The sequence below is a fragment of the Thunnus thynnus genome, chromosome 12 (assembly GCF_963924715.1).
Source record: "Thunnus thynnus chromosome 12, fThuThy2.1, whole genome shotgun sequence".
NCBI classification, from domain to species: domain Eukaryota; kingdom Metazoa; phylum Chordata; class Actinopteri; order Scombriformes; family Scombridae; genus Thunnus; species Thunnus thynnus.
In genome coordinates this window covers 17,873,606-18,013,263 of record NC_089528.1, presented here as the reverse complement: position 1 = coordinate 18,013,263, position 139,658 = coordinate 17,873,606, and the positions used below count along the sequence as shown (strand labels likewise).

At 39.5% G+C, this 139,658-nt stretch overlaps 7 protein-coding genes and 2 pseudogenes across 11 annotated transcripts; 6 read left to right on the top strand and 3 right to left on the bottom strand.

Moving 5' to 3' along the window:
* The first annotated feature begins 19,227 nt into the window (after positions 1 to 19,227).
* On the top strand, positions 19,228 to 31,407 carry prkacbb (protein kinase, cAMP-dependent, catalytic, beta b). The gene is made up of 10 exons (XM_067606017.1): positions 19,228 to 19,563; positions 23,585 to 23,646; positions 25,775 to 25,903; positions 26,163 to 26,261; positions 26,355 to 26,437; positions 26,584 to 26,710; positions 26,804 to 26,899; positions 27,762 to 27,884; positions 28,053 to 28,217; positions 29,871 to 31,407. The coding sequence occupies exons 1-10, from the start codon at positions 19,518 to 19,520 to the stop codon at positions 29,994 to 29,996; spliced, it is 1,056 nt and encodes a 351-aa protein (XP_067462118.1). The 5' UTR covers positions 19,228 to 19,517; the 3' UTR covers positions 29,997 to 31,407.
* Positions 31,408 to 32,799: 1,392 nt separating this feature from the next.
* Positions 32,800 to 35,389, top strand: exosc4 (exosome component 4). Its single transcript, XM_067606016.1, has 3 exons — positions 32,800 to 33,036; positions 34,590 to 34,796; positions 34,892 to 35,389. Exons 1-3 carry the CDS (start codon positions 32,866 to 32,868, stop codon positions 35,249 to 35,251), a joined length of 738 nt encoding a protein of 245 aa, XP_067462117.1. The 5' UTR covers positions 32,800 to 32,865; the 3' UTR covers positions 35,252 to 35,389.
* A 724-nt stretch (positions 35,390 to 36,113) lies between these two features.
* Positions 36,114 to 42,984, top strand: gpaa1 (glycosylphosphatidylinositol anchor attachment 1). 2 transcript variants are annotated; one of them, XM_067606013.1, is made up of 13 exons: positions 36,114 to 36,228; positions 36,529 to 36,623; positions 37,257 to 37,436; positions 38,055 to 38,166; positions 38,270 to 38,417; positions 38,933 to 39,034; positions 39,161 to 39,357; positions 39,464 to 39,660; positions 39,775 to 39,928; positions 40,135 to 40,206; positions 40,307 to 40,500; positions 41,386 to 41,556; positions 41,746 to 42,984. In XM_067606013.1, the coding sequence occupies exons 2-13, from the start codon at positions 36,550 to 36,552 to the stop codon at positions 41,987 to 41,989; spliced, it is 1,845 nt and encodes a 614-aa protein (XP_067462114.1). In that variant the 5' UTR covers positions 36,114 to 36,228; positions 36,529 to 36,549; the 3' UTR covers positions 41,990 to 42,984. The 2 variants fall into 2 exon arrangements, with proteins under 2 accessions (XP_067462114.1, XP_067462112.1); XM_067606011.1 differs by having other exon boundaries at positions 40,304 to 40,500.
* Positions 42,985 to 43,661: 677 nt separating this feature from the next.
* On the bottom strand, positions 43,662 to 53,809 carry LOC137194272 (ranBP-type and C3HC4-type zinc finger-containing protein 1-like). Its single transcript, XM_067606015.1, has 9 exons — positions 53,329 to 53,809; positions 50,302 to 50,476; positions 49,572 to 49,664; positions 49,339 to 49,480; positions 49,138 to 49,228; positions 48,771 to 49,056; positions 45,468 to 45,571; positions 44,380 to 44,481; positions 43,662 to 44,277 (listed from the first exon to the last, which is right to left on the bottom strand). The coding sequence occupies exons 1-9, from the start codon at positions 53,590 to 53,592 to the stop codon at positions 44,227 to 44,229; spliced, it is 1,308 nt and encodes a 435-aa protein (XP_067462116.1). The 5' UTR covers positions 53,593 to 53,809; the 3' UTR covers positions 43,662 to 44,226.
* A 440-nt stretch (positions 53,810 to 54,249) lies between these two features.
* Positions 54,250 to 58,035, top strand: LOC137193508 (alanine aminotransferase 2-like; annotated as a pseudogene).
* dhx30 (DEAH (Asp-Glu-Ala-His) box helicase 30) lies at positions 57,017 to 65,091 on the bottom strand. The gene is made up of 19 exons (XM_067606010.1): positions 64,890 to 65,091; positions 64,580 to 64,716; positions 64,362 to 64,472; positions 64,070 to 64,279; positions 63,820 to 63,969; positions 63,581 to 63,733; positions 62,494 to 62,967; positions 61,832 to 62,215; positions 61,640 to 61,718; positions 61,416 to 61,520; positions 61,146 to 61,321; positions 60,842 to 61,048; positions 60,663 to 60,744; positions 60,360 to 60,553; positions 60,086 to 60,245; positions 59,814 to 59,971; positions 59,532 to 59,632; positions 59,305 to 59,444; positions 57,017 to 58,729 (listed from the first exon to the last, which is right to left on the bottom strand). Exons 1-19 carry the CDS (start codon positions 65,059 to 65,061, stop codon positions 58,470 to 58,472), a joined length of 3,453 nt encoding a protein of 1,150 aa, XP_067462111.1. The 5' UTR covers positions 65,062 to 65,091; the 3' UTR covers positions 57,017 to 58,469.
* Positions 65,092 to 66,522: 1,431 nt separating this feature from the next.
* On the top strand, positions 66,523 to 67,602 carry LOC137193507 (proproteinase E-like; annotated as a pseudogene).
* A 5-nt stretch (positions 67,603 to 67,607) lies between these two features.
* Positions 67,608 to 76,093, bottom strand: wrnip1 (WRN helicase interacting protein 1). The gene is made up of 7 exons (XM_067606014.1): positions 75,297 to 76,093; positions 73,414 to 73,608; positions 72,368 to 72,606; positions 70,247 to 70,464; positions 68,675 to 68,830; positions 68,479 to 68,558; positions 67,608 to 68,351 (listed from the first exon to the last, which is right to left on the bottom strand). Exons 1-7 carry the CDS (start codon positions 75,918 to 75,920, stop codon positions 68,070 to 68,072), a joined length of 1,794 nt encoding a protein of 597 aa, XP_067462115.1. The 5' UTR covers positions 75,921 to 76,093; the 3' UTR covers positions 67,608 to 68,069.
* Positions 76,094 to 78,621: 2,528 nt separating this feature from the next.
* mylk4a (myosin light chain kinase family, member 4a) lies at positions 78,622 to 99,550 on the top strand. Of its 4 annotated transcripts, none has more exons than XM_067606009.1 (15): positions 78,622 to 78,857; positions 91,579 to 91,716; positions 92,164 to 92,260; positions 92,605 to 93,061; positions 93,362 to 93,705; positions 94,238 to 94,343; positions 94,840 to 94,933; positions 95,291 to 95,400; positions 95,681 to 95,822; positions 96,558 to 96,628; positions 96,748 to 96,876; positions 96,950 to 97,102; positions 97,185 to 97,263; positions 97,628 to 97,682; positions 97,865 to 99,550. In XM_067606009.1, the coding sequence occupies exons 1-14, from the start codon at positions 78,699 to 78,701 to the stop codon at positions 97,679 to 97,681; spliced, it is 2,133 nt and encodes a 710-aa protein (XP_067462110.1). In that variant the 5' UTR covers positions 78,622 to 78,698; the 3' UTR covers position 97,682; positions 97,865 to 99,550. The 4 variants fall into 4 exon arrangements, with proteins under 4 accessions (XP_067462110.1, XP_067462108.1, XP_067462107.1 ...); XM_067606007.1 differs by lacking the exon at positions 78,622 to 78,857 and adding an exon at positions 88,078 to 88,901 and having other exon boundaries at positions 93,365 to 93,705; XM_067606006.1 differs by lacking the exon at positions 78,622 to 78,857 and adding an exon at positions 88,078 to 88,901.
* The last annotated feature ends 40,108 nt before the right edge of the window (positions 99,551 to 139,658 follow it).

The following is a 139,658-nucleotide window of genomic DNA, read 5'->3' as shown; positions in this document are numbered from 1 at the left end:
GTATTTTATCTACTGAAATTATGCAAGTTACTTCTGCCCTAAATGTTGGCTGTGCTCCTGGACCTGATGGCTTAGAGGCTAAGTTTATAAAATTTGCCTCTCAAGTGCTTATTTTCTACTTGCCAAGCTATTTAATCTGTCCCTATCTAATTGTAAACTTCCATCTATTAGGAGATGTGCTAAAGTGACTCCACTTCATAAAAGGAGGAGATCCACTAGATCTCAATAATTATAAACAAATTTCTATTATTTGTGCTACAGCTAAAATATTTGAGAAGTTAATTTTTAATTAGTTATCATAGTACATTAATGATCTCAATATTTTATCCCCATTTAAGTCTGGTTTTTGTACTAATTGTTCTATTACTACTGCCCTTGTAAAAATTTTCCAATGATGTATGCTCATCCCTAGACAAAGGACAATTTATAGGTGCAAGGTTTATATTGATTTAACCAAGGCTTCCAATTTGGTTGACCATTGTCTTCCTCTAGATAAACTTTCTATTGGTGTCTCTCAACAGGCGTTATTTTAGTTTATTCTTACCTCCATAACCAACGTCAGTCTGTTTCTTCACAATCAGTCAGATTATTTAACTGTTTAAAAGGGTGTACCTCAAGGATCTATTTTAGGACCTTTACTTTTCTCTATTTTTATTAATGATCTTCCAAAAATTTGCTCTAATTGTTCTGTCCAGTTATACACAGATGACACAGTTATATACACATCTGAATAACAATCTCATAATAAACAAGCAGAAGCCTCGTAGCATGTTATTTGGTACTAGTTATAATCTTAATCATTCACCTGTTGAGTTGGCTGTTAATTTTACTGATGGGTCTCCACTTCCCAAAGTTGATACATTTAAATACGTGGGACTTTGGATTGATTCTGAATTTTCTTTTAGGCCTCATATCGATTTAATTAGACATAAAAATAAATGCTAGTCCCAGAATACTATATTGGTCAATTAATTGTTTTACTCTCCAAGTAAGAAAACAAATTGTCCAACAGCTTTTATTTCCCATTATTGATTACAGTGATATCATATACAAGAACACCACTGAAACACAACTTCAGCCTTTGAATGCAGTCTACAATAATATTTGTAGATTTGTCCTGAGGTGTTCTTTCTGCACACATCATAGTTTCATGTCCGACACACTGAACTGGCTACCACTTCACTCGAGGAGACATTTTCATTGGTTTCTCTTTGTTTTCAAATGCATTTACTTTAACTATCCTTTATACTTAAAACAGCTTTTAGTTCCCATCGGATCATCATACTAACTCAGATACACTCAACAACCTTTTGTTATTGTGTCTAGAATCTTTAAAGAAATTGGGAGACGGGCTTTTAAGTTTAAAGCACCATCAGACTGGAATAATTTGCCTAACTCATTCAGATCAATTACTTCTTTCCATGACTTCAAGACTTCTTTACTTGTTTACCTTAAATCTAGGCAGTTCTTGTTTTTGATTGTATACCTTCTTTTTTAGTTTATAAGTAGACTTTATACTTTGACATAATGTTATTTGGTCTGATCATTTGTTTTATTTCTTGTTCACTTTTGTACAGATGACATTTGTAACAGATGTAGTGTGTGTGGATTGGGATGGTGGGAGAGCCTTTATGTGTATGTCAGGGTTGATTGTTTTGTGTCATTGGATTGTTTAATCTATTATCATTATTATCATGTATTTGTTTTTTGTTTAAATATTTGTTACCTTTCATGTTTTGTGTCTGGATAGCCCCTTGAAAATGAGATGGTGCATCTCAAGGGTTTTATCCTCTTATTAAATTTTGAAAAATAAAATAAACAATTATTGTGGCCTCTATTGTCTCAAAACAAAAGATAAGATATATTAAACTGCTCTTTGGTGTCTACATTCATGCCTTGGCCTTATTTGTTTGGTGCATTAGCATAATCAAATATTGCATGAAACACAGTTGTCATATTGTTGCATGGCTTGTACCTGTGATGTGTTGACATTATCTCTTCTGTTGAGACAGTTATTGCAGCACAATTCATTGGGGGACATCAAAGCCTGTGTTCTCTATGTAAAACAGCACAAGGCTCTCGGCAGCTTCATATCTGTAGCTCAGTCAATTGCCACTTCAGAATGGATCTGGGACTTCTGCCACAACATAACGTATGAACATGTCATATTGTCAAATTTATCTGCAGATAAAGTGATGCTCTGCAAATATGAATCATAACTACATTAAATGAGAAATGCATTAAAAAAATCTCTTTGTGAGAAAAGGCTCCTGATATGTAACCTGTCATCTTATCTCAGTGTGTATGTTTCTGCTCAGTGAAAAGGCAATTTGATATTGCATATAAAATGTGAATGCAAGATTTCATCCCAGCAAACATTGAGACGTTGAATTACTGTTGTTTGAATGTCCCATCAAGACGTCCCATTATGGATCAAAAATAGTTCCAAAATGAATGTTGTGCTGACATCAGCTGGACGTCCAAATACAACGGGCCTATTTAGCTATTCTGCTAAAGTTTATGCGTACAGTGTGCATTCTGCAGCTTTATACATGCCATATGTCCAGATTAACAATTTAATATGCTCTACTTTCTAAAATGGTCCAAAATGGTCACTTTCAAATAATCCTGATAATAAATGATTTATAACCAAACACACAGCAAACACATTAAGTATCTCAGTTAATACAAGACATGAATCATTTTTACAGAAACATATTGAGTCAATATTGACGTGCAACAATGTTTTATTAGGATAAACTAAACAGAAAAAGATAACCATCAAAAGTACAGAATCTTGCAGATAATCTAACAGTTTGAATTGTTCAATCTTTTAATTCCATCTGATGCACTTTGCTCCAGTTTCCATGGAAACACTGCAGCAGGATAATGCTAATGCTAACTCCAGGATGTAACCAGCTGCCACACGTCCTTGTCCGAACTTTGTGAGGAAAACAGAGGCTCTAAATCACTGAACTCCTTATTAACATGAGCGTTACATAACATAAAATCAAACTTTAAAAGCAAACTTACCGAACAGCGTTATTTGTGCTCTGTTTCTGTCCTCTTGGTCCTGTTGCTTTTCAAACTCAGTGAGTGCGACACATGCTCAGCTCTCAACTCTCGTGCTGAACTACCCACGTATTCTCATGAGACGGGCTGACGCCCTGCTCATATCAAACATGAATGACCAAAAGTATGAAGATATGTGAGTCAATAATAAACCCTTTGTAACTGTTATTAACCCAGATAAAGCTCACATCATTGCTAAACAGTTAAAAACGTACAATGCCTGGTGACATTATTCTACAGGCAGAGGACGTCCCTGTAGGACAATCTGCTCCCAACCAATTAAAGAATTTATATGAAAACTACAAAACAAAAAACTCATAGATGTGTTGCACAGTCAAATTTTGATAAGTATTTGAAGTGTTTTTGGAGTCAGGTCCAGGTAGATCTTTATTGAACATGGAAAGGACACCCTGTGACCGTCTGCTCCAACAGTATTTTAAACCAAAATTGAACCAGACCTGATATTCATTATAAGGAGAAATTGACACTTACACATGCATATCTGTTTTCTAAATATGTGCACATGTCCACTACAAAGCAATTTGACTTGAGTTTCATGATTTGCATTTCATGCACATGTTGCTGTTTTTGGCGTCCAATCGGAACCATTTTTGGCTGGGGACACGACATCACTGTCCAGAAAGTTGTTTGCTGGGATTTTTCACCTTGGTATGAAATAATTAATTAACCGCATTCACTAATTACACTGTTCATCTCCAACGTTACATGAAACATTCAAATGCACAATGTGGTGTGTCACCTGTGTATTCACCATTAGGCTATGCCAAAGTGATATATGACCTTAAAATGAAGGAATCATTAAAGGATCAGCCAAACCTGCTCTGCAGCATGCAGTCCCTTCACTCAGTGTTTTTGACATTCACACTCATATCCAAAATAACCAAGTCATAGTTTGATTAAAATCAAGGAAACAGCACTATTTTGTCTTGCTCTCTGTGAAATACTTTAATGTTTAACATTCAGGCATGAGCGTGTGAGCAAAGTTAGGGGGCAGATAAATTCTGGTACATGGGTGGAACTGGATCATTGCCAACAAGTTCAAATTGAAGACTATTTTTGCATTATTCACAGTGAATGATTGCTGAGTGTGAGGCATTAGTTATGCTGACTGCAGAGCCATAAATAATATTTTACTGTGGCGAGGATGTGTGTGTCTGTTAGCATGACATCTGGGTTTTAATTCTCAGAGAAGAAGCACATATCTGCATGATCCTACTAACGCAAGCCATCTGAAGAGAATACAGATGAGAGATGGTCCCTCTATTCTCCCAGACCCTCCTTCAACAACAGTGCGTGGCAACACACAGTGACCTTGGCTGATTAAACATTCCTCTCCGGTCTGTATTCTGAATACCCAGGCTTCACTATGTGTCTATAGTGTGTATGTACTGAGCACCTACAAAGGTGCTGGACTGTGAAAAGAGATTTGAAATGAAATATTTTAATAGTGGAGTGATTCACGCTGGTTCTGTAGGGGCTTGTTTGTGGATTGATAAGTATGCATATGATGCAAGGGATGTGCGTGTGTGTGTTTGCAGATCAATATGATTTCATTGCACGTGTCATGGGATTTATTATCATCACTCATTTTAATGAGGTAGCAAGTGATAGGGCAACAAGATCACTAAGAGTAATGTTCTACTGGGAGAAGTGCAAAGACCGCCACCAGATGGTGTGGTTAGGAATGACCGGAATACCAAAACAGGCTTTACAAACAGAATCATTTTACTTGCAAGGTTAGGTAGTATAATTCCTGCCATGTTTACAGAAACAGAGTTGAAACAGCCTATTAGAGGGTTTGAGCCAAAAAAGAAAGCAAAACGGATGATGTAGCATGCTCCAGTTCACTTTATATTCACAGGAAACATATCATGATTTATATACAGTGTGAGTGAACATAAATCTTTCATATGATTGCCACGGTAGACTAATATCTTCAGGAAAATAATGTTGTTTAGGGGTCTCTGTTGGGGACATGCTAAACGTCTGCATCAAAACATTTCACATTGCAGTGCTGAAGATATACAGTATCATGTGGGCCAGACTGATCCCTGGTTTAATTTCATAGCAAATTGTTGGCTCTTTGAAGCCTTCAGTTACCACATGGTGACACTGGAAATGGTCTATTTAATACCTGTTATATTGTCACTAGACCCAGCAGTCCTTCAGCTGCCTCGAGCCCTCTGTGAGATTGGAGAGGAACAAAGGGAATATGAATTAAGTCTGTAACTGAGCTGGCCCCTGGCATACGTCTGAATTCAGCAGTGCTTTATGAGCCTTTCATCTGATTCCGGGCTGATAATTCTTGGTCTTAATTACAACGGTAGCAGGCAGACCTAAGCAACAAAAAGATGTTGAACATAGGAAGCAGAGCTATCAGGAGAGTTTAAAAAAATGAGATGAGCTGGTAACACCACTTCCCCCATTCGAGATTTATAAAGGAAAAGTTGGAGTCAAGCTGAATGCTGAAAGATCAGAAAGAACTCCTGGAATCTGTAATGTCTTGAGCAGTATGTGCAAGAAGCCAGTGCAGACTTCTCAGCTCTGATTTTTAAGCTATTTAACAACCCTCTGCCTGCTGTACAACGGTAACCATGGCCAAAACCTGTCTCTCATATCCAAGGGAAAATTTAAAGCTATTTGGAAATTGTAATAATGCGAATGAAGTTTATGTCCAGACACAGTCACATCTTATTAACGCAGACACAGTGCATGAGCTGCAGGTTTGCAATGACTAAATATTTAGAGCAGGGGCAGCAGTCATTTTATTTGCTCAAAACACACAACCACAGTCTGCTGTGCTGATGCCAAAAAGTCATTTATTCAACACTCAGAAAATTAAGGACTGGAAAAGTAGCCTACAACGATAGAAAAGTTATAAACTAAACTGTCATAAGTGTGGAGTCTATTTTAATTAAAAAGCTGCTGCAGTGAAGATAAAAACAAACAGCAGCTGGCTGACAAGGTAACACATGCACTACTGAATATAACCTTCCAAGATTAACCTGATAAGACAACTACCATCTATATTCATTTTCAGTTTGACTTATATCTCTGGAAACCTCTCCACACAACAGCCAACAAACCACTTAAAGTGTAGCTCAGTCTGGTTGAAATATACATTTAGATACCATAGAATTCCTGGTATCACCATGAGGAGCTGTCACCTAACGTTTATCCACGTTGGTAAGAAATGTTCAAGGACACTTAGGACAGCGAAATATTGCTATGTCTCACCGAGACTGAAAGCTTTTGCAAACCAAGCAAGAGTAGAGCCAAAAAGAAAAAAAAGGGACAGAAAAAAAAACTTCAAACAGATTGATGAAACATCATCAAAATGAGAGTTCCCCCTCAGCATGCTCATCCCTGCTCTCACAGACATTATAGGCACTCCAAAAGCTGCTCTCTGTGGAATTGACAAGCGGTGGCAGGTCGGGTGTTTGATCTCAGTCGTAATCATTACGATGCTCCTAATTGATACAGGTTTGTCCCCTACTGCCGCAGGTCCAGGTGAAACATTTGATCCATGCTCCCAAAAGTAAACCTGTGCTTCTGGCAAAATCAAACATCTAAGACAGCAAAGTCTGTAGATATTTCCACAAGACCATACCTATTTTTGCACATTGCCCATTTACTATGAGTTGTTTATATTTTATGCTACTGCCAACCATTTCCCAAAGCATACTGCAGCTTTTTAGATTAATCAATGTGTTTTTCATGCCTTCTAGGGAGCCACTGTTTACTGCTTAATGTCAGTTCAATTTGAAAATAAACTTGCAGAGATTTAAACCTGCTTCACATAGTTAATCCATTATAGTATTTTTTTTTACATTATTTATGAATTATTGAGTTATAGTATCATGTTGTGGTAGTACAATGGCAAGTGGGGATTGCTTTAAAGTGTATTCTAGGTGATGGATTCAAGTGCTGATAGGAAGTTTTGATTCAAACCTGGAAGACATACATTTTGAAAACCTTTTTCTGCCATTTGCCTGTTTCTGTGGCTGCCCACCATCCCTAAATAGTCAGAAGTGCAACTTAATATTAGCTTTTATGTTGTACACTATCAGTACATTTTTTGACATTACTTAAGCTCCGAGTGTCCTGTCAACATGGTTTTTATATCGCTCGAACACTGACACTTTTCATTCATATATAGATATTTGCCATGTGTCAAAAACCTGTGAACATACAGGCAAATAATGCAAATTCCATTAAACTTTTGTTTTATAAGAATTGTAATAGAACATACTGTATGTAGTACAAGTCAAATGCATATTAATGCCATTTCGCAGCCTATCTTATCCTGAAAATAATAATACATAGCATGCCTAGCTAAAACATGTAGTGACTCTGCTACAAGCCTGTAAATAAAGGGAACAAACAGAGGACGAACAAAGGATTTAAAGGATTAAAGCTGCATTAAGTGATTTCTGACCACTAGAGGGCATAATAACTCCAAACCATACAACCCTGGGATACTATCATCATGTTGTTATGGCTAACAACCGTTTACAAATAAAGTAGCTACAAAGCAACAGGGGCATACTACTGGAGTTACATTTATGGCCACTTAACTCGCCTTCCAGCTCCAGTTTTGTCCATTAACTGTTTTTTTTTAGCTTTCTAGATGCTCGACCTTCTAGTGCTACAGTAGCTTACAACAGCTTTCTACCAATAAGTTCAGACAATTGGTCTACATTCATCTTGTCAGTGCTTTTGTGCTGGAAAAAGCTGTTAAAGGATAGGTGCACATTTTTCAAGTCTATTCATGTACAATACTCACATGCCCATGAATACATTGACAGTTAATGGTTACTGTAATATTGTTCCTCATATAAGATCCCTGCCTAAAGTGTAATTTACAGGATGGCGGATAAAATCCACAGTTTCTGTTCTGTGCAAAAATACATTCAAAGTTGAGCTGAAGTTAATATGAGGCTTCTGCAGTCTGAGTTACACAAATCAAGTTGGTGTCTTTCAAAGTTATAGTCTTTTTCGTACAAAATTCCTTCTCTGTAATCCTATGGGCAATGCTTGTTGAGGCAAGGCAAAAGGATAGTAACACAAGGCAGGACTTTCATATTAAAAAGACTTTGTGTTAGATAAATCAAGTGGGTGTCTTCCAAAGACTACTAAAGCCTTAGATGAACTTTGGAGAACATTTTCACACAGAACAAAGGCTGTGGATTTTGTCCCAACTCTCCCACATTGAAATTGAGGGGATCTCTTTGTGGCCAGTACGGACACGAGGAGCAATTATACCAACCAATAATGCTTTTAATGTGCATATGGGCACGTCAGTATTGTTTTAATACAGTCTTGGTGTGCACGTAGGCCGGGAAACCAAAACAAGCTGTGTAGAGGAGTTGGGTTTTATTCTTCAAAATTCATTATCAAATATGTCCTCACTTTATTAAAAGAATCAAGTGATTTGGTAGCTTCTTGCATTAAACAGTGGTTCAGCAGCTAAGATCCAGGCAGGCACTGATTGATGGAGCCAGCTTGAAAGCATTTTCAGAACAATCAATGCATTACCATGCAACCATTAACATAACGTTGGCAAAAACTAAAGATGCCTAAAAGTCAATGATGGATTACCTTTCTTGAGCAATTGTTTGATGTTGATTTTCATGCCATGTTCACATGAACTGAAACCAGTAGCTGTCTGGGAGGTAGAAAAAATGCATTCATCAATCTAAAAACATATGGTCAAAAGTCAAGTGGGTCAAAGGTTCAAAAGTCAAGGAGGCTTAACTTTTGAGATGTATGGTGAAGTGTCATTGGATTTCTACAGCCTGCAGCATATACATAGTGCAGTCTAACCTCTGTGAGAAACTGGGTCAAAACTTCTACTTCAGCTGTGACCATGCAGTGTGCGAGCCCTGTGGTTACACCCTTTCATGTAAAACCATACATGAGTCATGACAAGTCGTTTGTCATGACGATCTTATATAGCCTAAACCCTGCGCCATAAATGATTATGACCAGTGTCATGTCTTATCAGTACTGGCATTATGCAGGCTTTACAGCATGACGGCTCAGGTTTAATATTATCATAGGTCATTTACTGTGCTGTTTGCATTGCTTTGAAGGATTTATGTCCGGTCTACTCACTGTCCAGCATTCATGCAAAAAGGGGCTTATGTCAGTCCCAGAAGTGGAAAGATTGGGGATGGAAACAGTTGAGGAGGGTAACACTCTTGCTCAGTTGGGGCGGGGGAGGCAGAAATTTAAAAGAGCTTACTGCTGTAGCTTTCACTCTGGCTTTGATTGTCTTTGCTTTGATCTGGTTTGGGCGGCCATGTTGTGCAGTGTTATCCTCCCATAATCTCTGCCATCTCTGAAACGCTGCAGTGGAAAAGACACTAACTGTGTGTCTGTGTCTCTGCAGTGTGCACTACCTTAGCCAATATTTTCACCCTTCACAGTGAGTATGAAGTATGAATCATCTTATCTATGAATAAAAAACTAGAAGAATATCTTCTGAGGGACCCCTGCACTGAATATGTCCCCTCCACCCCCCCAAAAAACAAACAAAAAAAAAAACATGGTTCAGTGTGTCAAAAAGAAAATAACACAGTTCTTTGAAACAGAATATACAGGAATGATTGGCAAGGTGACCCAGACCACTTTCTTGCCATACTTTGCACTTGGACAGCATACATGCCCTATTTTGTAAACGAATCAACCTTCCACTAAATCAAATGCAACATTACCTTCCCTTCAGCAACTAAAACACTGTACTACAGAGAGGCTGTTATGTTCTGTTTTCTAGGGGCGTATTTCCGTGCACTAGCACTAAAGCAGTACTTCAAAGGGATATTGTGCATCTATCCCCAATTAGCTGCTTGTACAACTGTCTGAGCACTTTGAGACCATCCTCTGTTGGTAAGAATACATTATCGTGTGGTTGTGAAATGACAGGCCTTTATGTTGTAGTGCACCTCTGAGCCTGCCAAAACACAAAAAACTTGGGATATTCCTTGCATGAAGCCACAGAGGAGACCTGGTAGAGTGAGTAGAGACTGAATAGAGACAAGCCCTTATGGTTTTCAGATCAACATTCCCAGACAGATGTGTATACATATGATACCTCTTGATGCCCAGAGCTCACCCTGCTTTGAGCCAACACAGAGGAAGAGGGCACCAAGCTGCAAATTCAGGCATCAGATCCTTGATGGCTGCAAAACCAAAATGGGACTAAGACATGTTCTGCATACTTAAGCTCATGTTTCCTCTTTTTTTCTCTGGATTTTCTGTCTCAAGTTGTTTTAAACATCTTAATAAAGAAATAAACGTCTTGTTAATTTCAAAATCAGATTATGGGTCTTTGCAACAGGTCATTTGAGCCTGTTGTCCGGGGTCCAAAGAACATATTCAACAAAAATACACCCATCAGCCACAACATTAAAACCACTGAGAGGTGAAGTGAATAACATTGATTATCTCATTACAATGGCACCTGTGAAGGGGTGGGATATATTAGGCAGCAAGTGAACAGTCAGTTCTTGAAGTTGATGTGTTGGAAGCAGGAAAAAGGACAAGCGTAAGGATCTCAGCATCTTTGACAATGGCCAAATTGTGATGGCTAGATGACTGGGTCAGAGCATCTCCAAAACGATATGTCTTGTGGGGTGTTCCCAGTATGCAATAGTAAGTACCTACCAAAAGTGGTCCAAGGAAGAACAACCGGTGAACCGGTGATAGGGTCATGGATGCCCAAGGCTCAATGATATGTGTGGGGAGCGAATGCTAGCCCGTCTGGTCCGAACCCACAGAAGAGCTACTGAAGCACAAATTGCTGAAAAAGTTAATGCTGGCTATGATAAACAGGTCTCAAAACATACAGTGCATTACAGCTTGCTGCATAGCCGCAGAATGGTCAGAGTGCCCGTGCTGATCCCTGTCCACCACCCAAAGCACCTACAATGGGCATGTGAGCATCAGAACTGGACCATAGAGCAAGATGGAAGAAGGTGGCCTAGTTTTATTAATCACGTTTTCTTTTATATGATGTGGATGGCCGGGTGAGTGTGCATCGTCTACCTGGGGAAGATATGGTGCCAGGATGCACTATGGGAAGAAGGCAAATGTTCTGCTGGGAAACTTTGGGTCCCGGCATTCAAGTGGATGTTACTTTGACACGTACCTCGACATTGTGAACAAAGTATACCCCTTCATGCCAACAGTATTCCCTGGTGGCAGTTGCTTCTTTCAGCAGAATAATGCGCCCTGCCACATTGCAAAAATTGTTCAGAAATGGTTCGATGAACATGACAAAGAGTTCAAGGTGTTGCCTTGGCCTCAAAGTTCCCAAGATCTCAATCTGATCAGGCATCTGTGGGATGTGTTGGAAAAACAAGTCTGATCCATGGAGGCCCACCTTGCAACTTACAGGACTTAAAGGATCTGCTGCTAACGTCTTGGTGCCAGATACCAGAGGACACCATCAGAGGTCTTGTGGAGTCCATGCCTCGATAGGCCAGAACTGTTTTGGCGGCACGAGGGGAACCTACACAATATTAGGCAGGTGGTTTTAATGTTGTGGCTGATCAGTGTAAATTCACTGGGAGAGCTGTCATGCGTGTTGACACACACTTGGAAAACCTTCTGCAGTTTGCACATGATTTGTATCACCTGCATGTCATTAAACCATGAGCATTTGCGAGCGGTGTGAGCTACAACAAAGACAAGACCTACATCACACTGAAATATCTGATCGGTCTGCAGCTGAGGACAATAGAACACAGTCTTCAGCGCTGTTTTTTTAATCTTAATTACATAAACAAATGCATGATTAAAAGTTGTTCTGAAGCTCTACGCCAGCTGTTTGAGGCAGGCTGACACAAATGTCCCATTGTGCTCATCTGGAGTGAATTAGGCTGAGGGAGGGAGGGGGACCTAGAGGCTTTGATATACAGAGGAGGAAATGGGTAATGTCCTGGAACCACATGCAACATCCTAATAGTAGCTGGTGACTGATAAGGAGAGATAACCAGATCATCTATGTCTGTCTGCAACCTGTAACCTCTTCTTTCGCTCTTTAACTATATCACAGCCTTGAAATGGTGTACATATTAACACATTAAGGCATTCACATTGATCACTTTGCTGTTTTTCTTTTTCAGTCTGCAACACTTTTGCCAATAATCACTCAAAGACTACTTTATTCACATAGTGCCAACTCCAACATACATGCTCCACTAACCAAAAACATAAAAAAAGACACATTTTTAAGCAGAATGAGTCAAATAATTGTACTCTCCAGGTCTCAGTAATGTTAAAATGATAGAGGTACTCTTGCATTTGCAATGTTGTTGGTTTGAATCCCAGAAAGAGGAAGGAAATTTAGGGATCCAGTGACAACCAGGAGCTGGAGAGCTGCAAATATCACACACCCCACTCCCTATAAATTCAGTTGACGTGCTGTGGAGGAAGGCACTCAAGCTTCAACCACTGGAGTGGAGTTGGTCAGCAGCCAAGAGAGGAAATCTGTGGTTGTACTAAGGCAGCTCCTGTGTGAATGTGTAGCAGGGTGTGTCTGAAATACAGCCCAATATTTCAATTGCCTGGACAAATAAAGGCTTAAAATAGTGGTTAAGATATAACATGTTTTACACTAACCATCTTTGTAAACAAGTGAGCCTAGATGTTTATTTGGAGCAAAAAATATTTTCATCATAATTATCATTTGTGTCTTTAAACGTGGATGAATGTGTCAGGCTGAAATAATACAGCACACTCTATAGTTAGAGCTCTAAATAGACCAAATCTGAAAACAGGGAAGATATGGCTTTTCATTCATTCATTTAAGGGCATAAATCATTCCCTTTGAAGTGCAGCCAAGCCTGTTTGCAAAGGAACATAAGAAAGCCAATATGGAGAGCAGCTGGTCAGTTGGGATGAACATGACATGCTGTTTGTTTGAGAGAAAGAAAGGAGAAATGAGGAGATAAAAGAGTGAAAACAGATGAGCATCACATTCAATATCCAAAATATCTCCTCACAGGCTTGCACGCATTTTCTATGAGAAACAAAATGAAACGCTGTACTTCATTTGTTGAGTAAAAAATTCTTCGAGGACTATAGACACACAATGTGGTTCTTGACATACCACAGCTCTAACAGGACACACTGGGAAATCACATTTTGGTCACAAAAAGTGCAAAAGTTTGCAGCCCTGTTTGCAGAATTACATCAGCCAAATGCAATTTAATTAAAACTGCTGAACAGAATGACACTGACCACAATGAACTTAAATCAACAAATTAAATTAAGTCCCTGTGACTGAGGTCAAGGCCAAAACATCACTGCTCACAGAACTGGCACAGGTTTTCACGACAGGTTGTGCAATGGAGATCTGCTGCTCTCTTGTGTAGTAAAGTATAATTGCAGCACAACTGAACTGACTCTACAGTGACATTAGACTTCCACTACAACATTTTATATCACACTGTACATTATGTATCTGACAGGAAAGGTGCCATTCAACAGTTGCACTAACTGGTAGTTAAAACGATGATTTGCCTAAATGTTCTATTGTGAATATAAACAGGTAAATTACAAACCATGTAAATTAATTCAAATATAGCCTATATTTTCTGAAGCTGTTAATAGTTTAATTGTCAGTAACAGACAGAGTAGTAGCAGAGGTGTTAGGAATAAAAATATACATTTATATTTTTGGTGAAAATATTTTACAGACTAGCTATCAACTTGTTTTGTAGGGTGAAATGTTAACACCAAAGATTAAATGTCTAAAACAACTACAAATTGTCCCAATACAAAGGCGGAGAATTCACACATTATCTTATTGCAGTTATCACCACACAACTGGTCACCACAGAGGAGATCAGGCTATGCACTGTGCCTGCAATCAAACAGGAAACACCACTCATCACACAGCTTATCAAAATATGGCAGCTGGCTGAGTGTGTCAGTGAGAGAGGGAACCTCCCATCCCACATGTTGATGATAATTAGACGCATGATATCTGCACAGGGCTGAGCAGTGAGTTCTGACCTCCCAACCACCCCAGCTATAGTGTACATTACCCTGCGCCTACTGAACGCTTAGGCTTATCCCTGGTTATCCAGTCATTTCTAAACTCGCTAACACCACCGGGCTAATAGGACATCTGACTACCCTCGTTTGAAACAGAGTCAGTAAGCTAAACAGCAGAGGTGAAGTGAAGTATTCAGATTTCCCTCTTAAATGTACTGGAGTAGAAGTATAAATTGCTATTCTGCCACCAACACAGTTTCGGTTGCATATTCTGTTGCTATAGCAACCGTTACTGGTACAGTTCAATGGCAGGTGCAGTTTAGCTAAATAAGAGATAATGCCCAACGAGGTGTCCATTGTCAGGAAATAATGCATGATGGAGAGGCCAGAATGGTTGTCTCTACAGAGTTCTGGAGGAAATTCCAATATTGATACATTGGCCGATATTCTTTGTATGAACATATATGTATATGTATATATAGTTACTTTCATTCTGCTTTCTGTTGATATCCCCATCTTTTTCTTCTCTCCTTCTGCAGTTCATGCAGTCCTGTCACTTCCTATCCATCGGTATCCCACTGCTCACCTGGCCTCCAAACTTTCTGTGTCATGCACAATGAACTCACAGGAAGTGAGTGCGTGCAGATAGACAGGTAGGTAGGTTGACAGACAGGTAGTCCGTCCAATCATTTCATTCGGGCTGAATGAAATGATTGGATGGACTTATTACAGGCCCGCGCCAGCCACAGATACTGAATTTTTTTATTTTTTTATTGTCACAGCATTTGATTTATTGATTGCTGTTGGGATGTACAGAGAATTTCAACAAATATGACAAAAAATGCCTCTAAAATACATTACCTACCCTAGCTTTAAACACAAAAAACACTGAAAAAGACTGTACAGCTGTGCCTAGTGGGCTTATTGTGGTTGCTACAATAATTAGTCAGAATATTACAATTTAGAGTGCTGCAGGGCCCAATTAATACATCATGTTGACCGTGTGCTGTTATGTTTTGACTACAATCAGTTAAATGTGGTCTAATTTTGTGAAATGGAGTGGTGGCCGGTGGAAGAGATTGAGACCGTGTTGTCAAATGAACTGGTGTCCTCCAAACATTGAGGCACATTTTACTGTTCCTTTAATCCAATTAAAATGTTGGTCATGTGCTCAAAGAAATCATTTTAATTATAAATAACCTTATGAGGTTTTCCCTTACATTCCAAATGCAATCGGTCAGCACATCAAAACCTCAGCTAGTCTGTTTTGAAAAGGTGTATGTGAGAGCTCATTCTTGACCACGACGAGGCTACTTGGGCTGTTTCTGAATTACAACTTGTTACATCTTGTAATAATTTATCTACTTGTAACCTGTATGTGTTCTTTTTTTTAAAAATGCATTGAACATACCAGCAAAAATGTTTTCAAAATAGTCTCTGCTCACCGCTGCATTTCCACCAGAACATGACAAGAATGAAACAAGACATGCTGTTTACTGTGATGTTGCACTCATCTCAAGCAAGTTTACTTTGAAAATTGACCTTGAGAGCTGCTTGAGAGGTGTGAAAAACAGCATGAATAAATCAAAAAAAGCCTGTTTTTGAAATGTTTGTAAAAATTTTTTAACCTTAAATCCAAATGCACACGTTATTTTTAGTCTCTTAAACTCTCTGTACATTCTGTCAGTATCCAAACTGCTGAAACCAGCAATGGAAAGTTAAGCAGTGATCATTTTGATCATTGATTAATTATTTAAGTCATTTATAGAAATATTCTCTGCTTGTAAAATGTGATACATTGTATTTTTTTTGCATATCACTTTGATTTTTTAACTGTTGGTCAGACAAAGCATTTATAAACACCCCTTTGGGCTTCGAGAATTGGTGATGGGCTTTGAAAAAATATTATTGAGTTATTTTATACACTCAATAATCAGTTAAATAAAAAAGTAATCAATAGACTAATAAGTAGCCTAATAAAAAATAAACCATAAGTTGCAGCCTTAATGCCAAGCAAAAGCTAAACAATTAAAAAGAGGTATAAGACACTCAAATTGGCCTGCTGTTGGCTTCAGGAAATGATAATAGTAGGAATGACATATTGGCTCAGGAAACAACAGTTGGATCAGTTGGCAAACTGAAACTGTAATAAATAAAGCAGAAGACAAATTAAAGATGGAAAATTAAATGAAGACACATCAAAATCCATGTAAATTCTGTTCACTTTTTAAGTCATTTCAATAATCAATTAAAAAACATAGTTATTCATCATATGAAGAGTAACAAACATATTACTTTTAGTGATCATTGTTATTTAAATTCAAATTTATCAGTCATTTGCAAACTTGTTTTTTATGTTTTGGATTCATTAATTGTAATTATTGACTAAATACATCTATAATCTAATTTTATATTATTTAATTATGCTGTCTGCCTCATGCTCTGGAGGCCTCCAGCTGTTCAAATTGCTGTGCTGCTGCCTGACTGAACTGTTCATCCTGTGGTGTTGCTACTATATCAAAGAAAAACAATGGTGACATATCAGCAACATATTTGGGGGGTAAATTATGTGCATTTTTCTCCAACGTCCTGCCATCTTGTCCCAAATCGACCTCTGAACATCAACACATCAGCGTGATACATTAGTGCGTTGAATGTCATATTGCTTCTAGAGTAATAACTCAACATGTTCAATAAATATTTAATTCCATTACTTATTTATATTCTTCTTTTTTCTTTTCTTGTTTCCTTTTGTGCTTTCTTCCCCTTTATTCCACATTAAAATAGACACTTTTCTTACACTAAATATTCCAGCTGTTGTTGCATTATTAACATAGTATTGTCACAACACATCCTCATAGCAGAACAACAGAGTAGGTCTATTTCCAATGATTCCCAAAACAACCTATAAGAGTGTTTTCACCGCCCCCTAAAGGAAAGATGGGGACCAGAAGAACGACCCACAGGACCGTTTTATGTTTTAACGATGTTTTATGGTGTGTCAACGCTCTCAATTAATCTCTCTTAGCCTATTTATGTGTTGAGTTTGTGAGTTGTGATTAAAGAATTACAAATACTACATGACATAATGTGTGTTTTTTGTTGTTGCCAGTATTAGAAAGTAACCAAGTACATTTAACAACTACTACTGTACTTTACTTACTTTACTTGAGTATTTCAGTTCTCTACAACTGTGTACTCCTACTTCACTACATTTCAGAGTGAAAAATTCTACTTTTTACTCCACTACATTTGTCTGACTCAACTGAAGTTATTAGTTACTTTGTAGATTTAATTAGTTTTACACATACAACATATTATAAACATATAAATAGAATATATTGCTATAGATAAGACTGCCCCTCGGTTTTTTATTAGGTGATAAAAATCAGTTTATTGCATCTATAATAATAATCCAACGTGATCTATAATAATAAAACACTTTGCAATGAGCGATTTTGCATAATTCATGTTTTTACTTTTGATACTTTAAATACATTTTGATGATGATACTTTTACTTGAGTAACATTTTAAAACCAGCACTTGTACTAGTGGTGGAGTATTTACATTGTGTTATTACCACTTTTACTTTAATTAGGTACTTTTTTTCAGGACTGTTGGGATGTAGTAACACATTTTTGATGCAGCTCTATCTAAATATTTGTATTTCAAGTCCTTCAAACATGCCTGATGCAAAGTCTTCATATATATAAATACATAAACTTAAAATACTGTCATGCACAAGAAGTCAAAGCAATCAGCAGCCAATAAAAAGCTTAAACTGGATCAATTTTCCAGTAAGGCTTAAAAATGTAAAGTTTACTAATGGCTACTATTTATTAGTCTCATTAACTACATTTACTCAAGTACTGCAGCCTACTCAAGTACAATTTTGACTTACTACTTGAGTGTTTCCGTTTTATTCTACTTTATAATTCTACTTTACTACATTTCAGACTTTTTACTCCACTACATTTTACAGATATAGTTACTAAAGTTAGTTTGCAAATGAAGATTTCACCTACAAAACATGTCAGTAGTAGATCAAAACAGCTCAATACATTTTGCTGATAATAAACAGACTTGTTTAGACCTCTGATTCTGGCCTAATATTTCATTTTGTCTTGGGATTTATTTTTTTATTTTATGATGAAGTTCTACCTAAATATTGTCTGTTTTTCAAATTCAAGTCAAATCCCTTCATGTTTGTCACTTAAATACATAAACCTGAAATGCACAAAAAGTCAAAGTACAGCCAATAAAAAGTGATAGGATCTAAGTTTCTGCGCTATGAACACTATTTAAGTTGCTGCTGTGTCCATTCACAGCTAGATTTCGTATACATTAGAAATCAAACAAAGACATTTCTCAAGTTATATTTAGCCTGTATAAAGCCAGGCAAGCGAATGCTGCTCAAATGTCATCCCATATCTGTGAATGCAATCATGATGCTCCAAAAACGCGGAAACAAGTCGTGCTCTGTATCTTGACATCTCTGGCCAATCCAAATACTAAACTAAATGAATGCAGCTGAGTGAGGGTGTGAGTCACCTGTCACTTCCTGCCACAACAAAAGAGACAACCAGTAGGACAAAGACATATAGACAGATAGACATTTATAAATATACCTGTACTTATCATCTTCTACTTACAGCTACCATCTCCTTTTGTTTTTTTTTTAATGTTGTTATTTATAGACTAATGGCTGTCTCGTATCACTACTATTAACATCCCTTTATTTTATTATCCCCACTAACGTATTTATTTTATTATTAGTTTTATTACCAGTGGATTAACACTTGCATTATTTGTCTTTGTCTTGCATAGTTAAAGTCACATTGAAATTGTACCAATTCTAACTTGATTACTTAAATTACTTACATATATGTTATTCTATTATTATTATTATCTATCTATGTTATTCTATTAACTTATATTGTTATTCACATTGTTGTTTTTCATAATTGTGCTTGGGCAACACATGTCAAATGTCATGTCAGTGAAGTCTGTTGAAGTGAATGAGTGAGAGAGTGAGGGAGGGAGGAAGGGAGGAAGGGAGGGAGGGGGGAGAGGAGAGGAGAGGGGAGGGAAGGGGAGGAGAGGGGAGGAGAAGGGGGGAGAGGCAGCTCAGTCAGAACAGAAGTGACCGCTAGCTTCATGTCAACCATACAGACATTACTGAACTAGCAGGAGCGGAAACCTTTCAGAGGGGAAGAAGGAGAGGGAGAGATAGAGGGAGAGCGAGGGGGGCTGTCGGAAGGGATCCTGGACTGTTATTTTTGTCACGTTTGAACCGACTAAACATTTAAATCGATTTTTTACCTATTTTGAGGAGCTCGGGAATATCAGCTGTAGGAAGGTTAGCTAGCCACCGCCATCTCTTCTCCGTCGGAGCGACCGCCGTGTCTTCCACACCATGGGGAACGCTGCCACCGCCAAGAAGGGCAACGAGCTGGAGAGCGGTGAGTCCGGGCTGTTGTTTGGACCTCGACGCTTGTTTTATGATGTATTTAGTCGTTTTGACACTCACCAAGCCTCCACGGAGTCGCTAGCTAGCCTGTTATAACACTGAAACTGTCCTAACTGGCAGCTACAGTTAACGTAAAGCAAGGGAAGGGCCGTCGTCATCCCCCTCGCACGTTTATCCCACCAAAAACACTTGTAGTTTGTCGATATATTATCACGCAGGGGTGTGTTCGTGTGATTTTTTTTTCTTTTTGCACACGAAATTATGTCAATGTATAGCTGAGTTAGCTAGCAGCAAGAAGACCCCGTGGATGTTGTGGTTATCTTGGCTGCAAGGGGGGTGGGGAAGGGGACCATAACAGCCTATTAAAACCTATTACAGAGCCGTGAAAGCGATGCCTATCGATAAATTGCCCGTATTGATAAGTTGACACGTTAAAAGGCTGGTTGCATGCCATCTGGATCACAAGAAGGGTCGAGCTTGATGACCAGCTAGCCTGCTAACTTTAGCTATGAGGAGGGAGGGGGGGTGGGTGGGGGGGATTAGCCCTCAGAAGGCCCCTGTCATTTCATTGCCTCTTGATGGTGGTAGCTGTTCAAGGCCTACAGACACACACACAGTGTTAGTGTATAGTGTTAGTGTGCAGAAATGCGAGGTTAATGGCTAAAAAATCTTCCAGGCAAGCATCACCCCTTCATCTTTCCTGTGAGTAACAGTCAGGATGTAGTGCTTATGTTTGGCTGCAACTAGCTGTTCCAGAGAGAAACTTTGCAGTGATGATCTTAAATCTGCAGCAATAAACCACAAACCCATGAGTAATTGTTATAAATAGCCAATAAATTTTACTTGAAGGCAGTGTGGGACTGTTTCTGCCCCAGGCTTTGCTGCCACATTTTATTCTCGGCTACATAAACAAAGCTTTCCCTTCTGTACAGCACCGTGACCAAATATGGTGAAGAAATGACGAATGCCCTCTTTCCATTCATAAAACTGCAACCTACTACTGTCTTCCAGGCATATGCACACACGCACGCACACACACACACAAACACACTTGAATTGTGTCACCTGTATTTATTTAGAGGCCTTTTCTAATCTTGCTGTGGTAAAGGTCCATCAAGCCTCACTTGTCATTGACTGGAGCAGCTTGTCATCAGACCTTCGTCAGAGGATAAGGGGTATTACAAGCTTTGAAAGGTTTGACGTAACTCGGCCTAGACCAGTGTTACTGTGCTCGTATACTTTGATGTGTCCAGCCGGTCATCACTGAACATCCCATGCGATAAATCATAAATATTTCCCTATGCCTGGTTGTAAACATGAAGGCTGTAGGTGTTTGTTTTTCGCAGAATTGATTGCATTTGATGGCCTAAAATCAGTCACTTGCTGTATGCACTGAAATGCAAAACTACTTTCATGCATTTTTATTCTCTTAAAATCATGCTGAGAACCCTCCATGTTCAGTTGCGCACTTTAGTTTGTTTAAAGTAGTGTCATTTTATGATGCAGTGAATACGTTCCTCTGAGATTTATTGACCTGTTGAGAGAGACCAGGCAGGCACAGTGAACAGTGCCAACCAGAGACACTCACAGAGACAGATGATCAGATCAGCAATAGTTCCCATACTGCCAAGTGTTTCTTTTGAGTGTAACTATGATCCCTAGATCCTGGGCCGTGGCTAACTGTTAAACCTGTTTAAGCTGACACTGTACCCTGAGCTGCAGATTTGTCTAGAGTGTAGCTGCTCTGACAAGATAACCTGGTTACCTACAGTGCTGTATATACACTAGAGTAGCTGTGTTTACTGTATATAGCTGCCATTACTGTAGCTGGAACACTTGGAACAACACCAGCACAAGTCACACTTGCACAGGGAGATTAAACAGTTGCTATCAGGACGCCTATTTTATTTCACTGTGCCCATGTATTATGTTTCACACTCTAGTGTAACAGGACATAACTCAACCATGTTATGCTTGTCTGGATTTTGACATTGCTCTCAGGAAGTGTTGGCCGACTGAGCTGGCTTTGGACCATTTAACTTTTCTTAAAGGCACAAAATGTTGGAAAGACATTTGTGCCAACAAGTAGACTAGATATTTTTCCGCTGTTAAAGATTCTATGATTGGATGGAGAATATTTAGTCAGCATTAAAGTAATGTTCTTGAGCTGCAACTGGTGATTTTTTTTCATTATTAAAGAATTAGCACTTTATTTACTCAATTAATCATTTAGACTATGAAATGTCAGAAAACAGAAAGAAATGCCTATCACATTTTACTCAAGGCCAAGGTGACGTCTACATGTTTATTATTTTGTTCAACCAAAAGTTCAAAACCAACAGATGTTCAGTTTATGATCACAAAAGACAAAGAAAAGCAGCAGATCCTAACAATTTACAAGCTGGAACAAGGAAATTCTTGGTATTTTTTTTTATTGAAATATGACTTGAACAATTAATTGATTCCCAAAAGGTAGCAGATTGTTTTACTGTCAATTTACCTATCAGTTAATTTACTAATTGTTTCAGTCCTGTTTTGTTCAATGCATTTATCGTGAGGGCAGCAAAGATTGTTTTCATTATGTATTTATCTGCTAATTGCTATTGATTAATAGATTATCCATAAAATGTCAGAATATAATGAGAAATGCCCGAAACAATTTCAAAAATTACAAGGTGAGGTTTTGTTTCGTCCATGCCCAAAGATACTTAATTTACTATCATGTAAGACAAAGATAAGCAGCTAATTCTCACAAATGAGAAATTTGTGAGGACTTGCTTGGAAATCTTTGGTATTTTTGCTTGAAAAATTACTCCCCACCCCACCAATTAATCGATTAACAACATATTTGACAATTAACTTTCTGCCAGTTGGATAAGTAATTAAACAAATTGCTTCAGCTCTGTTTATCATGATTTCAAACCTATTTTGGGGAGAAAAGTTTTCAGTCTAAGGTGCAGGAAATAAAACTTACTCTTACACATATTGAGAAAGTTTTATGTGTTTGTAGAGAACAGCAGGTTTTGAATGTTTTTTTTGTCCTCTAGTATTATCGTTTCAATCTGACCTCACATGCTCCACTGAATCTCTGCTACATGGTATTTTGGTACACCTGTTCTTCCAATAACTCAGTAGACAGTCAGTCTCCGTTTAAATTCCTCAGGTGAATGTCAACTCTGTTTTCATTCCTGTTGCTTTATTCACGACATATGCTTCATGTTTGTTGATGTGTTATACTTGTTGTTATGTACATGAACTCTATATTTCTCTCTGTCTTCTCTTCCGTATCATCCCATCCGTGTGGGTGATTGTTCCTGCAAAACCTTGGTGATCAATAGAGACTTTTGGTATGCTCATTCCTCCAAAAGATGACTAGAATGGCAATTGGCATTGGTCTCACTGTGGAAACTTGCTAGATGTGCTTGCTTTTTATTGTGTGCTTTGATAATAAATCAGTGTTTTTATTATCCACATTCTCTCAATCTGGATATCTGCTGTCTGCTGTGTTTCCCATACATTGGTTTGTCTTTGCTTACCATTTTTATGCTGTGTTTATTAGCCTTCCCTCAAACTCTATCAAGTGATGCACAAGATACTCAGAGAAACCTGCCCTGTAATTTCTGAGTGTTGTGTCCCACCTCCCCTTTGAATAAGGCTAAATAACAGAAAAGAAAACCAGACTGAGTCTCTTGGCATGCATCACTAGTCTGCCTGTCTTGGATGTTGTTGTCTTGTGTTTGCGTTTTGTCTTATCTTTAGAACAATGTGTGCTATATTTTTGATATCCCATCTAATTTATATCCAGATGAGAGTTGACTTTGCCCGTGTTCTTCTCCATTAATTTACAATTTAATTTCCATTTTCCCTCCTTTTCCCCTCTGGTAATAAAGCATTTGGTCTTTTTGACTAAAAACCCAAATGTGATTTTTTTTTTGTGCAAATAATACAAGTTGTGTTGCCAAATAAGTGTATGCTAACTATCTGTGTGCACTCTTTTTTTTTTTTTTTTTTAGTGAAAGAGTTTCTAGCCAAAGCCAAAGAAGATTTCTTACGGAAATGGGAATGCCCACCACAGGTCAGAGTAACGAAAAGATCTGTAACGCTTTATTTTACAAGTCTCTTAATTTTGAGTGACACTTTTTAGGACATTTTTAAAGGAAAGGTGGTCAAGTCAAATTTATTATATAGCACAAAATCACAACAAAAGTTATCTCATGCGACTTTTCAGTGTTTCCCCCACGTTGACTGCCTTTGAGTGGCGGTGGCGGGGGGTAGGGAGAGACACACATTTCTCCGTTCTCCGTTTAGGAGCAGCTGTGATTGACACAAAAATGATAATAGCTGGTCCACCTTAAAGGTCAGTCCACCTTATGTGAGCCTTGTGAGGTTAGGCTAACCCATTGTTGCTAATTTTGGGGCTCACCCCCTTCCAGCAGTTGAGGAAACAACAGACGAGACGTTTCTTTGTGTTTGGAAGCTGCAGCGTTTATTAACTGACACACTGTAGCTTGTACTGTACATTTACTGCCAGACGGACAACTTACTTAACTGCTAACCTTTTCCTCTGCTCCGTTCACATTCACCGTCACTTTTCTGCCACTCACACTTGCTCAACCACACACTCTCTACACTCACACATTACGCACTGCCCTATTCCTTAAAGGAGCTATGCAACCAAAAGTTTCCCAGGCAACGACGCAGGCTGTTTCACATTTCAGAATAGCATTGCACAGAGGCTCCCAAACCAAATGATTATTGATTTCCGAATGAATGGATATTTGACGTTCTTGTTGGCCTGGCGACCTGCCAGGCCTGTACAATTATAGGGCAAACACTGCTTTTCATATAGAGCAGGTCAAGACCGTACGCTTTAATTTACAGAGACCCAACATTCCCCCATGAGCAAGCACTTGGTGAAGGCGGCAAGGAAAAACTCCCTTTTAATGAAAAGAAACCTCAAGCAGAACTGGGCTCTAGGTGGACAGCCATCTGCTTTGGCCATCCACGGAAGCCCGTGATGCGCAACCAGGTGGTCTGCAACCACAATCCATAGAAACCTGCAAGATGAGAAAGCACAAAAACTCCGGGGAAGAAGCCAAATTAGTAACATGCATTAATGGGACATTAATGACATGACATGGAGAAGAGGAGAGAGGAGCTCAGTGCATCATGGGAAGTCCCCCGGCAGTCTAGGCCTATAGCAGCATAACTAGGGGCTGGTCCAAGGCAAGCCTGGCTGGCCCTAACTATAAGATTCATCAAAAAGGAAAGTTTTAAACCTTCTCTTAAACGTAGAGAGGGTGTTTGCCTCCCAGACTGAAACTGGAAGATGGTTCCACAGGAGAGGAGCCTGAGAGTTGAGTGGTATTAGGTGGTATTTACGTGGTGTAATTTGGTACAAATTATATAAAAAAAACTGGAAAAAAAATGTTAAGTGGGTTTATTTGGTAAATGCCCACTCCATTATATTTGGGTTGTTAATTTGCAAAAATTTCTTTATAAATTAGATTATTGATTATTCTTAAACTGACAGAAAATATTTAGTTTTTAGTGTGTGTCAAACTACATATTAGCCTATTAGATTGTTTCTTAAAAACATAATAATAATAATAACAATAATAATAAGCACATTTCTTCTTTACTACCAGATTAAATAACCTTTTCAAAGAAATGTCCTTAGAATTAACAGAACTTTACACAGAAGCTATTTTAGGAAGTTGTTGAAAGAATGTCGTGGAAATTAATAGGAAAGTAAGGATCTGTAGAATGAAGTGCTACAAAATTGTTGATATTCGCTGCCTTGTTACAGAGTCTTAAGAAACAAACTAATATATTGTTTGAAACACAAAACTACACACTATGTAGTAAGTATATTTATTTCAGTCTGTTAAAGAATTGTTAAGAATCTAAGTAAGAGTTTTTGCTAAATTATAAACTACATATGAATAAAAAAAGAAAAACTACACCAACATTTTTTTCCATTTCCTTATAATTTGTACCAAATTGCACCAAAATGTTTTGCAATGTCGTGGAAATTAACTGTCACATACCTGCAAATTGCATAGAAAATTTCCAGGAAATTAGTATGAAATTAAGGGACCTGTAAAATAAAGCGTTACCAAAAGCTCAAAGTTGAAAAGTTCAAGTTAACATTTAAGGTAGCTGCATATTCAGAGTAGGCTAACATGCTGTTATTTCCACAGAGCACAACGTGCCTAGATGACTTTGACAGATTAAAGACCCTGGGTACCGGCTCATTTGGAAGAGTCATGCTGGTGAAACACAAAGGAACAGAGCAATACTATGCCATGAAAATACTGGATAAGCAGAAGGTCAGTAGACTTGTTTTTTAAATTCAGCAGCATGTATTGTATCAGGCCTAAATAATAGAGTTAATATGTGCAGTGACAATAAAAGTTTGCTGCAACTTTATACATCTAACAAATACTTATCTCCCTAAAAACTTGTTCCGTTGCAGGGTTAAATATCTAAGTAACCAGCTTCCTTTCAGCGCCTGCTATCTCTGTAGCTAGAGCTAGTGAGATTTGCACGACAAGGTCATCTTATCTTTCTTTTTTTTTTATCTGTCAGGTGGTGAAACTCAAGCAAATAGAACACACATTAAATGAGAAGAGGATATTACAGGCTGTGAGCTTCCCATTTCTCGTCAAACTTGAGTATGCGTTTAAGGTATGATATTCTTTTTTTTAATTTAGTAATTGAAATTCCTTTATTAGGTTATTAGCATGGTATGAGTGTCTTTTTACTGTTTGTTTTTTTTAGGACAACTCCAATTTGTACATGGTGATGGAGTATGTTCCCGGAGGAGAGATGTTCTCACACCTAAGACGAATTGGAAGGTTCAGGTATTATACTATACCTCTCATCAGCTTATCAAAGATCAAATACAGTGATGTGTTTTACAAGTGAATCCATCCTTAGTTTACTCTTTTCTGTATTGATATATCTTGTTTTACAACTGTGAACACACTTCCCTCCTCCTCTTCTCCAGTGAACCACATGCACGGTTTTACGCCGCCCAGATAGTGCTGACATTTGAGTACCTCCATTCACTAGATCTCATATACAGAGATCTGAAACCTGAGAACCTTCTCATTGACCACCACGGCTACATTCAGGTGAACGAGATGCAGCTAATAAATACATAATGCCGCTGTGTTTTGTCTGTCCACACTTTGCCGATGTTTAATATTTATACGCTTGATTCTTAGGTGACAGACTTTGGATTTGCAAAGCGGGTAAAAGGCAGGACCTGGACGTTGTGTGGGACACCGGAGTACCTGGCGCCAGAAATCATTCTCAGCAAAGTACGGAGCTCTGAATAAGCGGATTGGTTGCTATTACTACTATACAAATGTCATAATGTCCATGATGTGCTGAAATGAAACTTCCAAACTAAAAGAGTTTTCTTTTTGTATTGTTCTTTGCATAACTGGAAGCACATTGTTGTTTGGTTGTGTAATTTTCTTACTCCAGTAGATAACTGGTTAAACATTGACAATTTTAACCATTTCCAGTGCAGCTACAAGGGAGATTTAGTGACAATAAAAAGTAAAAGTCAGGTTATTTTACAGACTTAACTACATTCACAGCTGAACACTCATACAGGTAGAAATCCATTCTAATAATCCTCCAACAGTTCTCAGCCGCAGTGGACCATAAAGATAATGCAGCAAAAAGACATGATGTGTTTTTTGTGTAGGGGCTACAAATTAAACTTTTTATCAACTGGAAAAACTCATGTTATGCTATGGTAACAGCTGTCTCTACTGGCATGTAAAACCTGCAGCTGTACCGCAGAAAATATACACAAAGTAAAGGTAGAAAAGTAGGCATAGCATGAAAAAAATCACAACTTCATAAGTATACACTTATTTCACAATAATTCCCTTTTAGGAAATGGGTTGTAGGCAGGTTTTTTCTGGATTTTCATACTGAACATCGAATATTACTGTTGGTGAACAAACTCTCCCACTTAATGTTGGAGGTATTTGGAAGTTCCCTCTCAAATAAAAGAAAACTTAACAAGGGAGTTTTACATCAGAAGCAAAGAGAAGTCCTGAGTATAAATATCTATCAAAATCAAGCATGACTTTTGAGTTTTAGGAGTAGTAGAAGCATTTTTTTTTGTCTTCTTAGTCATTACTGTCCTTAACTTGACTCTTTTAGGGCTATAACAAAGCTGTGGATTGGTGGGCCCTCGGAGTCCTTATCTACGAAATGGCAGCTGGCTACCCTCCATTCTTTGCAGATCAACCCATTCAGATCTATGAGAAGATCGTGTCTGGGAAGGTAAGACAGTGTTTGTTTTGGATCTTACCACATGAAAGAAGAGATGTCACTTTATCTGAAATTTGCTTCCTACTTGTAGTTTTAGAATAAGTTAGGTAGTTTTCTTGGTGTGCAAGTAAAAAAAACCCAACTATTTGAAAGAAATTCTTACAACTTTGATCTTTCTAGGTACGATTCCCCTCCCACTTCAGCTCTGACTTGAAAGACCTGTTGAGAAACCTGCTGCAGGTGGATCTGACCAAACGTTACGGCAACCTGAAGAACGGAGTCAATGACATCAAGGGTCACAAATGGTTTGCCACAACAGACTGGATCGCAATCTACGAGAGAAAGGCAAGACACCGTACACGTTTAGTAGTGACACCAAACACTGTAACCCCCTGGAAAAAAAAAACAAGTTAATTACATATTGATTTGTTGATATTGATTCTCTGCTAGTAAAATGTCCTGATATGATGCTGCAACTATGTTGTTTGATACTATTTTGTAGAAATTTATCTGAGGAGTGTCCATCAATTCTGTTTCATGCTGTGTGATGATCATTATTTGCAGCATTTTTTTACTTGTGTGTTAACAATGATTTCACAACAAGAGCACTTAATTGCACTTGGAAACCACCCAGCTCCACTGCCGGCAGTGAGGTATCAGTGCCACATGGTATTTTGCAAGGATGACAATGATAATGGAGTTCTTCGATTAATCAAAGTAGATATTTAGCCCTTATCGATCTGTTGACAGTGTTCTACCAAGGTTACTGTACTATCATACCTCACTTTAATGAATTGTAGCCGGACACTTTCTTTTCTAAATCTGAGCCAGCTTGCTTTATATGCATATTTCAGCACCATATTCATGCTCTTATATTTAATGTTCCCTCAATGCTTTCTAATAACTGCTGGTTACAGGGGAAATGGTCGTGGGATTCTGTGATTTAGAAGCAATATAAAAAGCAGAAGTGAAAGTTAGATTTCATGCAAAAATTAGGAAGTCTGTTGTGTTTTTGTCCATTTACAGATTTTATTCTGTGGACAAAAAAATCATTTGTTTGCTTGTGTAGTGCTGCTGTATGAAAATGCCAGAATGTAGTATTATGGTTATGGGTTGTTGCAATGTGTTTTCACCCTTTATTTGCATCTCTTGTTAATATATTTTTCTCAATAAATGAGGGCTTAAAAAAGGATACAAATTCAGCATATGCGTGGATAAAGTGCTAATATTAATATTATGTTATAATATAAATTATGTTTAATAGAATAGAATAGCTTTAAAAATACACACTTGTCCTGAATTTTGCAAAGTTAAGGACTTTTCAAGTCTGTAAAATATGGCATTAGTCTACACACAACACTCGTGCAGACTAATGCCATGTCTTTCTGTATCTCTCTTCCTTCATTGTCTTTTTTTTGACAGCCAAACACTCTAAATGTTTAGTAAATACGTAGTTGAGGGAAGTGGACAGACAACTTTGAAGAAATAGTACACCAAAGGCTTACATGTGTGTCATGTCAAGCCTCGGTAGAAAAGACTGTTTCATTGAAAACATGGAAAATGTGAGGCAGCATGCACACAGAAATGACCTTTATTGACAGGAGACAGAGTTTAAGCCTAGAAAAGTCTCAAGAACTTGAAGGCTCAGTAAATGGTGTATTGTAGCGTTTGACATATGCTGTTTCTTACTTTCACACTCTGCCAGTCAGAGGTTTTAAACCACATAAAAATCATCAATCACAAAATATAATCAAGGAATGCTGTAGGTTGAAGTGAATGTGGGAATATTTTATTAGAAATTATACACAAAGAGTGGGACTTTACCAACAGTGTGGCTAAAAAGCAGGTAAAAACAATGTTCTCTTTGTAAGACAGTCTGCTCAGAGAAATAACAGCTTTCCTTTCCTCAGTCATGGATGTTCCTCTGACTGGCAGCGTCAGACATAAATATAATGTAAATCCAGCCTATTTAAACATGCATTGCTCTTGTTCTTGCAGGTGGAAGCCCCATTCATACCAAAGTGCAGAGGCCCGGGGGACACTAGCAACTTCGACGACTACGAGGAGGAGGAGATCCGCGTTTCTTTAACGGAAAAATGCGCAAAGGAGTTTGCAGAGTTTTAGGACGCCAGAACATGGATATATCAGGGAAATAAGGGGATCTTTGCACTCTTCTAAAGACTTTGGATGGAGCAGAGACCATCGTTTTTCAGATCTACTACATAGTCCCTTCATTCCACAAGGCTGAATGAGGTTGCCATGATCCTTGGGTGCCGATAACCTCTCACTGTCACGTACACCTGCGTATTAAAGCAGACACACCACTTTTTTCTTTTTCTTTTACTTTGTTTTTTTTTTTTTTTTTACCTACCCACCATTTTTTTTTTACTTTGAAGCAGTTAGTCTTGGATGTTGTAATCCCCTTTTAAAATGTGACATTTTACAATTTATGAGGAAAAACTGAGACAATGGCCAATAATAGTCCACACATTGTAACTGACATGTCTGTGGCAGTTTGACACACAGTTGTGTGGGTTGTAGGGTATTCCCTCTAGTTGTCAGTGGTGTATATTTAACAGTCTGTTACAGGTCCACGTTACATTGGCTATTGTAAAGTTTTGGCCAGCTTTCAGAGGTAGTATTTGTCCTATGTGCATATCTGTCAATTTTGTAAGACATTTGAACACTTTTGAGTGTTTAAAGCATGACCAAATAGAAAACATTGGGTGACACAAGAAGAAAGGTTCTTTCCTTTCTTTGCTTTTGCCTTAGAGAGCCAAGTCCTTCAAAGCCCCCCCCCACAAAAGCATCCATTCACTGTCTTCTTGGTATTCTGACCCAGGCACAGCAAGCCATCGCTGAAAATGACAAACCTTGTTACATTAGTAAAATGCAAATCAAGTTGTTTGTTTGATCCTTTTGGATCTGTTAGTTACATGTAAAATTTGTCATTTGGTATCTTACTATTTTTTGTCGCCGTGTCTAACATTATAGTCATATTGTCCCTAGATTTCAGGTCTTCCCATAAAGACCATTTGTTACAAGTCTGTGGAACAATGTGACTTCAGTAAATGGAAGAGAGTGACATTAAATCCTTTTTAGGATTTTTATTGAATATAATGTAAAGGTGAGAGGGTCAGTGTGAATAGTGTTGCGGCTCTGTGCCTCAACATTGTTAGTGAAACCTTAAATAAAGTACAGAGTTTATCATGTATTAAATCAAAGATGTTTTAAATCTTAAGAAACACAAAACTGCAATCTACCATATTTTCCCCGTTGCCAGCCCCGACCAGAATTACTTTGTTTCATTCTTGTCAAAGAATGTAGATTGCGACTTATAGGTATGCATATTTGAAAGCTTGATTTCAAGGTACAGTTTTCCTCACAATACACTGGCTAAAATAAAGACTGCTCCTTTGTATCACATGTAACCCTGTTATTGTTAAGCTCATTACATTATACGTATATGCATTGTTTCATATATGTTTTTATTTATACACATTAGAGATGCTAATAAATTTTATTTTTAAAAGTGTTGAAGTTGTGTAACTCGCCTTGCATTGTGAGATTGATTACTGTGCCGTTCAGTGCACTCCCAATTAGTTCAAGTAGTTCATGTCTTGTTTTGACACATATATAATATGTCACCAAGTCTGAACCACTTACTTTTCCAGCAATGTTGATGAATGTGAGAAGGATGCATCTTTAACTTCACTGTAGGGGTAATAAAGATTGTTGACAGATTTCCAAAAATAAGGATTTTATTACACTCCCTGAAAGTCAGCAAAATGATAGTGTATGCCTACTTTTTCACTTCCATCACCATGAGTATCATAGTCATGTGACAGTGCATAGTTCTGTAATTTTGTACCGAAACGGAAGGAAGACTAATCTTACACAGTCAAAACATGAACAGTTATTACATGGGGGGTTTGGGTCCCATTTGGAGGTACTCAGTAGTTCGTGAGACAGTGTTTTGCAAGTTTTATTTATGCAGTGACTTTCTTTTTTACATCTTTATGAACAAAACCAATGTATGTAATATATACATAACAGTTAACAAAAATTAAGTTTGTACAATAACAAACATTTTTAACCAGTTTTACAATGATGTTTCCAATTTATTTATTGGAGAACAGAAACATAAATTAATATCCCTGTCTTTAAATCTCTGAAAAAAGTGAGTTGAATCTGTGAAAGCACTGTGTTGAATATCTGCAAAGCAAGTCTCAAACCTTTGAAGACACTGATTTGTAACATAGGGAACATTGCACTGCAAACATTGTAAGAATGAAGCAATTATTTCAGACATTCAAATCTTAAATGTTTGAATCCTGTTTTTCGGGTTTTACAACCACAGTTTATACTTTCAAAACCAACTTTCAACCTTTCAAATCTTAGTTTTAGTGTTTCAAATCCTGACAGTTATCTCACATCATAAGAAACCAAATGAACAAATGCATTCAAATTATATTATTAGTCAACAACTAAATTATATGAGTCCAACAAGAGTTCAATAAATAATCTGTTTCAGCTAAAAAACAATGGAGACTTATCAGATAAGTTGTTACACTGAATGATTACCATATTTTATGTACTTTGGCTGCACAGTATTTGAATGCTCGTGAAATATGGAACACAAACAACGACATAAGTATTAATAAATAAATAAATGTAGAAATACAGAAATAGCCTAAATATAATATTATTTATGGAAATGTAGAAAATAAATCCAAGACAATTTAATTATGTCATTTTTTGTTACCAAATGTATGTATTTATTTATTTATTCATTCAATCATGTCATTTTTTGTGCTCCATAGAGAGGGTAGAACAACTGCAAACTTGATTTGCAGCTACGAAAAGCTAAACTTCTTATTTTTGGCCCTTTTGTTTGCCGTAGCCCTTCCGGCGAAAGGGTGTATGGGTAATGTAGTACAGCGGCAGACACGTGGGGTCGTTGCGTTGCTGTTCATTCGAAGTTTGCGGAAACATGGCGGGCCTGGAGCTGCTGTCTGACCAGGGATACCGTGTAGATGGAAGAAAAGCCACCGAGCTGCGGAAGGTTCAGGCCCGCATGGGAGTGTTTGCTCAGGCCGATGGATCTGCGTATTTAGAGCAGGGAAACACCAAAGCGCTGGCTGTCGTGTACGGTCCGCATGAAGTAAGTAAAGTAGCACTGAGCTATAACAGCTATAACGTTAACCCAAGACTGGTAATAAACATTATTAATTATCTGGTGCAGCAAGCATTTATAATTGCTGTAAAACAGTACTGTTTTCATCTGCACTTGGACGATATATTACGTGTGTTATAAAAGATATTGATTATTCGCATCATTGCTCATTCTAACAAACTAGGAATGAAATGCAAATTAGGATGAAACCATAATCCTATGTGAGTGTTTTACTCAAGAATACTTGAATACTGGATTAAAGTACTAGTTCATAATTTTTCAAGTCTGTCTTAAAACAATTGTCAGGTGTTTTGAAATTACCGTAATCATTCCTCCTGTTTATACTGGTCATTAGAAGATCCACAGACCTCCTTCTCCACAAACTCAACAGTCCCCCTTCTGTGCAAATATGTATTTAAAAGTTCATCTGAAGCTAATATGAAGTAGACATCTAGTCAACGTTAGTCTTTTTAGTGCCAAAGTCCCTCCTTTTGTTACTTTACTTCCACCGCAGCTCAACAGGGAAACACTGTCCGAGGAAACAGAGAGGGGATCTGATGCTAAAAAGACTGTAAATGTGGCAGACATCTACTTGATATGACTTACTCAGACCCCGCCTAGTCTCCTTGAGATCAGAATCTCTTTTTCAAGAGAGACCTGTCTACAAGAATGAAGATATACAGTTTAAGCATAGGCAGACAGACGCACAGATAATTCACAGACATACAGGCATGTGACACATTAAAGGAAAAAACCTGAATGCTTGACCCCTACAGTGAATGGATCAGGTGGCTCTGTTATGCTGTGGGAGGCATTTTGCTGGCATGGTTTGGGTCCACTTGTCCCCTTAGAGGGAAGGGTCCCTGCAAATAAATACAAAGTTGTTCTGAGTGATCACATTTATCCTATGATGAAACATTTCTATCCTGATGGGACTGGTCTCTTCCAGGATGACAATGTCCCCATAGGGCACGAAAGGTCACTGAATGGTTTGATGAGTATGAAAATGATGTGAATCGTATGCTGTGGCCTTCACGGTCACCAGATCTCAACCAAATTGAACATCTATGGGAGCTTTTGGACCATTGTGTTAGACAGCGCTCTCCACCACCATCATCATCAAAACACCAAATGAGGGAATATCTTTTTGAAGAATGGTGTTCATCCCTCCAGAAGAGTTCAAAGACTTGTAGAATCAATGCCAAGACGCATTGAAGCTGTTCTGGCTGCACGTGGTGGCCCAACACCTTACTAAGACACTTTATGTTGGTTTTTCTTTAATTTGTCACCTGTATGTACATTAAACATTATTTTCACATTAAGAAAAAGAACAGTGCATATATTCTTAAAATATGTGTCATCAAGAAATGTTTTGGAACTATCTATAATGATTTTCTATTTTGGCATTATGCAATTTTACGTTTTCCTGATCCAAATTGAGGGCCTAGGGATAGAGGGGGTATAGATTGTAAATCCCCATCAAGGCAAATCTGTGATATTGGGCTACATAAATTAAATTGACTCGTCTTTGTCACCCCTAGATGCGAGGCTCACGTAGTCGGACTCTTCACGATCGGGCCGTTATCAACTGCCAGTACAGCATGGCCACATTTAGCACGGCGGAGAGGAAGAGGAGACCACACGGGGACCGCAAGTCCACTGAGATGAGCCTCCATCTCAAGCAGACGTTCGAAGCTGCTGTGATGACCCAGCTCTACCCACGCTCTCAAATAGACATCTATGTCAAGGTTAATGTTGACATTTTGGGAAAAATATGAATAACAGGAATTGATTTTGTTTTTGTCTTTTATTAAAGTGAAGGGAAACTTTCTCTCCTAAACAGATTCTTCAGTCAGATGGAGGGAACTACAGCGTGTGTGTGAATGCTGCCACTCTGGCGGTGATTGATGCCGGCATCCCCATGCGGGACTACGTGTGCGCCTGTACAGTTGGGTTTGTGGACGAGACGCCCCTCGCAGATCTTTGCTATGCTGAGGAGGGGGGAGGAGTGAGCTCTCTGGCTTTAGCGCTGCTGCCCCGCGGCGGGCAGATCGCTCTGCTGCAGATGGACGCCAGACTGCATCAGGATCACCTGGAGACTCTGATTGAGGCCGCCATGACGGCTTGTAAAGGTGTGAGCAAGGTGCTGGATGAGGTGGTGCGGCAACACCTCCAGGAAGTCTCAGTGCTCACTGGAGAGTGATGTTGGACAGAGGGATGAACATCTGGACTGTGTTTTTGGGTGCAGCCTGAATGTTTTTTATGTATGCATGGTATTTACTGTATACTTTTGTACATTATGGTATATATGTGAGAAGCAACAATAAATATGTGAACTCTGCCTCATTTGTATTTTACTTGTTTATCTATGAATGGCTGCATTTATTTAAGTAGTTAAATGCACACTACGTAAAATAAATGCAAACAAAAGGGTAGATGTGAAAAAAACAAAACAAAACATAAGACTGAAACTTACTTTCACTTACATTTTTTATTTTATTTTGATTGACAGCTCTTTAAATGTGCTAAACAACACTAGACTACAACTGAAGATATTCATGTTTTAGGTGTTAAATGTTTGTGTACATCAGCCTAGTTTGAAAACAGCAATAAAACAGGGATGCATATACATTTTATAAATATACATTTTAGAAACGAAATGCTGACTTGAAATCTATAACTCAAAAGCCTAAGTTGTATATATGAAATGTATTTCTTATTACTTTATGAAGCGCTTTGTAGCATTTGTGCTATAAAGTGCTATATTAATAATGATATACTGAATTAATAGCTGAAATGCATTGCTATTGCCATGCTATGCATTGTTAGTGCAATCACATGGAAACTGGATCACGTCTTTTTTTCATCGCGTCAAATATATAAGACAAAGCTGTTAAAGAATGAACTGGATCATAAAGGGATTGAATGCATTGACTTGAAATTACTTTTTTTTTTTTTTTTTTTTTTTTACAAATGACTGTCTTCATTTATCTACAGAGCATGGGTTTAATAACAAGGATTTAAGAACTATGTAATTCAACATTTGGTGGCGGTAGTGCTCTGAATGGTGGCAATTCGCTATTAAACAGGAAGAAGAAGAAGAAGAAGGTAGCCGGATATACTTGTTTGTATGAACCCCACCTCTGCAGGTGGCTCTGACCCACTGTACACTGGAAACCGGTATGTATCCACTTATATTCTGTAAAATAATACAAAACAACCACTTAACTGTTAATAATTCAGCTCGTGTTTGCAGACGACAGCGCTTTAAAACGTTTTATGCTAGTTAGCGGCGGGCTAGCTGTCAGTAGAAATGTTAACTGCCCGTGCACAGAGGCATAGATGATGATATACATATAAATTACTGTAGATTAAACTCATAATATCCAGCACCGCGGGATTCAACCACAGTAACTTCTTGTTTATAACGACGTATTTTAAATGTATACTTTATAATCGCTGTGTTTGTTTGCTCTCCAGAGTCCATCACAGAACAACAAGATGGGGCTGCTGTCTGATCCAAACAGAAGACGGGCTTTGATCAGCCTGCTCACCCGCCTCAATGCCCCAATTTGGTGCCTTTTTAAAATCTGTACCCTTCAATACACTACATATTACGCGAGCTGCAACGATTATTAGTCGATTAGTCGATGGACAGAAAATGAATGAATGTTTATGAGCCAAGTATGCAAGCATATAAAGAATCTGTTTTGGCATTTGCTCCCACGAATGCAACATAGAACAATACAAATATAACAAGAGTAAGGTAACAATAATAATGAAATAAACAAAGTAGTACTAACTTAAATTAAACATTTTAAATCTGTTTACAGAATGGAATAATAGTTGATGAAATGGGATATAAAACTTGAAATGTGAACTGCGCTACGGACCAAGAAATGGTGACAAGTGCAAAAATTAAATGTGACACATGCAATAAATAATTAAATTGTGTAACAGTGGGGGTTGAATGTAATGTACAAGTCAAGTCTGATGAAATATATGAAAGTAACCAGTGCAGGGCTTTGGGTAACAGTCTAATCTGCATTTTTCAGAAAATAGTCGACAGATTAATCGATAATGAAAATAATAATAAGTTAGTTGCAGCCCTTTATTTTACACTTCATTCTAATGTGCACCTGTGCTTTTGCTTACAATTAATTTTGTCATTCCTCCTTCTCTCAACCATCCCTTCATGCACTTCACAGTGTGGTCTGCTACATGGCGGGTGTGGCCTGGTTCATGGGGTTGGCATTCGAGCCGTTCACTCTGCGGACGTACATGTCAGAGAACGCTATGGGTTCTACCATGGTGGAGGAGCGTTTTCCAGCCGGGGAGAGGGCACTGGCCACGGGCAGGGAGTTTGCAGCACATAAGAAGAAAGTAGGGTAAGCAACACAAGAGCTACAAAGAAAAATAATTGAGATCCCAGTTTGTGGAGAGTCCGTCCTGATTTGTGCAATATAAGGAGAGGTATTATGAACAATTAGCACAGTTTATTGTGCTAATTTTTCTAGAATTTTGGACAAATCTTTACACGATTACATGTTTTTTGAGCTTGTAAACAATATAAGTCTGGACACAGTTTGCTTATTCAGTACTATAAAATGAATGAATGAGTTTTTATTTTTGTCATACCATTAAAAAATAATCTGTCCCACATGCGATTACATGACATGCAATAATGCAAAATATAAATAACAACTTAAGGTGATTGACATTCATGTTCCAAACAGAAACAAATTATTGCTGCAAACCACATACTGTATGTAATATGGGAAAAACATGCTTTACACAGAAAAACAAACAAACAAAAAGAGTATAAAACATTTTTTCTTAATGACTAGGCATTGTCCAAATACCCACATAGAGCAAAAGTGTTCACAGAGAGTTTTCATAATTTCAAGATATCCCATAAGGAAGTAATCATTTTTAGCCCAAGCCCAGTTGCATTTGCTCTTATGCCTCAAATCTGTGCAGTAATATAATCAGTTGTTTCTCTGCAGTGGGATGCCAGTGGATTGGCTGGTGAGGACTATGCAGGCTCGAGGTCTGGAGGTGTTCACTCAGAGCTTCTCCCGCACTCTGCCCTTCCCTGATGAAAACAAAGAGAGATATGTGAGTTTGTGATGAAAGATGCATCAGATGACAGCCAACAAGCTGACTGAATTTAGTTTTTGTATATTCCCAGAGTTCATCTCACTCTCCCCTCTTCTCTCAGATGGTGAGAGGTACAAACGTATATGGGATCCTTCGTGCTCCTAGAGCTCCACGGACTGAAGCTCTGGTGCTGAGTGCTCCCTGCAGCCCCGGCGATAACAACAACCAGGCTGTGGGACTGCTGCTTGGTTTGGCACATTACTTCAGGAGTGAGTATAGAACATATAGCATATTATACCTGCGTGCAACACTGTAAATGTTAAAAGAATTTATTCGCAATTCTTTTAAATGATGGAGACTGGATCCAAAGTATCAAAGTTTAAGTTGAATTAATTTTCTTGTACAAGAAGGAGCGTTTCACAGTGCAACACACAAGTAGGGTTACAGAGAAAAAGGCTCGTCATGGAGCATTCACAGTCAGTTTATATACCTTACAAATGGGCGTTTCAGCTTTCTCCTGATGTTTACTGACACACTCCACAGATAACACTTTCTCAGTTCTCTAATTGATGGCCAGCTGCGTTTGCTGTTTCTGCAACTTTGCAGAGCAGAACAAGAACATTCATCATGACTTGTAAAAACAGGAACACACATATATTATGAGCTTAAGACATCTAATCACAGTTTAATCCTAATGTTTATAACAGTAAATATCACTGTGTTGGTGCATTTTATACCTGGCAGTTGCATTTCTTGGTTTACTGAGTGCTGTGTTCCTCGATAGATCAGATTTACTGGGCCAAGGATATCATATTCCTCGTGAACGAGCATGATCTGATTGGTATGCAGGCGTGGCTGGAGGGCTACCACCACACCAACACTACAGGTGATCCCCTGTTTTTTTTACAAAACACATCAACAAGTATCCCTTTCTTCATATACATCAGTGGTCAACACCATGCAGCCACTGTCTTGCAGAACATATTAAAAACAACTGGATTGGTTCCTCCAGGTATGGACTGGTCTCCTCTTCAAGGCCGTGGTGGTTCAATCCAGGCAGCCCTGTCTCTGGAGCTCAGCAGTGATGTCATCACCAGTTTGGACGTGGTACTAGAGGGTCTCAACGGTCAGCTCCCCAACCTGGATTTAGCCAACCTCTTTTATGCTTTCTGTCAGAAGATAGGGGTCCTTTGCACTATCCAGGGCAAGGTAAACGCAACAGCTACAACTTAGCACGTTTTCTTTTCTGTCATATTTGTGGTAAGCAGAATGCCCAGTTAGTTGAGTAACATTTAACTTTTCTCTGTTTCTGTAGCTGCAGAGGAATGACTGGGACAGTGTGTCAGGCTACAGCCACGCAGTCCAGACCATGATGATGATGGTAATGAAGCAGGCCAGTGGGCGGCCCTGGGGAGACCACGGCCTCTTTCTGCGCTACCACATTGAGGCTGCCACCCTCAAAGGCATCAACAGCTTCCGCCAGTACAAGACTGACGCCACCACTATTGGAAGGTCAGAACAAGTTTATGCTTTTTATATATATATATGTTTTTTTTTGTTTGTTCACCCCATATGTCGTCACGTAATTACTGGTTTTCTTTTTTTGTCCTAATGAATATCCTCCAGGCTCCTGGAAGGAATGTATCGTAAGCTGAATAACCTGCTGGAGCGCCTGCACCAGTCCTATTTCTTCTACCTGATGCCATCGCTCTCTCACTTTGTCTCCATTGGTTACTACATGCCAGCGTTTGGCCTGCTCGCTGTTATCCTGCTGCTTCGTGTATCCTTCCACTATTATTTCATGGTCATCAGTTAGATTTGATAAAAAATGAAATAGGGAAAAGCTAATTAATAGAAATTGACGTGTTTAGACAGACATGATAGCAGACCAGGGTATAGTATAATTGATTACATCTTAACTGCATAATTTTTACAGTCCTATTGATATATACTTAATTGTCAGTTTTGCCCTTGACTATGATACAGGCCTTAGATCTTTGGGTTCAACTGGCAACTCCACCACCAAGAACAGAAGATGGAGTCGCTGACATCGAGCAGGTTAAACACACACGCTACAACAAACGCACCAGACATTAAACTTTTCATCTGACTTGCGACTTAAGTCAGCGATTTAATCAAAACTCTTTCCTCAAAGCAGTCCAGTCCAGGAGTGCTGTCTGTGTTGACTCCTCTGGTGATCAGCCATCTGACCGGAGTAGCTCTGTACACGCTGCCGATCCGGTTTCAGGAGATGGCGGTGGAACACTTCCCGGTGTCTGAGACTGAGGCTGTGGTCCTCACGGCTATTGCTGTTTACACCGCAGGACTGGCTTTACCTCATAACACACACAGGTAACTGCCCACACCTGCAACACTGACTCACATGTTAGATATCTTTTTCTTCTTCTATTGTATAGTATAAATGTTGTCTTTTCATGGTTTTAAAGGCAGCTTCACATGTTGATACGAAATTCTGAATAGAGTGCAGTAAAAAACTCTTTCTTTACCCACTTATCCACATGATAATGACTTTTTCACAGATATATTATCACCTAAACCTTTCAAGGATTAAATATTGGGTTAAACTCATTCTTGCATCCAAAATGGTCCAATCACCAATGTTCCAAAATGTTGATTTGATTTTATAAACATCACCTCGCTCAGCTTTTACAAAATCCAGAGTATGACTGGGGGAAAAAAAACCTGCTAAAAATAACCAAATCATAAAACATTTGATATTCAGTTAAAGAAATGAGGAAATATTCACATTTGAAAGGCTGCAATCAGAGAATTTGGACATTTTTTTTCTTAAAAAATTACTAAAAACAATTAATCAATCATCAAAACACTTGACGATTAATTTTCTGTCGACTAATCAGTTAATTGACTAGTCGGAGCTCTACAAGCCACTACTTTTTGTGATTTTTTTTTTTTGTTTTGTTTTCCATGGCTCCCCCTCAATGTCTTGACAAGCAGCTACATTGAACTATTGATATCTAGCTTAGCTGCAGCATAATAGCATATTTAACAAGGTTTTTAATGTTGATTTTAAAGCTTATTTCTTCCATTTTGATATGTATATGAAAACATAAATAATGTAAATGTCTCTTCCTTTTTTATGTGATGACATGCTATTAAAAATGTGCAGGGGGAAAAAAAAGGAATCATGTGACACTGTCTTTGAGGCCTCCGCTGTAGGAACCACTATTGTTAAGTGTCATGTTGTGTTTGTTGCAGACTCCTGTCAGGTGAGGGGACGGAGCAGGGCTGGAGAGTCCTGAAGCTGGTCGCCGTGCTGTACCTGGCTGTGTTGCTTGGCTGCACCGCCCTCATCAACTTCTCCCTGGGCTTTATCCTGGCTCTCACCCTGGTGCCTGTGGCTGCCTTCGTCACACCCCACGTCCCAAAGTAATACACCCACACACAGACATATACAACAACTTAATGAAATCAGTGAATTACTTGAAGTCAGTGAGTTACTTGTTTATGGTATTAATTGAAATTATTAACTTCTTTGGCTTTTTCACTAAGTAAGAACATCCTAGAACGCACCATATGCCAGTAAACTAAAACCTCACTCTCTTCTTCTCCACTCAGGGTTCTGTCAGCCTTCATCATGGTCGTCCTCAGCCCAGCCTGCACTCTGCTCTTTTCAGTCTTCCTCTACCAAGAGCTGCTGGAAGTGCCCGTCAGCTTCCAAGATGGTTGGTTGCTCTACCTGTCAGTCATCTCGCAGGGCATCCTGGACCACTTCCTCTACGGTTCTCTGGTTTACCCGCTAGTAGCCCTTCTGGTCTATCCTTGTTGGCTGCTTTTCTGGAACATCCTCTTCTGGAAGTAGGTGCCAGTCCTGCAGGACCACTGAAGGCGTTGTTTCTCAGGTTTGTCTTCACCGGGGGAATGTGAAGATGACAGTTAAATCCACTGGAGTGATTGGAAAAGAAGAAGAGGAATGTCTGTAGTTGATTTGGGAAGGATGCTGTGACTCCCTTTTTTTTGGACATTTTGTTGATATTACAATATTAACTCCCAAGTATTTTATTCCAAAGCTTTGGAGGATTTCTGAATGAACAAAACCATTTTTTAAACAAAGCAAAATGGACTGATTTGTTCTTTAATATCAGTCTTACAGATGTATAAATGCATAAAGGAAGAAGAGACTATCTTTTCCCAAGTAACTATAAATGTCATGTTGGTTTGTTTTCTGTAATAACTGCATTTGGTTTAAGGTTTAAAGATTTTTGTTTGTGGTACATAAAGAAAAAATACTGCACTTTTTATTTTACGTCTTTTATCAGGCAGGATGGTAATGATGGAAGTAGAGCTGCAACGATTAGTTGATTAATCGATTAGTCAATCCACAGAAAATTAATCATCATCTATTTTGATAACTGATTAATAGTTTTTGGCTAGCGTTTCAGCTCCTCAAATGTGAAGATTTACTGCATTTCTTTGTCAGACACGATAGTAAACTTAATAAATTTGGGTTTTGGACTGTTAGCCACAAACAAAACAAGATACAGGATGTCACCTTTGACTGTCATGTTTCACTATTTTGACCAAACAGTTAATCAGTTAATTGAGAAAATAATCAGGAAATTAATCAATAATAGAAGTGGAAGAAGTTTAGACAGTACAAACATGGTAACTGGAACTGGAAACTGGTAAAAAGCTGGTTGGTAGGATGTCTCTTTCAAGACGTCTGTACATCTGCATCTGTCGAACAAGCCGTCGCTGCATCGCCATATTTTTATACTTGTTTTGATAACTTTGTTTGAAACATGTTTATTTCTTATTTATAAATGCCAAAATAATAAAAGACTGAAAAAGTTTGGATCCCCGTGTTTTCAAGCATAACGCTTACATCACATTACCGCAGTTGATCTGATAACGAACACAGAACATTCATCCTAAAACCAAAGACACTAATATCCACTCAATTCAAGAACCTTATATTAGTCATTGAATAAATAATTTACACATAGATTTCATGTAAATTAAAATTTGCATTGAGTCATGGGTCATTAAAGAAGTTCAGTGATCAACCACTTAAAAATAGCAATAGATGTGAATGGAAAGTAGTTTTACTGGAAGTTAGTCTTTGCATTTATGACCCTAAAATACACTATACAATAAAATCCATATATCTACTCTATAATTAAAGTACTGTGCAGAATAAATTCATCTGTGCTTCAAACCTGCTGTACAACTACAAGTTGATAAATAGACATGACATGATTTGTTTCATTATGTTTATTCAGCTAATGCAATTTTTTTTTTTTTTTTTTTTTTTTTACAGTATTATGTACTGAAAACAGATCATTCCATTGCTGTCACAGCTGAGAGGGAATCGAGTAAGATTAGATCAACTGCTAAAATGTACATCAATTACTCAATGCATCTTGTTAAAAATAATACACTTAATACAATGTTATAAAAAAATAAAAGCACTTGACAACCCTGTAAACTTGACATACCTTCTCATCTCCAACACGGCTTTTTCAAAAAAAAAAAACAAACAAAAGTCCCAATATTTTGGCACCAACAGATGACGCACTAGCAAACAGATCAGGGTATTGCACAAGGCTTCACCTTTTCTCTAACTTCACAGTTGGCAGAAACTGAAAGCCTGACATTCCCTCATCTTCGGCTGAAATCAAATATAAAGAATTAACATGTCCATCTCCCCTAAAATAAATATTAGGCCGTCCGTGTTGTTTGCTCCGCGCGCACACACACACACACACATACACACACGCACACACCATTTAAAATAAATAAGAAAGAGATCTGGCCAAATTCAAATGTATGTCATGGTCATGTCATGTCCGTATAAATGGTTAAAGCTGACTCTGTCTGCAGTTCATTGCCCGAGCCGTGCAGCTCTGTGTCATGCTACAGTGCTTTAAACGCTCCAGTCGTCAGCAGCCAGCCAGCCGTCGGGACTCTCAGTGCACTGGACAGTCTTTATATGAGTATGTTGTCGACATGTACGACAGAATTAGCATCTTCACCCTGTGTGTGTGTGTGCGAGTGTGTGTGTGTGTGTGTAAGTGTGTGAAGGATGATGATGGGCAGTCAGCTGCTGCTTAAACCGGGCTCTCCTCGGTCCTCTCTCCTTCCTTTTTCCTTTGTGAGAGAAGAGGGGATGAAAAAGAGGTGATTGTCACTGAAGGGAAATGTTAAGAAGAGTATGACAAAAGGTGCTGACTGTGAGATACAACGCAGTACCTGCTGGATGCAGGACGTATCTGGTCTGGCTGTAGCACAGATTTCGCAGCCTGGACGGGAGGGCTTGTTGATGAAAGTGCATGAGGGACAAGCCCACTCTGTCTGCAGGGAAGATGTGAAATGATAACAAATGAACAATTTACCCAAACTCAGACAAGCTCATATAGTTTTTCAGTCTCTTTGTATGTGCAGTTTGACAGTTTAAAAAGGTATGTTGAACACTGGCGTTCACTTAGCTTGACACTATTATTGGATGTCTACAGGATCAAGTAGCTGCTCCATTCAAGAGTAGGGAAACACACGGTGTTCAGTGTTGAGGTTGTATATTGTTACCAAATTTTCATAAAAATGATGTGTAAGTATGTACGATTACATTATTGTTGGGAACTACATTCTACAAAGATATGCATATTTGTGTTTATCCAACATGTCCGTGCGTGTGTGTAAATAGGAAGTTGACTCAAAAATGAGGCAGTAATCATTATCATTCTATCTGACGATCAGTTGCTCAGCCTATAAAACATCAGAAAACTGTAAAATCACAATCTCCTACAGCCCAAGGTCATGTGATCAGATGTCTTGTTTTGTCTAACAAACATATTTATTAAGACGAGGAAAATCAGCAAATTCTCTCATTTAAGAAGCTGAAACTATCAAACATTTGGCGTTTTTGCTTGATGGTTAATAGATTATGGAAATAGTTGCTCATTAATGTTCTAAATTAAATGAATTGATTGACTAATTGTTGCAGCTCTAGAATTCATATCCAATTTCTGTGTTAGCTAATGGTCAAATAGCAAATATGTAATATGTAAATTATAACATATGGTTATTTCGTTAGGTCAGAAATGAATCTTTGGAAAAGTTCAGGGATCTCACTGCTTTGGAGCTAAAGTACTACTTAAATCTACAAACACTCCCACCACTAGTTCAAGATAAACTAGGACAAGCGCTAAGGTTGAGCATACTATTAAACTGCACACGGAGACAAAGACTATTAAAGGATGCATCCATTCATTTGTCTGACTCTGGATAAGTTTACTCTCACTGTGTGTCAACTGTCGTAACAATGCAGACTGGTAACATACCTGAGTTTTACTGGCTTTGTTGGGTTTGTCATTCAGTTGCAGATTCTCAATGTCAAGGACATCTTTAATATCACCTGGTCTATCGCTTCCTCCACCTGTGCTCCCTACAGTTGACAAAAACAACAAAAAAGGTTTTTACAGTTTCAACATAGAACATGAATGAAGTTTTACAGATTTTCAAACAATGCTACAAAAGCAAAAAAGATTTTAAAAAAACACTTGAATCATTTTAAGATTTTCAGACTTTTAGGTCTTCAATAAACATCATAAATCACTGAGAAAACATGGATAGATAAACAAATAAATAATTGCGAACATTAACAGGAAGAATAAAAGGAGGCAAACAAGAAAAGATAGAGAGATAGTGCATTACATTAAAACAGAGGAGACAGCTAAAAATCTAAAGTAAAAGACATAATCATTCATGAATAAGAATATAAATGCCTTAGAGTAGATTAAAATGTTTTAGTATATGATATGGTGTAAAAGTCATATTATAGAAAGGCTCGGTTAAAAAGATATGTTTTTAAGCGTCGTTTAAAGCTTTTTAAAGCTAAAGAGAGACTGCTTCTCTAACATCTTTCGGTAAGGTGTTCCAGAGTTTGGGAGCATTATTGAAAAAAGCTGCATCTCCAATTTTCTTTTGGGAAAGTATATGGATCTCAAGCAGTCCTGCAGAGGATGATCTAAGGGATCGTGAGGGAGCATCAGGAATCAGGGAGTCTTTGATGTAGCTCGGCCCTGACCCACTGAGAGCTTTAAAACCGAGTAACAGGACTTTGAAGTTGATTCTGGAGGACACAGGGAGCCGGTGTAGGCTAGCCAAGACTGGAGTGATGTGTTCTCTCTGTTTTGTTTTTGTTAATAGTCTGACCGCAGAGTTTTGAATGAGTTGTAATCTTTCAATTGGCCCTTTAGGAAGTCCTGTAAAAAGTGCATTGCAATAGTCTAATCTACTTGAAATAAAAGCATTAATTAGTTTTTCAGCATCTTGTTGAGTCAGGAATGGTCGAACCTTGGCAATATTTCTGAGATAAAAGAATGCTGTTTTAGTCACTTTATATGGGATTTGAAGCTTAATTCAGAATCTAAAATGACTCCTAGGCTTGTTACCTCTGATTTGATTAAGGGAGTCAGGTTGCCAAGTCTTTTAAAGATCTCATCCCTTTTTGCTTTGGGGCCAATTAATAAGATTTCTGTTTTTTCCTCATTTAATTTCAAAAAGTTATCACTCATCCATTTATTGATTGCGGACAGACAGGCAGTCAGAGAGTTTAGAGCAAGTGGATTGCTTGGTTTACAGATATATATATATATATAATTGTGTATTGTCCACATAGCTCTGGAAGTTAACATCATGTTCTTTGATGACATCACCTTGCGGAAGCATATATAGTGAAAATAGCAGAGACCCGAGGCAGCTCCCTTGTGCAACACCAGAAGTTATGTCATATTTTTCTGACACATGTTCCCTAAAACTAATGAAAGATTTCCTTCCTGTGATGTATGCCTGGAACCAGTTTAAAACGCAGTCTGAGTCACAGTTGCAGTTTGTGATGTTGGAGAATTTTCTCATTTTTGCCAGCTGTCCACAAGGTTGCCTGCAGAGGTCACCAGGTGTTCTAACAATTTTACCTCTAATGGCTGTGATTTTATTGTGAAAAAATTTGGCGAATTCCTCACATTTGAGGGAAGAGGCTTGGGTAAGAAGGTCTGAAGTAGGAGCAGGGTTTAACATACTGTTAATGGTAGAGAACAGTATTCTGGGATTGCTGTTGTTTTCTGAGATGATTTTGGAAAAATAGGATCTTCTTGTAGTGCGTACAGTGTTGTTATAGGTAACCAAGTTTTCTTTGTAGATTGCACGGTGGACCTCCAGTTGAGTTTTCCATTCGGACTGCCGGCGAGCTGTATCGTTTGATCCCACATGGACTATCATTCGCCTAATAGAGGACGGGAGTGAGTGCAGTAGACCTGGTAGCTTATCCAGGATGACCGGGAACGTGGCCCCAGGAAAGCAGTGTGTGGTTGAGTTGAAGGAACGGAGATGGGTGCAGGAGCCCACCGTGGGGCTGGGGTAAAGTGCGGTATGGAGCAGCGAGCCCTGGTGTGAGTGGAGAGCTCATGTATGGCTGAATGAGGGATCAGAGGCGACGAGCTGTGGGGCCCACGGAGCGGCAAAGGGGATGGGGGAGAAGACTCTGCAGGCAGAGGAGGAAAGTCATTCTGGTCGAGGAGATCGTACGTGTTCTTCAGCTGGATGCTATAGTTAGGGGGTGCACGGGAGGAGCGCCTCCCTCTCCTGCTGTGCGCTCCGACCACGGACCAGGGCTCGTGATGTGGTGGAGTGGAGCCGATCAGGTTTTTAGGCTTAGCCCCGAGCTGCATCCAAGACTCTCCGGGGACGGTGACTGGGGCGTCAGCAGCAGTACAGTGGACAGTGACAGCAGAGTCTGGAAGAGAGGTGGCCTCAGCAGCGGGACAGGTAGCTGTGGGATCAGGCACTCAGGTACATATCATGTCACTCTGAAGTCATAATATTTAGAATTTGGTTAGAAAGTTTTGCAGTCACTGACTGACTGAAGTCTCTACTTCATAGACATCACCTGACACTTTACTCTCGTCATGTTCTGCCGAGCTTCACGTGTTGCTTGTTTCATGGACTTTTTGCCTTCTGGTTCTTCAGCAAGTGAATCACATGATCAGGTTGACTGAGGTCAGGAACATTTTACTTTTATGTTTAGGATCACTGACCTGTTGCGTTGTCCTAAACTGCAGAGCTAATAGGGATGTAAACACCTTAAAACACTGACAGCTCTAAGCACTGCGTTATGCTAGAAAACGTCTGAGGGCAAAAGTGTTTATAGTTGTTCCAAACAGCCACACTCAAAGGCGGGGTGAAAAGCTGACTGCCACGGAGAAGAGGGAGACGCAATAATGGTTTGAATATGGGGGTAACGGCACAGATTTCTCTCCTGGAAGACATTCATAGTGTTACATTTGTTTGTATACACGAAAACTGCCATAGTTGTGTAATGAATGAAAAAAAGAGAGCTTGAAGAGAAAAGTTCAAACCCTGCTTTACTGTGTCACCTTCGCACGATTGTTGGGTTTTGAAAGTTACAGAAATTGTCAGATGTAGGGGTTCCCCAAGCTGTTCACACATCCTACAAGCAGTTCTGATGGAGTATACTGTCACCTTAAGTCAGTGCTTTAACCACGATTCATGTAAAATCCAATGCGCTGCTGTAGAACAAAACTACAACTCACTCTGTGACTGTGAGGAGGATGTGCGGAACTCACCCTGGTTGTTGTGGGGTAGTCTTGAAGGCAGGGTGCTGTACCCTCTCCAGTCTTGGGAGGTGGGACCGTTGCCCGGGGGAAGAGGCGGGGCGAGGAGGGCGCTCTCCAGGTCCTGCTGGAACAGCTGGCGGGTAATGCGGGCTTGGCGGGCAGAGATCAGATAGAGGTACGCTGTGTCTCCGTCCTTCTGCACGCCGTAGGACGCCAGTGACCTTGGCTCTGTGCACAAGCACTGACCAATCACCCAGCGCTGCACGCGAGGGTGGAAACCATACTCTAGAAACACCTGACAAAGAAGTGTGGAGGTTATCAGTGGAGCTGCAAACGTGCTATGTTTGTTTTACTGCTGGTTAATCGCTTTTCTAACCTGTTGCTTCAGTGCAGCCACAGTCATGTAGGGAAAAACTTTCACTGTGACGCAACAAGATGACGAAACATCCTCCACAACTACAGATAAACTGTAAGACAGATATGGTGTTATAAGTTGCACGTGAACTGTAACGTCATAGACTAATCAGTCACTGTGACCTTTACTGAATCCTCCGCCCCAACACTTTTCAATCCTCACCTGATCTCTCCGTCTGCGTAGTTCTTTTCAGACAGCTGAATTGTCAGCCCCGCTTTTTGCCGAGCCAGAGCAGATGCGTGCTGCGAAGCGGCTTGAGCGTCACCCGCTTCAATCGCCCTGGCGAGCTCCAAGCAGAGCTCCTCTGAAACAAAGAGGTGACGATCGTAAGTGACAGTTTGAGAGCGTGTAAGAGAACGGGGAGAACATATGGCGATAAGCAGAGATATACCCACCGGTGAGAGGCAGCGAGGCTGAGCTCCACTGCTCCATAGCTGCGGTCGTGTTCGGCTGACCGCCGTCTGATTCGTATGTGTTAATATTTGCAACTGTCGGAGGAGAGATGACAAACAAAAGTGGAGCAAAAGTGCTTTAAAACATGTGGGTGTCAACACACACCGATATCAACTGATATCAGTGTTTAACCTTGCTGCCCAATGTACGTATCAGCAAAACACTTTAATTCTTTAATACATCCAAATGTCCATGTTCACAGTCACAACAAGAAACTACACTGACGGTTTCTTGTACCAACCGAGCAAAGGACACTTAACATCCCCCAAACCTCAGCCATAAAAAATCTAATAGACAATGATGAAGAGCCTGAAGAGTTAAAGGTACAATTTATATCTGAGGACACCAACGTCCTTCCAATTTTTAATGCACTTGCAGACAAAAAGTGGTGTGTCTTTAAACTTTTCACATAGATATATATTTTGTTAGTGTATCCATTTCCATCTGAGGCCAGATTACTGCTTAAAAAAAAATGACCTGAAAGCAGTGAAATCTAGAGTTGAAGAAAATCAGTGTCATGTTGTGAATTTAAATATCTCATTTATATAATCTATGTTGGAAAGTGATAAGAGCTACTTTTTTCACTTCACTGATCAAGCACATGTCACAAAAAAAACAAATGGTTCATAGACAAAGCAGGTCAAAGAATAAAGAAAACGATGTCGAACTGACCTCGATGTGCCTCTCTTAGTGATGACATCACCACCGTGGCCCATTCTTCGGCTTCCCGGTCGCAGCGGAAGTTAAAGCGGATGCAGTCGTGTGGCGGAGCGGCGAGACGCATCTCGTGGCAGCGAGGGGATTTGACCTCGTACTGCACCGAGCGCAGGTCGAACTCTGCGATGAACTGAGGGTGAAAAAAAACAACAACAACAAAACAAATCAAATCATCATTTTGTTTTGTTTACATTCAAGGGCCTGGTAAATTAGGGCAGCCTTGAAAATTTTGTAAATACACTTATTTGCTATGTAAATACTCATGATCTTTTCTTAATTAAGCATTAAATTTGCAATATGCAGATTCAGAATGCAGGAGTAATCTAGATGAGAAAAAGGAAATAATCCCCTGATATATGGCAAAAAAAAAAAGCGAAGTGAAATCCTGGTTCTGACAGAAAAAGACTTCATAAATGAGTGAGTTTGGCAGCACAAGGATTTCACAGCTTAATCTCTCACATTCACTGTGACAATGGAGGGAATCATCAGGGCACCAAAGTCTGTTGTGGGTAGACAAAGGCAGAGGGATGAGAAGAGGGATTTGCCTCCTGCCAAAGAGTGTATACACACACTCCTCCAATATGACTGTGTACAAAAAGTGTGCCAGCTCAGACACACGGGCTGAAAGAAGCTAGGATCAAAGGAGAACCATGCAAATCAAGAAGCGTCTCAATTGTCGAGGGGAAACCTGTCTGGTTTGAGATTCTACCAGGATGACAAGCCTGTCTGACTTTAGGAAAACGTCACATAGTGAACTTGTCAGACGAAGGACAGATTCACGCGTTAAATGAGGATGCGGTGGGACAGACAGAGTGCAAAGTAAGGTCAACTTCAATACCCCATAATACTGAAAGAGGGCAAACACCTCATTCTTGTACTGAAATGTCAGTTGAGTTCCCCTGTGTCTGAGCAGAGCAGCACTGTATGAGAACAGTATAACCTTAATGTATTTAACCAGAGCAATCTAATTTGCAAGGGGAAAACTAGACATTAACAGTGTACAGACAAAACATTTGGAATGTAAAGCACTTACTTTAAGCAACTGAGTGTCTAATCTACTACAATAAAGCCAGCTTGGAACAAAGTGACACTAAGAAAAAACAGATTTGATACAAAAGCAAAAACAAAAAACAGGGGAAAGCAAGAAATGCAGACCACAACGGCTCTACAGTAGAAGTTGAACATGTGGTTGTGACTCAAACCAGAACTGAAACAATTAATCAATCAGTTGATTGAAGTCAATTATCAAGCAAAACTCTGGTTCTGGTTCCAGCTGCTCAAATGCGAGGATTATCTTTTCTGTTTTGCATGATTGTTGATAAAAATATATTTGTGTTTTGGGTGATTAGTCGGAAAAAATGAGTATGTGTGTGAAGACGCATGCTGGGTGCGAGACATTTTCCGTATTTTCTGACATTTTATAGACTAAACAATCAATCAACAGATTAATCAACGATGAAAACGATCATTAGTTGCAGTCCTGACTCAAATGATGATGACAGTTCCGGTTATTACATCATCTTGTCCTAACTGGAGCTCCTGCCTAACATTTTTAAACCAGTTTAACACAACAGCTGATTGTTTAAGAGCTAACATGCTGTAATTCTCATTATATAGATGATGGATGACTGAAAAGTGGAAAGAAAACTCATCACTATTGGAGAAAGTCTGCTTTTATTTATGTAGTAGAAACACACTAGAGAGGCCGGCAGGAAACGCGGAGGTGTCGAGCAAAGTTGGAGCTGCGGACATGAGACCCTCAGGCCACTGTGACACCTTAAAGAATGAATGTTTGATATGATATGTATGTTGTTACCTAAATCAAGAGTTTATCCTCTCAAACGAAGCTTCTCAGGCTCTACTTTCCTCAGTCTCAGCTGTGCTTTAAGCTGGAAATCATTAAGCACGTTAATGAAGCTTTGTGCTGTTGATGAAGATGAACTTCTTCACTAATGCGCAGGTTACCCAGTTCTTGCTTTGTGATTTGAACAACTGGCTTTGTAAAACAGTTAAAACCAAGCAAAAGCTGAGGTGGTGGAAAAGCATAACGAAAGTGGGTGTGCGGTGTGCCATGACTTGTTTTTGAGCTCCACACCGTTATTTATATCTCTGTGTAATTGTTTCATTATCGCATAGAAAAGTTTCTATTCACCCCCCTCCATCCCCTCCCTCCTCCCTTCCATCTGAATGCTGCGATACTGTCACCGCTATCACACTGCACACATCTACAATTTTTCGTGCTTGAATGTCTAATCTCAGTTTTTCCAGGTTTCATAGTCTCATGTTTATCCGGTACGAAGGAATGATTAATGACTGTGGTGTCAAAAAGTCCCTCTTGTTGTTACCCTGCCCATGCTTGAATCATCTAACATAGAATCTGAAGGGATGAAGAAAGACTCCTAACCAGATAGTGACAGATGAAATACTGTGAAATACTTTGCATTAAGACCAGCATCTGTTAACCACTATGAGAAGCTGAAGGATTTCCCCCATGATGCTGTTAATAATTTCAATAAAACTGAATGTGTAAAGACAGAAAATGAAAGTGAAACTAAAAAACCCCTCTTGGCTACAGTAGTTGTAACCCCCTAAACAGCAATGTGAGGCTTTTAACACAACATATAGCCTAGTGTATATAAATTAAAACTATCTAGGACTATGATGGAGTTATTGTGAGATGAGTACAGTAAAGAGATATAATAAGACTTTCAGATATGAGTGGCGGATATGTCTTATGAGTGATCTTTAATGTAAGTTTTGGGTGATACTGTAGGTGCTTGCAGAGTGAAGTCTGGTGCAGTTTCAACCACAAATCTGAATCTGTGGAGCTGCATGTATCGGGGTGAGTGGTGAATAAAATGGCGTGTATAGGCCCCAAAAATAAATATTGTCCAGTAAGGTGGTTCATGATAAACATATCTAAGCAGATTAATGCAGCACACACCCTGTAAAACACTCAGGTGTGTGTGTGTGAACTCTCACCACGCTGCGGTTTCCGCTCGTATCTCGCAGCGCCAGTCGGAACTCTCCGGCCCGGCTCGGGTCCATGCTGAGCTGTAGGCGCAGAGCCTCGCTGCCCGCTCCGGGGAGACACAGGGGCCGGATCCCGGAATGACATACCGACACCCGGACTGACATTAAAACTGTACTGCAGCAAGCCGTCGGCGCAGGGCCGCCGCATGCAGCCTGTTGGGACGAGGCAGGGACCGAGGCTGGAGGAGCCCAGCCGCCCGAGCTGAGTGCCATGTCGCTGGGGGGGAGTGAGGGCGTCTGAAGCCCCGCGGCAGGTGTTACTGCCGCCCGCCGCTTCTGGTCGGTTTATACGGTCCACCGTTGTTTGAAGAGAGCGCGTTTCTTCGCGGGCAGGTCGTGGTTGTCTCCCCGCCTCGCAAATTCTTCCATATCTACCGGACCCGAGCAGCAGCAGACATTGAGCGAAAGAAAAACAAAACAGGAAGCTGAGCTGTACGTCTCTTATTTATCTCCGTCCAGAAACCTGGCCGTGGAACATCCGATCTCACGACATGCACCAAAAAATGACATTTATGATAATGAAAATAATGTAGTTTTTCAAAGATAAGGAAATAAAAAGACACAAACGTAAAAAGATTTTTTTAATATTTTATTTTATTAGCAAGAAAAACTGCCTCAGTTTTCTGCGGTCCCACACAATGAGGACAAAAGCAATAAAACAGCACAAAAGCAAACATTCAGCAATAAAAGAAATAAATTAAACACCTTCCACAGATATAGGTGCAAAACAGCATCATTTATATTGTAAAACAGGGATTACACAAAATTTCAAGAACTTAGATGAGAGGCTGGTGGGTGACTTCTGTTTCACTTTTATATCTCAAATAATATAACACTAGTGTAGTGTAGTGGGATTGCTGCATATGACAACCTCCATGGCACACGCAAAACACATTTTTTACAGTAAATCTCACAAAGAAAGCCTGAGATTAAATATAAATCTATGTTAAGGGATAAAAGATAATCCCCTTGTACTTACAAAAAACTACAGATCGCTGCTGTACTGCACTGTAGGTCTTTTAGTTTGTGGCACATTGACATAAAGATATTTCTGCAACATATCAACTATGTTGTCATCTAAGTCCACAAATATATTCACAGACAAGCAATAGGATCTTTAAATATATCCTAAATGTATAGGATCCAGTGTAGAACAAGTAGATCAGGAATAATGTGAGCTGTTCTCTTTGCCAGTTAACATTTTGGCAGCAGCAGTCTGTATGAACTGTAATTGTTAACCCTTTTTGCTGCAATATGAGAGCAATGCATTGATGAGGGAATCTTAAAATGACAGGATCTGTTTTAAGCCAACTCAACAATAACACCAAATTAATTCGATTTGTGTCCCCTATGTGTACTTAATATCTGTGTATCTTTTCAAATATATACATTAATATAGTATACAGATCAAATCTGTGACATAATTTTGATGGTTATAACCTCTAATGTAAACCAGGCAGACTGATACATTAGTGGTTAAGGTCTGAGAGAAGGATGCATGTAATTTCAGCCAGGTATCAAGCACAGTCAGGACTACAAGTTAATTTCAAATGAAGTAGTTCATTTTTATACAGAAAGTAAAACAAAAGTGTTAGAAAATGAGTAAAGGGATAAAATAAAATAGCACACTGCCATCAGCAGGTTGCTCCTATATTGTCTGTTAATAAGGCACATATTATCACATTTCTTCCATGTGTATATTTAACTAGAAATCCTATCTATATGCTAATAATTGAACTTGCAAAAAGCTGGGCAGTGAGACTCAGCTCAGCTCATCACAGTAGCTGCTCTGATCAGACAGTGAGGAGGAATTACAGAGATGTCTATCCCGCAGGAGATCAGTCCAGATGTGAAGAACATGAAACAGCTGGAGTTGGCAGTCCTGATGAGACAAGCAAACCAGATCAAGGGAGAGCTCAGAAAGGTAATAGGCTGATATAATTCTGCTAAATTAATATTAGAGTCCAGCTTTTGTGTGATATTTGGAACCTCTGCTTTGAATTCACCTGTCCACAGGGGTTGAGAAAGTCATATAAAGATGTGATAGATGTGTCTTGGGGTGACCCGCACAGGGCAGGTGTGAAGCCTCTGTCTTTCGTCAGACAGGTAATCTGTGACCTTCAAAGACAATATACTGCAAAGGAAAGATCGTGTATTTTCTTTTGACCACATATCTTAATCTTAATCTCCTCTCTGTCTACATAACTGGCAGGTTCTTGCAGCATGTTTTTACCCTCAGCTTATGACCAGCAACAAACTGCCAGTGGATGTCAGACAGAGGGCTCAGAAGCTGCTTGGGGTATGTGCTGGAGGGAGTGTAGGTAAGGGCTGTGTGTGGTGTCTCAATATAAAAAAATTAAAAAAAAAAAAAGAAAAAAAGAGCCAGTTCACCCAAGTAACAAAAACACATTTTCTGACTTACCTTTAATGGTGTTCAGATGTTTTGATTTCATTGGCCCAAGTTTTGAGATATATGAGATCTTTTGCTCTAAGACTTCTGCCGCCACCCCAATACAATGTTTGTTTCAGGTGCTCACGGGATAAAAAAATAACACTTATAACAACCAACAAGAACTTCTCAGAAACAATGTCAGGTCCTCTGGATAATCCACAAATCTCACTTCATATTAGAACTTCTTTCTACACAAAAATAGCCCCAAAAAATCTGTTGACAACTGTGCTCCTTTGGATTATCCAGAGTAATTGGGACACTGTTTCTGGAAAGAGAGGTTGCTGTAGACTTTTTTTATTATAAATTTCCAGTGTTTTGAACCATCAGAAATGAAATTCCATTCACATACACAGTAAAAGGGACAAATGAAAGCAGAACTGCATGAATCTGCATGACTACCTAGGAGTACATAAGTGATCTTTTTTTTTTCTTACTAGAACATTCTCAAGGTCTTGGTGAACAGTGAGGATTCACCCAGAACCGGGGTGTTAACTCCAGTGCCATGCCACTGTGCTACAACTTTGTCCATAATGAGGCAGGCAGCAGTTATCGTTCCTCACTACCTCAACGAGGACTGGGAGCTGCAGATAGACGAACTACATTGAGCACTGGGTACTGCAAAGGGAGTCTGTAATCCTGTTGCTTTGTATGTCATCAACTCAGGAAACGCCACAGGTAGTAAAAGTAAAAGTTAAGTATTTTCCTGTTTTAAAACATCTGCGTGTTGTGGTTATTTTCATGCTATGTGGTTTATAGGTCATGTTCAGAGCAGAAAATTGATGCAAGAGGTGATCCAGTTTGCTTCAGAGAAGAAACTCTTCCTTCTGGCTAATGAGGTGAATGTTCTTTAAAGTGTTATCTATACAAGAAATTCACCAGAGAAATTCATGAACATTAAAAGATGTGTAAATCAACACACGGATTTTTTGTTCCCTTCCACATGTCTATCAGGACTGTGTTTATGGGGCGAAGAGTGTGTTTGTCTCTTACAAGAGGGTCCTGGCTGAGATGGGGCCTCCTCTTTTGGATACACTGGAGCTGACATCCTTTCACTCAGCATCCAAAGGCTTCATGGGAGAGTAAGTTTTCACTGCTAGAGTGCCTCAACTACTTTGTGTGTGCTAGCTCATCGTTACAAAAGTGTCATAAGGTCTGAAAATGCAACAAAGAAAAATCAAAACAGACTTGAGATTGAAAGTTTATTCTTGACCTTGAAAACAGTAGAAAACAGCAAAAAAAAAAAAAGAAGGTCAAAACAATGTCGACAAGAAGTTCTTAAAGTGCTCTGAAAAGTGGAAATTTAAGCATCTACTATTCCAGGGGCCAACGTCATCTGCTGAAGAAGATTGTGTGATACACTTGAAAGCTCCAGAACAACTCATTGGGCTTTGGGGTGACCTTCTTGTGTCAATGTTAAGGTTGTTTGTATTTGTCTTTCCCCGCAGTGGTGGATATGTGGAGTTGGTAAATCTGGACTCAGATGTTCTGAAATATGTCAACAATCTGTTCTGGACAGACACTTGTTCACCCGTGACTGGTCAGATCACCTTGGATCTGATGAACCCTCCGCAACTAGGAGATCCCTCATACCCACTATATAACGAGGTGACATACAATTCAAATCAGTCATGCTATTTTGCTTCACATTTACTACTGAAGTGAGGTAAAGCCATGGTCACAATACTATCTCACAGAATCAAATATACACTAAGCCAGAACAACAAATCATTAAAAAACAATCTATATCTGGTGTATCATGTGTGTCATAAAATATTACATACCTTGTTATGTTGCTGCTTATTTTTAGGAGGTAGGAATGCAACCTGATACATTCTACTGTATGAGAATGCTGGGGTGTTAGTCAGTCCTGGTTATGACAATGGACAAAAGGAGGGCACCCACCACATCAGGTATAATGTCTGTATTTAATGAGCATGTTCTCTAATTTATAAATCATGCTATGGTGAGGATAAGTGGTCAAATACATTGTTGCATACTTCAAAAAGACATTAAATGTAACAGCACACCTCTGCTCTTTAATGCTTCTTTCTTTCTACAGGTTTTGCACTATGACCGCTGTGGACACCATAGAGGAATTACTGAGACACCTGTCCAGCTTTCACAGTTTATGAAGGATTTTTCTTAAACAGAGCAATTGGAAAAACAATTTTCGTCTGCAAATCCTGTCCAACACTGTGTATTAATTCAGTGCAGACAATAAAATAAAATTATCTTCTGTATATGAATATTTATTATAATAAACATTTGACATTTACTGCATGTAGTGCGTTTAAATGACCTTTGGCCAGTCACCTTCTTTATACTCGTTAGAGTAAAATTCAAACTTCTGCTTTTCAGAAAGCAAATAATCATAAATTATAAGCCACAGTCCATAATCCAAACAAATGGATTTCCTCTCACCGCAGAGTCCATCACTGACCTCAAAAATAACAGGAGGCAATAGTCCAGTTTGGATTTCTGCTTTTCTAGAGTCCTGATTAGTTCAGCGCATTAAATACTGACAGAAGTACACAACATATCTTAAAAAAACAAACAAAAAAAACATTCAAATGATACCATCATCTTCTTTGGGTCCTGTGTACCAGCCAGCAGATTCAACATAGATGTGATGTCGCCATCAGTCCACTTCACTGTCACTGTTGTGATTCTGAGCACAAGGGTTTGAGTCTGTATTATTGAGCAGTTCTACAAGTACGGAGAGCAGCTTGCCATCTTGAGACGAGTTGGTGATTGCGTTGTCGGGATTGTTGAGGTTGCGGTACATCATGGTCTGAATGGAAGTGCGTATCTCCCACAGCAGCTCCCAGGTTTCAACTGACATCTCACAGCGCATCAGAGAGCGTCCAGGAAATGATACTTCCACTTTGTCTCCATTCACTGGGATAGAAGAGAAAGGAGAGAGTTATTTATAAAGACAGGAAATACAGTTGTAAGAGGGTGACTTCATTCGTAGCTGCTTGGAAGGAGCATAACTATAATATTTTAAAGATATATTTTATTGTCCCATTAAGGAAATTTTTCTTGGGCTCGGCGTTGGTGCATCACAAAGCATTTATCTCTAGACACATTTAGATAATGTAGTCATTGGTTTGTCCTAAATGTTTTTATTTAAATGCACGGTCCTGATAGTACTTCAAGTATGTGCCATTTAGTTGTACAGCCCTGTGACTCCTTGTTGAATAAACAACCAAGCCCATTGGAAAACTGTATATCAGATTAAAAAGGGGGATTTCATTTGTATTTGCCAGAGCCAGAAAAATGGCAAGAGTCAGAATATTCTTTTGATGGATGTGAAAAACTGCTCCAAAAACTGCAACTTGTGTGTCAAGGAAAATGAAAATGAATAAGTGTAACAAAATTCAGTCTGATTATCAGGCTAAGGGCTGGGTGCACAATTACCGACACCAATCGGATATTTGGCTCTTCCTCGACAAGAGCAGTAAATGTCGTACCTGTTTCTGTGATGTCACAGTCTGTGAGCAGCAGCAGGGCGAGTGGATGGACTGCAGAGGAGTCTCTGATGAAAACACTCCCGTTTGACTTAACAGCGCTAAAGAAGGTCAACCAGCGACTAGGGAGCTCTTCCTTTCCTCTACAGCACAAAAGGAAGAAGTTAAGTTTACATACATACTGTGTAAGTCAGCACCTGCTGTAGTTTCACTTTGGAGCATGCTCAGACCTGTTAACTGAGGAGCGGTGAAGCAGGACTGGTCCACTGAGTGTCCGGAAAGACAGACTCTTGGGACGAAAGCGCCCTTTGAGCACAACACCTTTTTTCACCTGAAAGAAAGTTTTTCCATCCATGTTAAAGTGGAATGTATTCTCACCATTCATAGAGAGAACAATACAGACAAAGATAAACTAGTGCAGATTTCACAAATCTGGCTTCAACCTTTAATGAAGCACTGCAGGAAGTAGACTGCTCAAAGCAGTATCATTATTCTGAGATGTTGCCATGTACCTGGATGAGGTTGGGAAAGAGTCCAGCCAGCAGCACAGCTTTAAGCAGCTCATCCTGGTTGCTGTGCTCGTTGTAGAGAGAAGTGTGACGCTGGCACTCGTTGGCACGGGAAACCAGCTCGGCTTCATGCAGGTTCTCGCTGAACTGAGAGATGAGACCTGCAGTATTGATGACGGCACAAGAGAAAGAAATCATTTTGTGAAGCAAGATAACAAGTAAAAGGTTAGAAGATGTGCTTTTAACCTAAACGAGCGTATGTGCTTTAAACGGACCATTGACAAATCGAAGGCTGTTCCTGGACAGAGTGTATTTGTCCAGATATTCGTCTCTGTCCTCTCTGTCCCCCTCTTGCTGAACTCGCCTCCAGCCCAATACAGCTCTACTGAACACCAAATAGTCACTGTAGCTGGAGCCGCTCAGACTCTCTTTAGCCTGAAGTGAACAGAACACAGACGATTGAACAACAATTAGTATATTATATTTAAGAAGTAACATAATTTTAAGAACTACATGGATCGGTTAAAGGTGGGTGGAAAAACATCTCACCTTGTTGACTAGTGCTCTGTTCTGCAGGCTGTTGTAGAAGGGGTCTCTGGTGAGACAGGCAGCTACAGACAGCATGGGCAGAATACATCTGAACATGGCACTCAAGACCAACACTTTGCCCAGCCGAGGGTCACATGACATGCAGGCGACGCGCTCGCCTAAAGGCGTCAGGGCTTCTGTCTTGTCCAGAACACCTGCCAAAAGTAAACATTGACAACATTAATGTTAATTTAATCCTACATAGAAATAGATGAACATGTAAAGTTAGACACAGATGATGTCTAAAACACCACAATCACTCACCGATATCTTGTAGATTTCGGACAGCGTCTCTCACAGCTTCTAACTCTGGACTGTCCAACACTTGGGATAAGAAGTCTACAGCCTCCAAAGACACAAAAAAATGACAAAGGCTATTACTCGGTATGGCAGACAGATTTAAAAAAATAAAATAAACAGAAGCTATTGTTCTCTTTCAGTACCTTGCAGTTAGGACTGTGGATTTTGGCCTGAACTACTAAACTCTCCAGGGGGGTGCGCAGGATCTCAGGAATGGGGAAGGGACTCATGGATTCCAGTTGTTTCCGTGGGAACAGGTGGTAGGACTGTCCTGGTTGACACCGCCCTGCTCTCCCTTTTCTTTGAGTGACGTTGGATCGAGATATCCAAACTGTGTCCAGACAGGAGACCTGAAAAAAAACCCAATGAAACAAGCTGGATCATTACAAGTTTGTTGTCATTTTACACGATTTAGCGCTTGATGATCTGAAATACTTTGACACAAACCTTAGTTCGTGGGTCGTAATTCTGCTCTTTGTGAGTTCCTGCATCCACCACATGTACAATGTCGTCTATGGTGATGGAGGTCTCAGCAATGTTGGTCGTGAGGACAATTTTCCTCTGGCCCGCTTGGGGGCGCTGGAATACCACCTGCTGATCTGCCACTGATAAACTAGAGTGCACTAAAAGAAAAAAAAGAAATACGAATGAATTCTATCTGTGGGGAGAAATACTCCTTGTTTAGAAAAGACAAAAGGTCTTCGTCTGTGCTCTTACGTGGCAGGATCATCTGCGAGCCTGAGGAAAAGTGGCGCCTCCCCTCAAGTTTCTCTTGAACTGCCTTGATGTCCTGCCATCCAGGGAGGAAACACAACACTGCACCTGAAGTATGTGAAGGGAAAGACGTTGGACAGATATGATTATGGCTATGATCTTAAATAATGCTATAAAGGCATCATTCAAATAGCAAAAGGCAAGTGAGGAGGTAGTGTATTTGTTACCTGGCTCTCCATGTTTGTCAATGTGCTGGATTACATCAGCTACTAAATCTACATCTGGTGTAATCTCATCTCTTCCCTCCTTAAACAAGATAAGATATGAATTCATGAGACACAGGACTCAAGTTGTTAAAACACAAAACAAAAAGACATGCACAGAATATATGAATGCAATAAATTAAAACTGAGTCTCACCTGCCCGTTTGACTTCCCCCCGTCATGGACCGTCAGTGAGCGTCCCATCTCCCTCAGCACATCCTCCAGGTATCTGTCTCGTACCGGGTGCATGAATCCAGGCACCTTCACGATTGGGCAGCCTCCAAAGTATTGAGCCAGCCGTTGGTTGTCTCCTGTAGCGCTCATAAGCACCACTCGTAGCTCAGGATTCTCTTTTAAGCTGGAGCGCAGCAGAGCCAGCAGCAGGTCTGTGTTTATATCTCTCTCGTGGACCTCATCCACCACCACGTGGCTGATCCCCTTCAGGAGGGGGTTTGACTGCAGCTTCCTCAGCAAGACGCCCACTGTGAGGAAGAGCATGGCTCCTCCGCTCTGCTCTGGTGGTCGGCTCTCAAGTCTGACCTACATACAGAGAAGGATTGGACAAACAGTTTAACAGATTTTTCTGCAAATGTGAACAACTATAATCCACTAGCATAACAAGAAGGGATGAGCACTACGTCTCTCTTGCCAGGAGCAAAAGTCCACTGAATTCACATTAGAATCAACTGATCTGATAAATAAAAACGACGTGCAAGAAGAAAATTACTGAGTGCTTGCCGTATCGCCGCATTACCAATCAGTATGTGTTAGTGCAATAACAATAATATTACCCATTAAAATAATAAACCTGTATCTACCTGATATCCAACAGAGTGTTTCAGAGCTGGTCCCATCTCATGAGCAACACGATGAGCCACTGACACGGCGCTGATCCGACGAGGCTGGGTCACCAGGATGTTGCACTCTGCTCCCTTGCCACCTCTCACACATTCCTCCAGCAGGAAACGTGGAATCCGTGTGGTTTTGCCGCATCCCGTTTCACCTGCGATCACGACCACCCTGGAGGACTGGACTGCAGAGACCACGCGCTGACGGTGGGCATCGACTGGGAGCTCCACACTCAGCCCCGAGTTTGCGCTGTGCCATTCTTCCTGTAGGTGGGTGTTGAGCTGCTGGGCCTGCTGTTTAGACAAAGGCCTGTACGGCCTGCCTGTGATGGCGTCTGTCACCAAATCCTCCTCCTCCTCCTCCTCATCCTCCTGGTTTACTGCCTGCTGTCCTCTCTCCTCTTCTTCCTCCCATATTTTCTGCACTTCTGTTGCTACTGGGTACTGTTAAAAGATAATACATTGGTTTTAACATTAATACATCATTACTTGTCTAAAACTATGTGGACACCTGAGCATCACACTCTTTTGTGATTGCTGAAACTCTCATTACAAAATCAAGGGCATTAATATGCTGCTATAAACAGCCTGCACTGTTCTGGGAAGTTCTTCCACAAGATTTTGGAAACTGGCTGCAGGGATTTGCTCCCATTCAGCCACAAGAGCATTCGAGAGGTCGGACGTCGATGACGAGCGATAAGGTCTGGCTCACTGTTGGTGTTCCAATTCATCCCAAAGATGTTAAAAGGGGTTGGAAAGCTCAAGTTCTTCCACATCAATCTCTGAAAACCATTTCTTTATGGATCTGACTTGGTGCATGGGGGCATTGTCATGTTGAAACAAAAAGGTCTTTCCCCAAACTATTGCCACAAAGTTAGAAGCACACTATTGTCTAAAATATCATTGTATGATGTAGCATTAAGATTTTCCTTAACTGGAACAAAGGATCCCAGCCCAAACCATGAAAAACAGTCCTAGACCAAAAGTATATGGCTATATAGTGTGCATACATACAAACATAGCAAAAAAGCTCTAAATATTATATGTTAGAACTGACCTGTGCCAAGTATTCTTTCATATGTTCCTGCAGGTATTCTGGGATTTCCAGCGGAAGGGGGCGTCTCTCCCGCTCTCCTGCCTCCTTCACCAACTCACGGTGGTACTTAGCATGAGTAAGCGGGTTGTTGTCCTTATCCAGCAGCTCCAGCTCCTGAGCCAGGTGACATGATATTCATTTTAACACAGCTAAAACAATAACGATTTAAGATCATAGTAGGTCTCCAAAGTTGTCCTCACTTTCAGTTTCATGCAGGCAAGAGCTGCAGCTCTCTTCTCCGCTGTCACTCGGTTGCTTGCTGTAGCCGTGAATGTCATCTCCTCTGGCCAGTGCAGGGTCAGCCTGCTCCTCTTTACCTTCCCTCCTGTTGTTCTGAACTGCATTAGTTCCTGTAATGAAAGATTATGGCGGCACACAAAGTGACAAGTTTAAAATACATGATGAGCAGAGAGTGCTTAGCTTTCATGGTGCAAAAAAAGTAATACATACCCTGATTCTGTTGGATGATGTGGCCACCTGGATTACCCTGGTCAGGAGAGATTTAGGATGAGGAAACAGAGAAAGAGCTTCAGAGATGTTTGAGGTGTCTTCTACAGGAGGGAGCCAGGAATCCTCCTCGATATCATTAAGTGCTGAATGTCTCCCCCGGCTAGTCCCCCTTCTGGGGAGCTTATTGTCTGGACCAATCACACCCATTTCCTATGCACAAAGACAGAGCAAATTATATCAGAGGAGTAGGACAAAATGAAAATGTGCCCCCCCCCTTTTTATTTAAACTTACTTTCAGCTTTTGACAAGCAGCAGCTGCAGCAAATCGTTCTGCATCACTCTTCCTGGAGGCATAACCTTCCTCCTCTATCTTGTAGGGCCTGAGCACAGTGACAGTGGCTTTCTGCAGAAACACAAGTTACACAACTTACAGCAGCTATGAAAGACAGTAGCTCTCGATGACATGACATGTCACAAAACACTGTTTCAGTAGTGACGTTTTGTTCTGACCTTGATGCCTGCATGCTCCGTACAGCTGTACTGGATGAGCTGGGACACATCGCCGACTCCCAGTGAGCGAGAGATGGTGCTATTCAAGAGGTTTTTGGGATCTGGAAACTCCTTCAGGAGGTCTGGGCTAACGTTATCTATTCAGTAAAAAAAGAGACAGCAAGGTTAACAGTAGATTAACGCCACCATTGAACCTCACGTAAATGGAGAAACAGGTCGAAATACAAACATGAGTGACATGTTTTCACACGGTGACGTCCTTGAGGGGTTTACCGCTGCTGCTCGTTAGCTAACTGCCGTTTTCACTCACCTCGTTTCGCCTGGAAATACGACGTGTCGTGTTCTTGAAAGCTCTTGCGATTTGTCCGATACCACCGCATTTCTCTGCCCCAGTTGGACGGTGTTTTGCCTCCTGCGTGAACACATTTGGCGACATTGCACAGGGCTCTCAGCCGCACGAGTAAAACACCGGGTAGCGCCATCTTTAAACTACATTTTCTTCTTCTTCTGCGGAAGTAGAAGAAAAGTAGACAACAGTGTTTACAGCGACCCCTGTGGCAGGAAGTTCACATTACAAGTATACAAAGGATAAGAGATTAAGTTGTTCCTCCTTCATTAGTCCTCAATTTACCACTGAAAACATACCAAACGCCAAAATGTAAATTATGGTGTTTAGTATAGATCCAGAGATCCTATAAATAGTTGCCTAATAATTGCCTCATTTACTAAGTCCTTAATCAACAAATTGACTTCCCTCTCAAATTGCACATTGACTTGAAATATCCTCTTTAGATTATTAATATAAAGTGTTATTATACACAGTTCCTCCTGTCAAGCTTGTCTCAAAGTGTTGAAGGTCATAACAATACATTTTGTGCCCTGTGTAAGAACTGCAACGCCTGTTTAACTAAAATAACCTCAAATTTTGGTAGGGCCTTAAGAAGCTGAGTTGGGTCCCTTGGATTGTCACCACCTTTCACCCCATAATTAAGAAAAGGAAGACCTGATGTGCGGATGAAATTGATGAAATGATGTCTCAGTCTGCACATACACAGTCTGATTTACAGATGTTATCTCCCTCCTTTGTTGGTACAAAGTGGTCTCACCACCTTGAGTACGGAGGGAAAACTCCCAGGCTATGTCTCATGTTGTTTGGATTTGTGCCCTTAAATAGCTCTGCATGATAAGCCAGCTCCTTAAGACAAATAAAAGATGGAACTGGCACTCATCTGTCTCCTGCTTGTCACAACTGGTGAGTTTACCTTAAACACATTATACTCTGTGGTTACCACTTGAAATATGAAACAATCTCACATTTGACTGGTATCTTGATTCTGTTCCTTATAATGTTTTAGCGTCTGGGTGCGGTGTACCGAGCTACCAGCCTGACACCAGCCGTGTGGTGAACGGGAAAGACGCCCGTCCATACAGCTGGCCATGGCAGGTTTCTCTGGAGTCTGTCTTCCCCACTTGTGGATGAACACTTATTGCTTCAAATTGGATCTTGACTGCTGCACACTGCAACACGTGAGGAAAAGTGTATTTGTGACATAGTTTCTCTTTAATAAACAAAAAAGCTTGAAATAAGATGATATGGGGTTCCTGATATTTTTAAAACAAATTTTTGTTTTTCTATCCAGATTCCACACATACAGGGTGGTTCTTGCTGAGCATGACATGAGCAAGGAAGAGGGTCCTGAACAGTCTATTATGGTGGAAAAAATGTTCCTCCATCCCAAGTGGAATAACAACTGTGTGTCATGTGGGTAGGTTGTCACCCTGTCTCAACATAACCCCCCAAAATGCTCTAGACCTGGGGTGGATTATTAAGAAAATATGTCCTCTGAAAATGCAGCTGTGATAGAACAGCAGCTGAAATTAATACATTTTAAGTTAATCTACAGTTAAATGCTCAGAGTAGTTTAAAAAATGTAATTATTGAAATGTTTAATTTTTTTGTGTTTTATAATGCAGTCTGTAGGAATGACATTGCCCTGCTGAAGCTGGAGAAGAGTGCTGTTATCAGTGAAAAGGTTCAGCTGGTTTGCCTGCCACAGCACGGTGACACTCTGGCCACAACCAGCCCTGCTATGTGACAGGCTGGGTTCGTCTCTACTGTAAGACCTGCTGCCAAGAACCCAGCTCACATGGGGTGTAGTGCACCCTTGTATAAATCATAACCTTTAAAGATACATCAAATATTATACAAATTTCCAGCTGTACTCACTAATAATCAGGTGGACAGTAACTAAGTACATTTACTCAAGTACTGTACTTAAGTACAATTTTGAGGTACTTGTACTTTACTTATGTATTTCCATTTTCTGCAACTTTATACTTCTAGTCCACTACATTTTAGAGGGTAATATTGTACTTTTTACTGCACTGCATTTATTTGACAGCTTTAGTTACTAGGATCTGAATACCTCTTTATTACTGCTATTAATATATGTCATGTCTTTAGCTGGTGGGCCCAAGGCAGCTACACTACAGCAGGCTCTACTTCCAGTGGTGGATCACAGTATCTGTAGTCAAAGTGACTGGTGGGGCAGTTCAGCAAAGACAACCATGATCTGTGCAGGAGGAGAGAGCAAGTCAGCGTGCCATGTGAGAAAAAAACACCTAACTTTATATTATATTTGTGAGGGAAAGAGATAATGTAATCCAATGCCTTAATATCTGCTGTAATCTTCCAGGGTGACTCTAGAGGTCCTCTGAACTGTAAGGGCAGAGACTGCAGATGGTACGTCCAGGGAGTGACCAGTTTTGTGGATGGACGTGGGTGTAATACCCCTCGGAAACCCACAGTCTTTACCCGTGTGGCCTCTTTCATCCCCTGGATTAGTGAGGTGAGGCCAGTGAGCAAGCAGCACTTAAAATATATCACTTTATATAAAGCCATGTTCTTTTTTAATTAAATGTAAAAATTAATAAATTAAATGTTGTTTTATTTCTTTGCAGACAATGGCCCAAAACTGAAGATGTTTCCAGTTTGATGTAACTATTCAATAAAATGACAACATAACTTTTTGTCTTGTATATTTAATCAAAATATTATAAAAAATAATCAGTATTCATAACAAAGAAACAAACATTTTAATCAGTTTAAACTCAGCTTGAAACTTTTTTTTTTACAAAGACAAGACAAAGATGAACCAACATGCATGTTGCATTTAAATATCTAGTATGCAAGTGCAATGGAAGAGGTGCATATTTATTTGAATGGATTAAAGACTTATCCTTAGACTGATAACCTTTATAACATAATCAAAAGCAATGGACTAAACTGAAATAGTTGATTAATTTGAACATAACTTGGAGGTTCTGTGACGGACTGAATGTAAATGGATGTGATGTTAGTTCTTCTTTTACTTTTGAAAATTAACGATGAATGAAAACACGTCAAAAGTGTAAAATTAGTTTGAATTTGGATCAGCAGCTTTGGTTTTACTCTATTACATCATGTTGTGTAAGTCATTACAACAGACCCTCATGGGTCTGAGGGCGTCCAGGTGAAGAAGTTGATTTCCTGCAGCTCCTCGGGTAAGTAATCCTGCTCTACAGGGCCACTGAAGGCTGGATTGTATTTATAGCCTTTAGAGTAGCCCAGTTGCTTCATCAGCTTGGTGGGAGCGTTGCGAAGGTGAAGAGGGACAGGAGGCAGGGGCCCTTTGTGGTTCCTTAAACAGGCCTTCACATTATTGTAGGCCTTGTAAATATCCACAGACTTGGGTGCTCGTGCCAGATACACCACACACTGAGCCAGGATCACCTGTTGAACGGGGGATGAACGGCAGAAGAATAACAAAAACAAGACAGCAAGATAAGATGACTGTATGACTGACTGACAATTAGGTATGATATGTATTGATCAAGACTGATTGCTAAAGTGAGCCTACCTCACATTCTGGCATCCCAATGAAGTGACAGGCCTGGAAGGCAGACACAGCCTGAGGAAGAGCAGAGGGATCTGCCATACCTGAGAGGGACAAGAGACACAAGGCATCCAGTCAGACTGGAAAAAAAGAAACACATTTATTTGTGCTCAAAATCTTCTCTCTCTCATTTCTCTGTAGGCATTTGTATCTCACATACCCACATCCTCGCTGGCAAAGCGGACCAGTCTGCGAGCCACATAGAGGGGGTCCTCACCGCCCTCCAGCATGCGGCCCAGCCAGTACAGAGAGGCATTCTCATGGGAGCCTCTCATAGACTTATGCAACGCTGAGATACAGTTGTAATGCTCTTCACCTTTAAGTAACACACACACACACACACAAGTATACTGTTCAACATATTGAGCATTTTATAGTATACAGTATATATAGTATTTCCATACTTCTGATCCTTCGCTATGATCTTGAGAACATTACATACAAATTATTATTATGTTGTCAAAACACAAAAGGAACAAAACATACATTAATACTGATTATATAAAGCCGTAATGAATGGAAGAATACCGTCTCCATCAAGTACATTAGTCAAGCTGAGGGTAAGTTTCATCAGCATGTGAAGCAGGGAACAGTAAATCTCAATCTTTTGGGACAGCTGAATGTTATGTAACAGGACAGTGTGGAGGACTGTCCAAGTCTTACATAGGATGAACGAGTGAGTGGGAGTTATCCATGGATGGTCAGGGGAGAGGGGCAGGGAAGGGAGGTGTTGTTGTAACGTTATAGTATAACAAGTTACAGTACTTCCTTATTTGTCAATGTACAGCACACCAATCTTGAGCAGGATCAAGTTTTTGTTTTATGAAGGGCTCTGGGGCTTTCTTTTAAACACACCTCTAAAACATGTGTGGCGTAATTTCCCCACACACTGCAAAAAATGTAATACACAAAAAAACACAAATGCGTGACACTCTTAAGCACATGTAAGCTCACATATGAACATCTCTATATGCATTGTTTAGTGTTTTCATATATTATGTAATTCATTTCATACGAAAGCCACTTGAAAGGCTAGCGATCACTCTTACTGTACTTCCTGGGGAGTAATATGATAAAGCTGTTACGCCACGTTATTTAGAAGTTATTTCAAGTGAAGATTTTGATGGCAGGTGTTATGTTGAAGCTGTTGAGAGGATTTCTAAACATGTGTAGTTGTGAAATAAGTCCCAATGTGTAAATGTTGGTGTAGTGCCTGACGCACCCACACACACCCCACAAATAATCCTTAAACAAGCCTCTTGATTCTGTTGAAACCACCTTTGGCTCAGGCCCACTATTACATGGATCCCTTTTAAACAGGCTGTGTCAGTTTTCCAAAATGAGACAGATGTCTGTTAATCTGATGTAAGATCCTTTATTGACTGAAAGGCAGTCTTAGCTGATGGCAAGAGCAGAAGGCCAAGACTATTAAAAAACATATCACGTATTTTTAGCAGGAATTTTTATGTGTGTTTGCTGGTAAACAATGAGGTAGTCGCTGAAGTTTCCAGGAGGTAACTTCTATAGAGCTTTGATAGTTTAAAGAAATAAATAAGAGCAAGCTAATAAGAACCCAAATTTTGATGAAAGAATATTTAAACTTTTTCTCCTCTGATGTCTCACGGTTTTAGTCATCATTAGCAGCAATTTAATAGCATTAGTATACATTCACATTGGGATTCACATGGCTTACTTTGGTAAGTAACTACAGTAACATTGACAAAGGGCTTACCAGCTCTATCATAGAGGATATGGGACCTCTGAAGACCCTCCTTAATGTGCTCCTCCTTCACCAGTATTTCCTGAGAAGAACCATCTTGTCCTAATGGGCGGGCAAAGCTCACCTGAGCCTGAACAGCCAGCTGCAGACCATTGAGTCCTGCTCTTGCATCACCGTCACAAAGGTGTGCTATAGTGTCCAGAGCTTTTTGTTCAATGTAAATCTTTGGCCTGGGAAAAGAACAAAATATATCGTTTGTCAATACTTTTTATTTAAGTGCTTTTTACATAAGGAATAAAAAATAATTATGACATTTATTTCATTATAAATGTGAAAGTTAGCTATGTTTCTTCATTTGATACATCTGCAGCATTACCATACTACACCTGAGAAAGAATGCAAAGGATGCCAACTCAAATGACCGCTCATTACAAAAATAAACCGAGGAAATCGGACATCAGATGTTCTTTCCAAAGACTTCTCATCATTCTAATCTCAAACTGTCCTTACTGACAACCCCCCTTATGAGTGCTGTTTATAGCCTCTCAAAAGTCCAAGCACCTCAGATGGTGACCTAAATTTGACCCATGGAAGATTTTCTACAAGTGTTAACAGGAATCATCATCTGTGCCCATGCTGCCTGCTTTAATGCTTAATGTCAACACTTCTTCCATCTGCTCTAATAAATGCCCAGCAATCATTTTTTTAAGTAAAGAAACAAGACTAAGAGTCTACAGCCATAATGGCATCTCTGTGAGTCTGAATACTAACCCCCGCAGCATTCTAACATGATGATGTTTAATAAGTACAAAGTTTACTATTTTCACTATCTTTGTTTAGAGTCAGTGTTATCATGCTAATATTTGCTAAAATTTGCATTAAATGCAAAGTGCAGTTGTTGGGACTGCATTGCAGGTATTTGGTTATAAACCCAAATGTTGGACAAATAGGATTTTGACCTGATGACTTGATGACCTGGGGTTACCAAAGTGATAACAGTTCATCCTGTGGGGAACATGGATGTCCGTACCAAATTTAATTCTAATCCATCAAATAGTAGTAGAGACATTTCACGCAAAAACCACAAATGTCAATCTCAAGAATGGCTCTAAAGGAAAAGTCAAGGGATCACTGAAGTAATAAGGATATAATGAATGTTTGCACAAAATTTCATGGCCATCCATCAAATACTTCAGATATTTCAGTCTGGACTAAAGTCGTGGACCAACCGAGCAACTGACATGGCCCATGGTCAGCCCAGGAACCTCAGTACTAGCATGGCTGAAAAGTAAAGATCACTATCAGTGTAGAAAAGGTACATTAGACCTGAGACAAATCAGGCATCTCATCAGAACTCCAGGGAATAATGATCAATTTCAGAAATATAACATATTGTTATTATTAATATGATAACATATTGTTATTGTACTCTACAACTAAATGTGTATTTGAACTTTTGCATTTGCACTTAACATTTATTGCATTTATTTAGGAAATGGCATGATAATGCACCAGTGGGCCATAATGATGCAGCAACATTGTTCCATACTTTAAGGAAATCTGTATATGCAGAACATATTTCCTCTCTAAAAATATATATTTCTACACAAGTTTCTTACGTCATTAATAATGATGGAAAGCAAAGGGATTCTACTTATTACTCATAACTTTATTGTTCGAGTCTGGTTTTGATCCGATCCCCTGAACTGAACCTGCTCTGGAGCAGGTTGGCTACGCACTGTAGGTTACCATGGTGATTTTTTTGGTTAAAAGTGAGCCATCTTCACTGTGGTTTTAAGCTCCAACCCTTTAATCTCACTGTGTGTTACAGTCCGTAGATTTCAGAGCATCCAAAACACTACACTTAACACAAATATCATAATATCTCCCTGAAGCTCATCATCACATTCCATTACATGCAAATTCTTTTCTGTCAACATGTCAGACCCGACCAGAGCTGAGGGGGATTGCTGTGGCTCCAACTACTAGTACACTCCTCCCATATATTATCTAACTAAACCCACTAAGCCAGGAACAGAAGAAGAGAGCAGGCCTTCTACTCAGCCAAAGGATTTTGATTTATAGGGTGACACCCAGTCAAGAGCAGAGCAGGGTCCCTGGATGAGCACTTACTGGTGTCCATCTGTTTGGTCTTGATGTTTGGGATTTGCTTGATCTTGTTCCAGTACTCTGATCCCCAGCGCAGCCACGGCCCTGTCCAGGATCGAGCCCATTGCCTCCACGGACAGCTTCTCCAGAACCAGCACCCTGCACCTGCTCAGCAGTGCGGCGTTCACCTGGAACGAAGGATTCTCTGTGGTCGCCCCAATCAGAGTAACTGTCCCGCACTCCACGTGTGGAAGGAAAGTGTCCTACAGAAACACACACATTGAGAGAGAGAGAGAGAAAAGGAGAGAGATGTGAAATCAATGACCATCTCTGAGGTGACAAGATATCAAGGGTAAGTATTTGTTTGACTGTTAGTGTACAACTTGATCTGCTTGTGGATTTGCTAAATTTGCTTGTATTACGTTGCCGTGTCCTTTCATGCTTATCAGCTCGTTAAACAGGGATCCTGAGTGAACCTCCTTGCTAGATGATGTAGGGATATGCTGTCACATAGCAAATGACTACACAAAGTACTGATACATTATATTGTTTAGCAGAACTATTCAAACACATCAAAGATCAGTTTAAAGGTTTGTGAATAGCAACGTTACAAAAGAGAGACAGTTAGAGTTGCTGATGATTTAAGAGCTAAAATTTAAAGCAATTAATTACCTGTACACACGTTGTTTTTACAGGCGAAATATTTCTTCTTTTACTGACTCACATAATATAGGTCTTATAAGACACGTTATAGACAGGTTAGGTTGTAAGATATTATTCATAACTGTACATTTATTCCTGCAGAAAATATTAGAACTTTATCTGTGGTTTGGCAAACAAATGGACACCCTAAAACATGATCAGAGTAAATGGAAGTTGTGTAATCTTCAGTGGTTTTACTGAACCTATTTGATACAGAAATTGAAGATAAATACAATCATTAGCTTTGCAAACTGTATTATTAAACACTAATTTTGTCATTAAGCCCAAACAGGTATTTTAAACATTGTCTAAACTGCTGCGGCTCACATTACAAACTCTGATTAGATCTTTCTGGTTCAATGCTCCACCTGTTGGGATTTGTTGAAGCGGTGAATTTCATCAATGAACAGGATGGTCTTCCTCTTGCAAAGCCGGAGCTCATTCTGTGCCTGCTTGATCACCTCTCGGACTTCATTGGTGGATGTGCTGGTGGCAGACAGGGTCACAAAACGAGCCGTGCCCTTCTTTTTACTGGTACTAGCGATTATGTGTGCGAGAGTGGTCTGAAAGACAGCAAAACACAACGTAAAACACATGATTAAAACAAATACATCATTCATAAATTGCAGTTCTTACTGGAATCTAAATGGGCCTAGAAAAAAAACTAATTTATCCCACTCATGTAAGATACACCCACGAAAATAACTGTGATAACACCTTCTACTTAATGCAAGGTGTCCAGGTTCCAGGTCTTACAATGCACCTTACACTTTAGATGAGAACGCCCCATAAACCATGTCTTCACTGTAAATCCTTATAACCAGCTCCAAAAATAACCACTCAATTGTGAAACCTGAAGACAGAGGGAGTTAAAGAGGTGAAGTGTTAGCAAAGCATGTTGACAAAGTCTAAGTATGATGAGCTGCTGAACAACCATCCAGGCTAGTAGCTTGGCATACCTAAGAAGTCATTAACATGGAGCATTAAGGTCTGACAAACAGAGCAGCTGCAGACACTGGGCAGCTATTTGATTAATAACTCATTCTTTCAACATGCTGTCTAAGTTTCACCTTTCTCATCTCTCTCTGTCAAGTTCAACTGATTGACTGATTATGGAAAAGTAGTTTTTTTGGCACTTTGAGCAACACAAGTACAAATCTATTCACCTCCATTGTATTGGGAATATAGTAAAAATCTCACAGGAAACAAAATAATCTGTGTGGTCAGAAACCACTAGGGCAGGTGGGTGTTTTCTTTGTAATGGGTGAATTAACCCTTTTAACAAAGCTGAACAAAGTTGTGCTATCAACCGGTCAATTAATTAACATTATATTCATCAACAAACCAGTCCTCCTGTCTACATGACATTAGTCACTACTTCTACTGGCACAAACTGTAGACTGTGTACTGCTTATGACAATAGCTAGTTAGAGCTGAAATTATTAGTTTATTGGTTGAATGAAAGAAAATGGATCAACAATATCTCTTTGATTAATTGTTAATTAAAAAGTTTTTCATCAAGCAATTAATGCCAATCATGCACTACTTAAAGCTTCTCAAATCTAAGTTGCCTCTGTTTTGGTGTTGATGTCACCTTGGCTGTGGTAAATTGTGATGGCTGACGGTAGCCCGAATTCATATATTCAAGCTTCAGCAACGGCTACTTTGGATAAGAATAATATCAGTGATGTGCTACCAGGAGGTCATTGCGAAAGAAAAGCAAAGCATTAGAGTTGAATCATTAGCTTTGATTCAGAAAACTAGTGAGTAATTTGTCTTGCTGGTTCTGACTTTTCAAATGTGAGGATTTTATATCACAGTAAATTGAATATTTTGGGGGTTTTGACTGTTGGTAGGACCAAATAAACCATCTGAAGATGTCCCCCTGGGCTCTGAGAAATAGTGTTGAGCTTTGTTCGTTTGTATGTTTATCTTGAAATTTGTTTGTAACCTACCATGTATAATTGTGCACCTGCAATTCTTGCAATGCTAAATGTGTATATTTCTACAGCTGTTCTATTCCTATGTTGCAATTTAAAAAAGGGCATTTTTCATTATTTTCTGGCGTTTAATAGACCAAACAAGTCGTAATCGACCAAAAATAACAATAAAGAAGCATGAAAACAATAATACCTTCAAGCTCAGTGCTAGCAATGTGCTATTGCTGAATACATGTATTAGATAATGAAAGGATAATGTAGGAAAATGAATTATGAATGGTAGGGGTGTGGTGATGACGTCACTACAACACCTTTCCGCATCCCGGTGGTCCCCAGAGGATGAGGGAGGGTATTTCCTGGGAGTCCAGAAGTGACCGCAGGAGTGTTTGCTGGCCTACAACTTTGCTTTGACCAAAGTATTCTTCCAGTGTGTTTGGTCTCAGCATCTCTGCAAGGGGCTTGTCTATGGACAGCAGCGTCCGGGGGGATAAATCATGTGTTGCTTTTACAGTCGGCTGGTTCTTCACAGGCTCTGTGACTGCTGCTTCCGTCTCGTTCAGCAAACTGCGTTTAATCCCCTTGTTGACAGCTGTTTGTTTACCGGAAAACAAGACATTTCGTTCACTTTGAAGTGACACTTTACTCTTGTTGCCCTGAAACATGGAGAATACCGCAGTTGACGGCGAACTTCCCGTAGAAGAGGAGCTGGCTGCGGGTTTGTTGACACCGGGGCTGCGCGGTTCAGCTTCCGCACAGATGCGGGATTTCTTCACGGGAGGTCCGCTCTCCTCCGTTGCTGTAGACGAGCAACTATCCGTAGCGCTGTTCAGCAGACATACGTCGAGGTGTCCGTTAATTGTGGAAGACGTAAAGTCTTTAAAACAAACTGGGCATTGCACCGAGTCCGGTGGTGTAGCTGTCATCTCGTTCGCCATGTTGCTTCCCGCGAAACATTTGACCTTTATTCACATGACCAAACACATGTGAGGTTTTGAGGTTAACCGTTGGTAAATTGTTTTTACTTAAACGTTATGCTCAGTTTTTACTAGTTTAATATAACGTTTATACGACGATTATATTAGGTTTTAGAGTTAGTGAAGTTACTTTGAGTTCTTCCTCGTCAGTGTGCGTTCAAGTGCTGATGGGACGGTCCGACACTCAGGATTTTTGTATATTTTACATACAACAAACGTTATCTTTACATAAAAATGAAGACGTTCAAACCTGGATTTTGGTTCTTCTTGGAACAATGCTAGATTGGTAAATCTGGATTATATTATGGAAATCAAATTTGACTGAAACCGTTTTTTCAAAACTTCAATGGGTGTCTACGGAAAATAGCTTGTACAGCCTGTACAGGCTATGGCACGTGAACGCAGCATGAACGTAAACACTATCAAGACACTAAACCAACAGTGTTGATGGAAATCATTATATAGAAGTTAATTATTAATAAATAAAAACCAAGAGGAAAACCTCTGGACAAATTAACCAAACAATAAATAGATCAAAGCATTTTAACAATTTATCAAGTGATGTCTAATTGAACAACAAAATAAAGGATTCAGATACGTACTTACACATTAATATACATTAATTCAGTGAAAAATGTCACATTAAAAAGGGATGTATAACCAAAGACATTCAATGATCAATACATAGACTTACTATACATCATGAAATGACAATTCATTTTCAAAAATTCAAAAATAAATGTAGAAAATGTGGCTATGGCTCAATATCCATTAGGCAGACTACATAACACTTCATAAACAATGCAAGACTTTCATGTCCCACAAAGGCCACAATTGTACAATATCATGGTATTACATTTTTTATCATTTAAAGGAAAGAAAACAATAGATACATTATAATTGAAAAGCTAATATCTGAACTGATTGTATCCTGTTATTTTCCTTTACTGCAGTTTTTTTTTCTCCTTCTGCTCAGATAAAAGACCGAGCCAAGTGATACCCACCATACGGGTCAACCAGGGTGAGAAGACGGAGGGAGTGCTCATAAGGAAAGGGCTGGCAGCCAAGTGTCTCCCTCAGGGAAAATGGCCAAGCTGAAGTCAGTTCATCAGTGTGCCAACAGCCGAAACATGACCAAGCTGACCTTATTCCCCTACTTAGAGAAGGTGAAAACCATGCGCTGCTTCTGGGAGACGAAGTTTGAACCAGAGGTATCCTACCAGTTTATGAATTCCACACAAAAGATACTTTTCATGGAGAATCATGATATTTTGTCATGAATTATGAGTCTACAAAAGCACCAGTAGAGGGTGCTAAAAGCCACATTTATATTAAATAATGGGTGTAACAATATACTGATGATTTTACTAATTTCCCATAATTTTTTGCAGAGCCTATGCTACTACTGATCTTTGTAGAGTAAAGATGAAATTTGAGACAGCTCTGACAAGTATTTCTTAGCAATGATTCAATAAGGTGTTATGTAGAAGGTAAAAAAAACACTATATAATATTTACTAGAGTATTAAATAGCAAAATATGACACCATGATGTTGAATGCCTACTCAGCACACTGCAAAAGTGCTGAAGGATAAGAGAAATTTGATATATGTCAGTTGTATCAAAGATATGTTGCCAGATTATATGATAACCAGGGAGTGCCAAAAATAGTGTAAAACCTGTTGTCAGGGAATCAAATAATCACATGTTGTAGTTGAAACTTGAGCAGTTAACTGTAAAGCAAACTGAGATAATGTGAGTAACCAAGACCAGTTTTGCTTTTTTTGTCTCCAAGGCAGCCGACACATTCATTTGAGCAGTGAGGGCATAGCTCCCATCCAGAAATGAGCTCATTATTGTATCTGGCACAGATACAGTAATGCGCTGGTGAAGCCAGAGAAGCCCGTGGAGGTGTGAAGACATGCCGCACATACTGTAGCTGTGATTGGCCAAATGATGCACTCTTGGCTTTTTGGCTATGTTTCTTTCACACACAAAAGTGTCATTGTTGCACAGTTGAGTTTAAACATCCTCAGATGCCATTCCTTATTTAAGAAATCAGCTATACCTAAAAGTTATCTTTAATTAGCATCTACTGTACTTGAATAACTGTTGTATTTACACTGATGCTGTAATTTAGGTTTGCAAACCAAGAAAAGTTAATATAAAATTGCCTCCATTGAGACCCTCGAGAGTAAGCCCTCATGTGATAATGGTCTGTGTGACATTTGGAAGAGTAATCCAATAGCATAGGCTATTTATTTACACCACATCCAAGTGTCTGTGTTGACAGGGAGACTGGACACCTTTCACAATTTTCTAAATTTTTAATATCCGTACTGTCTTGAAGATTCATTTTGCTCTTGGTTGACTGTATAGTATTAACAATTTATTCATAATGTTTTTGAGTGGAGAATATAACGCCTGGTTTCTAATGAAGATGGGAGAACTGGACTGAGTGAGAGATAGCTTATCTGTCAGACACCCTTCGCTGGCACCTGTCACTCTTTTGTCATGGGGACAAACTGCCCGTCCTTGGCCCTAAGTGCTGATGGGAGTGGGGGCGTTGAGTGAATTAACAGAGGCTGTGGAGGATAGTGTAGTATTAATGTTTGGGCGGTCCTTACACCTAGAAGTAGCTGTCATCTCTTCTCACTCTCCACTTGAGGCTCTTCCCCCTAACCCCCAAGAGGTCGTTTGTAGTTAGAGATAGGTAGTAAAGGGAGGCTACAGAAGAAAGATGAAGAGTAAAGGGAAATCCACGGACAACTTTGTCACAGGCTGGGACTTTTGGCTAGTCAACAGCATGTGTCTGGTTGCCTCCTACCTCTGGCACAGGCTATGCGATTTACTCTGCTACAGGAGGAGCCACAGAGCGTCACCTCCACCTGCCATCCAGGTATAAAAACGGGGATGTTTGAGTCAAACATTGGCTTTGGAACACTAACACATTTTTGTTTTATGAAAGGAATTTGACAATAATATTGACCTTGTAGCTCTAACACAAATATTTTCTTTCTCTTTTTCTTTTTGTGCATTTTTTGGATCAAGAATTCCCAAAAGCATTACTGAAACCACACTTTTTTCATTACATGCAGGTCCTAATGAGGTCCTAATACTTTACAGAACAAAAATAGTTGTGTCAGTAGTTCATTTGTTAACACCTCAATTAGATGCCTCTATGGATGCCAGGTCCATAATATGGCTATGCTCATTCAAAAGTTAATGTTTTTCAAGGAAAAGGGTTTTGCTAGCATTAGCATATGATTATCATTGTGTGACTGCCTCTTGCTGGCCATTTAAACAGAATGTCTTCATCAGCTACTAACACTATAAATATTACCAAAAACTCTTCAGAGTTCAGAGGGAAAGACAGCAGCTGGTGAAGCACCAACATTTAATAACCTTGCTTATTTGATAATCTTGCTGTCCTTGAAGGAATGTCCCACAAGGCAGGTGGAAAACAAAAGGTGTTTACAGACAAATTTGGGCTATAAGCTTCTTTTTTTTCTACTCCTTTTGTACTGTACACTGTACATCTTAACACTTAGCGCTGTCTTCATCTCTTGAGTTGTAAAATTCCTGTGAGTAAAGAGCATGTGATTTTTATGTTTACAGTATTTCTCAATTACTTACACACGTTTTCTGAAAGCATACTACATGTTCTCAGAACCCTACTCACAAATCCAAACACACACACACACACAAAGAGCAAAACTCCATGAATCTCCTGCAAAATGAAACTCTGCATTCAAAATAATGTTATATCCTGTCAAAATGGTATTTTGTTTTCAAATGACACACACACCATCATGTGAATAGACATTTCTAAGAACCCACTGAATACTGATGTGCTCATTGTAAAACTATTATGAATGGAAGACACTAGTATGAATGCCTTATCAGGAGATTTATGCCTTTTGCACACTCAGTGTAACACTTACTACTACTGTACAGTAGTCTGTTGTAAAATATTTTTGAAAAATGTTTTTATACTCAAATACAAAACACACAATTATACTGTAATACTAACAAAAATATTTTTCTTAAAATATTGTATACATCCTAACAAACACAAAAGTTGTATGTGTAAATTGTTTTAAATACAGAACAAATAATAGAACAATATACTGTATCCAGTAAAAAAAGGCTGCATCCTGTCATGTGTTTAGGTCTGGCCACAGACCAAGCAGTGGGGGGAGTATCTCCTAGCATGGCGAATCAAGTCCTGAAAAGCTTCTACAGATATTTGCACATGCATCTTCCATAGCTTGCTGATGAGGTACATGAGTACAGGTTGCAGACCAGAGCAGCCCGGTGGAAACTTACGTTGTCCCAGATGACAACATACCTGGGCTGCTCTGGGTCATCTCCCTGGTCTGGTGGAATGAGAATGTTGTGTAGTGTGTCCAGTAATGTGATGAGACGGGCAGTGTTGTAGAGGCCAAGGGAGGCATGGTGCATGGTGATGATGACGCCGTGGTGGTTAATGGCTGTGCACATAGTGATGTTCCTTCCCTACTGGCCAGGGACTTCGGCAATGGCATGCTGGGTGATGACATTCCTTCCCCTTCCTCATGTTTTTACAAGGTTGAAACCAACCTCATTGGTGAAGATCAGTTCATGCTCCACTGCAGCTGCATCTAGCTCCAGAACTCTCGGAAACAGCCAACATGACAATATCAGAAATAGACCTAGAACGGTCAATATTGTGAAGTGCAAACATTGCATTACAATACTGTAATATGTCTATACATTGCTGATAGTGTGCATCAATTATGGGAATGTATAGGACTTAATTGCACATAGTCATAATGCAATTCTTTGATTCTTTCTATGTTCCTTTCTAAAGGCACCTTGTAGACACGTTTCATCCTCATCTGGTTTTGTGTGTGACACGGTCAAGTGTTGATAAATTCACTCACATATTTTGGAATATGTCATTGTTTTCTATGATTTTACTATTTGCTCTGGTGTTATGGTGTTGTTTTCTAGAACAATTTTGGTCTCCTGTTCAGGAGACTAAAGACGTTGTGGTTTTCTTACAGTTCTGCAAAGGATACAAATAAAGTAAAATACTGTAAAAACTGTGTAGGTAGGAATACAGTTCTGAATTTCATACATACATGAAACATACTTTCTGTTCACAGTACTACGGTCCACTTGCAATACTGTACAACAGTAATCATTGAGTACTGTATTAATATGCAGTACTACAATTCTGTAATGAGATTAGATTTTTTACCTATTCTCATTTTGGAAAGTCGGCACAATGGATGATACTGTGTGGTTGTACTCTTTGCCCAGCTTTATTGTTAGACCATGTTGAGCACACGGTCAACCAAAGTGGCCCAAATTTCATCAGAGATTAAGGCTGTGCTTGGTCTTTTTCCTCCTCTTACTCTCACTCTTCTTGCTATGTTGGCATCCATTGCTCCAAAACAAAAGAGCTCACCTGTGGCCCTTTTATTGTTAAAGCTCTGATTGCTAATTGAACAATAGTGCAACATGTGTTTGCCCATGTAAATTGTTGTGAATGGAAGCGTGTTCCATGTGAACTTTTTCCATGAAGATTGTGCCAAGCGTAGAGAATTGTGTGTAGTGTTTTGAAAAAAGTTTGGTTTAGAACTGCAATCTGAATGTCTAGCAGGAAATGTGCTTGTATTTTATCAGAATTGGTTCAGGGGTTTGGTACATGAATTACAGGTTGTGGTCGTCATTGTGTCTCAAGTACCGGTGCTAGTGTGTAAACAATTGAGAAAAACTTTAATAGTGCAGAAATATGTATGAAAGAAGCTTTATGCTTATAAATTCTTCTTCATGTTTTTGACCAAACATGTATACTGTATCCTTACAGCCATGGACACTCAGATTTTAACAGAGGTAGCAGTGCCCTTGCTAGGAATAAAGGAACCTTGAGGGAGGCAATGATTCATGTCATTAGCATCAAAATACATGATTTATTACTGATGCATGTAAAGAGTTTGAATTCTGTGGGCAATATCCAGATCACAAGACCTGCTAAACACAGCACATTAGTTGCCAGCATGGGGCAGAATTGAATTGTTACATTGTTGTGTCATGTTTCATGAATTGTTTGCCAGCATGGAGCAGAACTGATGAATTGTTGTGTCATGTTTCATGAATAGTTGGATATCAATTGCTTGTGATGACAGGGATAGCTCTAGCAACTGATGGAAATGGGTTTCCTCTTTAATCATAATGTTGTAATGTCTTTAACCTCAAACAACAAACAAGCACCACAGATGCACGTTTTGTCAGTGAATGTCATTTCACTCAAGTGTAATAAGATAGTCTTGTCTGTTCATTTAAAACAACTTTTAATATCTGTATATTTCTGTATTTTATTGGGTTTCTTTGACAGATACAGTGTTTTCATCTCATATTGTATGAATTCCTATTATGTTTTTATATATTAGATAACTTAATTAGGGCTTCATCAATTGACAGAAAAATTATTTATAATCAATTAATTTAATTTTTTCAAGCAAAAATGCCAAATATTTTCTAATTCCAGCACCTGGATTGTGAGAATTTGCAACTTTTCTCTACCTGATGTATTAAACTGAATGTCTTTAGGCTTTGGACTGTTGGTGAAACAAAACATGCAATTTAAAGAAGTCACCTCGGCTTTAGGAAATAGTCACTTTTTTCTGACATTTTTATGGAAAGAGAAAACAATCTGCAGATGAATCTGTACTGAAAATAGATGTTATTTAGAGCCCTAAACCTAATTGATCCCCAGAGTAGAAACTAGTTTGATCAATCATGCACAGTGACAAATAACAATGTAGACAGTAAGACAGTGAAAACACACTGCCACATCAGCAGTAATGCTAACACACAAACCTGCATAGCCAATAAATAAATAAAAAAAAAAAAACAACAACATGTTAATACAATCCACAAGTTAATAAATAACAGTGAGTGATGAACTTAAAAGTGGGACTTATAAAACCAGCAATGAATATGAAATAAAACCATAATGGCATCATTTTTTCCATATATCTCTATTGGCTGCATTAGTCATTGTGCTGACATAACTCTCTGTCTTTCTCCTCCCTGTTTCTAGAAAGCTGGAAGCACTTAGTCTGTGTTTTATGGAGCCATCTTTGTGTTACTTTTAAAGAGCATTTCATTATCCGAGCAGTTAGGTGATTACATTTGCATTCACGTTTCCTATGCTATCCTCCATCTAAATGTCACATTTAATTAGATTAGTTCAACATATGGTGGATAATCCTTTCAGCAGTAATGTGATTCTCCATTTCAGAGTGAAAGGTGAGACTGAGTGTGCTGGTGATTATGATGCATGCGTGTTTTGCTACAGTGTGTTATGGATAGCAGCAGGAGGGATAAAACATGAGATAAGGGACCGGTGGTGTTTATGAGCGCAGAGTTTGGAGAATTTGCTGTGGAGATACAGTGAGCTGAAGCGATGCAACACAGACTCAAAGTCCTGCTTTTGCTGCCATCTAGTGATTAAAAATTTCATATTGCTGGTGTATTATAGTATTCCTTTATGTGTAGTGCAATAATAGTGCATGTGGACAGAAATGCAGCAAGAAAATATTTACAGACATTGCAAGAAAACTTTTCTGCCAGTTAATATTTAGTATTTCAGCAACTCATGAGATTCTTTTAAACCATTAGATATGACCCAGAGTCGCCTTACCTGTTGGAAATTGTAGAATGCTTATTTATACTGCAAGAATTCAGCCTCAGGGTAAACATATAGACCTACAGTACACACTAATTATAAATACACACATTCTGTCATAATCCTTAATGCTGTTAGAGTATACCTCAGAGACAAACCCTCTCACCCTCTCTTGTTTCCATTCCTCTCTTGGCATTTAGGAGATCTACGATGACATTTACTGCAGGAGATCCACGAGTATGTGACTAAGCTCTTCCTATGTAACCTGGTGCATCCTGTCGCTAACCTTTAATACACTTTATGATATCCTCAATGTAAAGCTCCTCTTACATTTTCATACTGATAGTAATAGTGCATCTGGGAATATCCTCAAGTAGAAGCACTGTACTTGACTTAGATTTTACTCAAGTACAAGAAAGATTACTGGTGCTGATTGGAGATAAAATTTCTTTTAAAGCTACAGTCAGTTACATAAGATTCAACTCAAACCATTTCCACAAACAAACACACTTTTGAAATTCAGTGATGGCCCATAGAGCTGAGACAACTAGGCAGTTGACAGAAAACACATTTTTTGTTTTTTATGGTCTTTTTCTCTTTTTACTTCTTCAACTTTTCAAATGTGTATGAAAATGTTCTGTTTTCCAAGTCCTCTTTGATAGGAAACAGAAAGCCTTTAGGTTTTCAACCAATAGTCGGACAAATCAAGCAATTTAAACATGTCAACTTTGGCAAATCAACCCAACAATGGCTGTATATTAATCACAAAAATAATTGACAGATTAATCTTGAGTTACAGCTCTAATGCACAAAAAAACTACTACAACTCCTGCCACATATTATTCTTCTCTGCTGTCTTTCTGTATGCTAATATGGCCAAAAACACTGCCTTAATGCTCACACACAATCCTTTCTAACACATGTATTTGTCTGCAAACAGTACATTATCGTCTTTCATTGCTCAGGAGAACTGATTGTGTGAAAAATTGGAAACTCTTCAAGCCTGTTTTATTCCGAAAAGACAGTGTGTGGTGGGAGTATCACTTCAAATCTGACTTCTGAGCTCTCATGGCTCACTGTTCATCCTTTACACAGGTGAACATTGCCACCTACTGTTCAAAATAAAAACCTAGTGAGAGTATAACTGGACCAGACACATACAGTTTCACATGATTTAGTTCATGTGAGCCTGATCATTACCAAATGGAATTAAGAAATCTCTCAATATTTGGTTACTCCAATTTGCATGCAATAACATGTATATTTATCACATTTCACATGCAGACAGACCTGTATTTGTATGCGTGTGAGTGGGGAGTCACTGTTATGTTCTGTAGTTATATAACCTTTTATATACAAAACCAAAAAGTCTGTCAAAATGCAGCGGCAAAATGTGCTTACATGCCAAGACAAAACATGAGACGACAGGGAAAGAACACAAGGGACGCCTGAGACATTAGCAAGAGGAGTTAAGTTACATGGCTGCCACACACATTTAAGCGCACAAGTTTCCAAGAGAAAGTATAGCCAGAGCTGGCAGGCGAAGCGATGTGAGAGTGGAGACTGGAGGGGTGACTGGACAGTAGCCACAGCTCACAGCACCGGTGCTTCCCAGGACATTGTGTTCTTTGTAAGGGAGGCAGCGCTCCATGTTTAACAGTTCACCTTGTCCCAGTGCCAATAAATAGACTAATATAGGGGGCTGTGCAGGTCACACAATTTAACCAAATAACCCCTGCAAGCACTACTGATATTGTTCAGAAAAGAAGATACTGTCCAAACAAATATGTCTTGATCTAAAATATTCTCATAATTGTGCATTTTATAATCAGCTGCTCTATTCATCTATGAGAATCAACAATTTATTAAAGCTGCAACATTTAGTTGATTAATTGATAAGCTGATCGGCAGAAACTTAATCTGCAACTATTTAAGTAATCATGTAATTGTTTCAGGTATTTTTTTCATAATTTTGATGCCACATTTTCTCTGGTACCAACTTCTCAAATGTTTGAATTGTCAGCTTTTCTATGTTCCACTTATATCATCTCAGATTGAATATCTTGGTTTTGGAGTAAGTCGGGGTAAGACATCACTTTGGGTTATGGAAACTGTGAGGAGCATTTTTTATTGTCAGATTAGATTCAGATTAGAGTTACAAAGCATACACGGTGACCTTAAAAGTTAAAAGTTATACTATTTAAAGGAGCTAAGCCTTATGCTGTATATCAATTTACCTTTAAATTTTTTCCACTCTAGAAGTTCAAACTGCAAGGTCAGCCAGGACACATGCATGCAACTTTTTGGTATAAAAAAAATAAAGGCTTTCTGAACATTGATGCAGGTGACAATGTTTCAAGTCATCCTGGTGATTTTGCTGTCACATTAACTAAACAACATTTTAATCATGCACCAGTAGACAGGGCAATGATTTCTCAGCTGCCACCTTGTGTGCTCAGGCTGTGTGTGCACATATTTGTGCTTGGCAGAGAAGGTGAGAGAGGACTTTGAGCAGTGGCTGCTATGATGCTGTTACTTTCTTTGGCATTAGTTTCACTGTAAAGTGTAAGTGATATAAACTAGATATTTGCTTTGTGTTATAAGCCTTGGCCTGTTTAAATCCCCTGCAGGGTTTAATAACCTTAAAGATACCCCCTCCCCACCTCTAAGCAATGTAAGATATAATGTGACAGCCATCATAGTTTTGCATACTAACCTTTTAACATGCAGCAGCAGTTTTAACAAAGCTGAGTTGCAGAATTCATTTTCTTTTTCTCTTTTTTAACATTTGTACAGGATACTTTACATTCTACCTGCTGCTTGTGTGAAAATTCAGTCTGTTCCCTGCACACCACTGCATAAGAAAGTGAACTGTCCATACCTTCCAAATTGACACAACATGCTGCAAATGACCTACGTTGTCTGTCATCTGTTGGCATCCAAGGACAGGTGTGAGCGCCTCCCTGAGTGATTGATGGCTGGTTTCACTCCCATCTGTTTCTGCCTTGTCAGAGTCGCTTGTTCTTTCCACCATAGCCGTCTTACACCAGTGAACCCACATGAAGATAAAATACAGGGAAATGCAGTGGATCAATCTGCTTCTTGGAGCCTCGCTGCTGTAGTAACATTACTGAAGCCTTTGCACAAAGATGAATTAATTCTTATCTAAATAAATGGGGAGAGTAGGATGCAAGTTGGTGTGGTGACTTGTCATGAAACATGAGTTGACAGCTAAACTCTTTCCCTCACCTTACCCCAGTTCCACTCTATCTGCCAAGTCCTCATCCTGGCCTGGCTTCTGCACCCGTCAACCCAGATTTTGGCTTGAGCCACTGGAGTGAGGCGAGTTTGGCTGGGGTCACTCTGGCTTGGTTTGCAGTCTGTGCCTTCATTGTCAAAAGTGTTTCATGGTGGCTTGAGCAAAGCTGGATTCCCCTAAAGCTCTATCATCTGTGAATATATGGGGACAAAATGAGTTTTCACGAAGTAGGAAATGCAGAATTATCAGGAAATAGCTTGATTAACCAACCTTGAGTGTGTTGCAGCCACCTATTTAAATAATTCTGAGTATGGCATTTATTGTCTTATTTGGTGTTTACTTAGGAAGATAATATCTGTTTATATTCTGTGAGTTTATAGAAACACATTCCTGTTGTTCATACATATTTTGATTTATAGGGAATATGGATTACGGTTATATTACAAGAGCTAAATTAAAACTGATCCCTCACTCTCTTAAGGGAAGTTATCAGTGGATGTTTTTGTCAGTGAATAGGCATTATATAAATCATTCATGTCACCCAGCTCTTCTTTCAACAGAAGGGCTATATATCTTACTGTGGGTCCCCTTAGCCAGGAACCACAGACTTCCTCACGTTTCTCCTGACACTGGATGCAAGTTACCAGCATTCAACAGATAAGGAGGGAATCTGAATAGCAACATGGTTCTCATTCACAGTTGTATACAGACAGAGACACACACATCAGTCCCAAATAACTAGCAGCCTGGTCCTCTCAGACTCTTCAATGCCATGAAAATCATTGAAATGTTGCTCTTGATCTTGTATTTTGAGATGACCTTAAAATCTCTTCTTCTACTTTGAAAAAAAACAACAAAAAACCAACCACATGTGAACTCCATCTTTATCCTTCTTTTTTGGACACCTGCCAAGAATGTGGACCATCTGTTATAATTTCATTGTCATTTGGAAAAAAATTAACTATGGTAAAAATGAGTGAGCATTGTCACACTCGTCTGAAGAAGTACTGTGTACAGTCACCATTTTGACACCTAGCGGGTGAGTGACGGTGGTGGGCTTTGCACTTAAAGGCTCTCAAATGTCTCATAGCCCATGCAGTGCCAAGCCCCCACCCCAAGCACTTGACCCCTGCTGACGTAGGCTGTCCATTTACATTTAGGGACACCAGCTCACTCCATTCGTAATACCATTTCTAGTGTGGAGAGAGGCAGGCGCCAGGGATAAAGTGTGGGAAGATTTTTCTCTAGTCAAAGCTCACTTTTCTTGCTCTTTACAGTTTAAAGATTTAACATCTTTAACTGCATTGCTGGTGATTTTTGATATTTAATCATTTTCATGGAATGATGCATTCATTTTTTTATTAGCTTGCACACCAATGGGGAGCGCTGCAGGGTAGAGCTGGCTACTATCTTTGAGAAATTCTTTTCGTCTGTTTCACAGACATTATTTGTCCTCTTTTTGTCTCAAGTTGGTGGAAGCCATGAGTTCCTTGGTAATGAACACAGGAGGAGACCAGAGCTTTGACCTCATACAAAATCGGATTGAGTCACTGAACAGCAAGATGGACAAGCTCATCAACATCCAAGAAAAGGTCCTCAACCGGCTCAATGGGATGTCTCATGACATTGATGGCATTGAAAAGGATATGGAGAATCTCAAAGTTGACAAGGAGGAGATCTATCTCCCACCCAGGGTAGTGAACCAGACACAGGTCGTGGGGCGAGAGGTGAGGGAGATATGCCAGGAGATGAGCACCATAATGTCGGTGGTTAACCAGCGGTCTGAGCAGCAGGCTCAGAAACTTGAGGGGATGGAAAAACTGGTCCTCAGCATGCAGCAGGTGATTGGCTTCATTGGCGAGACGGTGAAGAGCTCACGAGTTATGGAATTGATGTTCAAAGGCCCTGCAGCCAAAAAGGGTGCCAAACCCAAAGACAATAAAGGAAAACAAGCCATTAAGAGGAAATCATGTACAGACACAATAAACAAGAAGCTCGACAAGGTGAGACCAACAACCTGAATAATGATCTCTGTGCTAGAATGTGTACCTACAGTGTAGTCAAATGTAAAGAGACTGCATTTTATGACTGTTGCATTAAGTGGGATTTGGAGAAATATGCTCCAACTAAGTCATAAGCTGTGCATTGCTTATAGTTTTAACATTTTACCAGTGTAGCATGTGCATTTGACATTTTTAATTCTGTATGTCAAACTGTGCATTTTACATGTTAAGTACCTAAATGTGTTGCCAGCCATCACAGCTCATCCATCACTATAGATCATTAGTCAGCCACTCTTGTTCATTGCTATGCTGCAAAAGACACTACATATTTTCCATGCTGAGTTTGATTTCTTAGATCTTACTAGTATCTTTTTGTTCTTGGCAGAACATATGAAAATGATCATAGCAGCAAAGCTGACCATGAATGTGACTTGGCTTGTATGTTAAATTCCCCATATAATGGTGCTGGGTTAATAGGTAGTGTCTGGGCTTTAGCATGTTTAGCCTTGCCAACTGCTGTTTGAAGCTAAATAGCTAATTTAATAGAGTTCTGTAAGTTACTGCACAATCAATCTGTCACTTATAACTTCTGTGAAAACCCAATTTAACTCAAATTTATATGTGTTGGATGTCTACCCATGCTGAGTGCAATATGGCCTCCTTGGCATGAGATGCACTGCAGGGGGGGGGGGATCCCCAAGCAGGGCATGAGAGGGCTGGTGTGAGGTCAGGGGTGAAATGTGAACGGCCCCGTTTAGAAATGCTGTTTTTGGATCTGTGCTGCGGTGTTTGTGGTCTAAAAGGGCTTTAACCCCTTTGGTTCATCGGGAGTCAGGTGTCAACAAATTGTGATGAGTCAGTCTTTCTCCCCTTCTCTCTTTAGCGGGGTTTTCCTCTCACTGACTCACTTAAACCAGGCACATTTTTGTCTATCTGACTGTTGTTAGTCTCTCTACTGTCCATTTCAGTTTTGGTATGTTCTACATCACTTGTTTTCAGTGGTTACCCCTCGGTTGTAATGTGGGGCACAGTGGGTATTGCATAAGTTTATGCCATATGATTCTTTGTAAATTGCAAAACTCCCCACAGCACAAAATAGCTCCTCATAAAATCTTATTGGAAGTCATGCTGATAATGCTATCAAAGTACTTTTGATTTAGAGGTACTAGTGCAGGTCTGTATTTAACAGTGCATACAGTGTTTCAAAATAGTTGGTAAAGGTTCAGATAAGTAAATAAGTGAATAAAATATACTTATGTAAATTTAATCTTAGTGAAGCCACTGTGCTTTGAGCTTGTATGTCAGGATGCATATTTACATTTTTAACTTCATGTCTTTAGGTTCAATTTTGGCTCGACTGGATTTCCCAGAATGAACATTTTTTAAAAGCATTTCCTGTGACACAAGTCACCTCCTAATCAAACCCGAGTATTTTTTTCTTTACTATCCAATCATAAAATAGACCTGTGTCCCCATATAAAGGTCACTAAGTGCAGACTGTCATCAGAGGCCTGAGCTATACTTACAGACACCCCAAAGCATGTTATCACTACACTCTAATCACTTGTATAGCCGCAGAGGCCGGTATCATATCTTTTTTCCTTTATCACCTACAAGCAAAAAGTAAACTCACCTGAGTGGTTGTGACGTCATGTGACGTTATCACATACTTGAAGAATGTCATAGTGCACAGTGTACAGTGTGCTGTGTTGGATTACGATGTGACTTAATAAATCTACATAATGTCAATTAATGTTTTGGGTTGTGATAAATTCTCAGAGACAAACTTTATGGCTAGATTATATCCTGAGGATTAGTGACTACATACCGACTTTATGGCCTCCGTGTGACTTGCATTTCAGGGAATTTCTGTTGTCGTCAGAGCACTTACCAGGTTGTCGTTCCATCTTGCTCCACCTCCAGAGGTGTGAGATTTCTTTCAAGTAATTTCTGTTACTGTGGCCTCTACACACTCTCCCCAATCTCCCAATGAGAGATTTGAACTCCAGCAAACATCACTGTCACTGGGGAAACACTGCACTTGAAATATCTCCCCTGCTGTTTACCTCACAACAGCATCCAGAGGACAAATGTGACGCATCCCAGGTTCAAGACAGGTTTTTCCATGCTAACCTGATCAGAGAGTGTTTAGTGATTTTCCTCATCTGAGGAATTTGAACAACAGCCCCTACGGTCGCTTGTAATATTTTCCGCTCAGGGTCAGCATTGCATGCCATCGCTGAGTGCGACAAGTGATAAGCTATAAATTCACTGCCCTGCTGCTGTCTATCCATCTGCCATGAATAATCACAGGCATGCCATTATACATGTCAGTGTGTGCATGTAGACGTGCAATAAATGTGCTAATCTGTAAACAGAAAACAGAGGAAGTGTTGCTTATATTTTTGCTATTTTCATTGTTTTATCTGTCATTTCATTGAATTGTTAACTTGTCATGTGTATTACATGTGAACCTAACTTCATCAAATCAACCTGTTGCTGACATTTTATTGAATTATTCATTTAATGTTTGATTCATTTGTCATTTGTGTATCATGTGGCTCATCATATCAACCTGTCTCTCTTTTTGGCATTCATACTTATCATGTTACATTTCTTCCATTCCATGTGCATTCATATAACCCTAATAAGCATTGCTGTCTTGTCTCTCTACTAGAAAACTACCTCTAATAAAGCCAGTAAAGGGAATCAAGAGATAAAACCTGCATGTGTGCCCAGTACTCTGCAGACTTCTCACAAGATAAAACTCCACGGACCAAAGCATTTCCTCGCCTCTCGCAAATGTGGAAACCTTGTAGGTTTATTGTGCTTATAGTCTGTGTGTATGCAGAAATGTTTGTCTTTATATTTTTATGCACTTTTTCCTTTCATGGCTGGCTCCATGTTCCTCCTCTGTACTGTCTTTATTGTCTGGAGTGCTGCCCTGATACTATGAAGATTATGATTCTCTTCAAAAGACTTGTGTAGCATTGTGACCACACCAGAGCTATGCAAGTATACAAGTATCCAAAAAATTAATACATTTTAGCTGTTGGATAGTAAATATTACCAATATGAACTAGCTTTTTATTTTAGAGACAAAAAATGTAAAGTTATGGTGAAGAGGAAAACAAAACTCACATTCAAGAAATGTCACAATATTCCTTTAATATAAATTTTTTAATGAGACTCAAAGAATGAGATTTCTTTGAGAATGACTGCCCAGATTTTTCTTTTCTTTTTTTATATTTGTATTTCACAGTTTAAAGACCACAAAGGCAAAGATGGCACGGAGAAGCCCTGTTTGAGCCCTAAAGGTCTGAAAGCTCAAAAGAAGAAGAAGCCCCCAGACACAGCAGGTGCTGAGATCAATACACCGTTACCTCGTCAGAAATATGTCAGTGTTTCAACTCCAGTGCCCCTGCACAGCACAACATCAGCAAAATGTCGATGAAAACTTGAAATCGCTTCCTTTTTCTATGAGAGGAACATTCCTTTTCATGTTAGTTGCAGTAATTTTCTACCACATGTGCAGCTGTAGCTTACTAACATGTATACTGTGACATAAACAATGTTCAAAAGGTCAGAGTGAAACACTGGGTAACGTTATGCTGCACCTATAAACTTTTACAAAAAACATTGAAGAAATATTTCTCTCAATATGATTGAGACTAAATACTAATTCTGTTTGGTCTTCTTGTAGACCATGTCTCCTTAAAGAAGCAGGTGCTGCTTTTAGAAGAGGTGCAGAAACTCAACAGGGAGAATGAAGAGAAATCAGGTCACCAGATCACCGCTGGACATCTGGATCTGGAGGCAGGAGTACCTCCTAAAGATGAACAACTTGACCCCCCTGGCTGCAACTTAGTGGACTACCTGCGGGAAGATGCCCAAGTGTCTAAGGATGAAAAACCTGAGTTAGTTGAAGGGGTTGGCGAAGAGGTAGAGGTTGGGGAAAAGGTGCCTGCGGGGGATGCAGCGACTACAGAGGAGGAACCCAAGCTTGATGCGGAAGATGTGGTGAAAGAGATAGATGAAGGACAGCAGGAAGTCCAAGAGGAGGAGAAGAAGGAGAAAGAGGCTTCTTCTGCAGAAGAAGTAGCTAAAACACCAGAGCTCCCTGCTGCCCATGATGATCAAAAAGAACCGACTGTGCCAAGGTAGTAATTGTTCCACTACAACACAGAAATCTTTATATTTACTTTAATCTTTTTTATGATGCAGTGGTTAAGTAGGATAAAGCCTCATTCATCTGGTATGGATCATTTTGGATTGTTGTTTGGATTTGTCAGTATTGCAATCATCCAGATGTTTAATTGATTTAATGAGAGTTTTTGTTTTGTGTTTTTATTCAAATTCCAGCAAACTTGGGCCTTCAGCCACATCTGTGCACCAAAAACTATACACTCTGTAATAAAAAAAAATCTTAAAGCTTATTAAAAACATCAACTTTGTTCCAGCAGTGACGACCACAAAGTCGCCTCACCACCTCCAGAGGCTGAGCAGGCCCAGGTAGCCGAGGTCAGCATAAGCACCATGTCCTTTGTGGCTGAGGAACACTTTGTGATGGAGGCACACACAAAGAGCCAGGCGGAGGAGAAGGAAGAGGAAGAGGAGAGGAAGGAAGACCACAAGGAGGTCGAACAGAATCTCGAATCTGAGGGCTGGGCCGTCTTCAGGGCAGACGGAGTTGAATTCCAGTTAGACCTAAAAGAAAGGGTGGAGAGAGCGAGAAAGGAAAATGATGCAGAGAGTGATGAGAAAAAGGAAGATGACGACGACGATGCAGAGCGGTACTTTATTGGTGAGTCAGAACTTCTGAACTTCTGACTCACTAGGATCTTAAAATGTTGAGTAAAAGAATTGTACTGAGCCAGTTTTAACCAATTTGTTTGGTCCCGAACAACGCCACTGACAGGCAGAACCAAATAATGATGAATTAATGCTTCTTTATTTTGATCACAAAATCTACACACTGTAGACTGTTGGCTAGAAATATATAAATAAATATGAAAGAATAGTTGTTTTATTTATCATTTCATACATCTAGTGCTTTCTGGCTATCTTCATGGAGGATCTGAGAAAGCTACGTTGGTTCGATAAAGTGGTTTGATAGATATAAGGCTCTTGAGTTCGTCTGGCAGTAGGATTAGAGGTTACTTCTCTGCCATATCTAGACAACAACTATGTCTGTACTGGATGTTTATCATAGCATGTTAGTACACAGTGTACTAACTTGAGTATGACAGCCATGTACCCTTTGATTAACAATGACGCTTGTCCGTTCTCACATTCCTCATAACTTATCAAAACAGATTATATCTTTTCTACTTTAGACACCACTCCTCCTCCAGCAGCTCCATTTAATCACCGCATTGTGTCGGCCAAGCCCAACCAGATCTGCAACTTCTACACCATCAACTGGCAAGAGGTCCTGGGCGGGTGAGCGCTGCACATTTCACATCTTTGTGTAAAGTAAAAAATACCACGGATCAAAGACAATGAGAAAGAGGTTTTCAATCCCCCATAAAGCCTAATTGCGTAACCCCTCCCTACCCCTCCTCCTCCTCCTCCTCCTCCTCTTCTCCTCTCCCCTAGTTCATAACTTCAGAGTCACGGCAGTTATTTTTACTTTAGGACTGAGTGGTATGTGAAACTGTATCCCCAGTGCCAGCTGGTAGCTAATCACTAAGTGTTAATCCAAGTCTTCAAAGAGGAGACACAGTCCAGCTCAGATTTAATGAAATAACAGATTAAGCGCAACACTCCCTGAAAACTTGTTTGAAAGAAGATCAGTTTTTAATTCGTCATGGGAAACACAAGATACAAACAGCATTGTCTACCCCTATTTCAAAACTGTGTGTAGGGTTGTAGGGGTGATACAGTTGGTGACTATGACTGTGGAAACTGATTTTCTCTCTCTCTCTTTTTCTTTAAGGGGGCGTTTTGGCCAAGTGCACAAGTGTGTTGAGAACTCCTCTGGTCTCACTTTGGCAGCGAAGGTCATCAAAGCCAGGGCTCAGAAAGAAAAGGTATAGCATTTAAATGTACAGTGCCATAGTAATGAATTAGTACAGAGAGAGCCACGCCACATGATATCAAAAGCAGAGGCCCAGTTACAATTTTTAGTACATACTATACTAGTACAACGCAAGGACACTGGAACAGAAGCTGAGGGAATACTTCTCACTTAGGTGAGAAATATTTGACCTAGAAGAGAAGATGCATTGTCTCATAGCACAGAACAGCTGACACCTCTCATCGTGTTTGTGTGTGTGTGCGTGTGTGCTTGCTGTGTCTGTGTTTGTGTGTGTGTGTCGGTGTTTGTCTGCATCTGCGTCTGTTTGTCTGCTTCTGCATCTGTCCGTCTGCGCCTGTGTTTTTGGTAGGACGTGGTGAAGAATGAGATCCAGGTCATGAATAATCTGGACCATGCCAACCTGATCCAACTCTATGCAGCTTATGAGTCAAGGAATGACATCATCCTTGTACTTGAATAGTATGCTCCTTCTTTTATATTTTCAGCATATATGTTTATTTCTTTCAATACAGCGTAATGAACACCTTATAGCAAGAACATGTCCTTCATAACATTTAATTTTGTTCATTTAGAGCTATGACAGCATTTCTGTTAATTGAATTTATATGACAAATTTCTCTTAAAGAGTATGGACAATTTTACTGGAATAAATCTATACATTTGATTAAATTAGATTAGATGCTTTAAGTTGTGTTCTTGAGTCGTGTTTATATTGTGCTTTTTCTTTGGGTAACCTCAGTGTCGGTGGAGGGGAGCTGTTTGACAGGATCATTGATCATAACTACACTTTGATGGAGCTGGACGCTGTGCTGCTCATCAGGCAGATCTGTGACGGTCTGCAGCACATGCACAAAATGTACATCCTACACCTGGACTTAAAGGTAACATTCAACATTTTACTTTTTTTTCTCCCAAATAATGTGAAACAGGAAATAAAATGAACACATTCAACTTTCAGTGGTGGAATGTAGTAAAGTACATTTACTCAAGTACTGTACTTAAGTACAGTATTGAGGTACTGGCGCTTAACTTCAATTTTATGATACTCCACCATGTACCAGAGGGTACATTTTACTCCACTAAATTTAATTAATAACTGTAGTTACTAATTTGTTTTCAGATCTAGATTTTATATGTATAACAGATTGTGTATTTCAAAATTTGTACATATTTTTTATATTTGTAATTAAGTTAGATCAGTTTGACATTAAATGTTTATTTTTCTGGTGATCAGTTTCAAAAAGGTCACATTAAATCCCATTTGATTCAATGCTGTAAGACAATAAAACACGAAAACATCCAAGGATCCTTAATACTACTACTTTACAGTATATCTTTGTATATATCTATACATAATATATATATATATATATATATATATATATATATATATATATATATATATATAGTAAATATAGCACTGAGTGGGGACCTTTTGACACTTTAAGTAAATTTTGCAACTATAACTTCTGTCATTTTACTCAAGAAAGATTTAGGATACAGAACTTTTACTTGCAATGGAATTTTTATAAGTAAAATATTTCAGTATTTCTTCCACCACTGTCCTCTTTCATTAACTAAACAAGTGTAATTTTTCTTCTTCTTATGAATTTCAGCCAGAAAACATTCTGTGTGTAAACAGAGTCACAAATAAGATCAAGATCATTGACTTTGGTCTCGCCAGGATGTAAGTGTTGATATCTGCTTCAGACAATTTACTTCTATTTTGTTGACATTTTTTATCAACAACTAAAATCAAACTATTAAAATCTCAATGATAAAGATTTCAATCATATCCCCAAATAGATATAAGCCAAGGGAGAAGCTGCGAGTGAACTTTGGCACCCCCGAGTTTCTTGCTCCTGAAGTGATCAACTATGACTTTGTGTCGTTCAACACAGACATGTGGAGCCTCGGTGTCATCACCTACATGCTGTAAGTAAACATGCAAACACATGCAAACAAATGCAAAACCCAGTTGTAATGACTGTCTGTATCTCCCTGTTAGTCTGAGCGGTCTTTGTCCCTTCCTCGGTGATGATGACAACCAGACTCTGAATAACATCTTGGCCTGTCAGTGGAACTTTGACGAACCAGAGTTTGTAGATACGTCCCAGGAGGCCAAAGACTTCATCACCAGACTCCTCATTGTGAACAAAAGGTATCAGTCTTTTGCTCCGTATTACTGTCTTTCTGTCCTAAATCTGATGAGATTTAACATAATATAACATTTATGTCTTCAGTTGGAGGATGGGGGCAGCCGAGGCCTTAAGACATCCGTGGCTAGCTGACTCAGTCCTTCATCATCGACTTTATACCAAGGTACAATACACAGTGCTGCATTTATCATAAATAACTTGAGAAACAACACAAGATTGCTCAACATCAAATGTCAACTACTAATTGAATGCAATTTTTAGTTAGTGGCAATACAGAGTGTATTGTTCTTTGTAGTTTCAGTGCTCTAGTATGTCGAGGAAAGATATAGTAATTATACAGTAATCTTATAATGTTTTTATGACATACAAGTGAAATATGCATTTTAAAAAAAAAACAAAATAAAGACATAGAAATATGTTTAGGGAATGAAGAAATCTATATTATGTGTCACAAAGTGTCAAAATAATACATGTATTTTAATAAATTATTTATTGAAATGTTATTGTTGCCCCTCTCTTTTTCACAGAAAACTATGTGCAGATCACGACGATCATCATGTGTGCCCGTGACTGATAGTTGAGGTGGGTCTGTTTTTACTATCACACTGATCAATGTTCTTTTCTTTTTGTATTCCACCTATCAATGTGTGTTCAGAGGAATGTTTTCTAACCATCCACAAGGGGGAAGCATGTCTTAAATTTTGTACAGATGTGCAGCGACAGTGGCTTTCCAAGAGTGAATTGTCCCTCACTGTCTTTTTTAGGGCTCTACGATGATGTGATGGCTCCAGCTGTGGCCTATCGGACCAACCTTCCTGTCCATGTAAATGACCGAAATTTCAGTCCAAGCACCTGTGGCACTGACTGAAATTCTGGCCACCCCCATAAACCTTTACCCTGACATGTGATCCACTGTGTTGTGTTAATGTAAGCAATATACAAGAAACAGTTTAGGTTAAATTAGGATATGAGAGTGGATAGTTCCACCATGCATTATACTGTACTTTCATTAAAAAGATCTGTAACTGTACTGTTACAAAATAACAAAAACATCTTAATATTAATCAACCCAGTACAATTGCTAAGCAGTAAATGCTAACTTTTTGAAGCTTATAATGTTCAATTATTGTTGACACTTTGTCAAAGTAATGCCAACTCATCTGTTAAAGTTGTAGTGTGTGGTGTTTTACTGAATTACTTTGTAAGGTGTTTCTGTTACTTTTTTTTCATCCTCTTGAATATTGCATTTCAAAAACAGTGTTAAAATCATATTCTGACCTAATTTCATTTGACACGTACAGTATTATCACATATATGAACTCAGTGTGGCACCTTTGCCTTGATAGTTGAATGTGCACATTGTTCCTCTCTATTTCACTTTCCACTCAGTGATCCACCCTCACTCACTGTATCTCTAACCAAATACACTCTGTTGTTAGCTGCTGTTTTAATTCTCTGCTGATGGATAAGAGCTTTAGATATTTAGAAAAATACCTCAAGTGCCACTGTAAGAATGCTACAGCATGATTCATATTATGTGTTGGTAATAATCCGTGTGGCATTTCTTCTCTCTCACTTGCAAATAGTTTCCAATGTTCTTTTTTTGGGCTGTAAATAGAAACTGAACTGTAAATATAACACGCATACTGAAGTCAAACGCTATTTAAGGAAAACACAAAAAAATCCTATCTAAGCAGATAGACTCAATAAAAATGGTGGATGTGTATTGTGTGAATGGACGGACTGGAATTTGTGTTGTTGGTGTCATAAGCTGTGGTATGTGCACTTTATAATGTTATTTATTTAAACTTAGATTATACATGAAGCTACCGTAGTTCCTCTGGAAAGGCTTGTATGCTCGATTCTCCATCTGTTTCAGTCTGCTTTAGTCGTGTGTTTATGAAGAAAGTATATTTTTACTTTATAACAAATAATTCAAAATACAATTCATGTCTTATCAGCTAAATGTATTATTTTAATTCTTTGTTAAATTTAGCATAACTGTTAGGTGATTGCTGAAGGTTGCATGCCTTAATGTATTTTATCAGCCATTAAAACTTAAACTTGACACACAGAGTAATACAATTTTTTAACTTTTTTTTTTTTTTAACTGTACCGCATGCTTGAGCTGTCCTACCACGCTGGTGCCACTCTTGCTGCGTGATTATGTTACCTTATAAATGCTTTTTCCACATTATAAAGTTATCTTTGAAATGCCTTCTGTGAAGGTTCACTAACTGAAAGTAATACACTACCTACCTACTGTTGCCTAAGTTGATGAAATTTTGTTGGCACTACCCTTATATGGCTTTAATTAAATTTCATGATGAATGTTGTTGAACACAGAGTGCCAGTAAAATAAGTTGTTTTCACCGAGTGTGAACAAGTTCAAAATCAGCATGTATTTTTGAAGTGTGTACACAGCCATTAAACTGAAATTGTGTCTTAAATCAGAATGTGTTTGCTTTTATTGCTGTTTTTTTTCAGTTTAACATCATACAATATGGTCTGAAGCTGTTAACACACATGGTCATGAAATATCACTTGATGGAAGAAAATAAGGAAATACAAACCAGTGTTCAGTAACTGTTCCATATGTACTAATCATATATTAATCATCATGTAGAATAAAATCCTCTTCTCCTAAGGGATCCTGACATTTAAGACCAGCAAGGGGTCATGTTTGAAAGTGGGGATTTGACCTTTGCCCTTATTACACCCAAAGACATAGAGGTCACAGTGAATGCCCCTTTGCAATGTCACACCTTAAGATATCTTAAAATGTTGTAGATTGAATTGGAAGACAACAAAATCTTATATTTTTTGAAGAACAGTATATATCTTATCAATATGTAGCAGATCCTAAATCCAGACCCAAAATATACAACAAATTATGATAGCTTTATGATCTCTTCATGCTACATTTAAGTATAAAATCAACCAAATATTTCTAGCATGATTCCCTGCTCTCTCTCGTGTATATTTAGTCCCGAGACAATCGTAAAACTCTTATTGAGAAGACAACATTCTCTCTGTCCGATTACAAACAGGCATTTTTTTCTTACACAATGTAGTGAACTATTTTTGGTGACAATCTCATAATCTCAACACTGGTCTATTTAAACCTTAAACACACAAACACACACTCTTACTCAAGATGAAAGTACAGCTGATTCCTGGAGCCTAATAAAGAGCATCTGAGGGAGCCAGTGTGCGCAATACAGTTCGCTCACCTGAGAAAATAAACGGAGTGTGTGGGATGATGATAATGTTGGGGGAATGGGGCTTTGACTCGAATATATTGGAGAAAAAAAAGTGCGTATCAAGGATTTTTGCAGAGGTCACGAGAAGGGCTGAGAGGCATAAAAAAAATACGGAGAATGACACCGAGGAAACAGCAAAGCAAGTTTGTGAGGAGCATGTGTAGATTTCAAGCTACATTTGCACAAAGTATACCTTCACTGTCAGCCTGCTCTATCCTTTATAAGACAGTAAGGTCTTATTTTACTGAACCCACAGGGTTAGTCAGGGATAAGTGCAGACTTTATGGGGGAATACCATGGGAAACATGTATTTAATTGTACTGAAATACCAGAAAAGCAAACTGTCCCACCAAAAGCATAGAAACTCAGTAGTTGACCACTTTTACATCCAGTAGTTTGAGACTGTCATGGCTATAAAATTGTAAAGGCCAACAAAATAATTCACAGTTTTGGGTTATTTTAATTTGGATTTCATTTTGATTTACATTGCATTCACTGGACAGTGACAAAAGAGATGGATGAGAGAGACAAACTGTCTTCCATCCGCATGAAAACCTGAAATTGACTTAGGGCTTGAGATCCTTTTGTGCAACCTCTTCTCAGAAAGTGGATGAGAATGTGTAGCCAAAAATAGAAAACCACCACAGGAATATTTACACAACTTTAAATATAACAGCAAAGCTAACAGAAAATATGATAAAAGCATAAAAGCAAAAACTTTAAATCCAATCCTAGCAAGTGACAAAGCTCAAATATTCACTTTTTCTTTTAAAAGGGACAGTTTACTAAAATATTGATTGTACATGTAAATAAATAATATACTGTATTTCAAGAAATAAAAAGTGAGGACTCAGTGAAGGACACACAGATAGACAGCTGCTAGCTAGCTGGATAGCTAGATTGGTGTTAGATAGACAACAACCAAAACAAATGTGTTCGTTTCAGATTTTTTTCACTTTAAACCTTTAATATCTTTAAATCACTTGATAGATAGATAGATAGATAGATAGATAGATAGATAGATAGACCGATCTTATGTTGGCTACTGTACATGTTTATCCTTCAACATTATATGGACCTTTAATACAGAAGTTGGCTTTAAAAAAATGATTTCTCACAGTTTGTACTAAAAATAAACCTTTTACAACATTTAAATATAACACCCTAAACATGAATTCCCAATACTTTCCATCATTATTTCCTATGAAGGACTGGCAGGACTTGTTTAGTCTACTATTTGTTTATTTTCACACATCATTTCATCAGACACTAAAGGTTTCATGTCAGGAGTGGTTCAGAGAGAGTTCATACATTCCTGTATAACAAACACAGGCAGAGAGAAACCGAGTCAGTTAATAGCCATTACTCTGAACATGCGAGTCGCTTGGCAAAACAGGTGATACTGATTTCGTCCAAGGAGGTTTTTTTTTTCTCTCTCTCCGTCTTACTTTTTTTGCATAGCTTTTCAGGAGCCCGAGGGTTGGAAGCCGAATGCAAGCTCTCGCTCGATCCCTGGTCCAAGGCCCAGGTTGGAATGGTGAGAAATTCAATTTAAGAGGAGAAAAAAAGCCTGTTAGAACTGCCCCTCCACCACCCCACCTCACCCCTAAGTCCCCTCCATCCACATCTCCAGGGGCGATCTCGAGGAGCCAAACCAAAACCAGATGGACTTATTGGGCCTAAAGATAACAAATAGTGCCTGAGTTCCTGTCAGTTAGAGACCACCGGAGGAAAGAAGCTGAGTGTGAAAAAAAGCTTACTGACATGTCTAACTCTTTGTCCCACTATATTAAATATTATTAATATTGACAAGTATTATAATACAGTATGTGTGAAGGAGAAAGTAAGACAGAAGTTGCTGCTGAAGTTGGTTGTTTGGTCAAGGTAGGAGCTGGTATAAGAGGTGAGGATACTGGTTTTAGTTTTGGGTGTTGTATGTGTGTAAAGAGGGTGTTACGTTCACAGACCAGGTGCCATCTTGGCTTTGGGAAAGTATGCTGTCAGCAGTGATCCGAATCTCTGGGTGGCATGCTCTACAGTTTGTTAGTCGATACACCTACCGCCCACACACACTCAGTAAGAACGGCAAGAGAGAGAAAAAAAAAAAACGGGAGGGCGACCCCAGAACTCCTCACAACCTCCCTGCAGATTGACTAAGAAAGTGTCCTTTGTAACAGGAGTTTCCTGTACGTAATTAAAAAATATTGGGTCCTGCTCAGAAGGGAGGAGACGGGGCCCAGGGTTGTAGGAGGGTATGTGAAGGGTAAGATTCCCTGCTTCACTCCTCGTTTCATGTACGAGCCCCGGAGCTGGCCCTGACGTTTGTCCAAACAAGGGGTGCTCTCTCTCTCTGTCTCTCTCTCTCTCCAAGGAGGTCCAAAGAGAGGACCAACCAGTTGTCAGGGCCCGGGGGCAGGTGGTTCTGATTTGCGGAAAAAGGGGGAACAGACCACGTTTATGTTCAGTTAATGGCAGTACACGTGTCGTCACGTCCAGCGGTGGGAACATGCTGGGTGAGTGATCTGTTTTTAACACCGCTGAGGATTACCACCAATAAGTATAATGTCCAGTTATCCCTTTACAGTTTCCCCCAAAGACAGTCACCTCAAAGTGGCAATAATCAATATTTCTATATCAATATTGGCATGACTACTTATATGTGAAAGGGGTTGCTCATAGTGATGAACCCACAGATACTTATCACAAGACTCTGCGGTTCCCCACAGCTCTTTGGGGTGTTTCAACAACTTTCAGTTCATTGCTTTGGTTTTCCGGCCTGCATCTTTATTATTTTTGTTCGTTGTAACCACTGTCATTAGTGTAATTTTTGTTGTCGTAAAAACCCACTGGACACCACCTGAGCAGTACCACTATAGCTAGTGAATATAGTGGAGCATTTAGCAGCTAAAGGGCCTGATATTTCCCTCAGGAGTTGGAAGAGACCAAAAACAAAGATAAAAGGAGAGTAAATACTGGACTTACATTCATCAGGTGGACACAAATACAATATCAAATGAATGCAAATGTTGCTCAGTATCCAGTGGATGTATAAATAGGCTAACGTTTGCCAACAAGCTCACCATATATCAACTTAAAAGGTGATAATATGTCAGTGTTGTGATCAAAGAATCAGCTAAGACATGTTTAAACCTTGATATCACTCTTACTTTCATGTCTTTATGATGGATTCTGTGTATTTCATAAAGCTCTATAACTGTGTAAAATGTCTAACTAGTGCATTTAACAACAACAATGAGGGACTTATGTGATCACTCCATATGAGCTCGATACTTTTATACTGCGACACGTTTTTTCAGTAACAATACAACATGACTTTTGAAATGAAAACAGCTATCTCCCACCCACACGCAGATTGATTTCCAGATGAGGGGGAAGCACAGCAGCTTGCTGCGTTGAGTGTTTTCAGTCGGTGGTTTCAACACTGATCAAATGGCCACGCTGAAGCCTTTAATGATCTTGGAGGTTCCCCGCTGCTGGGTCATCTGCTTGGCTCCATATCATCTCTAGGTTGGGCTGTACTGCTGGTCAGGCGGTCCCACAATGGGGCCCTTTCCATCAGCTTTGTATTTACTCGTCCCTCTGGCTCACCCCTCGACCTGCACGGGGTCTCTGTTCAGTCTGCCAGCCCTGCTGAGAGGCCTCTGCAGCCGAGAGAGCCATAATCCATCAGGCCTCCGTGTGTGTACGTGCTTCGCTCTTTTATGCTTTAGCTCTTGCTGAGGAGTCTTTGCTGAAGGAACCAAATGGAGCCAAGCGTCTTGTTCAAACAGACTGAAGGAGCATGTTCTCTGTGTCTGAGGTTAGTGTGTTAATACAAGCTTGTGTGCAGGCGTGGGTGTATGAACACACTGCTTGTGTGCATGCTGTATCACTTTAGACCTCTTCAGCCAGACAAATGAACTCTTTCTTGACCCCTTACCCATGCAAACATCTACTTATCCTGCCCACAACATACCCCTGTCATGTTTTATTGGATCCCCTTTATCTACTCACACACTCGCCCCCACATTTACATGCTTGCCTAACTTTCATGTGTTACAAAATAGCACATAGTGGACATACATAAGCAACATACATATCCATATTGTACATCTCTCCATTATGTTCTCCCTTCCCACCCACAGTGCTTGTCCTCCCTCCATGTGCCGAGTGATCGATGAGCTGAGTCCCGGTCTCTGTGCAGCAGGGACTGTACTGAGGGGAAAAGACCCTTAGCCTGTTTTCTGTCTGACTCCCAAAAACAGCTTCCATGGCCAACAAAAACATCGCACAAGGCACCCAAATGGCAACCCGTACGGCTGCTGCTATTGTAGTGTAAAATGTTTCCCACGATGGAGCTCAAAGACAGGAGAGGAGGATTCGATGGATGACACAACCCTGAAACTGAAAGACAAGGGTCAGCCTGAGGTGAAGCAGGAGATGCAGTGATTTCATTTCTGTCATGACGGTGTGTATCTCATTGAGACGTAAAGTACAGCATGATGGATATCAATTCAACATGATACAACCACAGCAGTCTGTTAAGCTCATTTGTATCGCTGTTCGGCAACTTAACCTCATTAAAAATGTGTACTCAAGCGGTTTTGATCATGTGGAGTTGGTAAACCTTTGGAGGGGAGAACCACTGATATCTGACCAAATTTAAGCTAAAAATTGGTTTGTTCTTGGTTTGGCATTTTTTGGGCCTGCCTTCATTTCAGTCCAGTCTGCTTTTAGACAGGGGAAACAGGAAAAGAGTCACAGTGCTGCGGTTCATTCTCCAGGCCATATTCACTTGACCACACAAAGAGCCCATTTTGAGGGAGACATTTTATGTGTTGTGTGGCAGGCAGCGCAGGCGAAAAAGATTTACTGTGTCTGTGTCTATTCAGGGGCGTTTTGGATGATGTTCATGCTCTTACTGGTAGGGGCCGGGGATTTATTGCAGTTGGGAAATACTATCAGGTACTGTAGATGTTTCTGTTACACTGTTTAATTTCCACAAAAACCATACAAAATCTCTACTGTAAAATCCACTGATTTTATAACCTATTATAATAGGTCACATATTAAGCTGTTAGAATACATATTTACTGTATGTTTACGCAGACATTACAGTACTTGAATACTGTGCACACATTTTAGTATGATGTCTGGTGACAGCTGTAGCAATAGCACATCATTATAATTAATGTTGTAGCAAATCATTTTACAAACAATTAAGAGTACATATTAAAGAAAAGAAAGAGATGTTTAAAAGCAACATAATAAAAAGAAAATACTATGATATAGAAGTTTTGCTTGCTCCTCTTTGAATCTGTGAATGAGATCATTATACTTTGGCATGTTTATATTATTTTGTCAGCAGTTTTATTGAAACGTTATGTAATAAACACAATTATATTTAATCTATCCATAATTAATATTCAGAAATGTGGACGGAAGCTTTATGATTTTTAATCAATAATATAATTACAAAAGGGTTGTATTTTATAGGGTACATCTATTCATTGAATTGATATATTCAAATATTACTCATACACTTTTCAGAACTTCAATTTAGTTTAATTGCTATTTCTATATTTTATAATGTTTTACTTTTTGTTATCCAACTGGTTTTTGTAAACCAACTTTTAAGCAGGTTTCCAAAATCTTTCATCAGAATATCAAATGTGATGGGATCTCAATTTTTCATACATTGTCTGCATCCTATTCACTTTAAAACTTTTCACTTCAGTTTAATTTAAGTAGATTTGTTTGATTAATAAAGTAAATGTAAATGCAGCAAATAGTCAGTGGATAAAAAAGCAAATTCTGTCTCAAGTTTAAAAAAATGGTTATAAATAATTTATATGAATGTCTAAAATGGTCACGTTTTAGTCCTTTCAAATGACAGAAAACTGGATTGTATGTGTGTGGGCATTGAGGTTGGTGGGAGAGGAGGAAGTTGTACCACTGAGGTAGCACTTGAAGTGACTAACAATGGCCCACACATATCCTGTGGCTGTCAAAATCTTGAAGACCCTACACAAACAAGGCCCTTTTCCCTCACTGTTCCAGCTTTTGTTTCAGTTTGGGCTCTTTTTTGCAGAGGCTTGAAAGCACTCTTGTTTTGCGAAACTTTTTTTCGTTTCCCTTGTCTGATCCAACATGGCTTGTAGCCTCAGTTGGAAAACCGTCTGTTTGGACACAAGTAAGGATTACTCAGTGGGGGAATACAGGACTTTTAGCGATGCATTTTCATGGAGATCTCTTTAAAAAGCTTGAAGTTGGCTAGTCTTGATTATTAAAAGTACACAAACACAAGCAATTTTTCTTTTATTTACTGGGGACTTTTCCAAGCCTCACCCCCTTCCCTTCATGTGCTGTTTCAGCAGACCCCCTCCCTCCAGTCTGAAAGGGAGAGCCCATCAGAACCAACAGAGCTAACATCAGCACACATCAGCATGGGGAAAACACTCTGCTGATTGCCTCAGAGCGGGGACCCACTTTCCAAAAACTCAGCAGAAATTAGTGCAGAGTGGCTCCACGTTGAGGCTATTGCACACACACCTTTACCCCCCCCTCCACCCCCCCACCCCTTTCACCAGCAATTTCTCTTTAGCTCCGTCTGGATGTCTGCCACCAAAAAGTAGCCCTTGAACACCTCATATTATACACAACGTTTCCAAAACAGAAACCAATATCCTCTTTACTCCTTCATCATTCCACAATGGCAGCCTTTTTGCAAAGAGAGAATACAATGTCCTGCCAGTGAGCGTTTAGAGAAAACCCTTCAATAGCTGTGAGCGCTGCTTGGCCAACGCTGTTTGCTTTGATGGGTCGCTGACAGATTGACCTTAGCAGAACTCCTTTGACAGCCCAAAACTGGACCTTTGTGGCGCTTTCCTTTTTACATGGCTGTCACTGAGTTCAACAATGTAAAAGGGACCACCCATGCAAAAATAGATGTCATAATGGAGCTTGCTGCGGTTGCTGTTGTGGTAGCTTGTAGTCCTGTGCAAACACACCACATTGCTGACGGGGAAAGGCGAACTGTGTAGTCTTTGACCAGCAGAGGGCGACTGCAGCTCTGGAAAGAATCCCAGAACATTATTAGGCCTACATGACCTCCCCTCCCGTTTTCTCAGAGTGTCAAAAATAACATCTCCCATTACATTCATGGCTATAGAGGAAATTTAAGAGGGATGGCATAGAAACCTCCTGCCAACCAGAGCTGAGACAAAATGTAACAGTAGAATCTGCAAGAAGAAACTGTTCATATTTAATGCCTGTTTAACTGAGAGATCTTTTAAGAATGTTTCCTTCATAGTCACAGTAAAATGCCATTTCCTTTTCATACTGGTTTCATGGTTTTGTAATGGTCGTCAACCACTGAAAAGTTCTAAAATACAAAAACCAGTGCAGTGGAGCCCTACAAGAGGTCACCTGGCCACACAATGCAACAGCATCCCTATATATTTTGAATGTCAAGGACTGGCCACATTTAATCATACCTTCACTCTCTTGCCTGGTCCACAGCATAAAAAATCCCCACCACTAAGCCACCGTCAGCGCCACTCCCCCACCCACTCCAGCACCTCTCCCTGGTTGTTCCCATGGTGAAGGCCGTCACCGGCCAATCCGAGGCGACCGCCAGGACCTTGGTGGTCTGGAGTGTCTCCGAGGTGGCACGGCCGCAAGGGCTGCAGAGAGTAAACAGGACACTGGGGGATGGAGGGATGGAGGAAGGGATAGAGGGATGAGAATGTGGAGTCAGCAGCCTCTCCGCCCTGCCTAGGGAAGAGGAAAGCCTGTAAAGCCTGCAGATTCAGAGCTCACACAAACAGTGGACCGCCCTGAGACTCAGCTTAGTGGATAAGGCTTTGGCCAGACAGAGGGGGTAGTCAAATAACTGCTGAATTAATTTTCCTGAGAGCATAAACTTGACTTTTTCACCAGAAGCCGATTAATTAGATTTGGTTATTTTGTTAGAGCAAAACTATTTTTGGTTTGTTTAATTTGTGATATTCCAGTGTGCAACACAAATACATTATTATTTATTTGCTCTACAAACCAAACTTTCTGTTTGAATAGACAACTTCAAGATGCAATTTAAAGTTTAAATTGCTATTAAATCATTGTCAGTGGAAAAAAAGACATCAAAATATCTGCCAAAACGAGGTTTAAAGATAATTCATAAAGAAGTGTGGAATTCACTGGTGCCCAAGTCTTAAGGGACCGTGAAACGAGTAGCCAATATCCACATGTTATACACACCGCCTGTTTCCAATAATATTACCCTTGCGGGTGATGACAGGTTGAAAAGTGATTTACCTGAGCAGGCTTTTATTACAAATCTTTCTTGCACCATTCCCTCTGCTACTTAAGGAATCAGGCTCGCTTCATTGTGGAACTGAAACCTAGTACTAAATACCATAGATGGCTTCCAACTGTTTTTGACCCTCATGATAAAGATAGATGAGGTGAAATTGCACAGAGGATTTGCAACTGGCACTGTCACTGTAAAATGATTTAGTTTGCTTATGGGAAAGATGGAAATTAAGGTTAAATTCTTGTAAAAATACAAATTTAATAAGACTTTTCCGAACACAGTGAAAAAGGTGCAAAACAAATAAAATCAACAGTAACAGTAAAAAAGAAAGAATTTGGCATTGTAGTTAACCATGACAGAAAACAGTGTCTTCTCAATTGAATTGTCCTTTGAGAAACAATTTTTTCCAGCAGTGGCTTTTTCATTATTTTCTTTTAGAATCCACATCCAAAGCAGTGTACTTAGTCCATGTTTTCATAGATTCAGAACCAGTCATCTGGGTTTTGTCTCTCTATTTAATGGAAGGCAGAGATGGAGGCTGTTCTACCAGGAAATATAGGTATCTAATAGATCTACTCCCCACTCGTATTTTGACAGCAATGGCAGGTCTGGTGAACTAATGGCATACTTCTCTTTCTGCCAGGGGGGAGAAATACACCGACCGCCACAGGGGAAGCCACAATCCTAATAGGCAGCTGGAAAAAGAAAGGCAGACATAAACTACTGCGCTGGCTGCTCTCTCTCTCCCTCAGAAGAAGAAGACTCTCCACATAACAAATAACGTACACTGAATTAGGACAGACTTTTATATGATTCATTTTATGTGAGAGGTTAAAACGGGGCAAAATATCCACAGATAATCTGAATTCGATCGTATTTCACCGAGACATGTGCTTCCCCTTTCCTGGATTACTGAGGCATGTAATAAAACACACACTGTTTGACTTGCTTCCTCTGAACCCTAGAGCCCCAGAAATGGTGTTTAAGGTGATGTGAATGCTTATGAATTTCATATTTAAGAAAGGGAGTGAAAAGCCGAAGCAGGGACTACAGGCAGGTAAAAAAATGAGATCAGAGCAATTTAGCTTTCATTGTCATTGAATTGAAGCATTAATAATTATTTTAAATGTAGCTATAATATGTGTATAACATGTATTTTGTTGCATAAAAAAACATTTTCTGAACTATTTTTTAGGACTACATTGTGAGTCAATTGAGACACCTATTACAACTGTGTTGCTCATAGACTGCAGGGTTCTTTAGAGGAATAAAATAGTGGGTCATGCAATCTCTAGGGATTCTTATCTGTAAATTAAATCCTTTCACTTTTGAGAACAGTCCATAACGGGGACTTTAATAAACAAAATGGAAGCAGGCATCATTAAAAACAGGATTCGGACAATTAATTTGATGAAACAAGTCCTTGGCATATGGTCAGAAAGGAGGAGACATTAGAGAGGTTACAGCTAGGTGACTTGATTGTATTTCAAATCACCATTTAAAGACATTTTTAAAAAATTACAATATGCTTACCGTTTATTATTTTTTCAAAATACAAATATGTTGCATTTGAGATTTCAATCTTAATAATTATTTAATATATAAATGCTGTTATATGAACATGTGGACTCTAGGATGCCAAGATATACTTTTTAATAATTAACGGTCTCAGCAGTGTTTTTGGAGGTAAGGGGAGACCAAAAAAAAAAAAAAAAAACAAGAAAAAAAACAAAAAAAAACAAGAAAAAAAAGCCAGCTGTGTTTCATAAGAGAAAGACCAGAATTTAAAGCATGCTTGATTTGAGAGCCCATGAATTACTTTTCTCTGGTATGTGTGTGTGTGTGTGTGTGTGTGTGTGTGGCCTCCATGTCGGCCTCTCGTGTGCTGGAGCGCAGAGCATGAAATGGCTCTAAATTGGCTGTGTTTGCCCTCAGAGGAGCGCTCTTTTGAGATCATATCCTAATCCCTCAGAGAGGCGGTCCACAGGGTCGCTGCTTATTCAATTAGTCCGAAGCCATGGCTCTAAACATGGTAGGGCAAGAAAGAGTGTGAGAAAGTGTAGAGATAGAGGGTGGTGGTCTGATGGGGCTGATGGTGTGGGGGCACTTGAGGAAACAGCATCCATTTATATCTGTTAAATCTTCAGGCGCTGATTATGTGTTTCACTGGGCAGAATTGAAGAAGCAAGAATTATTTCATATATATATATGAAAGGAGACTGAAAAATATTTTCTGATGTTAAACTGTTGCTCAAGGCAGATGAGCTTTTCTGCCAGAGGGTGGCGCCTACATGACATCTCATAAGTAGGTGTTAATAACTTTGGGTGCTAAGAGGGACACAAGAGGCTGCAGCCCATTCCAGAGGGGTCACTGCTAAGCCTGAAGTCCAAACCACGCGCCGTTAGGCAGCTGTTCAGTTACCTGAAGCCCTGGTCACCAGCTCCGGACTTCCCTTCTCTGATAAGTCATCAAATTCTTCCTCTTCTGTTGAAATTCAGAACAGGAAAAGTTGCTCTCCCAAAATATGAAAATATGAAAAAGATAACATATGCAAGCGTTTGTGGTGGAATTCATGCTATTGAGTCAAAAGCACGATTTAATTAGGTGATAAGGGACATTCTGTTTATGTACAATATGAGTCATACTTTTGTAGTTTTGGCCATTATTCCAATAGTTAATAATAACATTTTATTTCACAATAGACACCTCTACCACATGGGTGACCATACAGGTTTTTTTTTTTTTTTTAAACCACCTCTGATAATGAAGAACATTAAACATACTGAAACTGTAAGAGGTTGAATTTAATTGACAACCACTTTGAGCAATGTGAGCATTGTCTGTTATATCAACATATCTTTTACACTTGTATTGATGTAAAATATTTGAGTATGTTCAGCTTAATTTTTTTTTTTTACTTCCAAGGGGTTTAGATAATTGGATTCATTTAACTTTAAAAAAAGGACATCGGATAAATGACTGTTACCACATGAAACTGCTTAATATGTCTCTGTTATTAAGTTGTCTTGCAGCCAAAGTATGACCCCAAAACATAACGAATATGATGAAGCACTTCGGATAAAAATGTCTGAAGCTTATTTGCCAACTGAGGATCCTGGATGGCGACTTGGCTGATAAAATGAAGTCACAGCTGAAACAGAAGCCAGGAACAGTTGAAACAGCTGGCTAAAACAGTTGAGAAAATGAGCACCTGTGAGACTTAATTCATTATGTGTCATCAACTGAAACTGTTGGCAAGGATACAAGTATTGACGTGGGGTTGTTGTGTTTGACAGTCACCTACACACACTTTAGACAAGAGGAAAATGGCTTCAGGGTTTTAACTGTCATCTAGTTCTGTGGCTCTGAACTGAACATATCGTTGGATAAGAAAACATTCAATGTAGTTTGGAGAAGAAATGTGTACATGTCACCTGGCTAGACTAGTTCTGCGGCTCTGAACTGAACATATCGTTGGATAAGAAAACATTCAATGTAGTTTGGAGAAGAAATGTGGACATGTCACCTGGCTAGACTGTTACTGGTTCATTTGTTGTTACTTTGACAAATGATGAACACCTAAAAACAGGTGAAATCTGAAAAAAAATCACCACAATACATTAAAAGTTCCCATAAACATCTCTCTCCTTTCTCACTTCTGGATTTGATTTTCACAGCACTGTCTCCTCCCTTGTCTGCAGGGAAAAAGAGGAATATTTCTGTGTTACGGTGAGCTGATAGACAGTGACACTTAGACTAAACAAGGTAGAGGTGATGACAGGAGCTGTGGAATCCAAGCGTGGAAGGCCCACCCTGCCAACGCTGCTTGTCACTCTGGTGGTTTACTGGCTGTGACATTAGGTGCCACGTGTTCCGCTACATCCACCTCAAAGCCCGTTTTCTGACCACCATGGTGCTCAGAACTATCTGTATGAATTGGCACCTCTTCATGCTGATATTTCAGACTAACTTGTATACATTTTGTGCTGCAGCACCACATTTTCATAATTTAAAAAAAATTGAAACAAAAAAGTCTGATATTTTTGAAAAATATGTTTGTCTTTGGGTTTTATCCAGTGTAAGATCAATATCAGTTTATTTGTTGTACGATCAATAGAGACATGCCGTGTTTAGCTTAGCTTAGCACAAAGGCTGGGAGCGGGGGTAAAAGCGAGCCTAACTCCATCAAGAGTAAAAAATATTTGTCTTCTTGTCTCTTGTTAACATGTGTAGAAAGAGAAATCTATACTTATTACCACAGAGTGAAATTTTCGCTCAGTTCTTGTTATTTTCCCCAAACATATGATGGTATATCAAATCTAGAAACCCTGTCTCCTAGGGAATTATGTTTATATACTACTAATTTGCAAAAGCAAATATGCTTTGGCAGAATCGTAATGCGGCCTGGATTAATTCTTTTTAGCAACATAATGAGGAAACATAAATGAATGAATCTACCAACATCTGCCAAAATGTTTATACTGAACTATTCAACGTAACATTCACATTCGTGGTCGTATTGCTATACAATATCCGCTTGTAGCAATTAAAGCATGATTAAAACATTTTTTATGGTTATGTTTAGACACTCACAGCATATAATGAATATAAGGTTAGAGAAAGATTGTGTTCTAGTCTTCATAATGAAGAAGTCGAAACTTGAGGCAGGAGACATGACATATTTACTTTATTAATTTTTTAACGAAAACCACAATCATTCCCTACCCTTAAACAAAGTGCTTTTGTTGTGGATGGATGATGGCAACAAAGACCTGCACATTTTATGCCCTCCATCTCCCCACAATACCTCCCTACAACGTATGTATGGCACAAAAATCTAGCACTTCTTTAACTGGAAAAATGTTGCCTGTGAACGTAATCCAGGAAGCAATTACGTTTCTCGACAAAATGTAATTGGCAAAACAAATTAGTTGTATATAAATGTAATTTCTAGGAGCCAGGGTTGAGCTATAAAAGCCATTCAAAACTACAACTTGACCCTGGAAGAGCAGCCACTCTAATGTGCTTAAACTAATCCCGCAATGCAATTTGGAAAATACTGAACATACAGGTTGACAGTGGAAAAGTGGATTATGTGCTGTAGCAGGAGTGATTTGACAAGTTTGTATGGGTGTATGGGTTTGATCATTTTTAAAACTTGTTGCTGTTGGAATCTATTGTAATCACAGTGAATCCAGGCTGACCACAGCCTCTGTTCTCTGTGAAGGACAAACTTTTTTTTTTACAGCATTTTGACTTCTGACGCTGGATGTTTCCTTCACAAAAGACGCATTTTGAGTGGAATAGCACTTTAAAAAGCGAGCAGCCTACTCCCGCCCTTGTGCAGTGTGGTACAATTTTTATATTTTTCTGACATTTATAGCAAGTGTCTGTTTCCAAAAATGTTCTATTTTTAATCACCTCATGTGTTTTGAAAAAAGCAAGCACAGGATAACTCAAATCTTTATGTTGCGTTAACCTGACTTGAGGCTGAGGCTCAGTACTTTCTTTGGCAAGTCATTGCAGTGTCAGGCACATTTTTTTTTTTAACCCTGCAGCTGAATAAAAGACGAAACCCCACTCAGATGAGGTACAAATGAGTGTGGTACAACAGAGCCAACTGAGAGTTCTCCGTGCTGCGGTGGGGGTCGACCTGCAGCCAACCAGTCTTTCAGCAAGCCAGCCTCTGTCAGACCAGGCAGTCCAGAGTGCATAGCTTACCGGAAACCAGGCTAGTTTGATTGAGTTCCTGTTATTGACTGCTTTTTTTGTGGAGAGCAGGTTTCTGCCAGGTTAATTTTTTCCTCTGCCAGCTGTCAGAACACAGACTGCACAGAACCGCACACCCAAGCACTCAAGGCCCCACTGACGCTTTCAACTCCAAATAGTAATTTGTCATCCAGTGGCAAGCATGCAATATTTGATAAGCAATTAAAAGTCTGACTATTTCATTTTCTCCATAGTTTGTAAAGGATTGTGTGAAAGGATATTTGTCTGCATGCTACGTCCTGCTGTGGCTTCTATGTACTCTGGAGCAGGAAACCCATAGCATCCCTCAGACAGTAAATCAGCCTGGGGATTGGGATGCTCCTGTTCAGAGGAGGGCTAACTATGTGGGATGGAAGCAGTGCAGGTCAGGCGGTGAGAGGTAATGCATTGTTTGGCCCATGTCCCAGCCCATAGAGAGGCCAGTGCTGGCTGGAAAGCCTGAAAGATGTGTTTGTTGTACAATAAGTTGTAGCACCATTGCCATCTGGGTATAGACCTTCGGTCAGCGCTTCACAGACGTGTGTGTGGTTCTCTGTGCCAGAAATAATAATAATAAAACAAAGAGGCCCATTCATTCCTCCTCCCCCAAGATGAATTTACCGCAGTTATGATATTAGAGGTTCAGAGAGGATTAGAAAAGTAGCAGACTTTCTTCTTTTAATGTCACTGCTGAGGGCATCCAACATCCTTAAATCCATTTGAAAAGGGACCCGGTGGATAGAAATTAAACATGCATCATATCTTTAACAGCTGCTCATGGAGGGTTGCCTGTATAAAAAGCAATTCTTCCTGTGGTGTGACATTTGTGTCACCCTTGAAAATGAAAGCGATGTCTTATCATCTTAAAAAATCTGTTTTGCATCAGTAAAGATGGAAAAGGACTCGGTCTATATAGGTCAAGTGAGGTAGTCTGATTACTAAATGGCGTAGGTCATTTTAAAATCTAAGTAGCAAACTAATCCAGCCTTTCTTCACTTATTTCATGAGATTATGTGAAAGTGTGTCTTTCCTCACTGTCATCCAAAGGCGAGATACACCATATGCCACAGGTTTCTGGTATTCATATTATATGTATAGACATATAAACACTTACAGAGTACACCTCTTCCACTCTCACCCTCCACCCATATCCACATCCTCTTCCGTCTCTCTTCCATAGACTGGAGGGAAGTGTGATATGAAGACTATTAGCTTGCTAAATTCTTAGGTTGTGGAGAGAAGGATTGCAGGTGAGTACTGGGTGGCAGCTTGACTGTAGTCTGCATCAGTCTGGGCTGTGTCCAAAATCACTTTATATTTGTTACCTCGTCCACTATACTTTACACCATTTTATTTAAGTGTCCAAATTCTATTCTATAATTCAATAGTGCAAAGTGTATGTTCTGCAGTGCCCTCATAAATTCCCCCAAAGGAATGAAAATGTTGTGTTCTGTCCATAGCATGTATACTAATTGGTCGAAATCCCACAATGCATTGCTTTGTCTTTGGTCTTAACAGACATGTAAACTATGGTTATGTGACGCTACAACTATTGGTGAAGTGAAATGTTGATGATTCACATGTGTACAAAATATTAATTAACTAGTCCCTATAGAGTAAACAAAAACAGCACCCTTTATAAAGGCTTTATAAGTTGGAACTAATTAATTTACTAAAGTTAATAAATAATTTAGTGATACCTATAAATTAATAATAAGTCATTAATAAGAAAAGCTTGGTTTCCAGGTTGTGTTTTGTCTGGTATTTTTCCTCCACTTTCGCAACACTTGCTTTGTCTTTTTAGCTGGCGCTGAAGTTCATCATGAATGGATCATTCAACTTCTTACTGACAAGAAAAGTGCTTAGATGAAAATCCATTCATCAACATTTCTAACTGCACACTTAACTGACTGATGTAAGAACCCTTTATTGATGCCTTAGTAACATTTATAATTGCAGATATAATTACTAATTTTTACTATTGGCTAATTAGAAAGTCAGAAACATGACTTTATTAACATTTCTAACTGCGGACTAGATAGTTTATTAGAAAATCCTTATCAGGCACCCATATTAGAAAGCAGTATCAAGTATTCAATCAAGTGTTTATTGTGTAGGAAATAGTAAATAAGTCAACAAGGGAGGGATTTTGGAAATAAAAGCAACTGCATGCTAAATGAACCTAACTTGAAGCACACTGAAAAGGTTTTTCTTAATGATCAATGAGCACTGTATCATCATCCTTGCTGCATTGTTGCATTGCAACATGTCACACATGTGAACTCTACTGACTCGATCGATTTGGAGGCACCACCAAGCCACCTGTCAGCAAACACAGCAATCCATTAAAGGCTACCCAGTGGTGCTGATTGCTTTGCCCCTGACCCCAGCTGCTTGTTTACTCAGGGCATGGTTGCCAGTGGGGGGTGCGTGGGGGTAGTGAGGAATAATTTGAATTCCATAGAGTGGAGTTGTGGTGAGGGGTGCAGGTCCCTTCCCACCACCCTCTATCCCCTCCACCCAAACTCACACAAACACCCAGTCAGTCTCTGTGCGATGGGCTGAAGCCAGGCTCCTGACACACTGCCGGCCCACTGCCTGCCCGGCTAGAGCGGGGATGTGTTGATACAGCTGGAGTAGGCAGAGGTGCCGAGAAGTCAAGTGACTTGACCGGGGTCAAAGCACCTCGCTCAGACACACACTCACAAACACACACATGCACTTTATCCACATGTGATCACACGCACCCACACTCACAACGATTACACACAGACTCACACTATGTCTTAATCATCTTTCATTGCAGGGACTGCCTTAAATTTCTCAGACACATTTATTGTCTACAGTGCTTCAGCTTTGCTCAGGAATGTGTTATGAAACACTCTCAGATTGCCTGTTCTTCCTTCCTTTGTGGATTATACCAACCTTTCAACATGGGCACACTTTAAGTCTACCTCAGGTTTCACCTTTCTTGTTTCTGTAGTTGACTTAATCTTTGTGAGAGCCAAGAACAGCTCAGGAAGGCAAATAGACCACAAAGGAAGCTAATATCCTTCTCACTGCCGGGATTTTTTTAAATGTTTTCCTTCAATCGCCAACCAGTAGGAGGTGCATTGTATAGTGCGTCACAGCCTTATCATCAATAAGTGCATGTTCTTGACTGCTGGTGCACAATTATTGCTTCCTTCTACCTCTAATCTTTTCCAGCAGCTTTATTATGGGTTCATATATACATTTACTGCTTTAAGTTAAGCGGATCATATGCTATGCTGTCTGGCTCCTTTTTTTTTCATTCCAGTGGTGCTCTGCAGAGACAGATAAAGTTTCTTGTAGCACCGCAGCGCCATCCTGGTTCTGTACCCGGTCCAGGTATCTATCTGTCTGAGGCTGTGTTAGACTGACCGCTCTTCGCTGTTCTGACAGGGCAGGAGTGTGTTTCCACCTCATGAGTCAGCCTGCGGAGGCCCAGGTGTTTTTAATTCAAACTCTGAACAGTCCCTGAAGAAGATTGATGATCCTTGTTACATGTGTCCAGACAAATAGTAACAGGGACTATACTCAGCCATGCCAGACACACACACACACACACACACACACACACACACTCTCTCTCTCTTAATAGGTGAGTGAATTATTGAGTGATTGAGTGAGGGAGTGACTGAAGGGCTGTATGTAAACATGTATCTGCGGGAATGTGTGTGAGGGTGCATGCCTCTTTGTGTAGGTGTTGTCTGTGGCATAAAGTGGCCGAATACGTTTTGCTCAACTGGAACGAATCAGAACCTTCTTCTAAGTTCAAATGACTTCATCAAAAAGCCTGAAGAAAGAAAGAAAAAAAAAGGAAAAAACACTTGTGGTGAGAACGGAGCTGCACACAGGGTTAAAAGGGCCTTACTACCATGTCACGGAGCCCTATTGTCTCATAGTTCAACTGGTTTTTTTAAGCAGGGCTGCTGTTTTTGATCACCTATCCCATCTGTGACACAGCACGACTGACTTTGTATGAGAGGGAAGTGCTGGCACCAGGCACTGGGCACCGCGGGGCCTCTGGCCTTATCAGCAACCAGGTCATAAGGCAGACTGGCGGGGCATATAGGCAGGGACATGGTGGGACAGGAGGAGGCAGACAGAGTGGAAGAGGGCGAGAGGGAAGAGGTGGGGGGGGGGGGAGGGAGAGGAGATTGTGGGACTGCTCCATACCCACCGGCATGGGTTTGTTCTCCCGGGGGACCCCCGCTGTGCTGGACAGGCATGCAGAGGGCAGATAACCATGCCAGAGGATGAATAGATATGAGAACAAAATGAAAGGAGAAAAACAACACAGGGCAGTAATATCTACCCAACGTGGTGAAAAAAGTGGCTTGCTCATTGTTTTTTGGACTATGTGTTTTTGACGGTGACGCCTTGTTCAAAACATGTCTATCAACCCCGCAGTGTTTGAAAGTTGATAGCACATTTCTTGCTTTACAAAAACAGAAATGTGTAATTAAAAGAAATCTATAAACATTTACAGCTTAAACTGAACAGGCACGTATGTATATTGTAGCAAAAATGCTCTTGTGAGTTTGTGTGTAAATCGCTTGCTCTTGGGTGTTTTGTGGCGCACATATTTTACTGGCACAACCTGGTTCTCTTCTGCTCTCACTCTTTATTTTCCAGCCTTTTCTCCGAGTGCCTGCAATTCCTCAGGTTGCTGCTACAGTGGAGGACAGGCCCGCAGGGAGCCACCACTGTAATGCTAAACTGAGCCGTTTACCACTGTGTCTCTGGTGCCAGCAGGCCTGCCTCATTTAAACACACACGCTCCAAGATATCCTTTCCAGAGTTCAGCTTACTGTACTGCTTAAATGCACCAGCCACCTTATTCAATTAGACCTTCGTTAGAAGCCATTTAACCGGCAATTAGCTTGATTGTCTGAATAGTGATTTATGGAGCCGGGAGTCAGATTTTCCCTCTGCTTGCTCTCCTGAATGTCTGGTGGATATCTGCAGTTATTTGGTATATGATTTACATTCAGAGCCATGACAAGCAGGTGTGGAAAATAAGTGATGTGGAGAGTGGAAAGGAAGTGAATGGAGGGGGGGAAGTTGATGGAAAATGATGGAAAAAGAGAGACTGTAGAAAAGAGACAATGGTGGGAGCAAAAAAACAAGCAAGCTGGAGAAATATAGACAGCAAGATATCAAGACAGACAGAAAGGCAGACAGCACGCACATGTTTATCTTAGGTTCAGTTCAGTAGAAAAATGAATAAGAGAGTGAGTCAGAGAGAGAAAAAGCGGAAGGGAAAGTGTTAATAAGCGCTGATCCTGGCTCACTGATGACCTGTTGGAGGAGCTCGTCTCGGAGGGGCCAGAGCACCACAGCTTCCTCCTCAGGATGTCAGTGAGGAAGGGCCACGCCATGTTTGTCTGGGCTGCTGCCTACTTCTTATCACAATCGCTCTCTCTTCCTCTTTCTCCCTCTCCCTCAGTATCATTCTATATCTCTGTGTTTTCTATCTGACCAAAATCTTGAAACAATGTTATTTCTTCTTCGAAAGCAACAAAATCTGTGAAAAAGTGGCAAATGTTTTCTCTTTATTGATTTTAGTGAACGGACAACAAAACAAAACAAAACGAAAATACAAAATTAAAAGTAATGTTTTTTAAATGTATGTAGCAAGTTATATATGAATGATGTATAAAGCGTTTCAGTTCATTTGTTTACAATGGGGACAAGAGCCGACATGTAAGTAACTTAAGTAACATCCAGTCAGTGAATATCCTACTTTTTGATCATAGTTTTTTTTTTTTTTTTTTTGCATTTAATACAATCCACCCATTAATCTTGGCTGACAGACAAAGAGCAATTTGGACTGGATTCAAGATTAATCACATGGATGTTGGATTTCCTTGTGGGCAGATCTCAAAGGGTTGGCAACACCATGTCAGAGTCACACTACAGGGCAGTGTGCTGTCACCTTTGTTATATATTTTACACATGGACTGACTGTCGCAGTGGATACCCTGGACACCAAGTTTGCGGATGACACCGCCTTGGTCAGCCTACTGGAGCAGGATGAGGTCTAAATGACTTTGTCGACTGGTGTGAGGTTTCACATTTGAATCTGAACACATCCAAGACCAAAGAACTGGGTATAGATTTTAGATGTGATGCTCCACTAACGACTCTAACTAGGATCTGAGGAGAGGAGATTGAGGTGGTGACAGAGTAGAAGTATCTTGATCACAAACTCTCCTGGGACAAATGTGCTCATGCTAGTTTAAAGAAGGGCCAACAGTGCATTTACTTTCTTAGAAAACTCAACTTTTTTAACACTGATGGCAAAATTCTCACTCCGTTTTACAAATCTTTTACTGAGATATCCTTTGTTATTGTATTGTATGCCTGTATGGACATTCCAAAATCATTCACAAGATCAAATTAGGAAAAATTGTGAAGACCTGCGGGAAAATCATGGGGGAGCAGCAGGCTGACCTGTACCACCTGTACCTGACCAGGGTGACTGAGAAGGCACACAAGGTCTGCATGGATGCATCCCATCCATTTTCAGTGGCGTTCCAGCCACTCCCTTCTGGTCGGAGGTATAGATACCCCAAGATCAGAACCAACCAAGAAAAAAAACTAATGTATTCCCATGACAATAACTCAATTAAACAAGATGTGGTAGCCATGGAGAGTCTGGAGAAATACATGGACTAGGGGATGTGATATGTATGTGATAGGGGATGTGCAGTATACTCACTATTTATCTGTATTACAATTGTTGGTACACAGTTATTGAGATGCACATTAAATGCCTGTCTGGACTGTGATGATATTTATGATGGCTGCTATAGATGATGTTGGACTATTGTTATTTTTATCTGATGTTCTATTAATGTGTCTATATGTTCTGTGCTGTACCACAAATTGCCTCTTGGAGGACATTAAAGTTTTCTAAGTCTAAGTCTAAATCAGTTTGCTATACAGCAGATAGAAATCCATGGATCCATTCTGTCTGGTATCAGTGGCACATTATGCTAGTGGTTGGTTAATTATTTGAGTTTTCTTGACATACTCTGGTCCTTGCATACCAAATAAATATAAAACCTACCATGGCATACTTAAATTTCATTGCTGACAAAGTGCATCTGTTTAATTATTTGTGAATAGATGCTTGCAGTAGGCTAATGATCTATTTGTTAAGCTGTTTCCAGATATATACTCCACACTCCAAAATACAGTCCCCAGATTTCAGCCCAATAAAACCTTTGGGATGAGCTGGAATGAGATATTGGCAGCACAGATTTGTCAAGTCTCGCCAAAAACAGAGAGTTATAATCTACAAATATTTATGTGCAACACTTTCAGCATCTTGACAAATTCATACATACCAAAATATAATACAAGATGCTCTTGAGGCAAAATATAAACCTGGTAATAGTTACATACAAACACTTCGCTACATAATTCTCTGTATCTGCTTATACAATAATATTCAAAGGTCAGTTTTTATAATGTCAAACAGAAACTATTAACATTCTTTCCCACTCTGAGAGGGATATGGCTGATACATGACCTTGTGACACCTGTGTTTACCTAAGTTGTGCACCACTGCAGAGATCTATGGCTGGGAAACAATATAGTCAAGTGGGCACTCTGATGTCACCTGGGTCTTGTAATGAATCACCCAGTATGGACCCATGAAGCCACCAGGATATTGACTCTAAATAGTCTGTTATGATAGGGGCTAAGGTCAGCAGATAGCAGCACACAATTATGTCCCCCTTTCATTTAGTGGAACAAAAAAAAAACATGATCCTGAAAATGAATGTGAGTGTGTTATGTAGTCGCAGATAAACCTGACCTAAATGGACTTAATTGAATTTTCCCTCCTCATAATGCACTGTGTAGTCAGATAAAAACACCACAGTCATGGCAAATAGTACTCAGACCTCGTATGTACCCAGACCGTGTCTAGCACACCTCCTCTATGCCTCCTCCTGGTCTCTTTATCAGTCGGCAAACAAGTGAAAATGAGCGTCTGCCCCTCGTTCTATGGAATTCCAGCCATTCCCCCCGCGTCCCATTTTCCTGCCTGCTAATGTAATCGGAGGGAAACAGAGTCAGCTTCCCAACGCCACAACCTCCAGATAAGACCCATTTATCACGTCGTTCCTCTGCGGCTCGCTCCACTCCGCTCCGCTCCGGCCTGACCAGATTGAAGCCCAGACCCTGTCAAATCACGGAACCTGTCTCTAGAGGGATAGGGCCTACTGGTGTCTGGCTGAGGTCTGGCTTTTGGCTCATATGAAATGGAAGGAATGATATAGCAAGACACATCTCAGTCACGAGCTGAGCTTTTACTCTAAAAAAGGTTAAAGTAACATTCAGTTGGCGCGTTCAGTGTTTTAGCGTCATTTTCATTTTGTTCATTTTGTCATGCAGTGGAAATGAATGCAATTGGAGTTTAGAAGTGGCAAGGTCGGCTTTTTGGCTCATGTGAAATTGGGGAAATAATAATAAGATACATGGTTTTAGAAAATGTTAACATAGCCTTTTTAGAATTGACATACTAAGCTTTAAAATATATTTTTTCAGACATCGCTTTTTTTTAAAAAAATGACTCATGAGAAAAAAAGAGCACAGGTCGGTCCAGCATTCAGACATTAAGTAGTCTGAATAGTAAGGGCTTCTCTGAAAGGACCAGTGTCTCACCTTTAATCTCATCAGAGGTGCAAGTTGATTACAAATGATGTGATTTTCCTGTGAATTTGTCAAATCTGTCAGGGGAAAACATGATGAAATTTGCTTCAGGATCAATCTGTCTTCTCTGCTGGCTGATGTGTGGCAACCTGCCAGAAATCTCTCACTCAGCAGACACACACTCTCACACACAGAGACCCATACACATATACACAACCACACATTGCATGGCAGGGTCAAAAACAGGAGGTTTAGGTCAGAGTCGTCTGTGCCTGCTTTTTACCATGCTTGATTGAATCAAACAAGGTTCAGTGTCGTTAAATGTTGTGGCAAGCCCTAATCCTCTCACCTCTTTGGTTCCAAGACAGGAGAGCTTTAGTCTGTTTGCTGTCTGTAAAGGTGGACTACATTAGTGTCGGTCTTGGCTGAAAAGACTGCTTGTATTTCAGGAGGTAGGCCTGGGTCTTTTTCCTCAATGCATGGAAATTCTTAAAACATTGGCATGGCTTCAGGAAAACATTACCTGTGGCAGTGCTTGTGGTGAAGAGGGCACTGTGTGCCAGCCTTCAGTGGCCACTGCAACTGCAGGGAAGCCTGACAGAGTTACCTACTTAGGCTTTCCATGTGCGCCCACACCAGGCACACTACTTGGCCAGCAGGAGATCCAAATTGTCTGTGGCGGTACTGCTGGAAATAGAACCTACAGTGCTGCAGTCCTCTGAAATGCCTGTCATGTCTACAAAGACCAGAACTCAACCTCTGCATGGAATAATAACCACACAAGTGACACTAAACATGTCAATCATTAGGGTCTGTGACCTCAGCATGATTTTTGGCATTGTGCGAGCCAGACAAGATATGGCCTCACGTGAAGTCACAAAGTTCAGTGAGTAAGTAAGTAAGTAGTAAGTCTGCTCATGAGCAAGGTTGAAAATACTGTGAAAATTCAACAAAATAAACAATTGTATGCCATATGCTTTAAGGATAACTAACTAACTTTATTACAACATGGGTTTTATTTTGGTAGCTTGGGTCATTGATTCTATATGATAACATCATTCTCATCAAACTAATTGCTAAAATCTGGGAATGCAGAGACATAACTAACAGATTTTTTAAACCTCTTTATCTGGAAGTAAAACCAAAATGGAATTTTCCTGAAATGTTGCTAATTTCCCTCAATGCACTGTTTAACTTTACTTGCCTTTAAAGGGATAGTTTGCATTTTTTGAAGTGGTGTCATATGAGGTAGTTGTCCATAATCAGAGTAGATTTGGGTCAGCATGCTCCAAGTTTGGAGAGGCAGACAGGAATACCGGCACGGAAGCTTAACACTGTACTGCTGTGGACAGGGCCAGCAGCAAAATGTATTTTAGCCACCCAAAAAAAATCAATATCAGTTTAAGTGTTCGCTAAATTTAGAACATTTTCACCGCTTTACCTTTCCGTCAGACAGCCCTTTCCTTTGGCACTACATTTTCTCTACCGTGGAAATTCTGCATTCCTACACATGCTGTGCACTATATTACGCCACAGATGAGCTGTTTCGGTCAGAAAGTGCTGTTGCGGCGTAATACAGTGTGCAACATGCGCAGTAATACAGAAGTTCTATGTATAGTGTACACTTAAATTAATATTGACCTTTTTAGGTTGGCCTTTATTTAGGTGGCTAAGATACGTTTTGCTGCTGGCTCCGTCCACAGTAGTACAGTGATTAGCTTCCGTGCTCGTGTCTGCCTCTCCAAATTGGGAACATGCCAACCCAAATCTACTGCAGGGAAGACACTGACTATGGATAAGTACCTCATACAGCCGCACTTAAAAAAATATGAACTATCCCTTTAAGATGTGATGGGTTTTTACATTTACAGTGTGAGTAATTATTATATTCCCTTTCACCTAAGTTTTCTCTTCCAAATTAGTTTGACCTAATGGCTTACCTACAACCTGTAAGAATGTCTAAGTGTGTCTATAGTCATGTTGGACTTATTTTTATAGATAGTTATCATAAATAATAGAATTGATGGCCACAGCTGCAAAAATAAAAAGCGCGACTATGTTACTTTTGCTAACCACCGGCCACTGTGGCTACAAGCAGCATTTACAAGATAATGACACACTGGATTTTAGTTTCTTACAAAACAACATCATTAAGCTACTTGACTGAAAGTGAATTGAGACAATGGGTGTTTTACCCACTATAAACAACTGGTCATACCAGACCAAGTAAGGCTAGTGTAAAAAAAACATAGGTGTATTGAATTGAGCAAGGTAGTATTTTATTCCTTATGAATTTAACATTTCATTTCTAAAAGGAAGATTGTGTCATGTCTTCTTTCAAAAGTTCAAAGTCTCGCTTTCAACAAAGCCGATTTCAACAAATATGCTACAGCTCTTATGTGATGCAGCCAAACATATTTCTGTAATGTTAAAGGCCAAAGAACCACCTAGTCCTCAAGACAGTAGACGGGTGGAGGCGACAAAGGACTATCTGTCTGATGACTTAAACTGTGATTTGGCTCTGCAGTCAAGGGAGTGTCCATACTCAATCACTGTTGACCACCTGACCCCCACCTCCACCTTCCACTGTCTGACTGTCCGGCCCTGGCAGCAGAACGCAGGATATTCTCAGCAGGAGCTTCGCTATTTCTATTCACAGATTTGCGTTCCTCTGTAATTACACCCCCTCCGCACATGGTATGGGTTATAATGTATTGATACACAAAAGAGACTAATTTTAAAAAAAAATCAGTTACCACTTGAAAAAAGAGAAAAAACAGTGTCAGTGTGGTGTGCTGCAGTAGCCTGATGAGGCTTGGCCTGTGGTATCCGGGTGGAGTATGGTGGCAAGTTGTAGACGGAGAGGCCTGCGTTTCATCTGTGAGACAGAGAGAATAAGAGAGCGAGAGAGAGTGACAGAAAGAGGGAGATAGAGAGTGGTGGAGAAAGGGAGTTAGAAGGTAGAGTGAGAGAGGCCAGGGAGGTGAGGGAGCGCAGCTGACAGGAGCTTCCTCTGGGTCCGGTGCCTGTTTTCCAAAGGAAGTGCAGGAGGCCTAATCTGTGGCCTCCAGAGGAGGGGGACCTGGTGGCCCCCGCTTATTGTCCACTTTATCATCTCCTGCTTTTGATGGGCCTTGCTCCATATGGACAGGGACTTATCATGAAAAAGAGCCACAGGAGATATCTGCTTAGAGGAACTCACAAGGAGGCTTGCACGTGTCATCTAAACAGATTTCTGTGGACATCTTGGGATATTAATTTTAAAACCAATCCAGGCTGCAAATCTGCATTAATGTGCACATATGCTAAAGCACAAATGTACTGTATATTTACTGTAGTTAGCACGACAGATTCATGTCAAGATTTGTGATGTAATCCTACCCAGAAACTATGACTGTACACTCTTTTTCCCATCTTGTGCGGCATCTAAGAGGAAAAGTCAATCAGGGAAAACACTGTGGCTTGTGGAGTCAGGAAGTTGATGCAACCACTATAACCACAGTTTGTCAGGCTGTCACTTCATAATGAACAGCTGAGGAAGTCACACACAACCACATGCATGCACACACACACACACACACACATATACACACGCACACCAGATTTATGTTATCAAATGCACAATAAACACAGCAAAAGTAAACATTTGAAAAACAACAGTGAAACCTTCCTCTTGCTTTTACTGCCTCACTTTCTGCTCTACTTCACTCTCTTGGCTTCCTGTATATGAGGTGTTTGTGTTTGTAGAACAGTAGAGATATTAACTTGGTATAATATTTCTTAAGATGACTTTGACCATAACTAATACGTGCACTACAAGGCGTTGCATCAGATTCCTTACATCCTTCCACTCCTCCTACTCCTCGTGCTATTTTGGAGTTGTTAGACGCCCTCCCCCCTTTGTTCCCACTGATTAGGGGGTCTGCTGCAGGGAGTGGGCCCTGCAGCAGGGATGTCCGATGACTGGGAGCCTTCCTCTGAGGGTTGCCAAGGCACTCAGGTGTTTGCATGGATACACACACACACACACACACACACACACACACACACACACACACACACACACACACACACACACACACACACACACACACACATTTCCTCCTCCTTGTATCTCCACCTGCAACTGCAGTTGTCTGCTGCTGGAGCTATTATTGTCATCATCATCACCATCGTGACTATTATGACTAATGTTAACCTAACCACCATCTGTTGGGTGCTGTCACCACTACAGCACTGACTTGGCTGAAAGTCCGCTCCATTTGTTTTAAGGCTCTTCCCAGAGAAATGATGGGTGATTTTTAAGGAATGAAAAGACAACTGTTCCTTCTATTACTCAGCTGTGGTTGAAAGGACTGAAAGCGCAGGCTGTGTAGATGGATTCTAGTGTAGTGTGTAGTCATACTACAGTGTGCCATATGTTTGCCAATGAATGACTTGACATGACTTAAACCCTTTCTCTCATCTCAGGTCATCTATTGTACAAAAGTTTTCCATTCTTGTGGGCACTGTAGATGTTTCTATATCATTATCAACTGGGCTGGAGTTCAGCCCACCCAGCTTGACCAGAGCCCTGGTTTGTGGGTGAACTCAACCAGAGCTTCAAGGCAACTGTAACAACTGGAAAAGCAGTAAACATCCCGCCATACATCACCTTGTTTAGCTGTGTCATATTTAGCTTGTTTCTACCTCCCACGGAGTGGATGAAAGATTCAACTTTTGGGAGGACTTTTGCTGTCACTTCTGATTGTTAACCCTCAGCCCCCAACAAATGAGGACTTTCTGCTGCAGCTAAAGATGAATTACTGCTGCACATTTGCAGCTGTAATCTCTCTGACCGCTCAGCTATGCTGTCATATTCACAGCAGTTGTTGTATAAGAGAAACACAAGAAAGCATGACAAAGATAAGGAAACAGCAGACAAAAAAAATCTAAAGCATAAAACTGAAGATAAATATTTGATTGTTAATATTAAATGTGGTGGTGGAGATGTGGGGTAATCAGATGACAGATAGCCATGAAAGACTGGATCACAGCTGATCTTCATGTGCAAGGTAGATAGCAGTTAACTCCTCTTTGTTTACAAGCTTTGTTTTCAATCCTAACCTAAGAGCACACCTAAGGCCCCACACAATCTCCTCCACAAGCACTATAACTGTCTCCCTTTTTCTCTCCCCCTCTGTCTCCCTCTCACATGCACGCGCATTCCTGCAATCTATGTCAGGCCTTTTCTCGCTCTCTGAAGCTATGCATCAGGCAGAATAGAGAGCTGACCTCAGCCCTTTTCAAAAGGAACCTCTAATCCAGCATTCTTAACTCGATTACAGAGTGTCAGAGGGATCAGAGAGACCCTCTCACCTGTCATCTATCACAACGAGGAGACACAACTCCAAGCCGCGGAATCCTGCCAGCCACAATGGAGAAGGAGGCCGGGCAGACAGACAACAAATGAGCGAGTGACATTTAAGGGAGTGTTAAGTAGTGTTTCATACCTTTCTACGTGACTGATTACAAATGTTCAACCTGTACAGCATTTGACTGGGGGATCACATGTCTATCACATGTTTGCTCATTTCTGTGTTGGTTTTTCTCTTGTCAAACACTGCAAATAACAAAAAAGGGTGAGATGATTTTCCTGGCTTCTATTTCTTTGTCTTAGGTTTATTTTACATACAAAATTTTTTGTCTTTAAACAAGACAGGGTTAGGGTTTAAGTTAGGATCGTTTTTTCTATCTTAGTCTAATTTAATATAACACAGTTTTTGTATAATCATTCACCCTGTCCATACTTACCATGTGCAACTACACTGTTTCACTGTGTTGTGTATTCCAAAGCTGAAATGAGGCCTCAGGAATCTGAATTAGTCAAATGAAGTGGGTATCTTGGTCATGGGAGTGTGTTGTGTCCTGGCACAACTCTCCTAGAAATTACATTCATCAGCTATTCATTTATTTTGCTTTGATAGGAAACACAGTTGTTGCTTTATGTTCACAGGCAATGTTTTTTTCCAGTGATGATAGTTACTTTCACAAAGTGACACTGGAGTTTTGCATCTTAAGTCATATGTGTGGTTTGGTTTAGGCCACAAAAGCTCTTTTGGCAAAGTTAGAGAATGATAGTGGTTTTGGTTAAATGTTAATACAGTAAACATGTCCTGCATAAACATAACCATAAAAAAAGTTTAATTATACTTTAGTTGCCATGAACAGATACTGTATTGTATTGCTAGAGCGGATATTGTAGGAAAACAGATGAAAATCAGTCAGTACATGTTGTGACTTGCTGGATTTGTTCATTAGTAAATTTCCTCATTATGTTTAGAAAAAATGTCCAGGCAGCACTATGTTTCCTTTAAAATGTATTTGCTATTGCAAATTAGTAGTATGTAAATGCAATTTCTAGGACACAGGGTTGTTTAGCAAAAAAAACCTACGTACAGCTACTTGTAAGTAGCCTACAGTATCCATCCATGAAGCAAATATTCTGGAAGATATCCACTTGATTTGGTTAACTCAGAAAACTGAAGCCTCATATTAGCTCCAGTTGAACTTTGGACTGCATTTTTGTATGAAAATAGCACTGTGAATTTTGTCCTCTATCTTTTACAGTGGAGTCGTGCTTGGAAGGGATCACTTCACGACTAGTATGGACAGTGGGAATTATTACAGTTAGTCATAACCAGTAAGTCTTAGAAAATGTATATAGGCAATAGACAATATTGTTTTAGGTCAAGATCATTTATGATAATACTTGTTAAGACAATTTTTTACAGTGTACCATGCTCCCTCTGGGTGGGACTCCTGCATCATGACCTTATCATGTCAGTCGTCGTCTCATGGTACCTTAATGGATGGTTGTATTTCCTTGCAGACCTGTAGGGGAGAACAAGTGACCACCCCTGGAGCCTGTGATGTTGATATTTCAACCCAGCTTACTCTCTCTCTCCCTCTCACTCTCTTCCTTTCACTCGCCCTCTCGCCTGGCATGTTGTGCGAAGGCAGGAAGGAGAGGGATTCACCGGTGGCTCATTAAAAGCCATTAAGGAGCAGCACACAGACAGGATATGGGTAGTGAATAGAGGAAAGCAGGGCAGGGCTGAGGACACTGTTACTCTCGCAACCTACCCACCCCCTTCACTGCCTCCTCTCCCCTCCATCACACACACACACTCACACATTGTTATCTTCTCCACACAGCACTTCCTATGGCCCCACACATATTCCAACAAGCCTCTGCACTTAGCTCTGCCAACTCATGTCTCACACCCCTCTGACCTGAGTCTGTGACGAACAGGCCCCACGATAACACGTTTTTCACTCTGTTTCTTTCACTATCTCTTTGTCTGACACCTTATCTCTCATACGCTCCCTTTGTTTGTACATCTCTTTGCCCTTTCTCACCTTGGACTCTCCGTCTCGTTTGATAGTGGCCATCTCTTTTGGCACAATGCGTACAGTGATGGACCGGAAAAGCCTCAATAAAAGCAGTACACAGGCTGGCGTACTGTCTGGGGCCTGTGGGTCACAGAGTTGTTAAAAAAAGAGGTCTGTCAGGTTGGGATCGTGGCCCTGTGGCGTCAAACAGAAGCTCCACCTGAACGTGACCTGAGGCCTGGGAGGGTAGAGACAGGCATTATCAGTAGTCCTGACTGGGAATGATAAATCAAAAGGATCGTCCTCTGGAGAAATCTGTGGTGAAACGCGTATGATGCTTCAGTGATTTTCCACATAACCTTGTCAAGAGAGCTTGTGTGTTTTTCATATGCAGCAACAAATAAAATTGCTGTAGAACCCAAAACCTTTGTGTTTTAGGACTGGATAACTTATTTTACTCTAATCTGCTTCTCACTCTACCCAACAGGGTCCCGCATGAACACATTGTCACATTGTATTGTATTATACTATATCTGCCAAAGTGAGAGTGATGTAGTTCATTTCACATGAGAGATTTCTATAGTTGTGTTTTGACTTCGCTTTCATGGGTTTATTGGAAAAAAGTATTTCCACAGAGGATCAGAATGTAGCAATATAGAATCTGATAACAGTTGTTTGCTTAGATTGCCAGAGAGATACTACTGTCATTCAAATCTGATTCAACCATAGTGCTGACAAAGCAGATCAGTTGTGTTTTTTTTTTTTACTTTAAAGTCCCCCTCCACTTAAAAATTTGTCATGTTATTGTTACTTTAGTTGGATGTTTGAGCTTTGCAGAATGATGTATGTGCAGAGTTTAACACTAGGAGGTTGTTTTTATATTCTGAAGGTTTCTGTGCTCACTTAAAGGGTAAAGGTTTTCCCTTTTCTATATTTTTCTTATTGTTAACAAATCTTATGTGCCGAGCAAAACCAACAATGAACTGATCCTACTTACAAGTATTAGTGTATCCAAAGCCGGATATATCTTATTCCTCTGTGCCGTAGACCTTTGCTGTTGTCCAAAAACGATTAAAAACAGATCAATGAGCTTCACTGTTGCACCGGATGAAATGTTCCTTCACCCCAAAGATTATTGTGTTAGTTTGTTTAGAAATTGCTCCAAAGACTAATTACAGTGATGACATTTTTAGTCTCCAGACAGTTGTTCTGTGTAAGGCAAACACCATCCGTTTACAGTTCTTTGCTAGCTTTGTGTGCTGCATATCACAACCTATTGACTTTGTACTTTGTATTTCTTTGAGAAATTAACAATGTAGTACAAAGAATGGACTTTTAGCAGGAGTAGGAGACATTTTACATCCAGCAGTTAAATTTCGTAAACAAAAAATATTAGCATATTCGCACACAAAAAATATTTTCATAGATTGTGTTGTTTTCAATGAAGGAAATGGAGTAGATTTGCTTTTACGAATTGTTAAATAGTTAACTGAACCCTTTTTTGGTGGAAAAACCAGAGCAGATGCAAATTATTATCCAAAGCAGACTCTGGACGGGATCTTTAATTTTGCTTATTTAGTCTCAAATTCTTGATGATATAGACTAATACTTAGAATACAAGACCAAGAATGGGAGTGCTTTTACAGTGGAAATATGATCATATTGCCAGGGCAAGAGTGTGGGTTTCCTTAAACCTTTCCTCAAGTATTCGCAATTTCCTCCTTAATTTCAAGGCACACTCTTCAAATTGTGTCCAAAACATTCTTTTGTTTTAGTTTGACGGAAATCTGAGGGCGCAGCTCCTCTTGCTCCTCCTGCATGCTGTAATGCATCGGTCATGTTCCCTCTCTGCAAATTTACCCTAACCTCCTGACATTTAAGTTTTTTTTTTCAGCTGGGTCCTCACCCTTGAAAATGTCGATGTTAAGGACGAAATCAAAGTTAAAGTCAATGTCATTTAACGATTTCTTCTTTTTAAAAAACATTAACAGTGAGTTCAGGCAGAAACATGGGTTCTGGAGGTGCTATAGTGCAATCAAGGAAAGTGTCTTTAATGTGTTACCTCAGGAGAGCGTATTGGACTAATCACAAGGTCACTTACATAATGAAACACCTTCTATTGTCTTCACTTTCCATGTCTTTCTTTGTCAACCACATTATTGCACTGAGTCACTGACATGCTGTAGTGTTCAACTCCTCATTCAAGTAATTAGAAAGTCTGAGGACTCCAAGTCACTTGACACCATTGACCCTGTTAGTGTTTCGAAACTCTTCTGTTACACTTCACTACAACACTGAGTTGAGAATCACACTGGCACTGTTTAGACAGAAAAAAAGAAAAAAAAGCTGGCTGTGGTGAGTAGTGGAATGGCAGAGTTGTCCCTTGCCAAAGACAAATATAAATATAGCAGTGTCATTATCTGCAGCAGTTAACCGGGATCATTTTTCTCTCCTGCTTGCACGTGCTGCTTCCAGGTGTTGCCATAGAGAGTAATCCTGTTTTCTCAACTGTGCTGCTCTCGCTGACAGAAGTTCCACACTGGAGTTTGCAGGGTTTAGGAAAATCAAATGGAAGGCAATCACTCCGCTTTGACAAGCCAAACTCTGTGCTGATTGCCTAGGTGCAGAATGTAAGAGCTACTCTGTGTTCACACATAGGGCAGGTGTGTAAGGTGTAATATGCAATAAATGCATATTTCTTTAATACAGTTTGGGATGTTCATAGATTTAAAGTCGAAATACTTCCAATAAAAATGCATGCACAAAAAATGACAATACAATTACTTTCACATGTGATTTTTTAATACAAATCGGACCAGTAGTATCTGAACACTGGGGAAAGAAAAGAAAAACACAACAGTGATTCACACAAGGAAATTCCTCTTCGATTGCCTGCCTCCAAGGAGGTCAGAGTATATGCTTGGCAACACACCAGAGTCCCGACAACTGGTATAATGATCCAGATACTTTAAGAGTTTAGATGCTTGCTGCCACAAAAGACCCTTGGTCTTTGAGTTGTAATCACTTGTCTAATCTGCTATATTCCAAAAAAGTGGTATAATGTCTCAGACAGTCTCACACACAAGAACATATAGTAAATGTAATGCAAATGTTAAATTGTTACTGTGATTTCATGTAGATTATTACAAACTTTATTGGGAAAAATGCTCTGAATAATATGATCCTGGACTGTAGACATGTGAACATGGGCTGCAGCTGGATGCCAAATGCAATGAAAATCTTTTGAATAGGATGACCACAACAGGATTGCAGCATGGAGAGACAATACAGACACCATCCACGAAGCATTTCTCACCACGATGACCACAATCGTCTCAATATGTGATAAGTTTGTCTCCTGTCATTGTCTCATTTCCTGCTCTTAAAATGAGAAACCATGTTTCCTTTTATCCACTACTTTTATGGCAACCGCTAACAAACGACTGGACGTGGATACTCATTCCAAAGCTATTTGTCAAATGACTAAATCAATGCAATATGTTGCCTTGTCGGTCTGTTTTCAATGTTAGTGGTCTGGGAAATGTTGTCACATGCTCAGACAACATTCCTAGCTACTACTGTATCAGCCCTTACTGGCACAAAAGTTGTGCAAACTGTCCTTTGTTGATGGGCAGGTTTTACTTAATATTCTTACTCTTCATCTTCCGTGCCGATGATAGTCTGACTGCACAAAATCCCCCTCCAGGGGAATACTTCAATCTGTTTGTGGTTTGCAGCTGGATGCAGGTGATGGAGCTCTGCTTGTAGCCTGGGAGACAGCTGTGTGAGTGGGCCTGGAGTACATATGAGGCCAACAGGCTGTCTTCAAACGCCTGTAAGAAAACCCTTTAAGGTGAGTGAGCAGTTTTTTAAACATAAAGAGTAGTAATGACATAATCAAATATTATTTATCTACACAATTCACAACAATATGTTACCGCGAGAGACAGAATAAATCAAAATTAGATCAGACAGCAACTGCAAAAAAGTAAGACCCATACATTAAGAAAATGCTCATTAAAGAATAGATGGATTAGACCTGATTAAAACCTCTACAATGTAAACACATTTAAGTGAATAAAAATCTAAGGTTGAGACTGCAAATTGCCACGAGGTCTTCAATTAAGCAAAACAAACTGTAGATTGTCCGTAACTTGTTTCCTGAGTTGCTTTGATTCGGTCTGTTAATTTGGAAGGAAATCCATTTGCTAATTGATTGGTGCATATTTTGAAACAAAGCTGCTGATTGGTTTACTCATGGCCTGATTGCTATTTATGTTAGAGTTTCAACCGCTTCCTGTTGGGGCGCTCAAATCATGGAAAAGCAGGGGTTCACTCCACAAATGGTCATTTACAGTGTTTTAATCAGAATCGAGACAATTTTACTGCTGCCACCTAGAGAGTCAATCAAACTATTTACTGTATCTTAAGACAGTCTAGTCACTCAACTTTATAGGTTTCACGCTAGTGTTTTCCATGAAAGATGACTATTTTACTTCATGTGTAGTCATAGTCTTTAGCTGCAGACCTGCTTGATATTTGATTAATCTCAAAACCCATACATTGTGAAACATACTGTACATTTAATGTAAGTAATCTGAAATATTAGTTTTATTCCACAATGAAACCTGGAAGCCTGTGTATGTTTTTAATAAAATAGGGTTGGTTGTCTTAATATCTCTCCTTCATATCAGTGACAAAATCAACTTTAACATATGATGTAATGGCAACCAAAAAAACAACAATGTCAAGACAGAAATCTAGCCCTCGAGCATTACTCAGCACATTCTGCAGGTCCATCTTCAGAGCTCCTGCAGTGCCTCTTTAGCTCCTCCACAGACAGACAGGTGGCAGCAGAGAGCCATGAGGCCAGAGCAGCTGATGCCCAAGGGTCTACTGGAACACAATTAAAATGTATGTGTCTTTTATTCCATGCCAGCTCCATCTTTGTGTCACTTCTCAGAATGTCCAGATTTCAGAAGGTAGCCACTTCACTTCAGCAACAGCAGTAGTGACATGTAAAGAAAAAGAAATGCAGGCTAGGAAAGTTGAGGACACCAGGGTGTTGGTGGAGGGATTCAGGCCTGGGGACACATGGTAAGTAATTTGAACATTTCCTTTTTATCATTTGTACTTATAAAAGCCTTTCACACATTATGTGGAAAGGGAATGCAAGCAGAATAAGCATCTATGCAAGATTATATAAGAAAAATGAGCTAAAAGCGGGAAATATTGGAATTCAGGGGTTGAGAGAAGAGTGATAAGAGGAGATAAGGAAAGAAATCATTTTTGTAGATTTTTGCATACTTGTTTGTTGAAAAATGTACCCAATTAAAACATCAACCTCTGATTTCTCCTCTCTTTGTGTCTCAGCTACACCAGTGACACTGCAAATGTTTTGTCAGGATTCTTGTGTGGTGTCAGCATTTTGGCACAGGGGAGTGATTTAAGGGGGCATGGCGTGCTTGTTATGCCCCCACGCTTGACTGTTCCAGTCTGCCCTCAGAGTGTGTGCAAACAAATAAAGCACTGGGGCCTTTTTAATTAGCTCCAGGGCAAAGATTGACAGCTTGCAGAGGTAGAGATAGCACAGTAATCAGCTATTACCCTAAATATTTGGTGCGTTGCACAGTCAAAACCATAAGTGTGGAATCTCTGTAGGCACATTAGTGGGTGGAAAATTGAAAACAAGTCATAATGTTGTTAAAGTCACATATAGTAAGTTATAAGGATCAAACAGAACTTGTATTACAACTATTTTGAGAGCAGCACTGTTGACAAGACAGTAATTTACGAAAGGCATGAAAAGCTTTTTTTTAAGGTTGTAACCTTTCTTATTACCAATTTAATGAGTATATCCGGTGCTTTAAAACGCTTTATTGTGTCACAGAACATTGGCATCGCTCACCCAAACAGGGACACCTTGAAACAATGTTGATGTTGACCTTAAGGTTATAAAGGTCAGCCTAAATCACTAAGCTACAACAGAGCTCATCAGGGGTGTTTCATGTCTGTGTGACTGAGCTGTAAATCAAAATTTAAGATCGGGAAAAAACACATACAGTTTGATTTAATAAGATGATTTTTAATATGGTAAGATTTTCTAAACTGATAAAGGATGAAAATATAGTTTGATCATCCCTCTTCATTCAAATCAGGAAATTTGATGTCAAACCTCAACCTATAAAATTCATTTAATCAGAAACTAAATAGTCAACTATATTAAATGGTAAAACTATGGTTAATAATATGTTGGTCGCTATTCTTCCAAAATATCTTTTTGAAAACACTTGAAAGTGAGTGAATTACTTGCACTGATTGAGACAGTCTGACATTGTTATTTCACTGTCAAACAAATTTTTTAGCTTTTGATCTTAAATTCAGCCACAATAATTGTTTGTCACTGAATCAGTGTAATCTCTCTGTAATGCATATCTTCATAACTTCTTAGAGGTTTATTACACAGACGGTTTTGGCATAGCATCAAAGGCAGGCCGGGGCAGATGAAGAATAGAAATTCCATGACATGTGTTTGATATCACATTTCAGTTCTATGGAAATCCCGCAAACCTTTCCATGAACTACACTTTACACTTTCCAATTAATGCCATTGTTTTTTGAATATTCTTTTTTTTTTTTTTTTTTTTTTTAAAGAAATGCGTTAAGGAACTGTTAGTTGTGAGAAAGCTGCTGCTATTATTATTCACTGTCTGCTGATATTGTGTTATACTACTGGACAAGTAAAGACATGTCCTGATCTTCCCCAATGTTGAATCAATTGGCAAAAGATATATTTAGAGTTGAATATTGATCATTCAATACATTCAATATATAAGCTTTCTATAGCATGACTGCTCCTCACGTACCCTGATCATGACCCCGGATTTTTTTTTTTTTCGCGCACGGCCATAAAAGTCATTATTTACAGCGCAACTGTGTGTGAGGGCATATCTGACGCTGATGGGGCTTGTGTTTATTTAATGCCGACTAAATGACGGGGTTCAGGCCTACAGCTTCCTCTGCCCTTTAAATGTAATTATAGGGGGATTCCTTTCCTGCACAGGCGTTTGACAACTTTGTTGATTTTTACTCTGTCATTATACAGTACGCTGATTCACGATGCATTGTAAATATCTACTGAGGTAAATCTAACATTTAACGTTGTTTCTAGTTACATTATCAATTATTTTCCTGTTTCTTCATATAGAAACGTCTTATACAAATGAATGTAAATACTTTTTTTGCATCAGTTATAATAATGAGATTATGATTTGTGACATCAGATTAGGAATTTTACGACAATTGAGGTGGAAATGTGGCATGTTACAGGGTGTGTTGTGAGTGAATACGTCTCTGATGGGAAATAACTAAGATTGTTATTACCGTGACGTAATTGGAGGATGATTTACTGTACGCGAACAATTAAAAACTATAATTTCCTCTCTGACGTGACAATACATAATATACACCCAAAAACATTTCCTTTTACTATAAATAATAAAAATTTCATTGAAGTGCCATGAGCCCTGAATGTTTTATAGCTACTTTTCAATATTTAAAATCTTTTATCATAACGTCATACAGGCTAAATCCAGCAAAACACACAAGTTTCAAGACTGGATTTTATTTTATTTTTAAGTTGAAGCTGGGATGGACATATTTAGCAATGATCCTTTTCCATAAAGGTCAGACTTGAATGTTGAATGTGTGTACATATTTTAGAGACGTGCAGCAGGACGCGGATCCAGGATTTTATTTGATCTCTAATTGATCCTGCTCACCTCACTTGTGCAGAAGCCATAAAAGCTTAAGGTGCCTCTGAAACAAAAGCTAATTAGAGAAACTCGGCTCACAATTCAGTTACGTTCAGTTTGTAACTGTTATTCTGTGGAATAAAATCCACAGCACATTGCCTACAGCAGCTGGGCACCGTGCATGTAATGAAACAAAGCTGCGTTCAATGGACTGCATTTATATTGTTTAAGAGGTTAATTAAAAATAGCTGCAAAAAGTTAAAATACTGATCCATCACTTGTTATCATTGATCAAAATAAATTGATCTTTACTAAAAAAAAAATAGTAATAGATTTATAGACTATAATTGATAATCATCCTGCGTAATTAAACTGCAGGTCACCACCTTGAAATTCTGATATCCATCATAAAGATAAAACGTTGCAAACAGATAGTTTCAACTATATTTTTGTTTGTTGAACAAAAATAATATAATATCAGTTTGGTTTCCCCTTTAAATAGTTTTATAGTTGGAAAATCTTTCTGCTCTTGTTCTAAAACTTCCCTGATGCTGGATGATGAATAAAATATACAAACCCAGGAAGATGTTTTTATAGCTGCACCATTAAAATACATAATCGAAAATATTCTAGAGGTGTTGTTTATCATTTTATACAAATTCATTCATTCATTCATTAAAATTTAAAATAAACAAGACTAAAGTTTGAGCAGTGCTTGTCTAAATGGGATCATGATACTAATGGATGAGAAAGTGCAATTGAAAAATAAATACATAAATACATGATTAGTTATATATATTTTTTTGAATATGTAGCTGTTTGCTATATTATAAATAAAAACAAACATTTATTATCTATAAAAACAGGCTTACGCCACATGGGAAAGGACATTTTATACTCAGAAACATAGAAGTTTCAAAACTGTTCACAGTTTCAGAAATAATAACATCTCTCAGCCAGTTGCAAGTGTGTGATATTGTTGCTTTCACTGGGTTTATTTAGTCTGCTGTTCATCCTCAAAGTTTCCTTACTTGTTCTGCAATGCATGGCTGAGAAAGTAAAACACAATATGGCCACAGGAAAAGAAAAAAAAACTCCTCATTCAATTAATTATGTTCTTTTCTCACTTATTGTCAGCTGATGAACAAAATCACACACAAAATAAAACAAAATGATTTACACAAATACTAACACGTTATAATATTCATTTTATTCAGTGGTGATTTAGAATAAAAAACAGTATTGTGGTGCATGAGAATAATACAAAATATGAAAACGGAGTTTAAATTAAGATGGTAAAATAATAACTTGAAGAATTTTTTTAGGTGGATTTTTGTGATGTTATTTATACAAAATGTAAATTGATGATTTATGTTTCTGTGATTTGCTGTAATGTGATTAAATTGTCCTTTA

Excerpts from the sequence above, each read along its gene's own strand:
- prkacbb (XM_067606017.1), top strand. The coding sequence starts at position 19,518 with ATGGGGAACGCTGCCACCGCCAAGAAGGGCAACGAGCTGGAGAGCG. Across the intron at positions 26,262-26,354 it reads AACTTGAGTATGCGTTTAAG|GACAACTCCAATTTGTACAT; the intron begins GTATGATATTCT and ends TGTTTTTTTTAG. Across the intron at positions 28,218-29,870 it reads TCGCAATCTACGAGAGAAAG|GTGGAAGCCCCATTCATACC; the intron begins GCAAGACACCGT and ends TTGTTCTTGCAG.
- exosc4 (XM_067606016.1), top strand. The coding sequence starts at position 32,866 with ATGGCGGGCCTGGAGCTGCTGTCTGACCAGGGATACCGTGTAGATGGA. Across the intron at positions 33,037-34,589 it reads TCGTGTACGGTCCGCATGAA|ATGCGAGGCTCACGTAGTCG; the intron begins GTAAGTAAAGTA and ends TGTCACCCCTAG. Across the intron at positions 34,797-34,891 it reads AAATAGACATCTATGTCAAG|ATTCTTCAGTCAGATGGAGG; the intron begins GTTAATGTTGAC and ends TCTCCTAAACAG.
- gpaa1 (XM_067606011.1), top strand. The coding sequence starts at position 36,550 with ATGGGGCTGCTGTCTGATCCAAACAGAAGACGGGCTTTGATCAGCCTG. Across the intron at positions 38,167-38,269 it reads ATGAAAACAAAGAGAGATAT|ATGGTGAGAGGTACAAACGT; the intron begins GTGAGTTTGTGA and ends CTCTTCTCTCAG. Across the intron at positions 39,035-39,160 it reads CCACCACACCAACACTACAG|GTATGGACTGGTCTCCTCTT; the intron begins GTGATCCCCTGT and ends TGGTTCCTCCAG.
- LOC137194272 (XM_067606015.1), bottom strand. The coding sequence starts at position 53,592 with ATGGCACTCAGCTCGGGCGGCTGGGCTCCTCCAGCCTCGGTCCCTGCC. Across the intron at positions 49,665-50,301 it reads ACTAAGAGAGGCACATCGAG|TTGCAAATATTAACACATAC; the intron begins GTCAGTTCGACA and ends CTCCTCCGACAG. Across the intron at positions 44,482-45,467 it reads ACAAAGCCAGTAAAACTCAG|ACAGAGTGGGCTTGTCCCTC; the intron begins GTATGTTACCAG and ends TCTTCCCTGCAG.
- dhx30 (XM_067606010.1), bottom strand. The coding sequence starts at position 65,061 with ATGGCGCTACCCGGTGTTTTACTCGTGCGGCTGAGAGCCCTGTGCAAT. Across the intron at positions 62,216-62,493 it reads AACACTCTGTTGGATATCAG|GTCAGACTTGAGAGCCGACC; the intron begins GTAGATACAGGT and ends CTCTGTATGTAG. Across the intron at positions 61,322-61,415 it reads CTCGCAGATGATCCTGCCAC|TGCACTCTAGTTTATCAGTG; the intron begins GTAAGAGCACAG and ends TTTTTCTTTTAG.
- wrnip1 (XM_067606014.1), bottom strand. The coding sequence starts at position 75,920 with ATGGCGAACGAGATGACAGCTACACCACCGGACTCGGTGCAATGCCCA. Across the intron at positions 72,607-73,413 it reads GCTTCAACAAATCCCAACAG|GACACTTTCCTTCCACACGT; the intron begins GTGGAGCATTGA and ends GTGTTTCTGTAG. Across the intron at positions 70,465-72,367 it reads GACCAAACAGATGGACACCA|GCCAAAGATTTACATTGAAC; the intron begins GTAAGTGCTCAT and ends TTCTTTTCCCAG.
- mylk4a (XM_067606006.1), top strand. The coding sequence starts at position 88,380 with ATGAGTTCCTTGGTAATGAACACAGGAGGAGACCAGAGCTTTGACCTC. Across the intron at positions 92,261-92,604 it reads GAAGCCCCCAGACACAGCAG|ACCATGTCTCCTTAAAGAAG; the intron begins GTGCTGAGATCA and ends GTCTTCTTGTAG. Across the intron at positions 96,629-96,747 it reads GACTTTGGTCTCGCCAGGAT|ATATAAGCCAAGGGAGAAGC; the intron begins GTAAGTGTTGAT and ends ATCCCCAAATAG.